This window comes from Podarcis filfolensis (assembly GCF_964270895.1).
Source record: "Podarcis filfolensis genome assembly, chromosome: 6".
Classification (NCBI taxonomy): Eukaryota; Metazoa; Chordata; class Lepidosauria; order Squamata; family Lacertidae; genus Podarcis; species Podarcis filfolensis.
Genome location: NC_139609.1, coordinates 56,606,568 through 56,750,746, shown reverse-complemented (window position 1 = coordinate 56,750,746; position 144,179 = coordinate 56,606,568). Strand labels below are relative to the sequence as shown.

At 42.6% G+C, this 144,179-nt stretch overlaps 4 protein-coding genes across 5 annotated transcripts; all 4 read left to right on the top strand.

Moving 5' to 3' along the window:
* Positions 1 to 10,219: 10,219 nt before the first annotated feature.
* Positions 10,220 to 33,827, top strand: LOC310765272 (uncharacterized protein). Its single transcript, XM_083620051.1, has 18 exons — positions 10,220 to 10,368; positions 12,809 to 12,959; positions 13,374 to 13,491; positions 14,039 to 14,157; positions 15,318 to 15,517; positions 16,957 to 17,076; positions 17,707 to 17,854; positions 18,605 to 18,703; positions 19,706 to 19,852; positions 25,027 to 25,112; positions 25,724 to 25,877; positions 27,278 to 27,395; positions 27,711 to 27,829; positions 29,563 to 29,762; positions 30,555 to 30,677; positions 32,159 to 32,303; positions 32,831 to 32,929; positions 33,590 to 33,827. Exons 1-18 carry the CDS (start codon positions 10,310 to 10,312, stop codon positions 33,740 to 33,742), a joined length of 2,358 nt encoding a protein of 785 aa, XP_083476177.1. The 5' UTR covers positions 10,220 to 10,309; the 3' UTR covers positions 33,743 to 33,827.
* Positions 33,828 to 38,569: 4,742 nt separating this feature from the next.
* Positions 38,570 to 44,843, top strand: LOC310764351 (pepsin B-like). The gene is made up of 9 exons (XM_083618058.1): positions 38,570 to 38,683; positions 39,002 to 39,155; positions 39,894 to 40,011; positions 41,203 to 41,321; positions 41,709 to 41,905; positions 42,358 to 42,480; positions 43,200 to 43,344; positions 43,556 to 43,654; positions 44,498 to 44,843. Exons 1-9 carry the CDS (start codon positions 38,628 to 38,630, stop codon positions 44,648 to 44,650), a joined length of 1,164 nt encoding a protein of 387 aa, XP_083474184.1. The 5' UTR covers positions 38,570 to 38,627; the 3' UTR covers positions 44,651 to 44,843.
* Positions 44,844 to 51,485: 6,642 nt separating this feature from the next.
* Positions 51,486 to 58,200, top strand: LOC310764349 (gastricsin-like). Its single transcript, XM_083618055.1, has 9 exons — positions 51,486 to 51,639; positions 52,108 to 52,258; positions 53,081 to 53,198; positions 53,772 to 53,890; positions 54,590 to 54,789; positions 55,512 to 55,634; positions 57,112 to 57,259; positions 57,495 to 57,593; positions 57,794 to 58,200. Exons 1-9 carry the CDS (start codon positions 51,584 to 51,586, stop codon positions 57,944 to 57,946), a joined length of 1,167 nt encoding a protein of 388 aa, XP_083474181.1. The 5' UTR covers positions 51,486 to 51,583; the 3' UTR covers positions 57,947 to 58,200.
* A 5,917-nt stretch (positions 58,201 to 64,117) lies between these two features.
* Positions 64,118 to 132,230, top strand: TFEB (transcription factor EB). Of its 2 annotated transcripts, none has more exons than XM_083618046.1 (10): positions 64,118 to 64,404; positions 103,272 to 103,390; positions 119,347 to 119,592; positions 120,423 to 120,671; positions 121,213 to 121,293; positions 122,037 to 122,157; positions 122,368 to 122,424; positions 123,936 to 124,011; positions 124,388 to 124,535; positions 124,870 to 132,230. In XM_083618046.1, exons 3-10 carry the CDS (start codon positions 119,395 to 119,397, stop codon positions 125,323 to 125,325), a joined length of 1,386 nt encoding a protein of 461 aa, XP_083474172.1. In that variant the 5' UTR covers positions 64,118 to 64,404; positions 103,272 to 103,390; positions 119,347 to 119,394; the 3' UTR covers positions 125,326 to 132,230. The 2 variants fall into 2 exon arrangements, with proteins under 2 accessions (XP_083474172.1, XP_083474173.1); XM_083618047.1 differs by lacking the exon at positions 64,118 to 64,404 and adding an exon at positions 97,186 to 97,332.
* The last annotated feature ends 11,949 nt before the right edge of the window (positions 132,231 to 144,179 follow it).

Here is a 144,179-nt window from a genome sequence, read left to right as displayed (position 1 = left end):
CTCTGGTTCGCCAGAAGCGGCTTAGTCATGCTGGCCACATGACCCGGAAGCTGTACACTGGCTCCCTCGGCCAATAAAGCGAGATGAGCGCTGCAACCCCAGAGTCTGTCATGACAGGACCTAATGGTCAGGGGTCCCCTTTACCTTTTACTAACAAAGCCCCTAACAAACTTTTCAACACTGCCTTGCTAGTAGCTCTGCAGAAACTTCCCAAGAAGCCAACCTTCTTATAGTAGTGCTAGGGAGGGATGTGGATTTAGGTGCAGCTCACTCTTTTGCTAGTGTCCTTTGGAACCTCTCTCCCTCCACCTCACCTGATTGTGCCCATCTCTCAGTTCCAGCAGCCTTACCGACCCCCTCACACTGCTTCTTTGAATATTTTGGTGGATCCCAGCCCACCTTTTGTGGATAATCGGTGTCTAAACAGAGCTTTTTGCATAACTTTATTGACAAGCACGGCTTTGTTTCACTGTGACTGCCAGGGCTGGTTTAGACTAAAAATAACCCTACAGTAGGGAATGTGATTGTGGCCATTTCTTTTTGCTTGCTGCAGTTCTTCCCCTAGAGGTGGCTTTTCCAGAGATAACTGCAGCGCCTTACAGTCCTGAGAAGCTTCAGCTTTATGGACTTTGTGCCCCTGAAGCCATTGGAAAAGCTCAGTAAGTCTGAAGCCACTGGAAAAGTTCAGTAGGCCAAACAAGAAGGTATTTTAGAGCTTCTGGAAGCTGCTTCATGGCTACTTTTTCATAATAATAATAATAATAATAATAATAATAATAATAATAATAATTTATTATTTATACCCCGCCCATCTGGCTGAGTTTCCCCAGCCACTCTGGGCGGCTCCCAATCAAGTGTTAAAAACAGTACAGCGTTAAATATTAAAAACCTCCCTGAACAGGGCTGCCTTCAGATGTCTTTTAAAGATAGGATAGCTGCTTATTTCCTTCACATCTGAAGGGAGGGTGTTCCACAGGGTGGGCGCCACTACCGAAAAGGCCCTCTGTCTGATTCCCTGTAACCTCACTTCTCGCAATGAGGGAACCGCCAGAAGGCCCTCGGTGCTGGATCTCAGTGTCCGGGCTGAACAATGGGGGTGGAGACACTCCTTCAGGTGTACAGGACCGAGGCCGTTTAGGGCTTTAAAGGTCAGCACCAACACTTTGAATTGTGCTCGGAAACGTACTGGGAGCCAGTGTAGGTCTTTCAAGACCGGTGTTACGTGGTCTCGGCGGCCGCTCCCAGTCACTAGTCTAGCTGCAGCATTCTGGATTACTTGTAGTTTCCGGGTCACCTTCAAAGGTAGCCCCACATAGAGCGCATTGCAGTAGTCCAAGCGAGAGATAACCAGAGCATGTACCACTTGGGCGAGGTAGTCTGCAGGCAGGTGGCTTGCAAATTTGAATTTAAGAATTTATTGAATTAAAATTAACACTCAAAATTTGAAATATAGCTTAGGGTTAGGGTTAGGGCTTTAAAGGTCAGCACCAACACTTTGAATTGTGCTTGGAAACATACTGGGAGCCAATGCAGATCTCTCAGAACCGGTGTTATGTGGTCCCGGCGGCCACTCCCAGTCACCAGTCTAGCTGCCGCATTATGGATTAATTGCAGTTTCCGGGTCACCTTCAAAGGTAGCCCCACGTAGAGCGCGTTGCAGTAGTCCAATTACTGTATTGCAGACCACTATTCTGAGTTGTTTCTTTTTTGTCAGTCACCATATTTTCATATTCAGAGGGAAGGGCCCTTAGCTCAGTGGTAGAGCTCATGCCTTGCAAAGCATCAGTCTGTGGCATCTTCAGGTCGGGCTGAGAAAGGTTTTGAGAGCCGATACTGGGAAGTCCGAGCCAGATAGACCGATGGTCTGATGGTATACAGCTGTTTCCCATGCTCTTATATCCTACAGCTTCCATGTGGGAGGCTGTGTGAAAAGCTTATAAATTTAGGCCTGTGCACACACTACTGTTTCCTCTGGCTCCAGTGCACTCCATGTGGCGTTAGCCACATTGCACATGCATCCTGTGCTTTCCCAAGAAATGCCTCTGTTTGATGTGTCTCTCCTCAAATCAGCTTCCACCCAATTTGGTTTAAGCTGAGATGTGCACAGTTCAGACATCCGTTGCGCATGCGCAGAAGGCCACAAGTCTGCAGATGACTGCTTCCTGCTATAGGAGTCCAGAGGGGTTGCAGGCATGGAGAAAAACAAATCAAGCACCACGCATTGGGTGATGGCACTCCTGCTGCTGCTCTAGTGTGTACAGGAAGTGTAAAGGCAACTTGAAATGCAGCAGGGGAAATCGACCTTGCTGTGTCTTAAGCTGCTCCTGCGTACAGACCCTCTTGCACCATACAAGCTATTGTTCCCCTGCTCACTCCCCTTCGAACATCTTGTCTTTCCCACTTCTGTGTGAATACAGCCAGTGAAGATGTTTGTCAGTCACTGTACTGGGATTCAAGACTGATTGTCATATCGCAGCTGCCACATGAGAGGTCCCTTTGGAAGGCTTGCATGGGGTGGCTGCTCCACATGGCTTCAGCAGGGCAGATGACCATTGCGGTCTCATGGACCACAGTTTAAGAGCCACAGGTGTAGGGGGAAAGGGATCCCACAGTTAAGGTGGACAGTCTAGTCAAGAAGCTGCTTGGATTTATCTTAAAGACAACAATGGAACGCAGAGATGGATGTGCTAAATTTTAGAGCCCGAACCAAGATTTCTTTTTGGTGACAAGAGTAAAACAGCATGAAGAATACTTGCAAATAAGTTTTCTTTTTTTTCTAAAAACATTTCAGTGCAAAGTTTGTTTTTCAGGCAAAGGGCCATCAGTAGCATTTCTTCTTACCTCATTTTGTACCGTTTCACTATTGAATATAGTATTAGAAAGTGAACAAGCAACCAAAGTGAGATCTGTGAGTTTTGTTGTTGGGGAAAGACTAGGTACATGCTCTGCATGCCCTTTCAATAGTCTTTCTTCTTACCTTATTTTGTACCAGGTTTTTTTGTTTTTAAAATAAAGTTGATGGGGAATCTGATTACCTCCAGCATCATTAAAGCAGGTGTAACTTTTAGTATTGATCTGCCAGACACAGACTGAATCAGTTGCAGTGAAACAAGCAGAGGGCTGCCACCTAGTGTTGTCTTTCAGAAGTGTATGTCCCTTTGTCATCAACTCTTCCCATAGTCTGCCTGTTAATTTTTTAGTAGATCTACAAGCGCTCTTTGCACAGCCACTGACCCAATGGAACGTGGTGCTCTTCCAATCTTTTTGACCAGAAGTGCTGGGGTGCCACTTTCTCCCTTGACAAAAGCTCATTAATAGGTCCATGATGGGCACAAATTCAACAGGTGCAGCTTCCCCCATTATAGAGATGAGTGATGGAGAAAGCTACACATCTGGGATAGCTGCCTGCTGTAAACCTATTTGGGACAGATTTTCCTCCATCACAAAAAAGAGGCTGTGGTGGGGGAAGGATGATAATTCTAAAGAGATCTAAAATTGATCTTATAAATATTGATATTATAAAAATGGATCTTAAATAATTGTAATTTTCCCAGCCTTTCTACTCTTCCTCATATGCCTGGAGCTTTTAATGAAAACTCATGGATAATCTATTTAATATAAATAAGGAAAACGAAAGTCCAAGGTGCTTCAGTTCAGCCCTTGATCAACTTCCACAGCATGAAACCAGATACATTTGGTTCTAGTAGTAGGCCTCATCAAGTCCAGCTTATGACAAGAAAATATTTTCTTTGTTTCCTAATCATTTTTGTGTTGGTTTTCATGCAGTGGGTTGTTTTTGACCTTTTGATTTGCACATATTTGCCTTGCTTTTAAACAGCCATTGACAAAATGTGGCTCAAGGGTGCAAGTGGAGCTTATTTTCTCTCATTTGTTACATGTGCCATGCTAGCCTTAATTAATAAAGCAAATGGAAGAAAAAGGCCTTTTTTTCTTTTGTAAACCAGCTGCTGTGCTGCCCCATCTCTCGATATAAGGTGCTCAGCATCCCAAGTGGATATCTACCTGCTTTTAAAGCTCTATCTGGTGCTATGAGAAAGACAATTAAGTTCAACGCAATGCTTTGGTCAACTACCAAGGCAATGTCCTGTTCTGGCCTAACTTGGATCGCCACGTTCCCCTCACCCTGCAGAAACCCCATGCTTTTAGCAACAGTGTGTTAGGCAATCTCCCTCCCCATAGTATAGCTTTTCTTTTCACGGCCAATGTAGAAAGCTGTCATTATTTATTGCCTCCCACACAACTGGTAAATGCACTGAGTCTCCCTGTGTCGGGTGGGATGAGTGGGGAGGAAAAGTAAAATGCCAACCTTAGACTACCTATGGGTTTATGACTTCTGTTATCCCCATGTTAGTCTGTATAGTCTGCATCAACTTTGTCTCATAGTAGGGAAACAATAATCTGTATGCTAAGGGGATCTCCCAGCTTGCTGTTTTTCAAACTTTTCTTAGCCTTTTAGCTTCTGGAACATCTTAAGATGTTTATCCCCAAATCCCTTGAATAGTAAAAATCAGCATTTAAAAGAGGAGCCTTAGTAGGTATGTTTGTTTACCATTACAATGTCCACACCATTTCTCATGAGGCTGGAGCAGGAACTACAAGTTGTGAAGCTGAGTAATGAGTAATATCACTTCATAGAGATATTATGAAGATTAACTGGTGTTTACAAAGGGTTTGAGTGACATAAGTGCCAAGCAAGAATCGTTACGACTGAAGTTAGTTTGTATGTCAAATGTAATCTTTGCTTGGTTGTGACTTTAGTTTTGCAGCCAGTGTGAAAGGGCTGTCCACATACCTCTTAATTCCCAATATACTTGTCATTGCTCCAAAATGAGTGTATCTGTACTCTTGCTTGGGGAGCCATCTTGTCCCTTGTGGAAGAAAGGGTGACTATTCTTTATTTGCATTTATAACTTTTCTTAACATTTGCCCCCAACTATTTTGCTTATATTTTCGCGTGGCTTGTTGACCCTTTCTTTGATTGCTGGATTGCATAAAAGCAGATTGGCACTGTCTTTTTAACAGGTGTGCCAATGACACAAGGTGCCATTTTCTCTCGTTCTAGTGGCAAGACAACCTGCCTCTGCTAGTATTTTCGCTGATGTGCAGGCAGTAAAGGCACAGGTGTTCTGTTTCCTAGGGATTGTGGCCATCTCGTCACGGTGTCCTCTCAGGAACTTTAACCTATGAACTTCTGTGAAAATATGCTAAATTCCTACAGCTACTTTAGGAGAAAGAATATAAACTATTAGCTAAGGAAGTTACCAGATTGGCATATGCGAACCAGTGACTAGGATGAGTGAGGGGATAGATTGGGGAGGAATCTGGTTACGTAAAGGGGATACCATTTCCTCTGCAAGTGATTCATTTTGAAAAGCCCAGCTTTAGCTAGGCAGATCTCAAGCTTTTACCCTGTGCAGTTTTCTTCATAGTTAACTAGTACTGTTGTCTTTGCTGACTATCTGATGTGGCAGGAAAGCAAAGGCACTTGGGGATGCCCAGCTGCTCTGGCCACAAAAGCTGCTCTGTGGTTTCTTTCTTCACTGGTTCCTGCTGTGTATCCTCCGTTCATTCTCTCTTTGTATCTCATCCGATCGTATCCTTCAAAGCAAATAGCATTAGCAGTGCCATGTGATTGAGGAGCGCTCGTGTCTTATTTTAATGTGCACTACGAATGTATCCAAAATAAATGAAATCTGATTACTATCTTTTGGAAGGCGTGGCTTGTTTTGATTTGTGAACAAATCATGAGTCAAGATCATTTTGGCTGTGACAAAATCTCCCTTCTTTACCTGCAGTCCCCGACTTTCCACACAACTTCTACATAATCTCCATCCTTACTCTGGGTATGATGTCACGTGAACTCTCTCAGATCTTATAGTTCTAGTTACAGGTAGGTAGCCATGTTGGTCTGCCGTAGTCAAAACCAAATAAAAAATAAAAAAATTCCTTCCAGTAGCACCTTAGAGACCAACTAAGTTTGTTATTGGTATGAGCTTTCGTGTGTATGCAGTGTATCTGAAGAAGTGTGCAGGCACACGAAAGCTCATACCAATAACAAACTTAGTTGGTCTCTAAAGTGCTATTGGAAGGATTTTTATTATTTTTTTATCTTATATGTTAAACCTGTTCTTGTGTAGAGCTTGGCCCTATTCAGAAAAATAGTGGCTCACTCAAGCTGCAGATGGTTTTTCACCGTGATGCGACTGCAGAAATCCACTGTGCATTCGAGAAAACAGCAACTGCCAACAGCAGCACTATATACTGTGTGTCAGAATTCAGGGCATGCCTTTGGGTGTGCTGTATGTACTTAGCTATGCTTAAAGGATGGAGGGTTTCGACCTGAGTCACAGGCAGGCAATCAAGGAATTGGTCCTTAAACACCAAGGTAGAGACAGCATGCCAGAAGTGGTACAGAATTTGGTATCCAGTAAGAAAATCAGGATGAAAATAGGTGCACTCTCAAATTCAGAGTCTCATTCTTGAATTGCATCATGTTTGGATCAGCATGGCTCATGGCATCATCAATAAAGTCCCCAAACTACTTGCAAAGGTTGAGGTTCACTGACAAATGTGCCAGTTTCTAAGAGCCTAAAGCAATCTGCACCCTGAATTGAGTTTTCCACTTTTTCTGAGCTATGGAAAATCACATCCTCCACATGAAGTTTCAGTCATTGGCTTTAAGAATTACCCTGGATCTCTACAATGCATTCTCTCCCACTGCATTATCTGGAAAATGGGGGTGGGGGGGATATGGAGATGGTCCTACATGACTTAATCCAACCGAAACAATTTTGTTGTTTATTAAATTTATTCCTGCCCTTCCTCCCAAATGAGCCCAATTCAGTACAAGCTGGAATGATTTAAAATATTTGGTTTGGACATGTGGAACCCTGATTCAGATCTCTCTGCTCAGCCATGAAACTCACTCAACTGCAATGTAGATTAAATTCTTGGCTGGTTGAGTCTAGAACAACCATAGGATGTCACAGAACGGTGAAGACATATTAATGCTTTTGGGCACCTGAACACAAACACAATGATCCCCAGCCTCAGGAAGGAATGCCGTAGTAGAGTCAGATCCTTATGAATTGTTCCATCTCAGGATGTGTCTGAAGATGAAAGTTAGGATACCTGTGTAGGAGATTGGGTGGGATCGACTGGCTGGATGCTACATGCAGCTGCATTTCTGATCATTTTAGTAGAAAAGGGTAGTATGCTGTTCAATGCAGGGTGGCCAACTTTCCTACTGTTGTACTGGAAATCTTGGAAATGGAATCAGATCAGACTACATACAGTGTGCACACACATTTTAAAATGCCTTTTCTAGAGAGCTCCTGTACATTACAAACTGCAGTTAGGAGCCACTTCATTTTATCATTCTAATGCCTATTAAAAGAGCACTGCTCCCATCACAATCTTATCCAAGGTGGAAAGCAAATCCTATTTCGCCTGAGTAAGGACAGCCAGAAGCAGCCTTGCTGGTTACCAGATAAGCAGCGACAATTGCTCACCCGGTACCATTCACCTCAACCAGGATCTGGCAGGATCCGCACCACGTGGAAAATTTAGTGCTCTCTGCAGATTTAATTATAAAGAGGGCAATGATAAGCAGCCATTCACTTAAGGTGAGCCTTATCACACCTGATATGCATTTGCCAAAGCCATTTTTCCTGGAACCTCGCCTCTTTTCCACTCCCTTAGTATTTTTTAAATTATTATTTTTTTTGCCACACACATAACGCTGAATGTGCACAAGTTAAATTCATGTAAGTTTGGGGCTTACTGTACTTCAGTTCAGCCAAGTTGGTCGAAGCTACCTCCTAAGGAGCGCTCTGGAAAAACCCACAAACCTGACTGTATAATTTATTTAAAAGTGTATAAACACACACAATAAAGGAGAACAAAAGCATTTCCGTATTTTAAAAAATGCATCTTCAATAAAAGTCATGAAACTTAATGTTTTGTTGCAGCAAACTATTGTTGCTTCAGGAAGAAATGTTCATGTAACATTTGATCTGGTATGTCTCTGCAGAGCCACAGCACTTCCTCCATCCATCCTCTTGAGCAGGGGTCAGCAACCTTTTTCAGCCATGGGCTGGTCCATCGTCCCTCAGACCATGTGGTGGGCCGGACTATATTTTGAAAAAAATATATGAACGAATTCCTATACCCCACAAATAACCCAGAGATGCATTTTAAATAAAAGGACACATTCTACTCATGTAAAAACAAGCTGATTCCCGGACCGTCTGCAGGCCGGATTTAGAAGGCGATTGGGCCGGATCCGGTCCACAGGCCTTAGGTTGCCTACCCCTGCTCTTGAGGCTACATATTAACGTAGCCATTAGTCTATATCAGGGTTCTCCATCCAACACCCCACCATTGGCTGCACATTTTGGCACCTGAAGCAAACCACAAAATGGGGGGGGGCTGTCTAGGGAACAAGGGGTGAGAAAAGATCAGGAATAAGAGCACAATAAAGATCTATATCGGGAACAAGCAGGGGAGATCAGCAGCAACTACTATTTGACAAGAGGCTGCTGCAGAGGTGGCATGACGAAGAAGGCTGCTGAGGAGATGGAAGATTCAGCCTCTAAGGAGCATAGCGCAACTGCTGCCACCACTGCAGCAGTGGGCTATGCATTCCTTGGAGGCCAGATCTACTGCCCCAGGGGATCCTGCTACCTGAAGCACACACTTTACCTTGCCTTATGGGTGGGCCGGCTCTGCACAGAGGCCTTCCTTCATGCCTGCTGTGTCCCCTCTCCCTGCTGAAATTAGGCTTTTTAGAAGTGCTCTGCCATAGGCAGAAGGTTGTGATATGTGCTTGACTGTGTGTGCGTGTGGTGCCCAAAACAATTTCTCCAGTTTGCACACGTGTCCATGGGCCCCCAAAGGTTGGCATCTCCTGATCAATACGGTAAGTGGACTGATCTTTCTCCCTGTTCTACGTAAGACCCTTTCCGTGCCCCCAGAGCTCAGTAAAGGTAAAGGGACCCCTGACCATTAGGTCCAGTCGCAGATGACTCTGGGGTTGCGGCGCTCATCTCGCTTTATTGGCCAAGGTAGCCGGCATACAGCTTCCGGGTCATGTGGCCAGCATGACAAGCCACTTCTGGCGAACCAGAGCAGCACACAGAAGTGCCATTTACCTTCCCGCCAGAGCGGTACCTATTTATCTACTTGCACTTTGTGCTTTCGAACTGCTAGGTTAGCAGGAGCAGGGACCAAGCAATCGGAGCTCACCCTGTCCGGATATTCGAACTGTTGACCTTCTGATCAGCAAGCCCTAGGCTCTGTGGTTTAACCCACAGCGCCACCCACGTCCCTAATCCAGAGCACAGTACATAGTGGCAGTTCCCCTATCACCTAACGGGGAACAATGACTATGTACCTCATGGTGGAAAAATTCACAAGATTGGGAGCTTACATAGCTTGAAGAGCAGAGTGAGCAGGCATGGAACAGAAGAAGGATGTATATATATCACAACGCAATTTTCTATCCCAGGCTCAACAACTTTGGGGTAAAATTATAAAAAAAGCTCAGCAAGGTCAACAACTTCGGTTGGCCCTCATGCATGTTCACTTCATCACATCTGGCCCTCTTTGAAAAAAGTTTGGGCACTCCTGTTCTATTCTGAGCTGTTCTGCTCATTCTATATGACTGGATCCTTTTGGGCCTTTTCTGTTCATGTCAAATAATTTGACTTTCAATCTTGATTGGTATAGTATGGTTCTAGTGATGCTGGAATGCTTCTGATAATATCTTGGATGGAAACAGTGAAGATCACATGACTGTTTAGGGCTTCGTATTTTTCCATTCTAATCAAAGTTTTGCATGTTAACACCCCCTGCATGCTAACACCCCCTTATGAAAACACACACTATAACTATCATATCTCATACAAGTAAAAGATAAAACAAGTGCTTGCTGGAGATGTAGTTTGCAAGGACCTTGTGTGTGTGTTTTAAAGAGAACTGAATATATGATGATAAGAACCAATGTCAACCTCTACTTCCAAAATATGAGCTTAGCACAAAACATCATTTGCTTTTCCGATTAAATAATAGCGATTGAGATAAAAGTTCTGCAATGCCTTTGAAAAATTGTTTGACCCATTGTTAAGATTCTGATATGTGACTTGGCTGCATGTTGGCGGTGAAAGCAGCACTGTTCAGGGTATATAAGAAGGGACCCTGCTGTGCCAACACTTACCCAGTGTCTTAAGACCAAGGTGCAGCAGTGAAAGAATACACTTTGGAAACTGCTCAGAAGAAAGAAGGCATCATGAAGTGGCTGATCCTTGCCCTGGTGTGCCTTCACCTCTGTGAGGGTGCTGTTGTCAAGTGAGTATGGAACAATGGCATGGTGCAGCCTCTCCAGGTGATTCTTGGCTTCAGTTGTGCTTGGTAGCCGAAAAAAAAGAGCAGCAATGAAGTATGAATGTTTAGCACGATGTGCCTGTAAAGTAATAATGTGCTGTTCATTACTTACTCCTATCTGGGAGTAAGCAATAAGCATTCGGGGCGAGGCTTAATCCCAGATAAACATGCCTAGGACTGCTGCCTAGGATCTTTAAAAACCTATGGACCAAGTTAGTCATAATGACTAGCCTGAGATCCATTGTTTTCTACTGGATTTCAGTAGCAGGCCTATGTCTACAGAACTATGTACTGAATTCAGTCGTTCTGAGTATACTAATGATTGTGACAGTTAGCTCATAAAATTTAGATAATGGGTGCCCTCCAGATGTTGTTGGACTTCAACTCCCATCAGCCCCAGCCAGCACGACCAATGGTCATGGATGATGGGAGTTGTAGTCCAACAAAATCTGGAAAGCGCAATGTTGGCTATTCTTGATTTAGATAATAGCACCGATGCTCTTTTATCGAGTTGTTAAGTGAGAAATATAGCTGTAAAGTGCAACACAGAGCATTTTGTCATTGAAACTTTATTTTTATAAAAGCCTTTAAAACCACAATATTCTATCCAAAGGCAGAGATTCTCAGTAAGCAATTGAGATCCAGTTTTTTTAAACCGAAAACCTTTGTGTTTTGAAATTTTCAAGACATAGGAATAAATGGACATGACATTTCCTGCAAAGATGCATAGCATTTCCCAATAACATCTGTGAGAACAAAATGTACATTTAAAAAAATAAAATACTCCTGTACACACTTACCTGAAAGTAAGTGCTGCTGAACTCAGTGGGCCAAACTTCTCAGGAGATGTGCATAGGAAGGATTATACTGTTAATGTTCTTTCATTCATTCATTTGTATTTCATTGCATTATTAGAACTGCATTTATGATGCAAAAAATGGAAGGAAATTAAAGGAAATTTAGAAAATTGGAGTAAATTGAAGCTGTCATTATGGGGCAGAATATCAATGATTAAAATGACAGTATTTACCGTACTTTGCAATAAAAATTAAATTAAAAAAGGGGGGGGGAAGAATTGCATGTATGATGAATGTATGTTTCCTATGCAGACCTTTTTCAGTCTCTATTCAGTTCACTCCCTACATCAATTGCTTTAATGTATGAGACAAATTATTCATTTAGCTCAGCATTTTTTGTCAAAAGTAGCCAGGCAGATGTCCTTGGTAAGCTCATGGGAGGCATGATGGTGACAGCCATCGTTTATCTGTCCTCCTCAGCAAATCAGAGTTATGCTGTAAACACGGAAAAACAACAGAAGAGTTTTGTGGGATCTTAAACACTCTTCATTGTTTTTGCTGCAAGAAGCTAACACAACTACCTCTCTGGAAATTGTGAATATGGAGATTCCAATCTCAGTGATGCTAGTTAATAGCCATGGGATCTTACTACTCACAGTATGGACAGTATATGGGTAAAAAACTTATTTTCCTTAGAGCTAGGAAGGCCTGATGTATGTGTTTCCACAAGCAATTATTTGGTCCCACAAGATCACTCTAATTCTGGTAGTGGTAGGGGAAACGTTTTTTAATTATTTAAGTACAGTATATACCGTAGGTATTGGGGTGAGCAGAGAGAGCCAACCAGAGCCTTAATTGGCATGCTAACTGATCCTTCCTTGATTGTCAGGTGTAACATTAGCTGATGAACAGCTAGTGGGCAATAACACACACACACACACACACACACACACACACACACCACACACACTCTGCTCAGCTGATCAGCTGAAGAGGGAGCTGTGCGCCTCTGTGTGTATGTATGTGAGACTGTGAGATGGGCACACCTACTTTTGGCAGCACCCACCGCTGGCACGCAGTCCTAGAACGATGGCCAAGGATGAATGTGGCCTTTGAGCCCGAAACGTTTTGCCATCCCTGTCATTACCTAAACAGACAAAGCTCAGGAAGGCTAGAGAATCACTGAGAAGGGCAAAGACAGGATCCAAAAGAGTTTAGCTAATACCTTTTTATTGGATCAGCAGCTGTAGGCATTGTTTAAATAACAAGTAAGATGAAAAAATGGAAAGAGCAGTTTTGAACAGGGAGGGAAGGAGAAATGTGCAATATCTCAGAAGAGAAGTCCAGTGGAAGAACCTGTACAAGTGTCCCTCTTGGCTTTCCATTCCTTGTTAACAACACAGTGTCCTTTTAAGGTTAGGATGGTGGCAGGCTAGCTTGAACCCTGATGGAATTAGATGGAAGTTAGTGTGCTTGCCTTAGGTATTATATGGCTTAGACCAGAGAATTCCATCAATGGTCTGAAGATATTCCACTGAGCATACTTAATATGCAAAGAGTTTACAGCTGTCTTTTTGACTCTGCGTCTAACTCTTCATCCCATACAGAGTTCCCCTGAAAAAGTTCAAGTCCATGCGGGAGGTGATGAAGGAGAAGGGTGTCCTTGAAAAGTTCCTGAAGGACAATCATTATGACCCTGCCAGCAAGTACTTCAACAACTATGCCAGTGGTTACGAACCCCTTGCTAACTACATGGACGTGAGTATATGGTTGACTAAGAGAAGGTACTAAAATCATAGAAAGAGCAAAACTAGGAAAGAGTAAAGGCTAGGATTTCAACATGTGCTAGATGGAATAAGAAGTCCAGATTTAGCTGAATATCAGTGTTTGAGTCCTAATATGTGACTATTAAAAATCATGGGCATTTTAAGTTTTGAGTATGGAATTGTGGTTCTCTTTGTGCATCACTCTAAATTAAAATATATGGGAGAGCATGAAAAATCAAAAGAAGAAAAATATATAAGAGGAATGTTTTCGGGTAGTTACAGTAATGGGTAGTTTTTGCTTCCTTTAGGGGCGGTTGTGCAAAATGTTCTATTGAATGTGCTGGGAATTTATGCAGATATCCATGTGGGGAGGCTATTGTTGATGGCAATGTACTCCTTTCTCTAGATGTCCTATTATGGAGAGATCAGCATTGGAACTCCACCCCAGAACTTCTTGGTTCTCTTTGACACTGGGTCATCCAACCTCTGGGTGCCATCAGTCTACTGCCAGAGTCAGGCTTGCAGTGAGTATCCTCTAAGCCAATGGTGGCCAAACTTGGCCCTCCAGCCGTTTGGGACTACAACCAGTGGTGGAGCTTCATGTTCTGGCACCGGGGGGCGGAGAGCAGGCGGGGGCAGGGCTGGCGTGCGTCCTGGAGGCGTGGCACACCGCCTGCAGGGGTGTGGCACCCAGTGGGGGGGCAGCTGCGATGGCACCCCACCAGGATTGCGCTGCTGGGGGCCGTGCACTCCCCCCGCACTCCTCTTCCTCAGCCAGTGACTACAACTCCCATAATCCCTAGCTAACAGGACCAGTGGTCAGGAATGATGGGAATTGTAGTCCCAAAACAGCTGGAGGGCCAAGGTTGGCCACCACTGCTCTAAGCAAAACAAAGGTGAAGAATGATTTTTGGGTTTATATTTTGGTGCTGGAACTTTTCTCTCTCACAGCTGTAGATTCAGGTTCAATGGTGGATGAGAAGAGAGAGTGACCACATGGTATTAAAACCTGGGTTTTGTTGTGATCGTAAAAGTGACACAAGTCTGTTTTTCTTCAATTTCTACCACTAGCAAACCACCCATTGTTCAACCCCAGCCAGTCTTCTACTTATTCCACCAACGACCAGACCTTCTCTTTGCAGTATGGAACTGGGAGCCTCACTGGGCTCTTTGGCTATGATACCGTAACGGTAAGCAGCAGTGCACCCTAAATTGGTTTCAATAGTAACAACAACAACAACAACAACAACAACAACAACAACTGTATGCCACCCATCTGATTGTGTTGCCCCAGCCACTCTGGGTAGTTCCCAACAGAATATTAAAAACTGCTTCTTGCAACAGAAGCAGATAGATAATTTAGTAGCCAGGAAGGAATCCATTCTAACATTCCTAATGCAATGCACTTAGATCACACAGGTAACAAAGTATAGTAACCTTGAGCACAGCCAAAGCTGCAGATGCAGTGGAGGGTGGGTAGAGACCCTCTTGTACAAATATACTTGGAGATCTATTACAGCCAACCTCAACAATCGGTTCTTCAATAGCACTCTGTGAACTTAATGAAAGAGTGTCATTATCAAGAAAGCTGATCCACTGTGGCATCTGACCTATGCAAGGCAAGCCAGTTCAGGAATATGTGCATCCATTTCAGTACTGTTATGAAGTTGCTACTATGCACCAGGCAAGAGGATTTGTGCATAGCCACAGTGACCAGAAAGCAGTCATTCTCAAACCTGTTGTCACTTGTCCTCACCATGTCCCCTTTCCCCCCAGTTGCATGGCACACAACAGCTTTGTGTGATGCCATTCTGCTATATTTCTTGATGGCACTTGTCCACTTTATAGTGGTGCCACTTTCTCTGTCACACTAGTATGAGAACTGATATTTCTACTTTGGAACAAGGCAGCTGGTAGTGACATTGCACTAGCGCAGTGACTGCTATTATACTCCATGCATAATACTCATTAGCTCAAGGGATTTACTAGATTAGTCTATTATATTTTTGAAGGTGGTAAAAGAAGAGAGCTAACTCCATTTCTAGGTATTGTTATGAAGTCCCAATGAACAGAAAATCAAGAGAGGAACGCTTGAAAGTTCAACCATCTCCTCATCTTGATAACGAGCCCAAAGAGGTTTCATTTTCCCAGATATTTTGAGTGACCCAAGTCCATTTAGATCACTTGTTTATCAGGATAAAAAGTGGTTAGTGAATTGTCTTGTAATATCTCCATTGCATATTGGGCTATCTGATGCTGTGCTTTTCTGGCAGGTTTCTTTTTCTCCCCTTTGCAACGTGCTTTTTCTGCTTTGTTGTGATGATGACTCTTTCCTACAATTCCCTTCTAGATCCAAGGCATTTCCATCACCAACCAGGAATTTGGCCTGAGTGAGACTGAGCCTGGCACAAACTTCGTCTATGCCCAGTTTGACGGCATCTTGGGCTTGGCTTACCCTGCCATTTCTTCTGGTGGTGCCACCACAGTCATGCAGGGAATGCTCCAGCAGAACCTTCTTGATGCTCCTGTGTTCGGCTTCTACCTGAGCGGGTACGGATGCAAAAAATTCTTTTTCTTTTGCATTTGCCTTGCCTCCATCTATCCCTCTTATAAGTTTCTCAGGGCACCTTTCAGTAGGGAAGGATGGCTTGGTCTTTTTCCAGTCCATATCACATTTCCCACTTTGTTCATTCATAAGTACAAATTTTAAAAATCTGCATGAAGATTCATATTTAAATATTTTTGAATATATTTTTCACAACATGCTTTTCTGCATATATTTTCTCACAAAATATGCACTTTTTTTTTTACAATGTGCACTTTAAAAAGCATTCTGATTTGCTTTTTTGTGTCAAAAACATTTCTTGCAAACTTCAGAGAAAGGTGAAATCTGAAGGATATCTTCATTCTGATCTACAGGCCAGTCTGGGAAGGGCAGATCATGTCAGGTCATATTGGAATTCACAACGCAAATTCCTCAGGCATCCTTATCTTTCAGGAAAAGTCAATATAAACCAGAAGCTACTCTCCTATTTTGTTGCCATTGCTTTAACCTTGAAGTGAACCTTCCCCCATCAGTGATGGGCAAACTAGACAAAGGAAGGGTATTATTGACTCACTTCTATCGTAAGTTCATTCATTCCTGTTCAACACTATCCAATGACAATCTCCCCTCAGTGGCCATGGTTGGTTCTCTTTGACTACAGCTTTCAGATTCAACAGACTGTTTACTGAGAACCAGTATGGTGTAGTGGCTTGAGTGTCAGACTTGAACCTGAGAAACCAGGGTTCAAATCCCCACTCAGCCATGACACTTACTAGATCACCTTGGGCCAGTCACTGCCTCTCAGCCTGACCTACCTTGTGGGGTTCTTGTGGGAGTTAAATGATGAAGGGGAGAACCATAAATGCCACTTTGAGCTCCTTGGAGAAAAAGGTAGAGTATAAATAAAAATAAATAACAATTTACAACAGTAATGGGATTTTTGAGGCATGTCAAATACAAAATAGTCCTTTGCTATTTTGTACAAATGCTAGGGCTGAGTAACTAGCTTGAGGGAGAATTACTAGCCCAAGGTCCAACACTCTCACTAATATATGCCATTGCCTCTGATGATGGACCTTGGTTGCAAGGTTATAAAGCCACATATCTATAATAGCATTCAGTTCAAAGTAACTTAAACATAAAGGAGTTGTTTGCTGCTCTGTGTAAAACACCTTCCATTTTACGTTGGATCCAGGCTTACAGTGCAGTTCTGGCCATGCCTATTCAGAAGTCCTATTTAATTCTGTGGGGTTTACTCCCTTATAAGTGGGGTTATGATTGCAGCTTTAACCATGCTTAGAGTAGACCCACTTTAGTCTTGTCCCATAAATGGCGAAAGGTCTACTCTTAATTATGACTGATTCCAGATCCAGCTTCCTGTCTTTTTCAGTGAATGTATGTAAATAATGAAGTGTTTTACCTTCTTGTGCATTTGTCCTTCTAGGCAAGAGGGCAACCAGGGTGGTGAACTTGCTTTGGGAGGAGTTGATTCCAGCCTCTACTCTGGTCAGATTGTCTGGACTCCAGTCACCCAAGAAGCTTACTGGCAAATTGCAATCGAAAGGTGAGGCTATTCTCATAGATAATGTCTACTGAGAGCCTGATCAGGCTTCAGTGGAGGCTTGTGGTTGAAAACCTGAACAGTCCTTTGATTTGAGTTTTTGGGCTCTTTAAATCTATTTCCCTTGGACCAGCTGTGTAATTTCCCCCCCATCTTATTTTGCACACCATGAAACATGATCCAAAGAGTAATAATAATAATAATAATAATAATAATAATAATAACAACAACAACTATTTATTTATACCCCGCCCATCTGGCTGGATTTTCCCAGCCACTCTGGGCGGCTTCCAACAGAACACTAAAATACAAATATCCTTTGCTTATGCTGAAAATTATAGTTCAACAATCTGCAAGCATATCTTATTCCATTTATTTCTGGCTCTGGCTCTCTGCAACTTCCAGGACACGGAAAGAAGAGCTGTGATTATTATAGCCCAATTATAAAAACCTAAGACTGCAATCCTGCTTTCGGTTATTATGAAAAGCTCAAAATCATGGCAGCTTTGATGATGCCATGGAAACATCAAAATGAAGCAAGGAAGCATGACATCCTATGGTCTTGCGGCTCCTCGATGCATCATCTTAATAGGAATATAACTGCTGACAACTTTTTAAACTCTTCCCCTCTAGCTTCTATATTGGCAACCAGATCAGCAACTGGTGCAGCCAGGGATGCCAGGCGATTGTGGATACTGGAACGTCCCTCCTCACTGCTCCACAGCAGGTCTTTGGAGAGCTGATGCAATACATTGGAGCCGAGCAGGACAGCAATGGCGAGGTAGGGGGGGACGCAGCTGTGGATTGGGGGCACGACCACTTAGCACCAGTAATCTGAAGATGCTCAGTATCAGCACCCATGAAACTTAGCATGTTCTTGTTTGACCCCACACAGTGGTTACAGTTCAAAGGATCATGCAAGGAGTGTAGACTCAGGGAAATATATTTCTCTTATTTGGCTGGTTGGGTGGGAGTGGGGACAGCGGCAGAGGATGCCACTCGGGGCGAGGGCGGGGCGAGGGTGAGGCGAGCTGCCCATAGGGGTGGGACATACCACAGGGCCTCTGGAGTCTGCCTGCCTCCCCCTACTCAGCTGCCCTACAGCTGGGGGCGAGGCAGCGGGTGGACCGTTTGCGCAGCACAGAGCCTGCGTGTGCCCAAGCCACCGCATCTTTCCCAGGAGAGACGCATGGCTCTGGCGCGCTACAGGCCCCGCAGTGAGTGCCATCCGGCATTTTGTCACCCCCCTCAATGGTGACACCCAGGGCAGCCCATACCCACCACACCCCACTTCCTCCGCCCATGAGTGGGGAGTGTTACCAGCTGTCAGAAAACTCCTCCACCATCTTCCTGCCACAAACTCCCACCTTGACTTTGAAGAAACCATCGAAGACCTGCATTTCAGTTTTAACCACCAGGGAAAGGGCGCCTAAGGATCCTCATTTTTTTAGTTAGTGGTGGTAATGTTTGAAGTGTAATAGTGACTGAAATATGCTGCCGCTTAGCTCTTACCATACTTCTCCTCCCACAGTATGTGGTCAGCTGCAGCAACGTCCAGAGCATGCCCACCATTACTTTTGTCATTGGTGGAAGCAGCTTCCCTCTGAGCCCCTCAGCCTACGTCCTTCAGGTATGTGAGACCACTGAAAAGCTGTTCCCCGTTAGTTAGTTATTTGCTTGTTTGCTTATTTAATAATCCACACCTTCACAAAAAATGCGTTATTTGTTTATTTATTTAATAGTCCTAATCCACACCTTCACAAACAAATATCAAGGTGGTATACAACATGTAAGAATAAAGTCAGCGAAAAGCATTAATGGAAACATAATTAAGGACATCAGTTAATACTGATTGATGGCACCAGGCACTGGAAAAGGTTTCATCCCTTTGCTGGTGGTTGTTTCAGAACTTAGGGCTGGTTGTCTCATCCAAAGACTTGCTTCTGGCTAAACTTCCTATGTGGTTTTTCATCTACCTAGGGGAATATGTGATGTAAAGCAGTCTTTAAAAATAACCACTAGGAAACGTGGTTAGTGTCTATGCCAATGTAGTAGGATGCAGGTGTAAGGTGCTTGTACCCTAGAGATGGAGAACATACCTGGACCATTCATTACTGGGATGCTGTTTGTACCCTTCTGACTGCAGAGCAGTGCTCTTGCACCTCTGTGTAGGGTCAGTGTGCAACAGTACTTTACACAGCTGCTAATGCAAGCTTGCACTCTTACAGATACCTTTTTTTTAAAAAAAATAATTTTTATTAATTTTCCAATAAAAACAGCCAATTAACATATCCATCAAATCATAATCATAATCCGATTATAATCCAATTAAAAACAATAAACTAAAATAAAAAACAACCAAATTACAATCCAAATTATTAATCATTAATTTGTTCTGGGCTTCCCATAGTCTGGACCTCTGAAGTATATCTCCAATCTTACAGATACCTTTTTAATAAAAGCCAAACATTGTCCAAGAAAATGGCAAAAATCTTGAAATTCAACATTGAGGTGCAAAGTTTGTGTGCTGAAATGTAGTGTTCTCTCATTACTCTGCAGTTTCTTATTTATGCCATGAAGTTGATGACAACTCCTAAGCCAAATAGATTTAACTGTGATTTTTCTTTCACAGAACAACAGCGGCTATTGCAGCATTGGCATCATGCCCACTTACCTGCCATCCCAGAATGGACAGCCTCTGTGGATCCTTGGTGATGTCTTCCTTAGGTCCTACTATTCCGTGTACGATCTGGGCAACAACCAGGTTGGATTTGCGCCAGTAGCATAAACACTCCCAGAAGTCTTTTGTGCTGCTCCAGGCCTTGTCCTGCTTCATTCTACCCGCTTATTCCTTCTGATACATGCTGTAATCCACCAGCCTTCCTTTCTAAGGACTTGGAGGTGTTTCCTCTGCAAAAATTTGAAACCTCTGCTGTGAAAATCCGCAACATGACTGTTGGGCTTCTCTCCAAAGTAACTGCAAGCAAATAAAAATATAATCTAATCATACAAATAACAATTTGAGTTGTATGAGTTCTTGCCTGACTTGCTTGGGGGGAAATGTTATTATTATTATTATTAAATATTTGAATGTGTGTGTGTGTGTGTGTGTGTGTGAGAGAGAGAGAGAGAGAGAGAGAGAGAGAGAGAGAGATTCACAGACACATCATAAACATAAGTAAGATAATTTTAAAAGGAGTAAAACAGTTGAAAATAGGTTTTAAAAATTGTACTGTATTAAACATAATACAAAATGAACACCAAAGGCAGAAACCTTTTAATCCATCTGGAAAAGTCTGGAAAAACAAAAATGTCTTTAATTATTTCTGGAAAGTATAGCTAGTAGGTACGTATCATTTCTCAGTGGGAATGTTGTTCCAGAGAACAGGGGCAGCCACACTGAAAGCCCTGTTCCTCGTTGCTGGAGAGTGGCAGCATCAGATTTAGGGCAGTGCGGAAAGTCCCCCCACATAGGGTGCTAAGCCGAGGGGGTGCAAAATGGAGAAGATCCAAAATTGAGAAGGTCTGTTTGGGGGCCCCCAAATTATTGCCTCACACAGGGCACCATATTACAAATGATTACCAAAGTCCGCCCTTGAGAGTGGGTTTCTGAAACTGCTGACGAAGCATGATGGGGAAAAATGTGACATCTCAATGTTTTCCCTAAAGCTGCAGAATTTTGCATTCCCCTAGGCCCTGAGGAGGGTTACCAAAAATCCTTTATATTTGCATATGTAAACTGCTTTGAGAGGTTGGTTGTTTTTTGGGAGGGAGGGGGTTTAAATCAAATTTTATGAAATAAATAAATAATTTCACCATCACACTACCCCAGAATTATCCCTCCACTAGGGTCTCCCAGGACACAGAGACCAGCAAAACTGGTAGTGTAACAACAAACTGAGGAGCACTTTTGAAAAGTCCATTGTTAAAGTCAGAATGGAACTTCCTTTAAAGTCGGTGGGAATAAAAGCTTACCCATGTATGATTTTTCCCCCAATGAGCAGATCTGTAACCTGCAGGTAACCTCTTGAGCTAAGCAGAAGCACATCACACAAACCCTCCAAGTGCCCCTATTTTCTAGGGACAGTCCCGGATTTACAGAAGCCGTCCCAGTTTCTAATTTGAACTTGGAATGTCCTGCTTTCCCTTAGGACGTCCCTATTTTCATGGGAGAAATATTGGAGGGTATGGCAGGATATCCCTATTTTCATCGGATAAGTGTTGGGGGGGGGTATGGAGTTCTGTGACCCCCCAAGCCAAGGAGATACATCCTTTAGAAGACATTTCAAGGCAGCCCTGTAGAGGGAAGCTTTTTAATGTTTATTGTTTTGTTATGTTTTTTATATATGTTGGAAGCTGCCTAGAGTGGCTGGGGCAACCCAGTCAGATGGGTGAGGTATAAATAATAAAATTATTATTATTATAGAATAGGACGTTCCTACTTTCATCAAAGAAATGTTGGTGGGTATGCATCACAGGGAGAGTTAATGAGCTCTTCTGGCAAATGTATGGTTCTCCATATTATACTGTTTTGCTGATGACCCAATCTCTGAGCAGCGAAACATGTCAGGGATGCCAACCTTGGATTTGGTTTCCTTGAAATAAAAGTCATTGGAGATTTCGGAGATTTCTATGATATAAGATTTTCACCTAAGTACTGGCTGAGCCTAATAGGGAAGGTTTACAGCAGTAACACTCCAACAGATCCTGCTTCACATCACATTTATAGGGGTCCACTAAGTCTTTCTGCCTCTCTCAGCCCCATTTCCAATACTTCCTAGCTATTCCTACATCCTTTCTGGAATGCTTCTGGGTTCAAAATCACAGTAACAGAAGCTCAGCTAGAAAGCTTATGCAGATTTGGGAAAGTACCACCAGGGCCAAGAGGATACCAACATGGTTAATGGACAGAGTCAATGAAGCTGTTAGAGACAGAAAGGCTTCTTGAGAAAAATGATAGTCTTGTAAGGGGAACAAAATGGAAGACAAACCTTGGCAAAAGAAATAGGAAGCCTATAAGAGATGGGGAAAAAGAGAGGAGCACATTGCTAAAAACATAAAGACCAACAACAAGCATTCTTTAAATACATTAGGAACGAGAAATACAATTAAGGAAATGTCAGACCTTTGGATGAGAAGGGAAACAAAAGTGTGCTAAAGGAGGAAAATGACACTGCAGAAAGGCCAAATGAATTATTTGCATGTGTCTCCACAGGGAAGATGTAGGGCAGATAGCTATGCCTGAACTTAGGAAGGGAGGAACTGAGGTAAATAGTGGTGACAACAGATGAAATCCTAGGTCTAATAGATAAATTAATAACTGCCAAGTCTGGATGGTATCCACTCACGAGTTCCCAAAGAACTCAAGGCGAAATTTCTGAACTCCTTAACTTTTCCCTGACAGCAGTCTCATAGTTGAAGACAACAAAGCAGCCAAAAATAACACCAAATGCAAACCAAACCAGGTTCCAAAGCTCTTACTCCAATAGTTCCCTCCATAGTCTTCCATGTGTATGAGGTAGTTGTCTCCTATATTCTTCTCTGTGCATATATGAAATAAATAGTTGCCAACCTGCATAAAAGGATAAAGGCATAAAGCAGCACATATTTGACAGGTCAGTTTTCCCACTAGGACAAGTGTCCAACTCAGGTATATCAAGAGTAAAGGATAAGTCCATCATCTGAGTGCCAGCACCTGCCAGTCTCCAAAGAGATCGACAGCTCTTCACAACACAGAGTTGTTGGTTAGAATCATTTATTGTCCCTAACAATGCTAGCAAAGGGGGCACTGTATATTAATTGTATATTAATTCTATTTCTGCAAAGACTCCAATACCCCAAGGTGTGCACGATATCACATTGCCACCATAAGCGCAGAAAAGTTAAATTCACAAGCTAAAGATTCACAAACTGAATGGAACCTCTCTCCTATCCTAATAGAATCATAGAATTGTAGAGTTGGAAGGAACCCCAACTCTAGTCATCTAGTCCAACCCCCTGCAATGCAGGAATCTCAGCTAAAGCACCAATGACAGGTGGCCATTCAACCTCTGCTTAAAAACCTCCAATGGTTTGGATCTTTCTTACAAAATGACACTGCATGCAGGGATGTGCCCTCAATTCCATAAATCCTAGTAGCAAGAATGCAAGCATTTTTGTACTTAGTACAGTGGATATTGGGCTCAGGGAAAAAGTGTGTGTGGTTTGCATGGTGTGTATGTGTATGTGTTGTGTGTGTGTGTGTGTGTGTGTGTGTGTGTGTGTGTGCAGCCAGTGAAACCCATATGAACCAGTCTATACTCTATGGTCAGAACAATTGGAGGGTATCTCCTACAGAACATCATGAACTAGATGGTCTTGGGTGTCTTCTATTGGCTGATTGAAATTGATGCGAAAGTAGAGTTTACTTCCTGCCTTTCCCATATGAAGTTACCCTTAGGAAAATGTTTTAACTGGTGGAGATGATGACATGGGGCTTCAGGTGTGTAGTGCCTACTGCCTAGCTTCTTTAAATGGGAGCTGCCATAATGACCTGTTGCTGTCTGAAGGACAAGCTGCAGATGTATTCAAAACATGAGGCATCAAGGAGCTTCCCTGTATTAGCTGTTCTACGCTGTGGGTGGCCAGATGCCCTATTTTTAAAAGTTTATAATATTTTTTTAAAAAAATAAAACAAATAAATAGCTGAATCAAGGCAGTGTGCAACCCCCAGAGAACTTCATAAGTTGTTGTTGTTTTAGAAAGAGTGTTTCCACATGGATTTGTAAGGATTTTCCATTTAAAATCCACCTGGAAATGGAATGAGATAGAATTAGCCCCACCCCCTAAGAAACTCGGATGGACCAGATTTTGATGGGCCCATCTATTCTTACCTGCTTCCCCCAAAAGTTGAATCTTTTGGAGTTAAGAAAGTGATGGGAAACTGAAGTGGAAAGTGTGGGATATGGATAGCTTGGCACACTGTCCCATAGCCACCCCCCCAAAAAAAATCAGAAAGTGTGTTCAATAAACAGCCAACATTGCCCACTTTTGCAAACAAATTAGCATGAATGCTCAATAAGCAGGTCATCTGTAATTGACGCTAATCTGGAATAGTTTCTCATACTATTCAAGCTATTCTTAAATTTTATCTGTGGGTGAAGAGTTCCCTGAATTCCCTGAATGTGCTGACAATCCCCCTTCAGACCTTCCCACTCATTGTGGTGGAGAGGGTGGGACTGGCATGCACAGATCTTCCATAGAACAATTTAAAAATGCCTGAATTGAACCACATAAATACGCAAGGTGTGAAAATGTGTTCATGCAACAGAAAACAGCTATTTCAAAACCTTATTAAGTTCTATTAGGGAACTCGAGCTGTTGACAATTACGGTATTATCTTTGACATACTAATCAACTGAAAAACCTAGATATTAAATGTGAACTGATCACAGCTTAGACCCAAACATGACATTAAATATAATGTTAGCAAGCACAGCTTGCCAAGGGCATGGCTCAACATGGCCCAATACCTTAGTGAAGATAACCTGGAGTTACAATATTTGTTCGACTCAGTGTATAAAAATGAAACGTATCTAGCCACACTTAAATACCCATCACAGCAGCTCTGATTATCAAATTGTCCTTTATTGTTTCTGAAAAGGGTAGGAACAGATTATAAGGAATTTGGCTTATTAATATCTTATCACAGATTTGTTTTCCGTATTAGCGAAAGTTTGTAGATAATCACTCAATTTTTTTTTTACAAAAAATGAAGGGCACAAGCTGCATTTAAAACCGCTCTAACAAAGGACTTTCTATCACGCGTAAGCAATGGAAAGTGTAGATATTGGGAATGCATGGTACTGGAGGACATCAAGAGTAAACAGATAAGCCAGCAGAGGAGAGTAGCCCTGGGTATAAAAGTAGGGACACAACAGCTATAACTGTGGAAGGGATTTCTAGATTCTCTAGAATATCACACTGGCCAAGACACAAAACATCATGAAGTGGCTGATACTGGTACTGGTCTGCCTCCACCTGTCGGAGGGGCTGGAGAGGTGAGTGTCTCAATTAGGGTCTCATTCAGACTTTCTGTTGCACAGGTATGCACTTTAAAGCTCCAGGCCTGAGCAGCTTTTTGTCCCTGTGCTTTCCTTACGTTTTATCATTGAATTGAAGCAAATGGATATACATAGAGACCCAATTGCCATTTGCTCCAATTCAGCTGCAAAACTTGGGTTTTCCCAGGGAAAGTGCAGGGACCCAAAAGCTTGGAGACAGAGCTTTAAATCCCAGACCTGTGACACAAAAGGCAGTCTGGATGAGCCCTGTAGTAATGATCTACATGGAAATATTACTGGAAGCTAAAACAGATCACACATTTTCAGCCAATGACTACCCATGTTCTTATCTTTCCATAGAAAAGTTAAACCCTAGTTTTTCGGGCTTCAGGACTTATTCTTTCTGCCTTGTGCACTCCCTTGCTTTTATTTATTTAATAAAATTTAATATGATGAATAAAATAAACGATAAAGTAGCACGATGGACTGTTAGCAGTTCCCAGTACTAAAATAGAGGAGGAAGCTGATGAAGAAAGAGGGCATAGGAGAGGTACAGAAGGACCAGCACTGTTGCTTTTGGCTTCCTGAGATCTTTGTGTCCTCTGCAGAGTCATTCTGAAGAAAGGGAAATCCATTCGGGAGAACATGAAGGAGAAAGGAGTGCTGGAGGAATTTCTGAAGAAAAGTTACGTTGATCCTGCAGCAAAATACCACTTGAATGAATACAACATTGCTTACGAACCAATAACAAACTACTTGAATGTGAGTATTAAAATAATAAAATAAGCATCTTTCTCTCTTCTTCTGCCCATCTTGCCCTTTCACTTTTCAGTCTGTCAAAGGTTATATGGCCTCATAATAGCAGCATAATTGCTCCTGTCAAGACCATTTTCACACCACTGTCTCTGTCCACGATGAATTTGGGGTTGAATAGTGAAAGTGCTTCTCCACTTTTGGAATGATGGAATAAGTGAGCTTGCCCACTTTGTCACCTAGCTGGAGGGTTAGAGGTAACGGAGTATACAACAAAAGCGTAATTCTAATCATGTCACTTGCTAGGGTAGTGTAATGGTTAGAGAGTTCGACTAGGACTCGGGAGACCAGGGTTCAAATCCCCACTCAGTCATGAAGCTTACTGTATGACATTGGGACAATTGCTTTATTTTTATTATGGTGAATGAAGTATGCTGCCTGAAACCCTCTGTCCACTTACCTGAGAATAAGTTGCATCAATCTCTTTCCTTAAAACCACCAGTGTGGTGTAGTGGTTCAGAGCAGTGGACTCGTAATCTGGTGAAGTGGGTTCAATTCCCTGCTCCTCCACATGCAGCTGCTGGGTGACCTTGGGCTAGTCACACTTCTCTGAAGTCTCTCAGCCTCACTCACCTCACAGTGTGTTTGTTGTGGGGGAGGAAGGGAAAAGAGATTGTTAGCCGCTTTGAGACTCCTTAGGGCAGTGATAAAGCGGGATATCAAATCCAAACTCTTCTTCTTCTTCTTAACTGAACAGGAAAACAAGCTTCAGAGTGCTTATCTTTCTATGACAACCATTCGGTAGCTGGTGGTTTTCCTTTTTACTATTTTACAAGCTTGAGAGAGAGCCACTGAACAAAAATCTAAGCCTGCATACACCACTGATGAGATTTAACTTAGGTGCGGTTCCAAAATCAGCCCTATGCAGTGAGCAAGCATAGAACCAAAAGCTCCAAGGCACCCACCAGGTCTAGGTTCACCAGCCTCTACTGTCTACAAGATACACTAAGGGGGAATTACTGGGGTGAAAACAGCAATGGCTGGGTGTGTGTATCCCTTACTTGAATCTGACAATGTTGTGGTGGTTGGCATCTGTCTGTCTCAAGACGCAATGGGGTGTGCCAATAGGTGTGAAGTCTAACCAGCAATGGGCCTTGTAATTACAGAAGATGATTAAATGATGACATTTTGATTTTGTGTTCTTGCACTCAGCTTGCCACCAACGCACTGTATGATCTCGGACAGTACTATTGCTTACCTCCCATTGTGGGCTAGGATGCATTTTGAAAATGACCTGAGCTGCCATTTCTGCGTGGGAACAATAGTAGAAATGAAGGGGAAATGTTGAAGCTCAGTATTTAAAAATGTGACAAAATCTTTCTTCTTACCAAAATTTTCTCCTTGGACAGTCCTTCTACTTTGGACAGATCAGCATTGGGACTCCACCACAGGACTTCCTTGTTGTGATGGATACTGGCTCCTCCAATCTCTGGGTACCATCTGTGTACTGTAGTACAGCAGCCTGTGGTGAGTACTAACATCCAGCTGCAGAGAAATTTGTTTCTATGAACTTATTAGCCAATTTGGCTTGTTTTCTTTTTTTAAAAACCAAACTTATCTCTTGTACTATTTTTAACGGGAATGGAAAAACTGTATATTATAGTGATATTTTAGAGATGGTTGATCCTTCTTTTTCCTCCTTTAGTTCAAAATCTTTATAACTCTCAGCACTGACATTCTGACATAAAATAACAATAGAATGTGCCAATGTATTAAAGAACATGACTCAGTTAGGAAGTGTTCATGATATTGTGCTTTTGGTTTTGTTTTGCTTTACTCTAGAAAACCACAATAGATTTAACCCCAGTGCATCTTCTACATACTACAACAATGGACAGACCTATACTCTCTACTATGGGAGTGGTGACTTGACCGTCATGCTAGGCTATGATACTGTGCAGGTAAGTGACCATTGCATCACACATTCACCCACCTTAAACTTTGTGGCATTCTAGGAATCATCAAACATTGGTCAATCAAAGAAAAAGCAGTCTGTTCGGAACCCAGCATTGCTTTTTCTTTTTTTAAAATAATTTTTATTAACTGGCCAATCACATCAAATTAAATCACATCTCATAGATTCCAAATTACAAAGCCAAATTTTTAAATTTTGTTGGGGGAACCCATACTTCAAGATCCAAAGGGGGATTCAGATCATCTTCTTATTACTGCGTTAATGTCCAAATCAGTCCCAATCAGTCCAAACAAAATTCATAATTCTATTCAGTCTTATCTTGGTGTTTCCACATCATATCTTGTTCATATAATTTCTATTTATCCTTTACGATCTCTTCTGTTAGTCTCCTTAAGCTGATAAGCAAAATAATAATCCTGTGTGGATTTCCCGTTCCTCCACTAAGTCCAGATGGTTTCCATATATCTCCTTCGTAGATAACATCGCTCTTTCCATCATAAATTTGGCATTTTTCGCTCTTGAGTCCCACCGAGACGTATGTAAACAACTCTATTTCTCTCTTTCTCCTCCCAGACCCAAGAGCTCCAACAATGCCTCCCAAAATGGCGACGGCATTTTTAACTGCGTCATTCCAAAACTCTTAGCTTTCCAGCTTCGTCTTGAAACATTGCTTTGGTTCGAAAGTTTATCTCCACACAGCCTTAAATCCACAGCTTAAGTCCTTAGTTCCTGACTCATTTGGGGAGGGGATTCTTGTTAAATCACATAATGAAGGGCAGGTTGTTGTTTTTTCCCCTCCCCCCTCAAGTCATACCGTATCTTGACATACCTTCTCATATTTTATTCTTGTCTTGTTATCAGAGATCTCTTCTGTCAGCAGTCTTTACTCCCCTTTTTCCTTGAAGCATGTGCAATTTATCTCGTCCAAATTGTTTCTTTTGAAGATGCTTGCAACTAGAAGCGCGAATCAGGGACGGCGTCGAGGAGTGCCGAAATCCCACAGGAGGGCTTTGTGCCTAGTGCCCCCACCCCCACAAATTCGGGGGTGGTATAGGGCACAGCAGGCAAGGGCCGTCCCCCCCACCATCCTGGGGGGGTTAAGGAGGCTAATTACCCCCATCATAGTCTCCAAATTACCTCGTGTGGGTCGGAGAGATGTTACTGTCAGCCATCTTCCGATGCGCCACCTAGTGGCCCCCCCGGAACCCAGCATTGCAACCAGAATTTACTTCACAAGCTAAGAAAGAAGGGGACCAAGCAAAGCTTAAGATGGAAGCTTGTGGCCCAGATATTGCTGGCTGTGTGCCACTACTGCAATAGGCAGAAATGAGGGTTTGCTTGGTTGTTTGGCACACCACTTTCTACATAATGGGTACTTTGCTGTGGTGGACAAGTAGTTTGAACCTGATGACTGCCGAAGCTGTTTTAACATCTGAGGCAGAAAACTCAAAAGGTCATTTTATGATCCCACCCTTTTTATTCATTCCTTTACAAATTAACCAGGTCTAGTGTAAGGAGAACTTCATAAGCTTTCCCAGTGAGGCATTGCAAATTATGTTTGTTTAGCTCACAGTCTCATTGCCTCTTTGTTTTGCATTATTCCTAAAAAGGACATGTGTTACATATTCTTACTATTGATAATTTGATTTATTCAAGCTCAAAATCATTGCTGTGCCTCCGATTGCGGATGAAACCCATTTTTCCTTCTATTCCTCACAGGTCCAGAATATTGTCATTCAAAACCAGGAGTTTGGCCTGAGTGAGAATGAACCTGCCACTCCCTTCTACTATGCCAATTTTGATGGGATTTTGGGCATGGCTTATCCTGCCTTAGCTGTAGGGGGGTCATACACAGCCATGCAGTCGATGATGAGGCAGGGGCAGCTCTCTGAACCCATCTTCAGCTTCTATTTCTCACGGTGAGATACAAAAATCTGTAAGTTTGTCAGGAGGCATTCAGAAGATCGAACTCATAGATGTTAATCTGGAATAACTAAATTACAACTCCCTGTAGTATTCTTACTGCTCCTTAAAACCATGAATATCATTCAGAGTTGAGATGGAGATCCCAGCCATTTAAAAATATTTCATTTGGGGAGGGTTGCAACACATGCTAAGGTTTAATTTCCTCACAAAGGAACATAGGAAGCTGTCTTAGTATAAGAGTCTGGCCTTTACTCCACCTGACGGTACCTAGCCGGGATTTCAGACAGGGAGTCTTTCACAGCCCTACCTGAAGATGCTGGCTATTGAACTTGTGACCTTCTGTCCACAAAGCAGATGCTCTGCTAGTGAGTTATGGCCCTTTGCCATTAGCAGATCCTTCCTCAAAGACCCCCACAAAGACAGATGCTCTACCAATAAGATGTAGCCTTTCTGCCTACAGTAAGTGTTTATGCATATGATCCCCAAATGACTATCAAGTCCCCTATTTGCCCTAACACAATTTAGCCATCTTTTGGGCTTAAAAAATGGAGTGGTGAAAGGATGGATTTTCTCCCTCCTTTGAATGTATGCTTATCAATCAAGAGAGAATCTGATCTTGGGAGGGGTGAGGGGAACCTTGTGGTCATTCAGGGTTTGTCAGACTGAAGTAGTCTGTGCCCAATTGTTTGTTCCCCTGCTCCCTGCTTTCATGTATGCAAATATAGACCTTCAAGACATTCATAAAGCTAGCCTTGACTGGTTTTGTCCATTTCCCCACTCAACAGCCAACCAACTGTTCAGTATGGAGGTGAATTGATCTTAGGAGGTGTTGACACTCAACTGTACTCAGGAGAAATTGCCTGGGCACCCGTCACTCGTGAGCTTTACTGGCAGATTGGTATTGAGGAGTAAGTGATATTCATAATTCTCATCTCATCTACAGCTAATCATTGTTTTCTGCTTTGATTTCCCACTGCCATGTCCAGATGATTTCCCATTGCTGTCCAGATGATAACAAAAGGTCTCCAGCCTCTTTGAATGTGCAGCATTTCTACAGAGGGGAATAGTCTTATTCTTGTTTGCTACTTTAAAGTGTGTGTGTGTGTGTGTCTGCATGCTAGTACGTCAAGAGGTGGGTGTGTTTGTGTGCTCCAGCACTGGAAATGAACCTTCAAAAACCAGGAGGATAGCGATCCATTCAAAGTTAGGCACTTTAAAGTTCTATTAATTTCAATGGGAGAGTTATGCAAAACAAAGAAAATAATTCTAAGAAGGAGCAATAGATAACAAAACGGTGTTCATTGCTGCAAGCATGAGGATATCCTTGCTGAAGTGTAGTAGTTTGTTTTCTTAGCAAACAAATGCTGCCTGAAAGCTGCTGACAGGTGTGCTTGAGAAGCTCTTTGTTTCTAAAAGACTGCCAAATGAAGGCAGCATGGGAAAATGAGATGAGTCACTCATCACTTGTCACCAGGGAATAGTGAGATTCGCACCACAATATTTTGTGCAGCACTTTCAGTCATAATGGATGGACCAGCTAATAAAAGGAAACAAACCATGCTCTTCCCAGCACCTTGAACGCTGCAAAAATACAGGATTCCAGCAACTTAGGTTGGCAAGCCTATGATGCTGCTTTACACTAAGGCAGCTTCTTTGGTCCATTTTGTCTAGCGTTGCCTAAATCTGCCTTTGCCAGCCTGATGCTCTCCAGAGGCTTTTGGTCTACAACTTCCATCAGCCACAGTGGCTGGGGCAAATAAGACTCATAGCCCAATACATCTGAAAAGCACCAGGTTGGCAAAGGCTGTTCTGCATGGATTAGTAGCAGCTCTCCAGCATCTCAGAGGTCTTTCCCATCACCTTTTTAACAGGACGTGTGTGGCAAATCCCTGGGTATTACCATTTTGTCTGCACCCCCCATATTACAAGTTTTTCCAACAGAAGCTTCTTCTTTTACTCAAAGCATAGTAGATTCCCAAATTTTGGGATGTCTCAGATTTGGGTTTCACATTTGAAAGTGGGAAACAGCATGGTGTTGAAAACTGCATTTTACTTTCCAGGAAAGATTGATCTGAAGTAAGTAAACCTCTTTGGGTTATAGTTTATGTGGCTATGTATGTGTTTCCATGGCCATAATAGCTGTCTTTGGGTTGTATCCAACTAAACTCTACTCAGAGAAAATCCATTTAAATTAATGGACCTACATTGGTCATGCTATTTTCAATGGGTCCGCTCTGAGTAGGACTAGCATTGGCCACAACCCTTTGTAGCTATAGATGAAGACTCCTCCATCTTAAATATGAGAAGGTCTTTGTGTTTCTCCTATTGCCTGCTTTGTTCTTTGTTGCTAACGTTGTCCTTGCAACATTCTTTGCTTTTATCTCTATAGGTTTGCCATCGGTGATGAGGCTACCGGCTGGTGCAGTGAAGGCTGCCAAGGAATTGTAGACACTGGCACTTGCCAGCTAACTATCCCTCAGCAGTACATTGGGACATTCCTGCAGGCTATAGGAGCTGAACAATACAATGGAGAGGTAGGTGGAGCAGGAAAATTCCTGCAGCTCACTCTTCATCACAGGGGAACAGGCTCCATCTGAAATCTTGCACCTAGGATGCTACAGCCATGTTAAGTACAAGAGATGTGTGCTCCTAGATGAACACAGAGACATTGTCCTCACTGCTATGGTAAAGAGAATGCTGGATTAGAAGACGGGTCTCAGCCTGATCCAGCAGGATAATTCTGATGTTGCTTGTTTATTATGTATGTGGTATTTCCATTTGTATTTTATTTATGTTAGAATTTGTTGCCATACTGTTCTTGCTTAAAACAAAAACCAAAAAACCCTCATGGCAGCTTACATAAAAATAGTCAAGTTCAGACAAATTTTTCAAAAAAGGCTTAAAAACAAGGGGACTCTAAAAGGTGTCTGTTCTCTGTATGTGACTGGAATAAATCAAGTTTATGTTGTCTGTCAGTCTATTTTCTAGTGCGGATTGAGTCTGACCAATCTATGGCCTGGTGTGCTCTCTGAGTAAACCTTCTGTTTGTCTTCTTTCACAGTATGTGGTGAACTGCAACAATGTCCAGAACATGCCCACCATCACTTTTGTCATTAACGGAGTCCAGTTCCCACTGCCTCCCTCTGCCTATATCTCTGAAGTAAGTGTACAACATTGCTTAATAGCACATATTTTACACCAAGGCACTTAAGTGTTAGAGAGTATCTAGAGATTGCTCTTGATAACACAGCCTTTGCTTTATGAAAAGATAGCATTGGTGGCATTTCACGTCATTTTTTCTGATCCTTATTTTGGGGACCTCGCATGGGTCTCTCCTTGCCATATTATTTGTTTCTCTACATTTGTAAATGCAAAGATCTTTTCAAAGACTAGTCTGCTCTGGATTTTATCTCTAGAAGCAAGACTTGTTGTACCTACAAATGAGTGGTGGGGAATCCTTTAATTTTGTCACTTCTGCCAGAGTACGGATGGTGCTTGCTGCTTTGGCAGCCCTATTGATCATGTGTGTATTACAGTCAGTTCTAAACTTGCACATGTGGGTGGTCAGAGACTCAGAATTAGAGCATGTGTATTATGGATCTAACTCTCATAGCTACCATATGAGCTATGTACTTGCAAACAATCTCTAGGAAGTATATAAGTATATTCACAGCTATATAGTTATAGCAAGTGGATGAGCAGCCACAGTTCTAATTTGCAATCTAATCTGGACATGATTTTGTACATCTTTTTAAAAGGCTTTATTACATTTTCTTCCAGCAGAGATGGAACTTATAACGTATTTTCTTTTATTTCACAGAGCAATGGATACTGCATAGCTGGAATTGAGACCACATACTTGGCTTCCTCAAATGGGCAGCCCCTATGGATCCTCGGTGATGTCTTCCTTAAGGAATATTATTCCGTCTTTGACATGGCTAATAACAGGGTGGGCTTTGCACCATCAGCTTAGACAGCACAAAGGCCATTCCCTCTTTAGTCTACTGCTACTGTTCTCTTGGACTCAAAAGAATCAGATTAAATTATGTTTGAAGGAACATTGCGGTTTCTGGATTTTCTATAGGCTGCCTGTCCCAGTTTGTATGTCATCAGTTCTCTTGAGAGCCATTGAAATGGGGAGATAAGCTCCAATTTGCCAGATTGTAGCCTCCTCCTCTCCATCACAACTGCACTCTGCCCTGGAAGAAGCATGCAGTTGTAGTCCTCTGGCAGGCTGGAAGGAGCCAGATTTGCATGGGGAGCGATGCATGGGGATGAAACCTCCCTGCACACTTTCCTTGCTATTGCAAGCACTGAATGCTTGTGAGAAACTGAATTAGATCACCTAAGCAATCTTAAGCAAAAAGATACATTTTAAATACTTGATTGAATGCCAGAATGAAGGGGTCAAGCTGGAATGTTAACCGCAAGAGAGTTCCACTATTGCAGAGCCTTTACCCAAAAGGCCCTGTCTTGTGTGTTCATCAACCTAACTGGTTTTCACTGGCAAGCACACAAGCAGCAGATCTTATATTATGGGCTGGGACATACCAGTACAGGCAATCTTTTAACTAACCGGACTCAAAACTATTTAGGCACTTTGAATTGGGCCAAGAAACATACTGGCAACCAGTGTAATTGGCACATAATCAATGTCACATATTCACACCTTCAGGCTCCTGCTAGCATGCTGGAGGCCGAGAGGTTTTTTTACCAGCTGAAATTTCTGAACCGTCTCCAGAAGCAGCCCCATGTAAATAGCATAGTAGTAACCCAACCTGAACTAACACATGGTGACCAAGGCCAGGTCATGTATCTCCAGAGTGGGCTGCAGCTGGTGTTCAAGACCAAAATGACAGAATGCACTACAGAGAACTGCCACTACCGATGCCTCTACTGACAGTGGCAAGTCCGGGAGCACTCTCAAGCTGCAAACTCAAAACTTCAGGGGGAGTGGAATCCAGATTTGTGGGAAGGGAAAAAAGCCTCTGGTCTGAATTGTCAGCTATTTGTGAAAGAAAAATACTAGACTTAAGGACAAATGATGGGATTAACATTTAGCTTGGCCCTCAGATGGTTTTAAAAACGATTAGTCAATCTCAATTATCAGTTTCACTACATATGATAATCTGACCCAGAACACTGAATATGTCTCCAATAAAGTTAGTTTATACATGTGGGTGACATTTTAAAGATGATGAATACCACCCATAAACGATTTAGATCGAATGTTTCCTCACCTTCCATGAAATTATCTTCAGTGTTTCCTCTTTCCAGACATTCCATTCTCTGAATGATATAAGACATCTGCCTGACTTCCCCATGCTATTTCCTTCAGTTGAACCGCAAGAGATGTGGCTAAATGTTCTAAGTCTGTGCATACCATATTCTGTCCAGGGCTGGTCCAAGGCATTTTGCTGTCTGAGCTGAAGCAGGAAATTGTGCCCTCTGACTTAAGGTGCAGACTAGTCCCCAAAGCTGGTCAAGTAATTTCGGTACTTGAAGCAGAAAAGCCCACAAGCACCTTTCTACCTTCTTGGGAGGAAAAATGCAGCAATAATAAATTAAATAGCTAATCACTTGCAGCCCTTTCATGGCACCCCAAAATTAACTGCCTGGGGCAACTGCTTCATTCTGCTTATTGGTAGGGCCAGTCCTGATTCCGTCCACTCTTCAAAACACTTGTATTATTGTGCATCAGTGAAAAGATGTCCTGTGAAGAGGAGCCCATTTTTCAATCCAAGATTTCCATCCAAGGAAAGCTATCAATAACAACAGAAATGCTTTCTATGGTCAGTTCTGCTGTCTATCTGGAAGCTTCACTGAAGTCCAGAACTGAAAGATTTTGTCATGTGATATGTTCACAAGCTGTGTTGACTGAAAGCCATCACCTTGTGTCTTTCTTTTGTCAGTGTGTACATATGTATATGTGTATGTACATGTATATGTGAAAAATGTTAACAATAAAAATATAATTCGAATGACTGAACCAATTATAGATAGTCTATCAATAGCTAAAATGGTTATGAGACATAATACCAGATACTTGGGGCAAACAATAGATGGTTCTCTTCATTGTACCCTAGTTATGAGCTAATCAGGGGCACCTGATAGATGGCAAAATGGTGGCCTACATGGATCTTTGGTCTGATCCAAGAAGACCGTTCATATGCATCTGTTAATAATAACAATAAAAAGAAACCTGTTAAGCAAATTGCAGACCACTGCATTTTTTAAAGGACAAGCAGCATTTATGCCCTTTGATTTTTTCCAGCTATGTAGTCCAGCTGAGGTCACTGAGAAACACGAGTGATAAAGCATTATCAATCCATCATTCCTGACAGGTGACCATCCGCTTACAAACCTCTAATGAAGAAGAATCCGCCATATTGCAAGGCAGCCTTTGAACAGTTTGTATCATTAGGAAGCTCTTCCTAATGTTTCGTGTAAATAATTGTTCTTGCAGTATGAACTCATTGGTCCAGATTCTATCCTTGTTGGCAACAGAAAGTAAATGTATTTGCTCCATCCTCTATGGAAGAACACAGAAAGTATTGGAAGTATTGGAAGATGACTGCCATCTCTTTTTAGGGCTAAACACACCAATTCCATCAACCTTTCATCACAGGACAAGATTTCCAGGACCCTAACCATTTTTGTTGTGCTCCTATGGACATGTTTCAGTCAGCAGTGTGATGTGGCAGCTGAAAAGGCAAATATAATTCTAGGTTGCATTTTAGATGGTTTAGCCTAGACTAACAACATTCGACTTTTTAGCTGCTGCTTTGTATTGCTGGCTCATATTTAGCTTGTGGTCTCCTAAAACTCTATCATGCTCTTTGGCTGTCACATTCAGCAGAGAGGCAGACTTAGAGAGAGTGGCAGTATCACCTCTTCCTTACAGACCACTCAGGCCATATGATGGGGCTTCAACAGAGTCCTCCAGCCTGGGGAACACCTGTCCAATTCATACCACTGCACAGCCATGCTGTAGGAGTCAGTGATTACAGATCAGGGCAATGGTCCTTTAAAGACAGCTCTTCCTGAGTGAGTCCAAGCAAGCAAAGATTGTTGTGAGCTCTCCAGGGTGCTGACAAGCTGCCTTTTGACCCTGCCTTGCCCCCTGCTACCCTGATTGGGATCTGGCAGTGCCTACCATAATTGACTGGACTACCAGACCTGCCTTGCCAGGACCCTGCTCTTTGAGATGTGCCCTTAGTCCTATCGACCTGGCCTCCTCTAGAACATTAAGCCAGGAGAAGGCAGGACAGATCCTTAGATCCTTCCAATTCCCATTCATGTCTCTTTTAAATGTGTTCACCAGAAAGTTCCCCATGCAGCCACCCTAGTTTGTTTAGTGGTCTCCAGTTTCCTTGCTCACCATTGAGTGGATTGCAATTGTGCCTTAAATATCTCATGAAGGGGCTTGCATTGCAACTGCTGCTAAAATGGTTTCAGCGCAAATCCTGTCTTAAAAGATGTTTGAGGACAAACACCTTCTTGATCCTGGAGCAAATCTCTCTGAAGGTGCATTGTGAACACGTCTTCAAAGAGGCTCATTACCTGAAATCCTTGTGACAACAGATGAGTGATGCCACCCACCTGCCAAATATGACATACAAGGGGTAAGGCAGAAACAGATCTTGCCTGCTGAGGGCGAATATGCTCCCCAGTCCTGGTACAGAGCCACCAAAAACCATGGATTACACTCCCCAAACACTCCCTTACTGTCCCCCCTTATGTATTAGTGGTTACCCACTCTGGCTTAACTCACACTCCTGTTACCTGTACATGATTTTATACCATTTTCTAGCATTTAATTGCTCTGCTGTGCAGGATTCAGTTTAAAGTCCTCCTGATCAGTTTTGTGTGTCTCCTGCCAAGCATATCCTTTAAAAAAAGAAAAGGAAAGCTACCGTACATACATTATACACCGAACTGCACATGGGATGAAGCAAGATCATTATGATCATTTGGCAAAATGTGCATCAATATTTGTGACGATACCAATGTACATATATTGTCAAAAGAATGGATCTCATATATGAACTTAGCAGCACAAACTGTAATTGCAACTCAGTGGGAAACAGTCCAAAATCTTACACTGGACACTTGGTACCACTCACCTTGGAATAAGAGCTATAATGGAGGAAATCATGTTGTAATTGTTACCTCCATTTTATATGCATTATAAAATGAAATAATAAAAAAACTTTACAAAAAAATGATATTCATGCAACTTCTAGCTGGTGGAAGCTAAATACAATGTGATCAGAGTTTTGATTCAAAAACCTCATTGATAGTAGTGCTAGTATAACTTTATATGGTCAAGCATGGGCCAAAACCTTAGGGAAGAGAAACCTGGAGTTACTCTTGATATTGGTTGGCATCAATTAAATCAATATTGAGCCTATCCAACATTATGTAAGCACTTGTCAGAATAACTGTGATTATTAACTTGGCCTTTATAATTTCTGAAAAGAATATGACCAACTTTTCAAGGAAACTGATTATATTTCAGTAGATATCTTGTAGATATCTTATCACCATTTTTTTTATTTGTCCCAATAGCACAGCTTTGCTCCAGATCCAGTTCTTATAACTAAATCTTTTTACAATCAAAAGCACAAATTGCTTTTTAAAACCTTTTAAACAAAAGAATTTGATTCCCTATCATTCATAAGAAAACAGAAAGTGTAGATATTGGGTGTACATAATGATATTGGAAATCTAGAGTAAACAGATAAGCCAGTAGAGGACAGTTGCTCTGAGTATAAAAGTAGGGACAAAGCAGCTGTAATTGTGGAAAGGATTTGTGGATTCTCTAGAAGACTGCATTGGTCAAGACACTGAGCACCATGAAGTGGCTGATCCTGGTATTGGCTTTTCTCCACCTGTCAGAGGGCCTGGAGAGGTGAGTGTCTCAACAATAGCAACGAATGAGCTGAATATATGACTGGAAATTAAATCAAGTCATACATTTTCATCCAGTGTTCTTATGATGTTCCATAGCAAAATTAAACCTTCGCTTCTCAGGCTTTGAGAGTTTATCTCTCTCACACTCCCTTGCTTTTATTGAATGAATGGATGAATAATAAAGAAGCACAATGGGCTATTGGTAGCTCCCAACAACAAAGAATAGGAAAGCAGGTGAAGAAAGAGTGCATAGCAGAAGGACAGAAAGGCCACCCATGTTGCTTCTGGCCTCTTGAGATCTTTGTGTTTTATGCAGAGTCATTCTGAAGAAAGGGAAATCCATTCGGGAGAACATGAAGGAGAAAGGAGTGCTGGAGGAATTTCTGAAGAAACACCATGCTGATCCTGCATTGAAATACCACTGGAATGAATACAACATTGCTTATGAACCAATAACCAACAACTTGAATGTGAGTATTGGATCAATATGAATCTGTACCTTTCCCCTCCTCCCTCTCAGAGTGGTAGAGAAAATACATGAACTTGCACATTGAGCTCAGCAGTTGATAATGCCAACAAACAACCCATTCCGCTTACAATAAGAATGAACTGAACACTCAACCGTATGTGCTCAGAGGTGTGAATTGGGCTCTCTGTTTTATGACAGCAAGATACAGATGTTTGTCCAGTAAATGATTTCAGCTTCTACTTTTAATTTTGGGGGTTATGGCTTCATGGTATCTTCTGTGCTTGCTGACTTGTCTGCTGAGCATTACATGAGATACACTAAGGATTATGAGCCTGGGTAACGGATCCCAAAAGAACTTGAAGGTGGATGTTTTCACTACAGCACTTTCCTCTACTGAAGATACAAAACACGAAAATGCAACTGCCTTTGTTGGGATGAACATGGCAAGCAAAGATGCATATATCTCTTCTCTGGATGTTGGTAGTTAGAGAAGAGGATTAGGGATTATAATTCTAGCATCTTGCATAACCCTCCTGTTTGCTTTGCTGTATGCTCCTGGAGAGTAGTGTAGTTTACCTTCTTTGTGGGATGCATTGCTAAACTGAAGTCTTCATGATCTAAATAGCCCCTTTGAGATCATTGGTAGCAAAGTACTAGCAAGGCGTTGAAATGATAAAAGCATTAAAAGGTGTGGTGAAATGTCTTTATTCCACCTTACTCAAGTTTTCTCCCTTGGCAGTCTTTCTACTTTGGAGAGATCAGTATTGGAACTCCACCCCAGAACTTCCTGGTTCTCATGGACACAGGTTCTTCCAATCTCTGGGTACCTTCTGTGTATTGTAATACTGCAGCCTGTGGTGAGTACTCTACACAGTTGCTGAAAGTGGCTGTTTGTCTTCAAGAAAGCACTTCATTTTGTTTAGAAATAATCTTACTGCAAACCTTATTTGCAGCTTTCAAACTTGGAATATCATAATAATATATTGACTGACAACCCTAAGATTCTCCTCCCTCCCCTGATTCTGGGCACAAACCCATCTTTCTCTGAGTACAAATTCTTTATTTTTTCCTCAACATATCATAAGATATAATACTAGAGCATTGTGTGCGCATGGTATGGGTTAGAAACAGCAAATGGTGTTGTGATGGCCAGATACTATGGTGCTACTCAGCTAAGAAGTGCAGGAGGAATAGTCAATGTAAGCAGATCTTATGAAAGCAATAGCATATTGCATTAATAAAGATGGACAAATCTGTCAGTTTCAGCTTTTCATTTTTTCCAGTCTTATGTTCAGTTTGTCATATTACTGCATTGGTTTGCAAATCTTCTTTTAAAAAGTCCTCACAGAAATGCACATATATTTTAGTGCACATTTCTCCCAATATACACATTTTTGTATGCCATTTTGTCTAATATACACATTTTCTGCAAGCAATTTCCCCTAATGTATACTAGCCACAACAGTTATTTTCTACCTTCTCTGTCAGAGTCAGCATGACTCAGAATAGTGGCTGCTGGGAATCACAGGTGAGAAGAGAAAACTGTTTGCACTCACATCCTGCTTACTGGCTTCCAATAGGCATCTGATTGATCATCATGACAACAGAATTCTGACTTAGATGGGCCATTACCATGATCCAGCGGCTCTTCTTATGTTCTTATATAATGCATTTTAGTATATTATTTTCACTCATATCATACATTTTTATGTACAAATGTTCTTACGATGAAGATACATTATGAAGCTGTCCTCAAACCATGTTAAAATGGTGCAGGCCCTTCTTTTGACCAACAATGGGGACCTTCTGAGGTAAATGCAGTCACAATGCTTGTATATTTTTGTGAGAAGTGCCCCTTTCCTGTTGCCTCCTTTTTAGCCTCTTCACTATGTGTGCATATAAGAGTTCGTAAGTGGCAGGCTGGGTCTGTAGCAAAGCCAGACCTGTTGCAAACTGAATCTTGAGGAGAATGAACACTGCAGGCTAATGGGCAGCTTTCACTGCCTCATAGAGATAGATTTGTACTCTGTGTTTCTTTTTTATTCTAGGGAACCACCATAGGTTCAACCCCAGTGCATCTTCCACTTACTCCAACAATGGACAGACCTATACCCTATCCTATGGGAGTGGTAGCTTAACTGTCATGCTAGGCTATGATACAGTGCAGGTAAGTGAACTTTGCACTGTGAGTCACTCATCCTTAAGTGTGCCACATTCTGGGAATATTCAAACTAAGGTAAAGCTAATAATTCTGGGAATCCAGTTAACAATGCCAGGAATCCTTTGCAGTTTAAGAAAGCATCCCGTTCTGAACTCAGCATCGAAATCTGAATTTAACAAGTGCAAAAAACTAAGTTCCTAAGCCACAGCAGTGACTGGTGGTACTCACTGAGATCCAGTTTTGCTGAGATTGACACCAGACCACATTCTGAAGAATCCACTCCACTGGGTCTCATTGTCTCTCTGTGTAGCATTATTCCTAAACTGATGAGTCTTGCCTGTCAGTTACCACGATTTACGTTGCAAGTGAACCCCATTGATTCCTTCTCCCCAGGTCCAGAATATTGTCGTTCAAAACCAGGAGTTTGGCTTGAGTCAAAATGAGCCTTCCAGTCCTTTCTACTATGCCAGTTTTGATGGGATTTTAGGCATGGGTTATCCCGGCTTAGCTGTAGCAGGTCCCACCATTATGCAGCAGATGCTAAGACAAGGGCAGCTTTCTGAACCCATCTTCAGCTTCTACTTCTCCCGGTAAGATCCAAAACCTAATATTTTTGTCAGGGTCATGTGCAAGACCACACTGAGAAATTACCGGCAATCTAGGATAAATAAAGTACTCCTAAATGGTTCCATCCTTACAGTAACAAAAGACAGTTGAGAATGAGTGTACGAGCAATTGATGCAAATTAAGCTTTCTGTTAACTGTGTGACCCTTCTTAATCAACCTTCCCTTTTATTACCATCACTGGAGTGATGAAAGGATGGATTTTCATCAGTGGAGTAAGATTCTGATCCTTAAAGTGGGGCAATCTGTGCCCGATTTGTTCTTTCCCCCTTTGACCTGCCAACTGTTTATTACTCTCCATTTATGTTTTCTCTAATCTTCTCTAGGCTTATTTACCTGTGGACTTATAGAGCACCATCAAATTTATAGGTAGTTAGAACTAATCCTTGTCTGTTTTAAACCATTTTTGTTTTCTCAGCCAACCAACTGCTCAGTATGGAGGGGAAATGGTTTTGGGAGGTGTAGACAATCGGTTGTACTCTGGACAAATTACCTGGACCCCTGTCACCCGTGAATATTACTGGCAGATTGGTATTCAGGAGTAAGTGGCACACATAATTTCCATTTTATCTATACCTAGCTGTGCTTTCCTGCTTTAAACGTGTTCCTTTTCCAGATGACAAAAAAGGCTTTGCCTGCTCTATGGAGTGGCCGCCTTTCTGCAGAGTGGGGTACTTTTATTCCTCCTGCTTACTGCTTTAGAATATGTGTCTTGTGGGCTTGGGACTGGAATGAAACGATTGCATCAATGGATATTCCAGCTGGGTATAGCATTTACCTAAAAATAAAAATCCAAACAAGTAACAATATTTTGCAGTATGACTACTGAGAAAATATAGATTTTCTGGAACTAAAATGTTGTTTTGAGGAAGACATATAATGTCTGCATCTTTATTGCGTGCACATACTTGAATGCATGTAAAATCCAGAAAGGCCATTAACAACTCTGTCGTAGCCAAAGATCACTCTTTTGTGCCAGCCTCAAGAGAAGCAATAGGGTTAATATCTTAGCATGAAAATGGATTGGATGGATCAGTGCATAATCTACTCCAATTAATATATGACAAGATGAATCCTATGGGGAAACTCTGTGAACGGGAGGAAGTGTAGGTGGGGAGAACTGAATCTCAACCAGTGAATTTTCTGTATAATATATGTGGAAGGAGGTGGCACATTTTGTCTCAATGTGCAATGCATAGCTACAGAGGTGAGTCTCTGAGAACCCATTTGGGGCCTTAATATCATTTCTTTCCTCTGCAGGTTTGCTATTGGCAGCCAGGCTACTGGCTGGTGCAGCCAAGGCTGCCAGGCAATCGTGGACACTGGAACATTTCTACTTGCTGTCCCTCAACAGTACATGGGGAATTTCTTGCAAGCTGTAGGTGGTCAAGAATACAATGGTGAGGTGAGTAGATGAGGTAATTTCAGAAAGACACACCTCAGGAGACAGTGAGCTGCTTGCAGGAAACACAATGTGCTCATATAACTTTGCTATATGCACCAAAAAGAAAGGAAAACATTTTGCTTGTTTTAGCCTGTTTTCTACAGGGGACATGACTCAACCAACCTAGCCTACTCAAATAGTTAACCTTCCCTCTTTATTTGTTCATTTTCAGTTTGTGGTGAACTGCAACTATGTCCAGAACATGCCCACCATCACCTTTATCATCAACGGATCCCAGTTTCCACTGCCTCCATCTGCCTATGTCACCAATGTACGTATATACCATATTGCTAAACATAATTCCCCAGAACAGTTTGCATTTTGAACCATGCTATGTTTATATTACCTGTCTCCTTGATCCTTGCCCACCCTGGCTTATTAAAGGGAGCTGGGAAGGGCTGGGCGATGGGCTCTGTGGGGTGGTGAATGCTTCCCTCTGTGAGGGAGCTTTCCCAGACCTGCTGAAAGAGGCAATTATAAATAATAAAATTATTATTATTATTATTATTATTATTATTATTATTATTATTGCATCATTATCGTATTCTGTCATTAAACCTTATAATTACCTGATTTCTGTTTTAAAAACAGATTACGAGTCTGGTTTTTTATACTAAGGGGTGGCATTTTATTTACTCAGGAAAACTGTTGTAATGGTGCCTTATATTTTTTTCTCCAACCCTTTTTGTGGGGTCATTTTAATTTTATTTTTTGAGATAATGGACCTGACATGGATCTATCATTGATGTTAGAATTCTTTTCTAGATTTATAGTTGCAGATTGTTCCTAAAGATATGTTTGCTCGGACTGTAATTGCCAAAAGCAAGAGTATGAGCAGTACTAGCACCTATAAAATAGTGAAAAAGAATCGCTCCATTTTGTCACTTCTCCCAGAGTGGAGATGATGCTCACTGGGCTGGCCTCACTATTGGCCCTGTCTGCATTGTGGCCAGCCCTGAATCTGGACATGTAGATGGTCAGAGACATACTGGAGCATATAAAATGTGGATCTCTAGTGTGTCTTTGCGAACAAGTCCTTATTCCAGACTTCCTTGAAATGCCATCTTATTTATTTCCCCAGCACAGGGTTAACTTCTTTTCTTTTGTTCCACAGAATAATGGATATTGTACAATTGAGATTGAGGCTACGTACTTGCCTTCTCCAACTGGGGAGCCACTGTGGATCTTGGGTGATGTCTTCCTTAAGGAGTATTATTCTGTCTTTGATATGGCCAACAACAGGGTGGGCTTTGCACCTTCAGCCTAGATAAAGAAAAAAAAGCCCAATTCTTTTCTGGATCAATAGTGCTACTCTTTGGGAATTCAACAGAATCATTCTACATTGTTTGTAAAGGAAATTGCAGTACTCTTACCTTTCCACAATTCATCTGCTACTGCTTTTATACTATCAATTCTCTTGAGATCCATTGCTGTGGAGAAATAAATACCAATATGCCAAATTTCTAGCTGTCTGTTTCAATACTGTATGTGTGGGTATCTGAGGTTCATTTTAGGAAACAATCTAGGTTGTTCCTTTTTTCTATGTCTTGTCTCTTCAGTGACTCCTCAGGTCTTAAAATCATGAGTTCTGAATCATGAACAAAGAGTCTATAATGAAATTTGAGGAACTCAAATTTGTACCCTCTATGGCATTGATTCCAGTTTTGGAAAACTGGATGGGATCAATTTCTCCCAAGGTGTAAAACCAACTTCAGTAATAAAATATCAGCTTTAAAATTTTGCAGGTTACCAAGAGAAACATAAAAAAACAAGTACAACATGTGTCATAAATCTACATAAACACATTGATAGTCCAAAATTTCATTACTTTGGCAGTCATGATGTTTCATCTTTTTAGGACTGCCAGCGTCGATAATGGTAATCATCTAATAAATTTAGCCTAGAAAAATAAAAGCCTAAAAGAAGGCATGATATAATGAGCAGTGTCAAGAGAGTTACTAATTATTATCTCAAAATACCAGAAATTGATATAATTCAATGAAATTGATTGGCAGTAAGTTGAGGACAGCCAAACAGAAGCACTTCTGCACACAATGTGCAATTGACTTTTAGAATTCAGTATCACAAAAGTGTTGATAGCCGTTAGCCCTAGATGGATTTTAAAGAGGAACAGACATATTAATGAAGGATAATCTGCCAATGGTTATTAGCAATGATAGCTTAAATGGAGCTTCTCTTTTCAGAAACATTATTTCACTGATTGCCAGATTTGGGGGACAAACAGGAGATGAATATCTTCATCATGCCCCCACTCATGGCCCCATTACAGATGATAGTATGCTATACTAGACGTACCTTTGGTCTGACCCAAGAAGACATGTATTTATCTGCCTATTAAAAAAGAAGAAACCTGTTAAGGAAATTCTATTTCATATTAGGCTATTATTTTCTGACACAATGCAGAAAAGAATCATTAATAAAGATGACATACTCCGAGACCTAAGTCCATGGTGTGTTTTTGTTAGGATATTTTTGATGCACTGATACTTCTCCCAATGGATTGTCATGAGGCTTTCTTGGGTTCTACTTACCTCCCAGCTACCATCCGGTCCCCTTTTGTGTAGAAGTAGTTGAGAGGGCATGCATATACTAAACCACTGCTATCTGTGCTTCCAATTGCACAAGTTCCAATGCTGAGCATTGGAAGTAATCAGCTAATACTTGAAAGCACTACTCAGCTCATGTGTGGGTGTGGAAATATGCAAGCATGGTGATGGTGATAACACCTGAAGCTGTACAGTGGTACCTCGGGTTACATACGCTTCAGGTTACACACTCCGCTAACCCAGAAATAGTGCTTCAGGTTAAGAACTTTGCTTCAGGATAAGAACAGAAATCGGGCTCCGGCAGTGCAGCGACAGCAGGAGGCCCTATTAGCTAAAGTGGTGCTTCAGGTTAAGAACAGTTTCAGGTTAAGAACGGACCTCCAGAACGAATTAAGTACTTAACCTGAGATACCACTGTATATGCTTTAGTACTGAGGAGTATATGTACAGCTATCATATGCCAAGCATCAGAAAAAACAGGGGAATAAATAAATTATTGCAATCAATTAATACACAAGAGCTCAGTCATAAGGCTCACAGTGGCAAAAAGGTTTTCAAGAAATTGAGAGAATGGAGTAAGTTAGAGCCCTTTAAGACAAACAAGGTAAAGAACAAGGCTTTTGAAACTAAACAAGGTGGGTGGAAGGCAAGTAAGCTTTTGGCCAGCAAATTTGCTCAGAAAACTGGTATCGGAACATGAGAATACAGGAAACACATATATCACAGAAACTGGAATGCCTGTGACTGCCAGTTTATATTTGGAGTTATAGACCTCAGAAAGCCCAGCACCTGATAAAGTATGTGCACTTGTGAACTTGTATGTATATATATGCGAGGTCTTAATGGGGGAACATGCACAATTCATTGAAAAGGAAATTACCTGCTCAGAGGTACTAGATTCAATTAATGTGCTGAGGAATTACAAGTTTGCAGTTTTCTGTGAAGCTTTTAAATATAGTTTGGTCTGGCAAAGTTTATTTTAAATCCTGCAGCCAAACCAGAGGGTTCAAACTCCTGCAGCATCATGGTATTAAAAGAGGTGGATCTGCCACAAATAGGAGGTCATCGGCAATTAATCCTATCTTGCTCGGCTCATGTCCAATGGTGATTCCTTCCACATTGTCATTTTGTCTAAATAAATTTTCAAAAATGTGGAATACCTGCAGAAATTATTTCCCTTTAAATGGGTCACCTCCTCACTGAAATACTTAGGATTAAATATTTCTATTCAGTTTTCACAGTTGTATCAAACCATCTTTGCAACATTCTTGAATATTTCCGGAAAAATCTGGACATGTGGTAACCCTAGACTGTCATGTGGTCTTGGCGGCCACTCCCAGTCACCAGTCTAGCTGCCGCATTCTGGATTAGTCACCTTCAAAGGTAGCCCTACGTAGCAGTCCAAGTGGGAGATAACCAGAGCCTGCACCACTCTGGTGAGACAGTCTGCGGGCAGGTAGGGTCTCAACCTGCATACCAGATGGAGCTGGTAGACAGCTGCCCAGCTGTGAGTCCAAAATGACTCCCAGGCTGCACATCTGGTTACCACATTCAGGACCAGGGAGTCCCCCACACCTGCTCGCCCCCTGTCCCCCCAAAAGAGTACTTCTGTCTTGTCAGGATTCAGCCTCAATCTGTTAGCCGCCATCCATCCTCCAACCACCTCCAGACACTCACAAAGGACATTCACTGCCTTCACTGGTTCAGATTTGAAGGAGAGGTAGAGCACCCAGCCCAAATGATACACCACACCACATTTTCTGTGTTTGTTTCAAACACTCCAAGCTTACATCATGGAAGAACAATTGAGAATATGGCAGAATTATTTTTTAGGCTTTATCTGGCATGGGAAAAGGCACTATTTAAGAAATTCAAACATTATAAGGAAAACCAAAAAGTGGGGGAGCAGCAGTGCCAAATCTCTTCTACTATTATATTGCTTTACAATTGGCACAAATGGTAAAATGGGGAAGGGCTTTTTTGATGTCAAGCTGAGCAACATGTGGCCATTTCTTATTCTCTGGAACCTACTGCAGGATCTACAAAGCAAAGTAGAAGAGTGATTCTTAATAAAAACCTGGTTACAGCCAGTAAGCTATGGGACACATGATGTATGCATCTTTCTCCAGGGACATCATTGCTAAATTGTTTCTTATTGCATTCAGATGTTCATCAGAATATTTTTTTTCAACCAATCCTCATCCTAGGCTAAGGAGGATTTAAAAAACTTTATAGACCTAAACCATTATCCTAATTTGCTATGTTTGCACAGATTATGACAGTCTTTAAAAAAAATACAGAAGAACCAACAAATATTTTTATTCCCTGGTTTTCTGAACATTCAAATAACAAACATCAGCGTAAAGCAGAAAGGCTACAACAATCTTCAACAGAAATTCCATTAACTTGATTGTTATACTTGCAATTCAAAGTCTTGTGCAGAATAAGGACTTACAAAGGTAACAAGTTACTAGGCCAGTAAGTTGATATGAATGTGGTGAACTCAGTCTACAGAGGAATGATCTCGTAAACAACTTCTATAAACAAATGGGAAAAAATTATATGAAAAGGAATTGCAGAAGGAGATTGAAGATGATACAGCAGAGCTGGCACATCCATGAGGTGGGATGAAGTGCCCACCTCAGGTGATGGAAGTGCAAGAGGTGGCACTTTGCCCACCCCAACACTTCTGCCATTGTCAAGAGGGAAGCATTTTGGTGTGTGGCATTGCTGTTCGTTCTCCCTGCCTGCAAGGGAGAAGCTGACTGGGAATGCTTGGAGAAGCACTCCAGCTCCTGCCAAGTTTGTTAAGAGCCAAGGCGCAGCAGCGGTAGAAGTGGTGAGGTGGAAACAATTTCTGTTCCACCTCCGGTGGCGAAACAGAATGGGCCTTTCCTGCACAGATCACTTTATGTAAATGTAAATGATCCTTTACATGCTGGAGGAGACTCTTGAGAATCCCATGGACTGCAAGAAGATCAAACCTATCCATTCTGAAGGAAATCAGCCCTGAGTGCTCACTGGAAGGACAGATCCTGAAGCTGAGGCTCCAATACTTTGGCCACCTCATGAGAAGAGAAGACTCCCTGGAAAATACCCTGATGTTGGGAAAGATGGAGGGCACAAGGAGAAGGGGACGATAGAGAACGGGATGGTTGGACAGTGTTCTCGAAGCTACCAGCATGAGTTTGACCAAACTGCGGGAGGCAGTGGAAGACAGGAGTGCCTGGCGTGCTCTGGTCCAGGGGGTCACGAAGAGTCAGACACGACTAAACGACTAAACAGCAACAAATGATGCTTTCTTTCTTTCTTTTTAAATGTGTTTATCAATTAAGTACAGCTATATGGCTAAAAAATGGGCTTTCCTGGAGGAGATGCCTAGAACAAGTGGCACATGTTTATCATTGGAGGACATGGACTAAGATACTAAGATGCAGAAGTCTGGGAAATTGAGGCAAATTAATATTAACTGCATGGGTGACTTGTCCAAAGCACAAAGTGATTGCCATTATACACAAGGGTTCGAACCTTGGCTTCCCACATTTAAAACTAGCACAGTCCACTGGCTCCACAGTTGGGGAGGGAGTGAAATAAACAAGCATACTGAATACCCATTCAGTATCTTTGTTTTTTTTCACTCCCTCCCCAACTGTGGAGCCAGTGGATGACCTTGAAGGAAACTGAACAGAAAATACACAAGTGAAACATTGCCTCATTCCTGTGCCCAAAGACGTGTAGTCTCAATGCTTTGGACTGACTACTTGGTAAAAACTCCACTGAATTGGAGGGTTTTTCTCTTCATTTGCCCTTAAGAGTCCACTTTACTTCTTTGAAAAGCCACAATGAGCCCTTTCAGCTGTTTATTCAGCTGATGACCGATAGCTTTCATTGCTCACTCCGATGGACAAATTTTATGTCACTTTACCCTGTGTTGGCTTTGGGATTGATAAGGATAGTTTTCCATGCTGATACGATAGAGCGGTATAAATGGTGCCTGTTAATCTAATGTCCATGAAGGTCTTTAGCAGTGATTCCTGCACTGTGTGGTTCCATCAGTGGGAAGAAAGGACAACAGAATTAAAAGAACATGGAAAGAGCCATGCTGGGTCAAACCAAAGGCCCATCTAGTACAGCCAGTGAGCAGCCTATAAGCAGGGCCTGTGTGCACAGGGCTGTCCCTACTTGCAATGGCCAGCAACTGATAGACAGCAGCATAACTGAGTAAATGGGGGGGGGGGGCTCATTTAATTTCACTGCTCACAGATGGTGTAGTGACAATAAAGGTTTATTATTATTTATTATTATTATAACACCTCTGACATTAAAGGTAGAGCACAGTCATTTGATAGCCTTATATTTTATGAATTTGCCTAATTCTCTTTTAAAGCCATCCTGGTTGGTGGAATCACTAATTCTTATGGGAGCACTTTGTGAAGTACTTTCTTTGGTCCGTCCTGAATCTTCCAACATTGAGCTTCATTGGGGGGCCTAGGGTTCTAGTATTAGGAATATGGAAGAAACAAACATCACTCTGTCTACTTCCTCTACACCACACAAAATCTTATACACCTCTATCATGTCCCCTCTTGCTCATCTTATATATCTGTAATTTTTTTCACATAGATGAGTTGTCCCACTTTACACTGAATCTCATTTGTTGTGCATTGAGTCATTTTTAGAATATCCTTCTGAAGCTCCCCATAGCTTGCTTAGAATGTCAGCATTGTGAATACTTGGGTTTATCCACAAGCTTGGCTACCCCACAATTCACCCTTGACTCCAGATCATTTATGAGGACATTAAATAGCATCAGCCTCAGTGTAAGTCCTTGGTGGACCCTACTTCTTACTTCCTTCATTTGTGGAGAAGGTTTATTTATTTATTTGAATGCAACATTTCCTGGCCTTTAATCAGTTACCAGTCCAGAAGAGGAACTGAATCGTGAATATTTTTTTTCCTAGAATCCTTGATCTCAAAAGTCAGGCTGGATAAATCCCTACATTGATTAATCATTCAAATGTTTATTATTTTAATTGTTACTAGGAAACAGGAATATCATGAAAAATCTGTGGCAGACATAACCCATTTGGTGAACTGTTAAATATTGCAGTGGATATGTCTGTCTGTCTGTCTATCTGTCTATCATCTATCTATCTATCATCTATCTAATCTATCATTGTTATATGCAAGTATACATATATACCCCCACATGCACAAACATTGAATCCCTTGATTTTTAGAAGAAACAATGGGATTGAGATGAAGTGAAATGGGGTGAAGAACAGTGATTGTTCCTTTCTCATTCTTGATAACCCCAATTTTTCTCTTGCTGTATCAGCACATGTATTGTTTCTTATCTAATCTTAATTGCTTTATATACACAATTATTACTTTTAATGGAAAGTCAATGAAAGGATAAAAAAACATTTCTTAGCATACCTGATTGTGTTGATAGTGGTTGGGTACTTGGCTACAAGGAATGGCAATGCAAGCCAATAAGGTGTTTTCCTTTTTTTGGTTGGGGGGGTCTCATCCGTGGTATAAAAGCAAGGGCTGAAAAGTGAGACTTCAGACCACTTTCTTCTGAGGTCTACTAAGCTCATCAGGTGTTGTCGTGGGAGAAACCAAGCATCATGAAGTGGGTGCTCCTGGTTCTGGCTTGCTTCCAGCTGTCAGATGGACTAGTCAAGTGAGTGTTCTTACTCAGTTTAATACTATATATTAAACAGAACAGCACAGAGACCAATAAGATGCAAAAATTGTTCACTTGCTAATCAGGTAGCATTAGAATTTTTGAACTTTCATGGTGTAAGTCAGGAGTAAGGTAAAATTATATAGCACAGAGAATTAGCTGAGTGTACGGGGATGAGTGAAGATGTGAGAATATTTTTCTCCACATGGTAAGGACCATGTATAAATGGTGTTTCATGCAATAATACTCACATATTCAGTAAACCTAATTTCTTCAGTTTGTTGAATGTGCATCCTACCATCAATTGCCATAGAAAAACAACAAGTGGGCAAGGGGCAGTCTCAGTGCAGCAACAGGAACAAATATGGTGATGGTTCTTTGTCATCCAAGTTGTGTGGGGTCATTGAATGGCAAGTCTCACTCTATTAATTATATATTTATGCTCTGCTTTTTAATTCCATATAGTGTCCTTCTGAAGAAGGGCAAGTCTATCCGAGAGGTGATGAAGGAGAAGGGTGTGCTGGAAGATTACCTGAAGAACCACAAACTTGACCCGGCCAAAAAGTACATCTTCAATGAGTACAATGTTGCTTATGAACCAATGGCGTACATGGATGTGAGTCTCCCGTCCTTTCTGAGTTAACTTGTCTTTGTATCTTTGATGTTCTCTTTAACAAGCCTATATTTTTCCTCACTACAGCAGAATGCTATTAGGCTGAGAAACCACATGGAATGTAGCATTCTGTTTAAGGATGCATGAGTATTTCTAGGCTCAACCCTCATAACAGTTCAAGCCTTTTTGTGAGTGCTGGGCCTGAGTGCTCACAAAAGACTTATAAGCACTCGAAATGTGCACCACTGCCTCCCCCTACCCCAGTGTGTGTAACTTACCTTTGGACCAGGGGAAGAAGGCAGCAGCAGAAGAGTTGACAGTGGGCCCTGTGGAGACCCAGCAGCATGAGATTCCACAATGATATAAGGCTGGAGAACTACCTAAGCATAGAAAAGATGCTATTTGCACAATTTCTGCTGGGAAGAATCCCCACTGCATGATGGAGAAACCACTGGTTGCTGCCGTTGCTGATTATCTTCTTCCATCCATGGTCAAAAGCTCAATCCTTTAGAGAAGGGGGAAATGGCTGAGGTGGTGGTGAGGCTATCTGAGACTCCATTCACCCTGCATGTAGTAGGCTATGAGCAGTGCCTTTCTTGCCTCAGTCCTGTATGAGGGCATTCAAACCCCCCTATTTGAGTGATCACAACATCCCAATGTGTAATGCCAATGTGTGTGTGTCTTTTGAGAAATCCTAAGCCCTGGGAAATCGATCAGGTTGGGAGCTTTTAAAATTCACAGAATCACTCATTCCATGCAAATCACAGAGCTAAGTTCATGCCAGAATTCTTATGGAATTCACATTGTGAAATATTTTATCCCCAGGCTTCTTACTATGGAGAAATCAGCATTGGAACACCACCTCAGAATTTCCTGGTGCTGTTTGACACTGGCTCTTCAAACTTGTGGGTGCCTTCTGTCTACTGCAACAGCCAGGCGTGCAGTAAGTCACCAATCCCCAACTGTTCAAAAGCTAGCTTTATTCATAAAAGGTAAAGGTACCCCTGACCATTAGGTCCAGTCACGGATGGCTCTAGAGTTGTGGTGCTTATCTCGCTCTATAGGCTGAGGAGCTGGCGTTTGTCCGCAGACAGCTTCCAGGTCATGTGGCCAGCATGACTAAGCTGCTTCTGGCAAACCAGAGCAGCACACAGAAACACCGTGTACCTTCCCACCGGAGTGGTACCTATTTATCTACTTGCACTTTGATGTGCTTTCGAACTGCTAGGTTGGCAGGAGCAAGGACCGAACAACCGCCAACCTTCTGATCGGCAAGCCGGTTTAGACCACAGTGCCATCTGCATCCAGCTTTATTCATAGCTACAGCTAAGCCAGCTGTGATGTGATGGAATACAGACAGAGCTTCAACAGAGCCTCGCTGCCAAGAAACTGAATTTCTGTTATCCATGATGCCAAGCAAAAGCTTTTCTAACTGTACTACTTCTGCTGATGCTGTGCAACATTTAGGGTATATCCTAAGGAAGCTTTCAGCCTTTTATTATATTTCTCCCCACAGCCGGTCATTCAAGATTCAATCCCAGCCAGTCCTCCACCTACTCCACCAATGGACAGACCTTCTCCCTGCAGTATGGTAGCGGTAACCTTGATGGATTTTTTGGCTTTGACACCATGAGAGTAAGTGTCACTTGGTCTTTTGGGGGGAGGGTGAACTAGTCTAATGCTGCCAATGAATCACCATCGAGTGAATCTGCTAATGCAGGGGTGGAGAACCATCCCTCTTAGCCATCATTGTCATTGTCACGGTCCGGTCTACGGGTGATTGAAGTCCCGGCTGAGGACGTCGGGACCGGGGGCAAGATGGCGGGGTGGGAGCAGGAACGAAGTCCAGGGTCTGAGGGTTGAGGAGCAAGGAGTCACAAAGTCTAGGGTCCGAGGATCAGGAAGCAAGAAGCCAAACGCAGCAAGGCAGGGAACGTGTTGCTGTGGCAAAGAGCCGAAGGGAAATGCTGACCTTATATCCCTTCCCGGCTCTTGCCACCAGGTGCAGCAAGTTACCAAGTGGCCTCACCTGTGCGGCCATGCCTTGCCTCTCCAGAACAAACTTAGGAAGGCCCCAGTCCTGCGAAGCCCTACTGGTCACAGGGCCTGGCTCCTGCATGCACTCCTGACAATCATAAGCTAAGGGATGATTCAGGGATGATGGGAATTGTGGTCCAACAATATCTGAAGGGCACCATGTTGGCTACCTCTGTTCTAGAAGCTCAAAAGCAGGGCACTAAGATGGTGGACACCTTCTTTTGACAATTTATAATTCTTTTCATTCCTATCCTATCTATTAATTTTACGGTGACACTTTCTCTTTGTCTCCTTTAGCTCCAGAACATTGTTGTCACTAAGCAAGAATTCGGCCTGAGTGAAAATGAACCTGGCTCCAACTTCGTTTATGCCCAGTTTGATGGCATCCTGGGGATGGCGTATCCTTCTCTTGCAGTTGGGGGTGCTACAACAGCCTTAGAGGGGATGTTGCAGCAAAACTTGCTTTCACAGCCAATCTTCAGCTTCTATCTGAGCTCGTAAGAAAGAGAAGCCATTTTCCCTTTAGCTTTAATATCCCACACTCCTTTGCTTTTCATACATCATAGCATAAATATAAATGGGGTGGATCTAGAATAAATTAATCATGCTTTACTGCCACAGAAATAGATGAGATTTCAGTTAATCATGAAGAGATGGAATTTTCTGAAAATCTCAGTATTAAGCTTCTCCACACATAATTTTTCTAACTTCCTTCTCACTCCCTGTGTGCTTCTGCTATAAATGCAAACACTTCTCAGATGTTATATGCATGTTTATACACATTATTGTATGTGTTCCTATACATGTTAATATTATGCATTGATCACTCCAGGTTTCTTAAAGTAACCAGCAAAAAAATCATATGTACAACAATGTACATGGCTGTAGAAAAATACATATATATTAATACTTATAAAATTATAGGGCAGAAACAACATATTGCATGGGACTTGACTCTCACACATATATGTATTTTGGGGTGTAATTTTGCATAAAATGTTGTATATAGTCAGCCATTTAAAAAACCCAACAATGCACAAGAAATTAATATGTACAGTACTGTACTCTCACTGCATATATAACTCAGATCCTTAATTTTCCTTGAAGGGAATTTTGCATTTATACAACCCAAATGAGGGCCACCCCTTTACACAATGTTCTTTGCTTTAAACATTCCAGAACAAATTATGAATGCCTAATCCTTTCTTTTTGTTTGTAGCCAACCAAGCTCTCAGTATGGCGGTGAGGTTGTCTTTGGAGGTGTAGACACTCGACTGTATTCTGGAGAGATCTATTGGGCTCCAGTCACCCAAGAACTTTATTGGCAGATTGGAATTCAAGAGTGAGTTGAAATTGTGAAAAAAATAATTCAAGAGCATTGGAGAATTCCCATAAATATCTGTATAGTGCTGTGCTTTTGAACTCATGGCGACACCTTCTTGGACTTGAGCCAGACTCTTCTAGAAGGAATGCAGATATAAACTGAAACTTATACATTGTTTCTCAAAGCATCATAGAGATTTCACCAAAGTAAAGGATTGCACTGTCACTTTATGCCTAATAATATTCTAACTGCAGTGGATTAAAATTGAAGTCAGATGTGGCTTTGCTCATGAGTCTACAGCTATGTATTATTATGTCATCTGTGTATTCAGCATTTCCTCTCTGGGTTCTGCATGAACTGGCTACACATGGCTACAATCTAAAGTACATTGATGTCCCTAGGGAAGATTATTTCTTGAATGTGTAAAATTGGACTGCAAGCCTAGATGTTTTGCATGCCACGAGCTTATTGTTTAAACTTAGGCTAGGAACTAAGCCTGAGCCCATTCTTCATGGCTTCTTTATCTCATGGAGATGTTGGCTGGAGGATTAATAGGACCAAGGAGGTGAACAGCATATAGCACTGGGTGGGAATTTATATTTATAACTTATATCCTCCCCTTCTATATCAAGAGGGCAGCTCGCAAGGATTTAAAATATCTTACCATATTATAAAAACCTAAGTGTTATCATCACGCTCCAATTCCCTCAGCTGCAGGTGGTGCTGTGAACTGCAGAATCATGAGAGGCAGTGGATGGGCAGCCCAGGCAAGCCATGGAGGGACAGCCTAAACAGGCCAGGGCAGCCCCTCAGCTGTTCTGTCTTCTCTGCCTGCCAGCATCCAGATCCCTAGACCAGCTGACACTGTTACTGCCCAGCATCCTGCTTCAGGTTGGCCTTGGAATCTGCTACTGCCATGGCTGATCCTCATGAAGAGTGGCAAAATGAGCAGCATAGGAAGGGAAAAGGTGGCTGGTTGGCACCATGAAGTGGAAAGGGAAGCAGTGGATGGCTTTGGCAAAGGTGGTTGGTGGTGGTTGGGTGAATGTAGGTGAGGTTGATAAGTGAAGTGAGCAGGGGTACATGCAACTTCCATCATATTAGATTTCAGGACAATCCACACCATGTTATGGTATAGTTATGCACTGACTGAGTACTAATCTATAGGAAAGCTATGATACACAAATGACAAACTAGGAAGACTGCAGGTAAGACTGGCTTGTTAAGAGTCAGCATGAGGTTTGTATCAGTATCAGCAAGGAATCAATCCTTGGTGCATAGAGAAGCACATGGCACCTCCTGGTCCTCCCACATCAGAACAGAAGGCAGTGAAAGGGAGGCATGAGCTTCACAGTAATAAATCTTTTTGAAGAAATTTAGTGGCCAGCAAGGACTTCATACATTTTTTTGCAGAGGATATAGGCAAGACTGTTTACTGATCAGAAGCTGCACATGAGAGGTATGGTGGGATTTTCAATGTGTTCCCTGTTCTTAGGTTTTCTATTGGGGGAAGAGCTACTGGATGGTGCAGCCAAGGTTGCCAAGCTATTGTGGACACTGGGACATCCCTCCTCACCGTTCCTCAGCAGTACATAGCGAGTTTTGCGCAGGCTGTGGGTGCTCAGCAAAATCAGTACGGAGAGGTAGGTGAAATTACATATTTTGAAGAGCTGGAAGGGTAACACAGGATGCAGGGTGATGTGGGATATAGCTATATAGCTGGCATATGCACAGTTTGTGTGGATGGCCTCAAAGTCACCAAGAATCCTGCCATTATAGAAGTAATTGATGCCTACGGAATGACTACATCTCAGTTCCATGCAGTCCTAGCTGTCCTCCTATAGGAGATTAACCAGTCATTGCATTCTTCCTTCACAGTATGCGGTTGCTTGCAGCAATGTTCAGAATTTGCCCACCATCTCCTTCAACATCAATGGGGTTTCCTTCCCTCTGCCCCCCAGTGCCTACATCCTCAATGTAAGTTTTAGAGATCTGGACATCATTAACTCATTTGTTTTCTTTTAGCATAAGAACCAATAGAAAGAATTAGAACTTAAGGTTCGGGACAGGAGAAGAAAGATAGGGCTTTCTCTTGAGTGCCATCTGTCTTTATAATAACTGGGCTAGCATCTTTATGGATCCTACTCACTTTCCCCTTTCTATTTATTGTTTTACAGAACAATGGCTACTGCACAGTTGGGATTGAGCCCACCTATCTGCCTTCCCAAAACGGACAGCCTCTCTGGATCCTGGGAGATGTCTTCCTCAGGAAGTACTATTCCGTCTATGACATGGGCAACAACAGGATTGGCTTTGCAGCTGCTGCCTAAGCTTCTTTGCTATTACACCTGAGTTGTATCTATTACAATGCCTTTCTTTTAAGATTCTTACTGAGATAAAAGGGGTAGTTTAAATGCTTGCCCTTATCTCCGTTACAATTTCTTTCTTTCCCTTTAAGCTTGTCTTGGACCATTCTCCTTGAACTATCTGCACTCTGTGGCCCTGGGTTTTTTTCTTTCTTGAATCACTGGCTGCTGTTATAATGATGTTTGTGGCAGATTGGATAATAAATGGTCAAACCTGAGATATTTGTGCTCAAGTCTGCTCAGCTACTGTTCTGCTATTTACAGAGGACATTAAAGAAGAGTGCTCTTAGCTGGAATCTGTATACCTGAAATAAATCTTAGGCTAAATAACGGTAGCTCCTTTAAATGACGCTGGCAGCCTCAGCTCACTGTTAATGTTTTGGAAAGGAGCAATGCCAATTTTGCTCTTGTTATGGCAGCATTGCTCTTGGCTCCACAGATAAATGACACAGGGGACTGCTCAAGGCCATCCAGTCCACCCCACCAAAGACAGAGCCATCCACCCACACCACCTCCATAGGTAAATAGATGCTCTTGAGAGACAAGACCACAGTGCTTCCCAAAAAGAAGTCAGGTACACAGCAGGAGATTCTTACCGACCAGTATGCATTCAGATTACCCATACACAGGACCCAAGCATGAACGTACACACACACAAACACACCTGACCTGTTATATTGACTTCTTTCCCTGAGCCAAACTGTTCCTCATTCATGCACAAAACCTCTCTGGGGATTTGAAATAGTGTGCAATCCTTGTACACTCTACCCTGCCTTACTTCTGTGCAGTTCACACGTGTTTCTGAAGCAAGAGAACATAATGCAGATTTCTAACCAAGAGTGGGAGGGGAAGTGGCAGAAGGCCAGGGACCCATTGGCAAAGCCCCCTGGCACTGCCTCATAAATAAACAGGCTCAGGTGTAATGCCACCATGCTAGTGAGACATTACAATTTATCAATTCACAATGATATTACTACCTAGGGCATTTTCCCACCAGAGCAGCATTGCTGAACCCTATGTTTCAGCAACATGAATCGTTGCAAGCTATTTAACAGATAGCTCACATGTGAGTTCCCTGCTTCAAGCAATATCTATTTCCTCCCAGCGCTGGCCATGTTTTAATAACTGGTTTTTCTAAGTAGTAATTATGCTACCTACACATATTTCCTAATGAGCCCAATGGTGATTATTTCCTACTAAGCTTATGATTATAGCCTGATTCTTCCCATGTTTTACTCTGAAATAAGTTCCATTCACAGGACTCCTTCCCAAGTAGGTATAGAATTTCAGTTTCCCCTCTTCAGATAAAAAGTTCAACACACACAGCAATTGCTGGATTGGGAACTGTAGGTGTAAATACACATGTGAGAATCAATACCCTGCAGCACATTGCTTTCAATGCACACACTTCCCCATTCCTACATTAGATGGGGATCTCCATTCATATGCACGTCTGAATTTGCACCCTTTAAAAAGGAATGAACAGCAACCCATTGCTTGGGTTCTCGGTCTCTAGCAAGTAATATGTGTGCAGAAATGTATTTAGCTTAGCAGATCCCCCTTGTTGGATTGGATTGGTAACTTGCAGACTCACTCAGCCCATACAGAAAGATACGTGAGGGTGCATTGCAATATTGCCACCTAGTGGGCCTTGATCTAGTTGACCAGAACATAAGGGCAGTGGCTCATCTAAGCCAGTGTATTCTTCTCACAGTGCCCAACCAGACACCCATGGGAAGATGCAAACAGGACCTGAGAATGACGCGATTCTCCCTTTAAGGGATATTCAGCAGCAAAGCAGAGCCATCCTGCCTAGTAGTCATTGTTAGTCCCATCCTCCATGAATTTGTCTAATCCTCTTTTAAAGCCATCCATGTTTGTGGCCATCACTGCCTCATGTGGGAGGGAGTTCCATAGTTTAACAATACACTGCATGAAGAAGTATTTTATTCTGTCTGTCCTGAATCATCCAACATTCAGCTTCATTTTATGTCCCTGAGTTCTAGTGTTACAAGAGAGTGAGCTAAACTTTTCTCTAACCACTTTCTTCATACCACATATAATTTTATAAACTTTTATCATGTCACATCTTGCATGCCTTTTCCCTAACCTAAAATGCTGTAGCTTTAAAGAGCGGGTTTTTGTGGGCAAAGCTCCAGGGCAAAAAAATGAGAGCACTTAGCCACTGAGCTTTAAAGTGCGGACCCGTGTCTAGAAAGCGCAGGTCCAAATGTTAAGTGTCAATAAGCTCTTACATCTCACACCCCCTTTTTGGCATATATTTTGAATATGGTGTAGTAGATACTGCAACAACCAGTTGTTAATATTTCCTGCCTGTTTCTTTGGGAACCATAGGCTAACCTGATACACATTTATTTTTTAAAAATGTATCCCACAAAACCAGCTAATTTAGGTTCTTGTGACAGCTGTCTCAGTGGTGGTGGTGTGTGATGGGCTACTGTGAGAACAGGATGCTGGACTTAATGGACCATTGGCCTGATCCAGCAGACACTTTGAAATATACTCGGAGCCGAGTATGAATTTCATGCTCTTTATTCAGCTCATAGTAGCAATGAATGAATCTTTCCCCAAAACGTCTAGCTATATATACATTATTTACACAATGGGCCCCGCGTGACTGGCTAATTCTGGGCTGCTCTTGTAGGCCAATCAGGTTGCGGATTCACTTCATCCAGGGGCCTGATTGGCTGCTCCTGCATGTGCTGGGCCCGGGGGTAACCCGTGAAACACGGTCCAGGACCGGTCCAGAATCTGAAGGTTCCTCTGGGAGTCAGTCCGACAGGGCCAAGGCAGAACACGAGGCAGGAAACCAGGCAAGGACAGGTGCAGGATCTCAGGCAGGATCTAGCTTACAGCAATGTTGTTCCTGTAACCTGGGGTGGGGTCCGACAGCCTTTTATCTTTGTTGGGGTAGCGGCTGGTCCTGATCCCCCGGCGACTCACCTACCTGTTTCGCTGGAAGGCGAGCACTCCTCCTGCGAGTACTCAGGTCTCTCCTTCTCTCAGACCTGAGTCTCTGCAGCTCGACCGGTAGTGGAGCAGCTGTAAGTGATGGCCCAGCTGAAGGCAATGAGGTAATCCCCACATTTGGAACCAGGGCAGGCTCAGGCCCCTGACTCGGCCCAGCTGGTGTTTGTTGCAGGGGAACCTGTACAGACTGGGACTCTTCAGGATCAGGCCCCAGACTTGGTTCAGATGATGCCTGAGGCAAAGGATCCAATGCATACTGAGTCTCCTCTGGTTCCGAGTCCGAGCCTGAGCCCCAGGCCATCACACTGCAGGCCAATCAGGTCACTGATTCACTTCCACCTGGAGCTGGATTGGGTGGCTCCTGCGGACCAATCAGACTGCTGCATTCTGGATCCTATTGTTCTAGGATTCAGCTCAGTAAATAGCACACTTCTTATGTTATTATGGGGATGAGGGAAGCAACTGGCTAGTGTTACTACTAGGTGGTGAGCAGGAAGGTATCATTCACATTTTGAGAGCCAGACTACCTCTGAGAGCCAGGCCACCATTGAATCCTAGAGGTCAAAATAGGCTCCAGGATTGAACCCTGATTCAGATTAAGCACAGATAACAACAACTGCTATTATTTAAGCAACTGATTCCCCATTAGGCACACACCACCTCTTTTCTTCCAACTTTTGGTGTATTATTATTTCCTACTATTAGCTGGTTGGCAATATAACTGTGACGTCTCCCACAAATCTCTGGAATGTCTCCATCCTTCACATGAGAGGCGAGCTACGGATTTAAACAACACTGAGTCACACTTTAGGGTTTCAAAGCTTCTCCAGGTGTCTCAGTTACTGGCACGGGTAGGCATTCATGTACCTCTGATGCTTTTGAAGTTTATCACAGGCCTATAGAGGTTGCCACTCCTGTTCATTAGTCCTTTCCTTCATCCATACATGTGAATGATGTCCACAACTTTATTGCAACACATATGTAACTCATGACAGGAGAATTTGTTGAAATGGGCTGTTAGAGAGGAGAGGATATGCTCCATAACACAGGAATTAACCACAGGGATGAGATATGCTTTCATACATCCACCTAATTGCTAGCATTGAATTGCTAGCTGATCTGAGATCCTTGCTTATAGGGACACAATGATAATTCTGTCTTTTTACTGAGATGCTGTGGCTGGACTATACAGTGGTACCTCTGGTTACGTACTTAATTAGTTCCGGAGGTCCGTTCTTAACCTGAAACTGTTCTTAACCTGAAGCACCACTTTAGCTAATGGGGCCTCCCGCTGCTGCCGCACAATTTCTGTTCTCATCCTGAAGCAAAGTTCTCAACCCGAGGTATTATTTCTGGGTTAGCGGAGTCTGTAACCTGAAGTGTATGTAACCTGAGGTACCACTGTATACAGCTGTCTACCATTGTTATGAGTGCTAAATCAATCTGTGAATGAATTTGAGTTGACTAAATCTCACATATAAATAAAAATGGTAGTTCTGAAGGTGTGTGTTTCCCGGGGGGGGGGGGGGGGCGGATACTTCCCTTGTTTTTAGATGATGTGAATATATGCTCCATATAGTGTGATGGAGAAGACAGAATGCATCTTCTATGGTGTCTTTAACCTACAGAGTGTGTGTGTGTCCACATATATATATATATAGTTTTAAAATAACTTGCCATCCAATTAATACATGGCACTTTTGAAGCAGTTTAAATGCTTTAAATAGATTACTCTAACTGAAAGATTATATAATTCAGTCCTAATGGTTATACATTGTCATTCACTGTGCATCATTGTAATTAGAAGCACCACTTCTTATAATCAACGGCCCAGTAACAATTTTGGAATGTTGATGCTGTAGTTACTCATTCATGATACTCGTCTTAAGGAAATTATCTTCCTGTCTTTTTTGGTTCCCACGAACAAGGCAAAATCACAACAATCTGCCCCTCTTAGTTGCTCCCAGTACCTCCTCTAGTGGTACAAATGCCATGCCAAGAGACCTGTGCTGTGCTGTGAGGCCCAGCTGGTCAGCTGATGATCCGGCATCATCATGATGTTGGGTGATTTGACAGGTGAGTAGCTATGCCCAGCTGTCAAATTGGGGGCTATAAAAGAGTTAAGGATCTGGCCTGTAACCAAATCAAGCCCCCCACCCTTGATCTAAACAACTGCCATTCTGTGGCCATGATTTTAGATAGAGTGTACTTGTAAATGCTCATAGGACTGGCACATTTGATCTCTTCCCAACTCTTAAAAGAACTTCTCGAGAGAAAATATTATAAAAATATATTATGTGAACAGTTTGCATTCTCACCTTTTCCTGTGCAATTTATATCAACTCATTCTGAACTCATGTATTTCATCCTCAAGTTTATAAGCAGATATTTCTTGGAGAAAGAAAAGTTTTCCACTACCCTATGGGTGTATAGTGATTAGAGTGTTGGACTAGGACCTGAAAAACCAGGGTTCAAATCCTCACTCAGCCATGAAGCTCACTGAGTCTCAGCGTAACCTACCTCAAATTTTTTTGTTTTGACTATGGCAGACCAACACGGCTACCTATCTGTAACTACCTCATAGGGTTGTTGTGTGTTTCAAATGAGGACCATGTATGTCACATTGCACTCCTAAGAGGAAAATGTGGGATATAAATGCAATAAATAAGCAAGTAAATAAAAACTCTAGGGCACCTTGTCCTTTCTCTCTTCAATCAGATCTCATATTTAAAATTAGGGAGCATCTGTTCTGATCAGCAGAGTAGTCTGTGCTTTGGGGAGCTTTTGTGTTGACAATCATCTCCAAATTGCTTGGGAGTGGCAACATATTATCTTTTAAAGCATTAGTTTTTATAAAGTTATCTCATTTCAGTTACAGTGTTTCTTAAGCTGCCGTTTTCAAGTCGTGTAACATTCATTTAACAGCATCTCATTCACGACAGGGTGGATAATTGAGAGAAACGAACGCGTAAAGAACACGCGAAACCGCGGCCGCCTGCCTACCGCCGACCCTGCGTGGGCGCTCCCAGGAATTGTTTTGAGAACCAGCGCGATTCCGCTTGGGAGAGGACCTCTCGGGAACTACATTTCCCGGCAGGCTACGCAAAAGGGGGCGTGGCCAGCCATGGTTGAGTGCTGCCCTCTCTTGGGTACATCTAGGAAGTTGAAGAGCGAGAAGGTGACAGTAAATGAGGGGGAGGGAGAGCTGTCCGTAAGGGGTCCTGGGGGGGTGAAAGCACCCCTGGCAGCGCGCAGGAGAGGATTGCAACAGCTGGAACTACCTGGTGCCAAGAGAAAAGCCAGAGGAGAGCGGCGGGACAAGCAGAGGGCACCCAAGTTGAGCCGAGTTGGCCAAGTGGTTGGGGAAGTGGCGTGTTTTTCTCCCCCTCCCCTCCAGTGGCTGCGCAGCCGACTCTGACCTTCACGGGAGGGTAAGTACGCCGAGAGCGGGCAGACTCGGGACGCGCGTGCCACTTCCAGGCAAAAAAGCTACAATCTCCAGAGGCGCCGTCTGGGGCGGGCGGGCGGGCGTGTGAACTGCCCGCCGAGGTGGCGGCAGCAACACCCGCTGTGTGCGCGTTGGGCGGTGGGGGATAAAATAAAAAATAAACAGAAATCCCCCGGCGGAGGTGGTTGGTGGGAGCGAGGCGGGATAACCCTAAAGGACCCAGCGCTCCGTTTCACCGACGAGGCGCGCGAGGTCTCCTTAAAGCGGAGCAGGTGGAAGAGGGAGAAGGTGTCGAAGCGGGGGTCGCGAGTATGTGTTTAGCCGGAAGGAAAGTGCGGGGGAGGGGGGGGAAGAGACGCGTCGTGGGATCCAGAAGTTTGTATGCGTAACTTGGGTCGCTGAGAAGGGGAGGCAGGTGCGGGTGGACCGTGGAGGGCAAGCAGCTCTCTCCGCCGTCTCTCCCCCCGCCTACTCCTTTGCAAGAGATCAAGCCGGCTTTGGAGCCATCACAGTGTGCTTGGGTCCCGAGTCGACTCTCGCCACCCCGACGGGAGGGGGGACGACGCCGATGACCCATTGCCGGGAACTGTCAATGTGTGTGTGGGGGGGGGGAGGAGCGCGGGGGAGGGGAGAGCCGATGGCGGAACCGGAGAAGTCAAGCAGCAAAACAATTGGGGGGGGGGGGAGGGAGGGAGGAGAGCCGCTCAACTCCACCCGCTCCAAGGCGGAGAGGGGTTGGCGAAGGGCTGCTCGCTTCTGCCCTCCTCTCTCTTGCCTTCTCAGCAGCAGCGCCGCCAGGAGCTTAGAGGGGAGCCGCCGGGGGCCTCTTACGTAACTGCCGCGGCCGAAAGCCGGGAAAGTGCCGGCTGCTCCGAGCGGGGCAGCGGCGGAGTTTGCAAAGTCCGGCGCGGGGGCGGAGTCGGGCTGCGCTGGTTGCTGCGCTCCGTCGGCGCGCGATCTCCGAGAGCCGGGCTTGCCTCGTTCTTGGCGCGAGACGGAAGTTCCCGATGACAAGCGCTGCAAGGCTTCTCATTAGTTTAATGAGCGCTCATTGTTGTTAATTTCCATGTCCCGGGAGGCTCCCACGTGCGCTGTCAGGAGACGGTGGCGCAAAGGGATACCGGGCGCGTCCTGCGAGCAGCCACCCAGTCCGCCCGCGGCGCTGTTTTGTAGCCAGGCTGTTTCCGTGCTGGGAAGAGGTGCCTTCGCGTGTCTCACCTTGCAGGCCTTGGTCCGAGGCAAGAGGAGATCAAGGCCTGTGGCTTCCTCCAGAGTAGGGTTGCCAACTTTCCTTTACTGCCTCTTCTCCAGTGCTTCCAGCTGTGGCCCAACCCAGAGAAATAAAATCTCAGGAGCAGGGGTGCCAAATCGAAAAAAATATTGGGGGACGGACATGTAAGCCCCGCATAACTGATCACAAGACGCGGTTCACACCCACCACTTGAATGGCAATGGCCATCAACTTTGGAGGGTCCAGCCCCCTCAAATATTTTAGGGGGGCTGAAAGGACCTAGGCCCCTAGGAGTTGGCTTCTATGCGCAGGATAGGCTTCACCTGCTTAATTTATAGTCACAGGGCTGCTCTTCACTGGCAGTGGAGAAGGCCCAGTTTAAAAAGTGGAAGAAAGCTTAGTTCAAAATTTAGTTCAGCCAAATAAAATACAGCAAATCTGATAACCAGCAAAAGTGTGTTTAGCATATAGGTATTATATAGAATGGGATATGGTACTCTCAGCACATTTCTTTGTGTCATGAAAACTTCAGAATTCTGAAAACTGCTTCTTTTCCTGAATAGTTTTGTAGTGACTTTCTGAACACTTTGAGGGCAAGTGCTCTGAGACCTGGTGACTTTTTTTTTTTCTTAACGCACATGGTAGAAAACTGAACAGATGGCCAATGTGTGGATATTCCCTCCCCCTCTGTGCTGTTAATTTCCTCTATCATATTTGTTTGCCTTCATGCATGGCTGCCCTCCATCTCCAGCATGGGGGTTTGAGTGGGGCTGCGTTGACAGGTCTTTGCCTGCTTTTTCTTGCGCCCCTTGCTTTCTGTTTACAGATGCTAGATATACAGGTGACTCTGTATCAGACAAGCAGATCTGGCAAATAATGAGAGCGGTCCTTCCTTCAGAGCTCTTATTCCTTGGATGTAAACTCAAGCTGAGTTTCGTCTCTTGAGTTAGAATCCACAGCATGGACTAGTTTTTAAGTAAGTGGAAGGCTCTGCAGCCTCTGCCTCATCTTAAAAGTGAGATGGGGGGTTTTAGGTGACTGAATGTACATACCTGGGGTCTTTTATAGACAGGGCCTGGATTTGGCAACTCTTAACGGGGCACCTTTATCTTTTTAAGCATTGGCTAGAAGAGGAAAGGTGTTTGCTATCATCTTGCTACAGCAGTAGGAGAAACTGCATTTGATTTCAAAATAAAAGATGACCCAACTGTCCTACCAAAATGGCCAGAAAAAGCCACAGAGTGAGATTGCCCCCCAAATGTCACATTCCTTGCATAAAGGCTTGAGGCAGATAGTGATGTTATGAACGGTCTCTCAGTCCACTTTCACACATGCTTTTTGAATTTTTGGCATCTTTAGCGAGAACAGAAAACCTACATTGGTAATAATAATAATAATAAATTTTATTTATACCCCACCCTCCCTGGCCAGAGCCGGGCTCAGGGTGGCTAACACCAGTAAAATTACAATAAAAACATAATAATAAAAAGCCTGTCTATGCCATTTAAAAGTGCCTCTCTTCCACTTTTTAAAAATTCTGGCATGAACAGCATTCTCACATGCACACAAAATCAGGCAAGAGAGGCTCAAAGATCCATTTAGTGACATGTGTGACTACGGGTAAAGGAGCCCTTGTCTCAGACTGCCAGTGCCACTTTAAAGATAGCTAGATCCTGAACCCATAATAAGCTCTCCAAACAGCTGTGCCAATGCATCTTACTGAGTTGGTGCACCACTCGTTCTTGTCGGCAGGAGCTAGGAAAAAGCACACCATGTGCACTAGGTGATTAATTAGCCAGGAAACACGTGACTGAGGCAACCATTTATTCCCTGTTGGTATCAAAGGAGAAATTCCAAACTACTACAAGGGAAAAGGAGCGATGACTGTAAATGTTGAGTCATTCAGTGATACGTAGTTGGCAGAGCCTGATTTGATACCATAACATAAAAACTTGCAGTTACTTTGCAGCTCAAGTGCATAGGAAACCTAGTAGTATATTTTCAACCCCAGTCGAAGGCAATTTCTTCGAAATTAAAGTTTTCAGCAGATGTCCAGGTTCATTTAAACTACAGGGGAAAGTTTACGGTGCCTACCCCTCTATTCTTCTCTGTGTATCCTTATCCTCTGTGCTGTTCTGCTACTTTCTATTACTTCATTAAAAAAGGAAATAACAAAAAGTATGTGTGCACATGCACATGCTCATACACAAACACACACATAAATATGTTGCCTCTACACATGTAGACACATATGCTAATAGGCTGGGGAACCTGTGCTCCTCTGGATGTTGTTGGATTCCAGCTCCCATCATCCCCAGCCAGTATGGCCAATGGTCAGGGATGATGGGAGTTCGAATCCAGAAACATCTGTAGAACAAGAGGTTCCCCACCCCTCATTTCACATGGAGGGACCAAAGGTTGGCATTGGCTCATGCACTTTCTTATCCCTTTGTGCCTGGCGATTCCCTCCCTTCTTTCTGGGTTTGAGGCAAACCATACTTGGCTGAACTGGCAAGCAATGGTTTGCCCTTGTTTTGCCACAAGGGATTATAAACTGGGATGGGATCCTGGTTTGCAGGCCAAGCACAAAGAAGTGATGGGGGATGAAGAAACAATTGAGTTGAAGGGTCCAAGTCTGGCTCCCTCAAACAAAGCCAAATCACGGATTAGCATTATCTTTGAACCATATCTGAACTACAGTCATTTATTCAGTGTTTGTAAGTGCATCTTGTGAGTGTCTGAAAATATGCCTTTCTTTCTGACTACAGTAAGTTAAAAGTGTGTGTCATGCCAGGGAGATTCTCACTACCACCTTCCCCATATTACTTTGTGTTTCTTGGGATTGCAGTGTGCCTAGACTGTTCTCCACCATGGCCTCAGATTGTGGATGAGGCCATCATTTTCCAGCAATGGTCATAGGGATGTACCGTATTTACATTAAAGTAATCATTCCCTCTATTTCTAGAGTTTGGAGCTGAGTGTGGATACGGTCAGAAATTCAAAATGGCACCATTCACATACAGTATCAACAGTTTGGGAGGAGCCTCAAGATTTGTAAAAGAACAAAAAAAAATCACCAAGAGGGACCTTCCTTGCTCTTCTCAAGTTTTAAAACAACCCAATGAGGACAGAGCATGCTTGGATGGACATGGAATGCTAGCTGACTGGTGTGTGTGTGTGTGAGAGAGAGAGAGAGAGAGAGAGGCCAGAAAACAGAGGGGAGCATATGGAATGGCATATCCTGGAAAGAGCCATGGTTTGCTGGAACACTAAAGAGGATCATTCCATGCTGCAACATTTTGCTACTTTGGTTACTCTGTGGTATCATAATATCCCTTCTTTGTGATCTATGAAACAGATGCTGTGGTTTCACTATATAACTTATTTAAGAGGTACTAAAGAGAATTTTATATTCATTCCTTGTGAGCACATAGATATAATTTCCATAGTATGTATTAGTGATGCTTTCCAAGTGACATTGGGTGGCTAAAGTCCAGGGATTCTTCTTATCTGCAGGAAGCTGCAGGAGGGTGTGAATCTAGTTTCTTTCCCCCCCTTCCATGTGCCTTTGTTTTCATTCTATAGCAGCATTGCACATGGTGACGTGCTTGAAATTTGGACTTGGTTTTCAATTCCTTACCTAAGATTTATGCAACGGACAAAAAGAGCTTGGTTAAACACACACACACACACACACACTGGTTTTTCTCACCATTGTATTTTTTTTAAACTAGGGAAGAACCATATTGCAGGAAGTCTATCTTCTGTCATAGTTATTACTGCTGCTGTTCTCTGGTGGCCGTCATCCTTTATTAAAATTTCAGGACTGCAGGATCCTATGCAGTTTAGGGCTCACTTCTGAAAGGAGGGGTAGTTGTTAAGGTTTAGAATAACCAGGAAGTCTCTTCAGACATCTGGCCTGGTATGGTTGTGGCCTAGCTTATAAAGTGCTTTGGAATTCTGGGATATATTACAGATTTCACCTTGACAGAAGAAGTCTAGGTAGAGACAGCAAATGAATGACAGTTGTGCACACACACTAATAATCTAGAAAGGCCCTGGGAATGCTGTTATGTAAGGCTGCCGTACGTCCAGAATTTCCTGGACAAACCTGGAATACTGCAGTCATAAGCAGTGTCCAGGAGGAAATTGACACACAAAAAAAAAATGTCCTGGAAAATCCGGATGCATGGCAACCCAGTGTTGTTTTTGCTGATTTCCCTTAAAAATAGCTCAAAAATGTCAATTTCTTTTTACAATTTTGCCAAAAAAGCTTAACTTAGTTGCCTTTAATGTGTGACACACAACAGAGAGACGCAAAACTGTTTTCATCCACTGGCTGGAGCAGTGCTAGGGTTGCAGCAAACGCTGTTGCAGTGATTCCAACATGGAACCCTTTGCAAGTATATGAGCAGTTTGGCATGAAGATCTCCTTCAGTTGTATGCATTGCATGGAACGTACATCACTAGTGCTGTGTGGGCTTTGGTGCAGCCTTCCCCAGCTTTTGTTCATTGCTTTAATGGCATTAGCTGAGTTTTCCAGAGTTGCTTAGCAGCTACTGCTGTATAGAGTATGTTTTTGGCAAAAAGCCTATGAACTGCTGACTTAGACAGGAACATGGCATTTTGGAGTAAGTCATGCTAAGCCTCGCTTCAAGGAGCTGCAGCAGAGGCACCAGAAACTCAAGAATTTGTCACAGGACAGGCTTTCCCTTAGAGACATTTAATTGTTCGTGAACATGATGGCTGAGGTTCCACAGGAAACGTGTTATCAATGCCGTGTGTGATTATTGTAGTGGTCTTTGTTAATCGCTATCTGATACACCAGTCTTTACCTCAGATAAACTACCGAAGAGCTTGCTCACACAATCAGGATTCAGTTTTGACACACAAGGCTTAATATGGCTCATGCTTCAATTAGTTTTGTAATGTGTGACCTTCATTGCCTGAAAGACTAATTCACATTAGAAATAAATTGTCCCCAGATTCTCCTCCATATGAATAAGGGTAAGCTGCTAACATAAATAGCAGGAGTGAGACTGAAAACCGATTGACCCCTCTCATGTGTAAAAAGGGTACATACAGATGCATACAACATGATTCACATTCATCTCTTTTCAGTCAAATATACAACCTTGCTAAAAGGTTCATTCTGGGGAGCAGCAGGTGCTTCCTACTTCCAGTAGAAGTTGGTTGTGTGTATTCTGATTGGTTAGCTTTTGTGACAGTCAAAGCAACTCTCCCAACACCCGCCCCCCAAAAAAACCAATACACACATGATTGGCTTGAAAAAGCAAAACTGAATAAATATTTAACTGGATAAATATTTCAGATAGAAAATAAAATAAAATAAAATAAAAGTCTGCCTGAAAAATAGCAGAGGGTTGAAAATGTGTGTTTATGTACATCATTATAATAGTGTAATTTGAAGGGACAGCTGAAGGGGAAATGATGGAAGAAGTGTGCATGCACACGGAAGCTTATACCAAGAACAAACTTAGTTGGTCTCTAGGTGCTACTGGACAATTTTTTATTTTTATATATATTATTATTACTGTAAGATTGTGAAGTTCAAGTTGTGTCCTCTTCATACAGTTTAGTGCCTGCCAGGCAATGAGTTTCGTGAGCCACAAAAGCATGGCTGTTGCACAATATTTTGATGTCTTCTCCTCAAGAATGTGATTATCTTTCTGAGATACTCAGCATTTGAAGCCACAATCTACTGTGACTTGGGAAATACCATTCTTTTCTCAAATAGCAGAGCCGTGCGCTAGCCCTACCATTAAGCAAAGTGAGGCACTGCCTCAGGTAGCAGATGCTGAGGGACAGGGAAGGCTACCCATTCCATTCTGTAAGAACAGAATACTGACAGTATAACACCAAGGGGAGTACCTGGCATGTCAGTTAAATGATAGATAAGCCCTTGATTTAAACTGATCCTTTCCATAGATAAGTTATTAAAATTCAGGCTTATTTGATGAACACTGGGGGGAAAAGAATACATCATTTGGCGGGAGTTGTTTTCAGTAAGTGCAATATTAGCTGTTTTTTTATATTGGAACATCACCAAAATATTTGAACTAAAATTAGAATAAAGGAAATTAAGGGGATTGCCTGAAGTTCTGCCGCAGCTCAGTGACAGACCTTGGATGAAAACACAAGCTTCCTGTGTGTGCACCAGTGTGATGCCTTGTGGCTTGCTACACCCCACTATTTTCTTGGCCTCGCATACTGGCATTGCACGAGGCCAGCAATGGGTTTTTCTGGTTTTGTAAGAATCCCAAACACAGAAAGTGCAACAGAAGTGGTTGAGTGGTGCTTTTCTGAGGATGAGTCATATATTTGGTTATGATGGCCGCTTATATACAAGTTCCAAATGTACTTTGTTTTGCGCTGGGAAATTTGCGGGGAACTTTACAGCAGCAAAAGCTGCAGGATTCACAATGAGACAGCACTACAGGGTTTAAAGGGTAGGGTGAGGAAATGCAGCAGGAGAAGCTGAACTGCTGTAGAACTGCTGCCCTGGTAATTACTGCTATTATTACTAATAGTACTATTATTACTAATAGTAATAATAAGTAATAATTATTACTAATAGTAGTAATATTATTATTATTATTATTATTATTCATTAATGATACAACTGGGAAGGGAGGAAGGGATGGAGAGTGTTTAAGCAGGCAGCTTGATTCTTTAAAGAAGAAAACTGTCCATGGAGCTACCCTAGCCACTCAGCTAATCCTTGCCTGTTGCAAGACATTAGCTCATGTTATCCACATTATATCAATCCACATGCCTGAGGTGCCACTAGAATTCAAGGAAAGCAAGTGAGCCATGCCACATGTTCTGGGGAGATCACATGCTTGTGTCTTTTATTACCATATTACTTTCTAAAATACACTTTAAATGTAATAAGAAATAGGAAATATACTAATTTCTAAGGATTTATATTAAAAATTGTTTAGATTTCTATAAGTGGTTGAGTATAACTGCAGTGAAAAGGCTTTAAATAATTCTGGTTGATGTTTCACTTATGTAGGAGACAATAGATTCTCAAAGTGTTAATTTCTTTGTCTAACTTCCCTTGACTAGACCATTTCCGTCAATTTTTATCATTGTGGCAAAAGACCAAATTTTATTAAACCATTTTCTGTTGGAGTTGTCAGAGGATGCCATTTGTCTGCTTTCATCATTTGGACAGCAGTTAGCATTACTCCTAATATTTTTTGTGTGTTCTTTTTGTTAGACCCTTCCTAGCTTCCAGTAATTTATCTAGGAAAAATGATAGACTGCTTAAGCAGAAAAATCTATGTAATGTACACAATGCATATCAATAAAACAATGATGGAAAACATTTTATCTGTGTTTTAATATACTGTGTAGTGCACCTTCCCCCAGTGTTTTGAAAGCCTTTAAAGATTTTCTTTCTGCTGTGTCCAGTTCTGTGATCTTGTTTCATTTCACCTTTGTCAGCTGTTCAGAATCAGGTATACTTTGGTACCCTCATATGTTGTAGCTTTCCTGGGCCTCATTTCCCCCCATACTTAATGCTGAAATACCTACTTTTCCAAGGGACCATTCTGTAAACAAGACACCAGAGAATCATGGACGTGACATCAAAGTAGACTCAAAAGGGTGGGCAGTTTATTCCCGACTCTGTTACCTGCTGACCCTGCATACAAGGGATTTCCCCTTTTGGTGCATCTGTTTCCCCTTCAGTTATTTGAGTTGGATGCATGAAAAGAGGACGCTTGTGGGCTCTGTATTTGAGCAAAGGACCCCAGAATTGTCCTATGGCAACCGGCATGCATAATGAAAAGGTCATGCTCCATATAGGCTTATATGCCTTCTCGGGAAATACTTCCATCCAATTAATATAAAATTTGCACAGCATCGTGGAAAAGAATGCAACAGATCTACGGCTAAGTGTATTAGTTTGTTCCATTCATAGAAGTTTCATGATCATGTACAGTATACCAGGGTTCCCCACCCCCCCTTTCCTTTGTTTTCTTCTAAAGGTGTCCACTTTGTATCTTAGGCATACAGATTTTTCCCCCCAAGTGTGAATGTGATAAAGAGGTGTTAGAAAACATTTATTATCAGAGGTGCACTCCTGAGGACAGGCTGTATTCCCTTATTGTGTATACTTGACTGCAGAATTAGTTTTGCTGCTATGTAATCAAGGCCACAGAGAGGAGACATGAAATCCAGGGCAAAACACAGGGTTGCAGCCAACATGGTGTGAGCAGAGTTGCACTTGTGCAACAGGACTTCCGTTTCCTCTCCTCCTTCAATGATTTTGACAGTGGGGTTTTTTTTGGGGGGGGGTGGAACTGGAGGGGACAGAATAGGAAGTTCTGTTGCACTCATGGAAGATATTGATGTTAACAGAACTGCAGTGTCCACTGCATAGTCTTGGAACTATACATAGTGTGCTTAAGCACATAGAATAACAATAGAATAAATGTATGTGAGAAGAAGAGGCTATATATGTTTGGTGGTCATCACTTTTTCTAGACCTCCATTTGTTGTGTTGTTACTTAAAATCAGGTTGCTTTATAATAAGATTGTGATTACCCACAACTTGATAATGAATGAGAGGAGCCAACCTGGAATGTGTTACCGAGACCTGGGTGGGTGTGCTGGTTGGGGTAGACCTAAACCGCTGTGCTCACCTGTGTGCTTGATGGAGTATCAACATAGGCTGGAGGGTTGGGGCAGGCTTTCTGTGGTCTGTAAAGATTCCATTGCCAGGAGACCACTCCATTCTCTGAGGGCCTGAATCTGATATCCAGCCCAAGAGGTAGATTGTGACCGCTGCTGGTGTACCATCCATTCTGTTGCTGAGCAGCCTCCCTGACAGAACAGGCTTCCAGGCAATCAGCGTAGTTTTTGATATGGCTTTCTCACAATCCTGAGCTTTTTAAAAAAATGTTTTATTGAAAAGCCAGATCTCTTCACACATTGCTCCATGGTGTTCATCTGTTGGCTATGTTCCACTGAATAACTCAGAAGGGATCACAATGACTTCTTTGTATAAAATGGCTGAACCAATATGTTGGGGGTATAGCTTTGTGGGGTCACAGAACAATTGCCCACTGCACCCTTGTGTGTAATGTATGTAATCAGTGCCGGATTTATGTATATGCTAAACAAGCTATAGCTTAGGGCCCCAATCTCTTGGGGCCCCCAAAAAAATTTAAAGGGAAAAAAACCCTGGATGTATATTTCCAAAATATAAGATAAAAACAAATAAAATAACACCTACATACAGCAGCAGTGTTTTGTGTTGTTTATGAACCCATTAGGTCCATAAATTACCATATAGCATATATTCAATAAAAAAAAAGTGACAATTTGTTGTTGGCAAAGGACAGCTGGATGTATAAAGGGTCCTATTACCTTCAGTAGCTTAGGGCCTCATCAAACCTAAATCTGGCCCTGTATGTAATAGCACCAAAACACCCTCCTTGCTAGGACATAGTGACTTCTGTTCTTAATTGGGGAACAATGCACAGGTCATTAATATGTTACTTCAAAGAACTGAGTGTTCTTGATCAAAAGATTCCACAACTTAAGGGAAGTGAATAATATTGACTGCTAGGACATTCCTAGCTCTTCCTGACTACTCTGGGTGCTTCACTCTTTTGACCTCTGAACCAGGAACTTCCCTTAGAACTTTTAGAAAGAGAAATAGTTTTGAAGATGGAATATATAGAATTAACCACTAGGGATGAGGGAGAAACTTGTTTCACTTCACTTTTTAATGTGAACTGCCTACCGCTCCCTGAAACTTTATTTGGACTAAAATGCATCTATACTTCGAAATCTGCAATTTTTGAAATTTTGCAGTGCAATTCTCAGAGCGAATAATTTGTGCATAAATGTGTGTGTTAGTGGAAACAACATACAAAAAATATTAGAGGGAATTGCTTGCAAAAATACATATATTGAGACAAATATGAACTAAAATGCTGGTGAATTTTCAAGAGAACATTTTATTATTATTTTCATTGCAAACTGATGTGGAAATGTGCTGAACTGAATTTAGCGTTGGATAAATGAGACATCTGAAACTGACATATTCACCCATCCCTATTAATCACACCATCTATATTCCCCTTGGCACTGAATGGTGTTTTAACTGTACCTCTTTGCTATGAGGCTAAGCCCTACCAGACACAGAAACCGGAAACATAACCTGCAGAGTACTGAGGCAAGCCCATTCCCTCATTCCTTGTGGAATTTGAGTTCACTGGCCCGAATTTCACAGGAGTGGGTCATAGAAATCCAAAACGTTTGAAAGGTTTTCATTGAATGCTGCTTTAAAATTCATTCTTCCATTATCTCCTACAGTAGAAAGACCGTGGGAGTGGTTCTGGTTTACAAAGAGTAGAATTTCATAAGAGTAGAACTTCCATATTTGAACGGTTGCAAATAGCTCAAGTGCTGTTGTTTTTAAAAGAACTGTGAATAAAACTAGTTTTATTTCCTTATTTTAAAAATAAAATTGAGACTCAACATTAAGTTGCAATTGCAGTATCTCATGGTAGTTAGAATTGCAGAATCATTATTTCGTGTGCATTTCCTCCACTGTTCTGCAGAATGCAGGGGATCTCAACTGGCTAATTGCCATTGCTAATATTGTGATATAAATGCCAGCCCCAAGTAACCTCTTTCTAATAATGTTTTATTTATTTTTCATTTTATTGAATATTTACTATTGAATATTAGTCAATATTCTCATGATATCCTGAGAGAGAAGTAAAAATGTGTACCTTTGTGACAACAAGCTAATTTATTGATGCAGAAACCATACGGCCTAGGGTAGAAATAAAAATACAGTTGTGTGCAGCATGCATTCATCAAAACCTTAATCATTATAATTAATTTGTTGAATTTATACCCCTCGATTCCATCTGAGGAGACAGGGGCAGCAAACAGACACACAATTTAAAAACGAAAACAAAGCAGAACATTGTAAAACAGTCAACGCATTCTAAAAATAATTACAATTTAAAACTTCTAAAATATTCTAAAAGCAATGCATAGGGGAAAATACACATTTTAATAATAGTGCAATGAGAAACAGCTTAAGTACACATCGCAGATCAAAATACTTTTGAGTTAAAATGTTAGTCATCCACTGATAATTGGGGTTGCAAGGGGCAGTAGTCTTCCGTCACTAGATGCCTCGGTAAACAGGAATGTTTTCAAATCAAATTCCTCCTGAATGTTAATAATGATGGAGACAGGCACACCTCAATAGGGAGGGCATTCCATAACTGGGGAGCCACCACTGAAAAGGCCCAGTCATGGGTTTGTGCCACCAGGTGGCCCTGGTGGCCTCAATGGATGCTTTTAGGGTCCAAGGGCAAGGAGGTGCTGTAACTCAGGGCTGGGGGCATTTTTAAAGGCTAAGGGCCACATTTCTCATGGACAATTTTATGGGGGCCACATTCCAGTGGTGGGCAGAGTCAGAAGCAAAAGTGGGAGGGGGGATATGGATCTTACCTTTGTACAGTAGGTTACATTTCAGCCACACAAAAGTGAGAGAGATTCCATGCAGACCCTCCTCTCCATCCTCAAAACTTTCCATTCAGGTAAGCAAGAAGATTTATCACAGTTCAAGGACACATTCCAGCCAGGTAAAATCGCACAAGGGTGTAGAGGAGGGGCCCAGTAGGAGGTGTGGCCAGGATAGAGTCTCAAGGGCCAAACAGAGGCATGTAGGGCTGCATTTGCCCCTCTGGGCCTGTGGCTCTTTATCCCTTCTGTAACTAAATCTAGGCTCGGAGTTGTACTGTACCAGCGAATAGTAGTGAGATTTAGACACTTGAGGCCCACAGATGGGTCTTGAAGGCACATCCGTAGTCTTCCTGCCTAAAAGTGGGTTTTGTGATGATCAAAAGCTTGTTACTCTTATCAGCAAAAGCGTGATAAGCATGCAGTCAAAGGTCACTCTCAATCTACTGTGGTTTGTTTGATTTTCTGGGACTAGTCGGGCCATTGGGGGAAAATAGATTTAGTGATCAAGTTCATTTTATTGAGTGAGAAAATTGTCCAGCTTCCTAAATCAACACAAATCTCGCCAGCATTAGGCTTTCCTCCCATGACAAAAACCTTAGTGGCTTAAATGTTTGCTTCAGGAAGCCATATGACACAGGATGGGTGAAACTGTTTTTTTGGCATTGTGGGTGCTGAAAGGAAGCCCATCCCTGTTGTTCCCCATAGCTGATGCTAGTTTTCCAATGCAAATAGGAATGGCTGTTTAAATACTGTCTCCTATGAACAGTGGGGTTATGAAAAAAAATCTAATGATTTTTTTATACATGAAGGAAAAAGTCAAGTGTTGTTTGGGGGTAGTATGAGCTCCCTTTGGGACAGCTTTCTGAGGTGTTTTTTGCTGTTACTGCTATGAATTGCCAATGCTTAAAATAGAGCTTTCCTACTTCTTTTTTTGAAGCTGATTACAGGACGTCTGGCAGGCCCTGGTTTTTCTGTTCATGAGCTGACAGTGTTTAACACGAGTCCACATTTAAAATTGCCTTGTGGGGGTCAGACCCAGTTCCCTCTTGTCCTGCTTTCTGTTCTGAGTTCCAACCTGATGCCTTTAGGCAAAAACTCATTTTGATAACCATTTTTAAAAGGGCTCCAGCTTACAAAGGCATTGCCATGTTGTGGCAGGGAATTCCACAAGGTAGCTTTCCCATTTTTGTCAAAGAGTACTTCTGTCCGTCCTGAACTTGGTACAAACACCTTTTTTGTGGCACTGAGCTCTTACATCACAAGAAAGAGATTCCCCTTTCTTTTTGTGGGTCTTTCTCTTTCTGTATGGGTATTATTTAGGAAAATGCAGGAACAAAAGCAGACAGCTTGATTCTCAATGCCTGAAGATTTTTGTGGGTTGCAGCATAAATGAAACTACCATAGTAAAATGTTGTTTGGCCCTGCTAAAAAGATACAACTGTGGTCAGGTCTGCCACCATAATGGACACAAATTGTGCCTAGCTAGCTCCAGGGCTAGTGTTGCAGAAAGGATACTTGTTTGCACAAAACTATTCCACACTTTCTAGTGCAATTACAGTATCCCAATTCTTTTTTTTAACTGCAGAAAGTCCAATAGGAAAAGTGATGGAAAATTGCACTGGAAAGTGCTGGGTAACTACTAGCCACAAGAAGAGGGCATCAGGGCAAAGTTAAGCCTTAAATGACTTATGAAGTACCCAATACCTGAAAGGCTTCTTCCTTCGCTACAGACCTCCTTGGGTGCTAGGCATGGCAAAGGGGGCCCTCTTAGTTATTCTTCTGTCTTTAGAGGTTGTTGCCCAGAACAGGGCATTTGCTGTGGCAGCCCCTAAGTTGTGGGACTCCCTGCCCATAGAAGGACGCCAGGTGAATGCTAAAGACATACCTCTTTATCCTGGATTTTCACATGATCTGTATAGTTTTAGGAACAACCTTATTTTTGTGATCGTAAGTTGTTTGAAACTATTTTTAACATGGTGTTTTAATGTTGTAACCTGCCCTGAGGGTGAAGGGTGTGTAATTAATGCTAATACTACTAATACTAATAATCAGTGCTTTTTTCTGGGGGTACGCAGGGGTACGCATACCCCTAAACATTTTGTGAATCTTAAGTTTGACCTCATTGAGGGGCAGTATTTCAATATGAGTAGGATAATGAGAGTACCCCTAAACATTTTTTTTAAAGAAAACACTGCTAATAATACTAATAATAATAGCAGGTGATGTCATGCAACCTTCATGCAAACATGTTGGGGCAAATGCTCAATTAGCAGGTGATGTCATATAACCTCTGTGAGAGTTTTGTGCAAACATATCCATCTGACTGATCAACAAACATCCTGTCTGGAAGCTACCTGTGTCTTTCACCCAAACTGCTATGTGAAGTAATGGGGTTATTGACCTGAATCGATTTGGCAAGATGAACAAGCCCCTATCGCAATGTTTGACCCACTTCCTGTCCCTGTTCCCTAACAAGAATTTGGGTGTAACTATATCTGAAATGAAATCTGAGAAGGAGGCGATGGTGGGGGAACTTTGGATGCTATCCGGCATGATGGTGAGGTATTCCTAAAATGTAAAAGGTTGTCCCAGAAGAGCTAACGGTACCAAAACATTCTACAGAGTTCTTGCTACCTTGTTTTTCGGCAACCCGTGCCTAACTGACATTTGTAAATGTATAGCCGTGAGAAGAGGGCGTCAGGGGGTAAGGTGAGTTTGATTAGAGCATGGGTAGGCAAACAAGGGGCCGGATCCGGCCCAATTGCCTTCTAAATCCGGCCCACGGATGGTCTGGGAATCAGCGTGTTTTTACATGAGTAGAATGTGTCCTTTTATTTAAAATGCATCTCTGGGTTATTTGTGGGGCCTGCCTGATGTTTTTACATGAGTAGAATGTGTGTTTTTATTTAAAACGCATCTCTGGGTTATTTGTGGGGTATAGGAATTTGTTCATTCCCCCCCCCAAAAAAATATAGTCTGGCCCCCCACAAGGTCTGAGGGACAGTGGACCGGCCCCTGCTGAAAAAGTTTGCTGACCCCTGGATTAGAGCAACAGTTGAGGTCTTTCAAGAAGTCACAGTCTGTCCTTTTCACTTGTTTATTATTGGGAATGAAGGACAGCTGCAGCCCCTGTACACAAGAGAGGGTAATACAGCCATTATATAATTACATGTTGGTAGCCCTCCCAGCTGGGAACTGCGCATTTATAAATATTCTGCTGCCTAAGACTGTGGTTTGCTTTCTATATAACCAAGGGAAAGCAAAGAGGCAGGCTATAATTTCAGGAGGACTGGTTTTACCTAAGTGAGGTACACACACACACACACACACACACACACACACACACACAGAGTGTTCATATAGCTAACCATCACAGTTTTGCTCCGGAAGCCACCATGGATGTGTTTTGAAGAGGTTGCATACATCAGTTTTTTGTCTGCTAATGAAGGTTAAGCTGCACTTTCATTTTGCCACTGTATTAGCCCAATTTAATACAGTGGTACCTCAGGTTACATACGCTTCAGGTTACAGACTCCGCTAACCCAGAAATAGTGCTTCAGGTTAAGAACTTTGCTTCAGGATGAGAACAGAAATCGGGCTCCGGCGGTGCTTCAGGTTAAGAACAGTTTCAGGTTAAGTACAGACCTCCGTAATGAATTAAGTACTTAACCTGAGGTACCACTGTATATTGGTTAACCTAGATTATTTCAGAAGCTGATTTCTTTTGTTTGTCTTTCTGGCTTGAGATGAACTTGAAGTTTGCGGTCCTTAGTCTTAAATTTCATGTCCAGTTGGGATCATGGCTCCTTATGTTCTTTGTACAAAATAGCATTCACTCTATCATATCAGATGTGCATTAACAAGCCTTTCATGGTATGTACATGTGTGAAGAAGCTATTTTCTGTTGCAGCACCCTAGTGTGTGTACAGTACATGCAACAAAATGCACAACTGTGACTTGTGCATATTGTTTCCTTTTACAGAACTGTTTTTATTAATACAGAATATTACAGATATTATGTACTTGTATACAAAATATTATATAGATGATAAAGAATAAATATGAAATTTAAAATATTATTGAAAATATTTTATATATGAATATATCATCATTCGTTCCTCCCTACCTCATTTCCCTTCTTTCAATATGATTTATTTTCTTCATATCCAGGCAATCAGCTACTGTATGTATCATATATCTCTAATGATACATATAGATTGATCAAGTCTTGCCCTTTATCATTCCAATAAATAGTGAAACTCAATTTATCTGAAACTCTGGTTTTTCTTCAAATTATATAAAATCCTTCGGCTTTTACAGAAATGCTCTCTTTGAAGGGATTGATTACATTTGAAGCAGTCCCAAGATAGTGCAAAAGGAAAATGGAGAAGTGCAAAATCCAGTTCCTCCAATCTTTCTGACTTTGAATTGCCTTTGTATCCTTATTTTTACTGTCGTCCTGTCAATTTCAGTGGTGATATAATTCTGATGATTAATTTTAGGGTAGCTGGGATGAGAATTCAGTAGTGGGAAGAAAGGAAAATTTCTTTCGCCTCCTGCAGTGAAAAATATTGTTACATGCCAACCCAATCTCAGAGTGGTGAGAATATCCAGGGGTTCCACACATTTACCCAGATTCTGTTTCCTTGGAATGAAGGAATATCCAGGGGTTCCACACATTTACCCAGATTCTGTTTCCTTGGAATGAAGGTCAGCGGAGACAGTGATGTCTCTATGATATACGGTTTTATTTACACATATATGCAACCTGAGCATAAGATGGAGGGCCTCACACAGCATTAACACTCCAACAGTATCTGTTTTTTCCAGTGCCATCAAGGTCAAGGAAGCCAAGATCGGGGATGGGATAAAATCAACAATTTCCCCGCTCCACTACATGCTGCAACCTTCTCCAGTGCCTGATAATGAGCTACTTTGAAGCCTAGATGATCATTTATCTTTCTGCCCTGAGTTTATCCCTGCTCTTCCTTCCAAAAGCTGATTGGGTTTTGAAATCTGGGCTCAGGGAAAGGCCCAGTGTTCTAATTTCTTGGAAACTTGGTGGTCTGTAGTTGCAAGTAGAGAAATTTGATTCAGTTCACATTTAAAGGCAAATCTATCTAAGCTGAGTTTTCCAAAACAATACATGAATTGAAACACAACGCTCCTGCAAAATTTGCACTTCTCTGAATTTGGAAATTCTGTTCCCCAGTCAAGTAATGTATAACAACAACAGGAGCAGCAGCAACAACAACATTTTTATTTATTTATACCTCGCGCATCTGGCTGGGTTGTCCCAGCCACTCTGGGCAGCTTCCAACACAAAAACATAATAAAACATGAAACATTAATAGTAACAATCTGATCCAATATTAAAGTCACAATAACTTTAAAATAAAAAACTTATATCAAATATATACATATATCAAAAAGCATACACAAGGGTTACATGTGCTTAAACTGCACACATTAGTGAAAATAACATGCAAAAATACGTTATATTAGGAAAAAATTCTTTGCAAAAAGGTGTATATTAGGGGAAATTGTCTACACTAAAATTCTGGTGCATCTTATGAAGATTTCAAAAAATAATAGTTGGAAACTGACCCGGAAATGTGGAGAGCCAAACTTAAGAAAAATGAGAAAATCAGAGAATTTGAAAATTATGGCTTCTACCATCCCTAGCTGCAAGACAAAAATCCAGCAGCCACTTGAAAATCTGGACCAGATGCATAGTAAGGCTGAATAACTACCTAAATGGAGGCTATGATCATTGCAATTAGCAACTAGGCAATTAGAACTGCCATACATCATAAGCTTTTTTTGAAGTGGCTGTCCTATGGTTAGCAATCATGAAAGCAGAACGGATCCTGACATCTGCAAAAATATTTTGGAAGCCCAAAATGTACTGGTACAATACGTGTATTGGCAAACTAGCATATGTTAAATGGCACATGCTGCTGGTGCGAACACTATGGTGTAGTTAGCAGCCACATGGGTGGTTGCTGTTAAAACCAGAAACCAAACGAGACTGGCTTGGGTTTTTTTTTTTTTTTTTTTTTGGCCTACTGCATCTACATATAGAAAGTCTTTAGTTCTTGGTGTTCCACAAAGACAGAAAGGGCATTGTGGCACTGTTATAGGAGGCAGGGCTTGGAGTATGTGTCCATCTTGTGCGATTCAATAGAACTTCCAAGTAAAGAAAAAAGGAGAGTATTGCAGCACCTTAAAGACAACAAATTTGTGATGACATAAGCTTTTGTGGCCTGCAAGTTGCTTCAGCAGATAAATGAAGATAAATGACTGTGCCTAGAGCTCATTTCACATCTTCAGTTTATTTATCTGGCTGCAAGGGTGTGAATTGGGAGGCTTTTTGCTACCTATGCCCATCTCTCTGCCAGAGAGGAACTTCGTAATACAGTTTTCACCATTGTGTGCTTTGTTCGGTACCAGATAAGCATTTGCTGAGGATGCTGTTGAACAATTTGCTGAGGCGGCTGTTAACATAGATACTTCTGCACCCAAAGTTCTATAGGGTGTGTTAATTTGTACAAATAGGATAATTAAATTCATTTGCTCCTATCTCTAGAAAGATGGTTAACAATTTCCAAAGTGCCATTCTGTTGTGCGTTGCCCACCTGCCATGGCTGTTGTTTGAATCAGAACCGCCTGAATTAGAGTTCGTGCTGGTATGCCACAGTACCCTAGATGTTTGATAGTTTTAGCAGTATTTTCAACTGTTTATAGTGCAAACCAAAGGGATGTTAGGCCTTTGCATGGTAGTTTGCAACGGCATTTGCATGGTAGTTTGAAAAAACTGATGTTTGACTTTGCTCAGACAGTGATTTCTTAAAAAAATTGAGTTGTCCGATTATTTCTGTCATTGACAAAAGACTCTTTAATCCAGGAGAAGCTTCTGTCAGCAGAAAGGCGTGTGTGAGGTAATTTTTCACTGATGCCCTTGCTGCCATCTGCTCCAGACTATCTGTGGAGGGGACACCTAGAAACAGTGTGGAAGGTGGTATGAGACACTATAGGAGAATTTATAAACATCTCCCCAACCTAGCTTCAGGCAACAGAAGTCTCTGCTGGGTCAAAGAGCCTTGTGTCATGGAGGCATGCAACTGGATCTGTACATGCTGCCATGATGAACAGGAAGCCATGAAAGAGTCAGAAGCTGCAAAGAGGAAGCTACTACTTAAAGGCACAATAACCCTGAAAGCCCTGTATAGTGTTTTGCCTGCTCATACTGAAAAGGCTTGCACTACAATTGTGTTGTGAATAATAGGGGGGAAATCACCAGGGGGACAGGACAACAATACCACAGAAAACAATGGAATCCCACTGCTCGATAATTATGCAGTTTGTGTTTTTGTTGCTGCTTATAAACAGTGAGTGAGCAAGGAATGGCAATTTCAGATGAAACTGCTAGTGCAGAAGGCAAGCAGCCAACCACATCCTTGTATTCCAGTAGCCGGCATCTCCCAATCTAAGGGAATGGGATACAGATACAGGATAGAATTTACTGAGTTTGCTTTGTCTCAAGAGGACATACATTTGCACAGAATTTACATATGCTAATTTTAGACGAATAGATGCAAATTTAGAAATAATTGGTATAATTTAAATAGAAATACTGTGAATCTCATCATAGTGTGCCTGCTCAGTCTTCTGTCCAGGTACTAACTGTTGATGGCCCCTGAACTTTCTTCTCATGGTTCTTTATCTTGAAACTAGGCTTAGACAGCCTTTTGCCTCTGTAAAGCAGGACATATCCAACTAACTTGTTCCATCAGCATAAGTATTTCTGCATGTGCAATGGAAATTCTTTTTACCTTCTCTTTTTACTCTCTGTCCTCCCTAAATCTGCTCTGGAGGGTTGGGAATAACCCCAAATTTAGTGGGGCAGGTGGGTGGAGTGGGGAATTCCACCGTACAAGCAGAAATCCTTGTGCTGACTGAAATAATTACTTGGAGACTGCCTATGGGCATCCTATACCAAACGGAACTAGAAGCAGCAACCTTGTCCAGCGGTGAACCTTGGGGTCTCAAACTCTCACCTCTCGCCTTCCATTCTACATCATTGTTGTGGCTTTTCCTGCAGTGCCCTCAAGGCTCTGCACCCAGTGCAACCAAACCGGTTATGATTCCCCAAATCCACCTCTGCCTTGTCACTCACTCATGTTACCTCCATTCAGGGGCTTTCAGCCTCAGTCTGCGTTTCTTGGCTTTCGTTTTCTGGCAGTCAACAGTCTCTTCCTGCACAGAGGAGGAGGCATGGCTGCAGGAAAAACAGGGAAAGATGTTTAGCTGAGATGTTAAGCTGAGCCATGCTCATCTGCTTGCAGCAAAAAATAAAATGAAAATCACTTGCTCTCAGATGACTGTTCCAATTCTCCCTGGCTGGTGGCAGCACTGAGCAACTCCCCCTTCTTGGGTTATAAGTGATGCATCCCTTCACGTGTGCATCCTTGTGTCACAGGGATTTTATTGCAGCAGGAGGGCAGAGAAATAGTTTGTTTACTTAGATTTTGGCTTGGCAGTGCATTCATATAGTTGTTGTTGGTTTTAAAGCATGATCAAAGATTTGGGCTTTCGGGGGAGGGGACAGTGAGTGATTAATATGTTACAGGACTTGGGCAATCTTGGATGCCCTGGGCAAATTGGGGACAGTGGAACAGATGTTAATGTGCATTAGTTTTTAGCATGACTGCTAAGTGGAAACAGGGCTGACTTTTTTTGCACACAAATCTGGCAAGTGGCTCAGCTGGACCAGGTAGGCAATCCTGTCTGTCGGCAATCCTAAGCCAAAAATAGGCACTAGAATTCTCTATAATGTGCCAAGGTTCTTCAGTGCACAAGGCGATGTGGAACGGATTCCATAAAGAACTGAAACCAGATGGTACCTGCACAGCAGTTTTCCAGACAAAAGCCATGCTCAATGTACTTGGTGTATTTTTTTTTTTTTACCATTTATTCTCCTGAAACATCACAGGTTTGTGTGTGGAAGGGGTGAAGAAGCTTCAAGGAGTCTGTGTCTCAGGTAGCCAGGGATTTTATTGGCTTCATAGCATTAGGAGATGCAACGGTGGAAAATGAGGCCTCCTGCTCATATAGGTCTTCCTACTTCATTTTGGGGGCTTTATCTTTCAGGATCTGCCGCCCACCCAGAGCGGTAATGTTTTCACTGTACTGAATATCTGAGCTGCTTCTGACTATGGTATTTCAAGCATGGAAAGGAAAACATTTGGCCTCTGACCCAACTGCTTGTTAACAACACAGCAGCCTACGTTGCTGAAATGCCGCAGCTAAAACAGTCCTGGTGATTCAGTTGCTCATTGGCCTTACCATTCAAACTCCTGCCCTTATTTGCAACGCTTCTCCAATCTGCAGAGGCTGTCGAGCTGCTGCAGTGCCTATTAATGGGCCGCTTCTCCTTTTTGAGCCTGTGTGTCCTTGTCACAGAGACTAAGGGCCTCGATGTCGCCTCTGTCTTCTCTCCATTAGCTTGGTCAAAACAGAAAGGGCAGAACTTCACAGCTTGCTGTTGTGCTCACAGATGTTTAAAAATTAGGAGCTACCTGACCCTGTTGCACTGGGAGGAAACTTCAATGAGAAGATCAGCAGCATCAGACAAATGTCCGTAATAGACAGTTTGCCTGTTGCTGCCAATCTTCTTGTGCAATGTGTAGTCACAAGAGAACACTGAGTGTGGTCTAGGGCACACTTTCACACAGATCACAGTTCATGTGATACAACTATGAGACTCAACAGGCCTAGCCAGTGTCTTACATGAATTTAACATTCTCCCTTATCCTCAGCAGGCAAGTAAATGTGGAGAAGAGTTTCTGAAGTTGCATAAAGGTGGTTTTTGTTTTGTATTTTAAACTACATTAGTCAGACCTAAAGCAGTATTGGCTCCTTGTTTTCGGCAAGATGCTTTCAGTGAACTTACCCTCCTCAGTGCTGTTGCTGCTATCTGTCTGCATGCTGTCTTCCTTTGAGTCCAATCAGCTAGTCATGGAAAGCTGGGAGGATGCTCCACCAGAAAGCTAGACAAGAACTTTATTCTCTCTCTTAAATGATGCAAAACAGGGGAAAAAACAACCACCCAAAAGTCCTGACTTTGTCCAGATGCAACTAAGTTCAGTGCTACCTAGTGATATAACTATGTAACAATGCTGATTTTTGTTTAAAGAAACAATTAAAAAGCCGCAGGTGAAACTTCGGTTAGTTGAAATATTCAGCCGCTCATTTCTAAATCTTGAGAAGCATTCTGAATGACACAAGTAGAGCGAGTGATGATCCGAGACACAATATTGCTATCTGTTGTACAAGGTGGTTGATGGAGAATCTCAGGAGGTGAACTTGGGTTTTGAGGTGCTGCTTGTGGCATTTGGTCAGCACTTGCCCACACAGGCGGCAGTCTGAAGCAGCTGCTGGGGTTGTGTAGCAATGGCAGTGGCAGCAGTTTCTTCTCTTGAGTTCTGGCAACATCTTGCTGGAAGCCACTGCCGCATGAACCCAGGAAGTGAGGCTTCAGCAGGGGGGGGGTCACCTTTGGCTGGGGTCCATCAACTTCCCATTTCACCTCAGGTGGCGAAATGGGACAGACTACCCCTGCATTTGGTGACTGTACTTCTCAGAGTTAGGAAGAAGGTGTTTGTTTCCATTAAGTAATTCATGCTCAGTCTCAGGAGAATATAATTTGGGTGTTTCATCCCACCTCCCTTGTATAGGAGCTGGTCTCTTCTTCATCAGTTTGTATATAAACTTTCTCTCCAGGCTCCAAATGAAGTAGCTCTCATAATGAGTTGCTCTGGTTATATAAAGGTTCATAACCTCTCATAGCTTTGTAATATGAAGAAGCAACTTTTTCCAGGTCAGGTCACTTGGGAATAAGATTCCTATCTAGGGTTCGAATGAGTGTCCTGCTTTCCTATTAGCAGCTCTGCTGGGCTACATCCAGAAGCTGTTGGTGGTGGTGTTGACCTGCAGCTTAAAAGAGCAACATGTAGGTCATTCTGTCTCAAGATTTTCTTTGCCATCTGTACTGCTGTCTCTGCTCACTGTTTCCTTGAGGATAGTGATGGCTAGTGGCAATGCTGCAAAAGCTGTAAGGCGTCCAGAATGACTGGAATTCTGCTACTACAAACTGGAGTTTCAAATGCAAGTTCATCTGGAATGCCAAAATGAGCAAAAGTCTTTCTTCCGTTGTGCAATAATGCTGTGGCAGTTCCTGCAAGGCAAAGAGAGTACCTCAATACACCTTGAATAGTAGTCTACAACAACCAAATACAGTGGTACCTCGGGTTACATATGCTTCAGGTTGCATACGCTTCAGGTTACAGACTCCGCTAACCCAAAAATAGTCCCTCAGGTTAAGAACTTTGCTTCAGGATGAGAACAGAAATCGGGCTCCAGCAGCACGGCGGCAGTGGGAGGCCCCATTAGCTAAAGTGGTGCTTCAGGTTAAGAACAGTTTCAGGTTAAGAACAGACCTCTGGAACGAATTAAGTACTTAACCCAAGGTATCACTGTAGTGTCAACCTTCCCGTTCACACAGGTTGACTGCTAGCTTTTTCCAAGACCTTTCGGATAAGGGTGTGATAAAAGTTCCTCCCATTGTTTTGATTTATTTCTTCTGGGGTACTAACAGGATAAGATTTTGTTTTTTCTATCATTTCCAATACCAGCCACAATACTGTGTGCTTGATTTGCTTGTCGCATTTGGTTAGATATTGATTTCCCCGGTGATAAAGAAGATTTATTTCCTCCTAGATTGCGGTTCAGTGTTACAGTTCTGTTTTGTTATGAGGCCTTCCAATTCACTCAGTTGTGCACAGGCAGCAAAGTACTTTCTAGTCGACTTAGAAGCATTGCTGAGATGCTTAGGCCATCCTGATCTGATTTAGTTTAAGACTTTTTGATGTTCTGGATTTCCATGAGCAGCTGCATTTGAAGAAGCCTCTTCAGATCCTGGAAGAGAAGTGTGCAAAGCATTAATGTAAGCTTTAACTTCCTCCATGTGGTGCTTTGTGTTTAGGCGAAAGCAAGGGGATCTTTCTTTCCCTTCAGGATTACTAAGCTGAAGTTCACACTGGTGCAGGGAACTGTGCCGTTTTCTTTGTGTTGTTAGAAGTTTGTGAGTTTAAAAGTTGACTTCTGACACCATATCAATGAAAGCTTAAGAAGACACCCCAGCCAGGAACTGAGACAATAATTTAATTGTCTCTCTTTCGGCTCCAAGGCAGAAGAGCAACAGAAGGTGCCTAACTTAAACCCAGATACAACTAAGTCCAGTGCCACCTGGTGACAGAACTACAACATTACACTATCCATACACTGTCCAGCCACCAAGAGGGAGGGGGTTAAGCAAGCAGGGGATGTTTCTCCTCCTCCTTGCTTCTGACACTGATTGTTCACTTAGAGGGGGAAATTGAACAGGCAACAACAACGAGGACGGTGGGTGGCAACAGGTTCCTTGTTCAGGTGTGGGCTTCGACAGGTACCCAGTGGTACCAAACTCTAGACCTGATAAGTGGTGCTGGGGGGAGGGGGCAGTGCCCTTGCTGACAAGTAGCCCTGCATATCTGGACCCCTATAGGAAATCTTAGCAGAGCCATACATTTAGAAATTAAAATAAGGCTGAAGTCTTAAGCATGCTTACTTGAAAGTTAACTTTGTCACACAATACAGGGGTACCTCGGGTTACATAGGCTTCAGGTTACAGACTCCGCTAACCCAGAAATAGTGCTTCAGGTTAAGAACTTTGCTTCAGGATGAGAACAGAAATCGTGCTCTGGCAGCATGGCAGCAGCAGGAGGCCCCATTAGCTAAAGTGGTGCTTCAGGTTAAGAACAGTTTCAGGTTAAGAACGGACCTCCGGAACAAATTAAGTACTTAACCCGAGGTACCACTGTATATAGGACTTGCTCCATAGAATTATGTTTAAGATGGGATAATTAAAGTGTATGTTCCATTATTTCTATTTTAGAAATGTAATGTGGGGCAAAGGCCCCCACCCCCACGGATGCCCTTTTCCTTTTCCTAGGTTGCCTCAATCTCCCCCTCCCCCCAGCACCACCACTGTTCTGAATGCTGATGAATGTCAGGCCACAGCTGAATACTCATCAGCCCTAGGTAATGAACTTTCTGCTTAGGGGATGCTAGCACATTGGGGAAGGGCCGTAGCCTAGAATAGACTAGTCTCCTTCCTGATGTGCTAGCTTTTCACAGGCAGGGTATTTTTAACGTGGGAGGAGTATTCAGGCATGCAGTTCCCTCTCCACCCGCCTACCTGCTGCCTTAAGTGGTAAAGTAGTGCGAAGACAGTAAAGCATTTCACCACAACCACCCCTTGGAGTGTGAATTTCCCCTAATTATCCCCTTTTTGTTTGTGCAGGACTACCACAGGCCATTTTTCAGCATACACTTACAGATGCTTACTCAATAATAAGACTTGCCATTTTCCAATGGGTCTTTGTTGTTGTTGTTTAGTCGTTTAGTTGTGTCCGACTCTTCGTGACCCCATGGACCAGAGCACGCCAGGCACTCCTGTCTTCCACTGCCTCCTGCAGTATGGTCAGACTCATGTTTGTAGCTTCGAGAACACTGTACAACCATCTCGTCCTCTATCGTCCCCTTCTCCTTGTGCCCTCCATCTTTCCCAACATCAGGGTCTTTTCCAGGGAGTCTTCTCTTCTCATGAGGTGGCCAAAATATTGGAGCCTCAGCTTCAGGATCTGTCCTTCCAGTGAGCACTCAGAGCTGATTTCCTTAAGAATGGATGCGTTTGGGTCTTACTCCCTAGTAAACATGTTTTAGGATTATAGTTTTAGTACTTGCATGTTACATGGAACATAGAGATGTGTAGGGTGAGGACCGTGACTCCAGCAAGGACAGTTCCTGCATCTTTTCCATTTGCAAGGGTTGATTCACAAGTTCCTTTTTATATACTAAAAAGTATGTGTGTACACACTTGCACATAGTGATCAGGGGATTTAGAGCCATTGATCCATGTTATCCAAGCTGAGCGAGCTGTGCAGGTTCTGGACCAGTGCCTGGATGCAATGGTGGGATGGATGAGGGCCAACCAGCTGAGGCTGAATCCCGATTGAGGTCCTTTAGGTAGGTGATTATTGTGCTCAGGAATTAGATGTGTAACCTGTTCCAGTTGAGGTTGCATAGTGTGGGGTGCTTCTAGGTCCAGTTAAAGCCACAATATGAAATCATGAAACAAGGGCAGATAAAACAATATAAATATGGAAAAAGAAACAAGCCAGTACAGCAACAAATGAAAACAAGCACTGAAAAGCTACACACACCCAAGCAGGTCTTTAGCAGTCAATGGAAACACAAAAGAGTCAGCACAAGCTGTGTCTCTGAAGGGAGGGCATTCTATAGTTGGACACTCCATAGGCAGACTTGGGAGTATTTCTTCCATAGATAACTTAACTGAGACCTGATTTTTCCCCAGGTGCATCTTTCACAGAGCACATTATTTTTTGAGGTGATAATGGACTGTCAGTGGAGTGGGTGACTTCTGCTGTGCAATGTGACTTTCCCTCTTCTCCCCCTCTGTGCACCCTAAATCTGTTCTGGAGTCCCGCCCTGCCTGGATTTGGGGGTGGTGCGGAATGTGCAGGGGTGAGGAGAGCGGGGACAAGTCCCACCATCCAAGCAAAAGACATTGCGCTCACACACGCATATATTTTTAGATGAACAAAGCCATATATATATATATGCACCATTTTATATGCAACTTGCCCTGGGACTTAATGGTGAATGGTGGGCAGTTAAGAAATACTGTAATAAGTAAATAAATAATATTTCTTATGAAAGTGATCCTGCTTGGTGAGAGTTGACATTTACCATGTCAGGTAGCATAGTGTTGTGGTAAGTACCATTTGTTCGTGGGGTGTTTCTGTGCACTGACAGAGCAATTTTAAAAATGAAATTAATGGGGTTTCATGGTGACCTTACTTTTGACAGTTCCTTGGTAACGAGTCTGTGGGCGTACAACGTCTCACACTTGTGCTGTACAATTTGCACAGTTTTTCTTCCCGATGTTCTCTGCAAGAGCTTTCCTGGCCTCATAGAGTCCTTACCTAATATAGCTCTTTGCATAAGTGTGCACCTGTCACAGCCATAGATTGGAACAGAGGGAATAGGCTGCTCAGAGCTGGTCCCCACCTCTTTCCTTGCCCTGCCTATTTAGTCTGGCTAAGCACGTAGGAGCGCACCAGCCTGCTGTGACTAAATCCTAAATGGAGGGATTCCTTTCTTGTGATGAAGTTTTCAGCAAGTCCTGTCAAGGGCTGAGAAAAGCCTGAGTGTCACTAGCAATCCACTTGGTGCTTTGCCTTTCAGCAAGGTCTCGGGGGGGGGGTATTGTTTTGTGTTTGTTTCCTTAGGGACCACCATGCAAAAATTGGGTGTTCCAGGCCTTTGGGTCATAGCCATACTTGAGAATGGAAAGAGAGTGCTTGCCTGGCCTTTCATTAGAGTTAGTACAGTATTAGCCTGAGGACTTCTCACTTCTTGGATGCACTAGGGTCAAAGCAGGTTGAAGAAATGCCAGCACCCTGACCACAGGCTGGCAGATCCTGGAGGATCTTGCAGAACTTGATTGAGCAGATTATATGCAAAGCCACGGCTCACTGTATAGGTGTGGCTTGGTAGATTCATAGCCAGTATCTCCTGCGCTTTCAACATTAAAAACCCTTTCTTTAAAGTAAGCAGGTACATAATTGGCTGTGCAAGATACCTATGGTCTGTCTTGCACTGGTAAAAACCAGTGGGAGCTGTGGCCTACTCCAGTCTGTTCAAATTCAGTGGTTTCAGGGAAGCCTCCTTGCACAGAACTGTGTTCTGTGTTTAGTAACTGAAGCCTTCTATGTTTTTCATGGTTATTTAAAGCCTCTGATAAGTGAGGAGCTAAAGATAGGCTCCTCAGCTGGCCCTAGGAACATGTCACAGTGGGAGGCCTGCCTTGGGGGTTCTCTCTGAATCCCAAACACAAAGAGGAAGATGTGGCTCACAGCTTACAAGAGAGGGAGTGTGCTGAGTTTCTCCCTGGCATTGGAAGCCAGCTGGGCAAGCCTTCTCACACAAGAGCCTTATCTTCTTGCAGCAGGGCTTCCTAGATTTTCTGGTTGTGAGCACGAAGGCTCCTGGCACTTATAAGCTGTTAGTGCCAGGAGCCCCCTGTCTCTTGCCTCCCCAGAATGTCGCCTCCCTCCCACACCATGCCCGAATGTGAGACTTCTGGGTATAAGTGAGTCAGTATGTTTATGAGCACTGTAGCAGACAGTGGTGATTCTGCAAATGTGAGTGTCTGGGGCAATATTTGCCTCAAAACCATTGGGAGCCCAGCTAGCAGTAAAATATTGTTACAGAACTTGGGGGGGGGGAATCCCCCTAAATACTAAAATTAATAAATGCTTGGATTTGGGGTTATTTGTGATATGAAGGGAGAATGTAAGATGCAAATGAATTCCTGGGTAGCCAAACTAGGGCCTTTAAGAGAGCCATTGTGAGTCCTGAACAAGACAATGGCACTTCTAGCCCCAGGTGTGACTAGAGACTGGAGATTTGGAAGGTTGCCAGGGTAACTGCTTTGGGGGAGGGCAAGGGGCTTCTGGGAAGAAGAAAGGGGGAGAAAGAAGGACTGCCTGCAGTGCTTTGGGCCATGCTGTAAGATCTGGACCCCCTCCATGCAGACTGAAGGTGTAATTATGTGAATATACCCATATTTTTTAAAGCTTGACAGTCTCAGCTATGTCTTCCATTCTCCAAAGGGACATAGATCCTGTGTGTGTGGCTGTGGCCCCATGCACTCCTGCCGCTGCTTAGCAGAGGGAGGGAGGGGCACTGGGCTTTTATAACAATATATAACAGTGGAAAATGAAAGAGAAATTGAGTTTTTTCTGCGTACTGTATACATGTTTAGGATTGTTCTATTAGTGTTGTTCATCAGTCATTATGATGGCTCACAAGGAACCCCCCAAATTCCCTATTAGGGCAAAATGTTGCAAAATAATGTGACATTTTGATTGGCTCCAAAGGAAAGGGGAGCAAATGTCCACCAGCAATTGTTAGTAGCTGCCCTATGTAGTTCATAGCATCCCTGAGTTAAAAGGAATTCAGTTTGTCCTATAAATAAGTTTCACTGACAGGTGCCAGTCCAGTTTTCTTTTGAAAACCTTAGAGGATGAGAATTCCATCCAGAGGTGCATGAATTTCAATTATTTGGAAACAAAAAAAATACTTGTTTGGCAGCCATTGTGTGTCTGAGAAGCCTGGTTGCTGTTTCTTCAAGGCAAAGTGCAGCAGGCATGTGTGATTTGTAGGAAAGAAGCAACAGGCAAGAGAAGGGTGCTTAACCATTTTCCCCCAGTTGAAGATTCCACAGCGAGTCTTGCTGCTATCACAAAGGAAGCGTCTTGGTTTCACTCCATGCAGGATTTCTTTTTGTGATATTCATTCACTCATTCATTCATTCGTTTGATGCTTCCTCCCCAAAAAATGTTTAGGGGTACTCTCATTTTCCTACTCATATTGAAATACTGCCCCTCAACGAGGCCAAACTTAGATTCACAAAATGTTTAGGGGTATGTGTACCCCTGCATCCCCCCAGAAAAAAAGCACTGCATTCATTCATTCATTCATTCATATTAAACTGCTTGTTTCATTTATTCTGCACATGAACTGTGAAAGGGAAACTGTCAGATTCTGGTTCCTGTGTATTTTAAGGGGTGACGATACTCCTATTTTAATAATTTTTGTGCCCACTACTTTGAACTGATACACAACACGTGCATCTTGTAGTTTGTCTTAGGAGCGCACGCACAAAAATATCCTATGAAGTAGCCCTCATTTGTACAAATGAACTTGGCAGGTACCAAAGACCAGAGGTTCTTTTTTTAAAAATCCAAGTTCTATTTCCATTCCAAGGGATGTGTTCATAGATGGCTGTGCCTTTGCTATATGCAGACTCATTAGGAACTCTGGGAATCTAGTGCTGTAATTGTTAACACAGAAAAGTTGGAGTTTCTTGTGTAAGAGGAGGTTAGTTTGAGTGTAGCTGCATACCTGGCTCAAACCTCTGGATCTACCATCTCTGGGGGGGGGGGGTGTTGTGAGGGGAAATTTTGACTGAACTATGAGAATCTCAGCTTACATCCTAAAATGGAAAGTTGTATGTGTAGTGGTGGATTTAAAATGTTATTTCCATATGTATCCTGACTGTTTCTCAGTCACAGCTGGTTTATTTTTTGTACTAACAGCTGTCCCTTCACCAAATGGACCCAGGGCGGGTTACAAAAAATGCCACAATTAAAAGAAATACTGTGTAAAATAATAAAATGAAACCACACAAAAAACAACCAATATCAGAATAAGGAAGCAGCAGCACAAAACAGCAATGTACAGAAATGCAGGAGGAAGGAAGACATCCACTCAGCAAAAGGCCTGGGCATACAGAGTGTGACTTGACTAGGGATGTTGGAGAACTTCGCAATAATTTAACTTGTTAGCGGGTGGTGCTGTGGGTTAAACCACAGAGCCTAGGGCTTGCCGATCAGAAGGTCTGTGGTTCGAATCCCTGTGATGGGGTGAGCTCCTGTTGTTCGGTCCCTGCTTCTGCCAACCTAGCAGTTCGAAAGCTCATCAAGTGCAAGTAGATAAATAGGTACCACTCCGGCAGGAAGGTAAATGGGGTTTCCGTGTGTTACTCTGATTCGCCAGAAGCGGCTTGGTCATGGTGGCCACATGATCAGGAAGCTGAATGCTGGCTCCCTCAGCCAGTAAAGTGAGATGAGCGTGACAACCCCAGAGTCGTTTGCAACTGGACTTAACTGTCAGGGGTCCTTTACCTTTTTATACAGTAATAGCCAAAGTAAATTATTTCCCCCAGGGAAAAGTAAATAAAGCAAGTTTTGCAATCTCTCTCTCTCTCTCTCTCTCTCTCTCTCTCTTCTCTCTCTCTCTCTGTGTGGTATCCTCCAGTTTCTCTGCCATAATACAAAATATTGGTCAATTTTTAAAAAATACTGTTGCTCTCTCTGCATTTTGCAGATTACCACATTTTCTTCTGCATGTGGCTGTTCACAGCTTTGCAAGTAGGAAGGGAAAGTGAGGGAGATGATTGGATTTGTTGTGGAATTGTTTCTCCATTGGGGATGTCTTGCTTATGATCTGTGTCATTCACACAAAGATAATGGCTTAAAATCTTTTGAAACAAATAAAAAAAATAAAAAATTGTCCAGTAGCACCTTAGAGACTAAGAGACTTAGAAACTACGTTTGTTCTGGGTATAAGCTTTTATGTGCATGCACACTTCTTCACACTTCTACCTACCTGAATTTAAAATCTTTTGTTTTATTTCCCACCTTAAGTAAATAAGGTGGCAGGCCTGCCATCATGATATCCATTATGTAAGAGGTGGTCATGCCTCTATAACAATGACATTATTTTCACAAATAATGATATTAACACCTGGAGAAATCAGTGCAAGGTTTGAAGGTATGGGAGGTGCCTCAGATCTGGGGCAAAGAAACCAGGCAATTAGTTTCCGCTGCCCCAGATGCTTTGAGTGATTGAAGTGGAGCAGGAAGACCTCTTCCTGCTGCTCCTCCTCCTGTTTGCTGGAGCATCACCCACACATCTCTGTACTGGCAGCATTTGGGAGTGATGGCAAAGTTTTTAAGTTCTTCTACTTATTCCTGGAGGCACGTCAAACCCAGCTGAAGTTGTAGGCGCAAGTACGGGAAGGAGAAAATGTGGCTCTTTTCATTGAGTGCCCCGAGTTGAGATTCTGTGGGAGGTGCAGCGTAGACTTGCTGGCACTGGCAGCTCCCAACTCGTGGTGTTTGGGCTGTTTGTTTAGCCCCACCAGTGATGTCTTGGTCACATTTAAAAGAATGAGGTAAGCAGCCTTGCAGTTTTGCAACTTCCTCTCCCCACGGCTGCTGAGCACTAAATTAAAAGCGAGACCCTGAAAAATGAGGAAATGCCGGGTGCTGTGTGAGAACTGGAGAGAAAGAGCTTGTTTGGTTATGAGGCGATGCGGCCGGTCACCTTCTTTCTTTGGGAACTGTGAAATTCTCTCCTTCTTTCTCTCTTCTTCCTGGCACACTGATCACTAAGGTAAAAACTTTTGGGATTCAGAAATACGTTGTGCATCTGCATTTGGAATTAGAGATCAGATTGGAAGGCAGCACCCTTCCATATTTGCTGTTGATAAGCTTGATGGTGCATGAGTTTGTTGTGTGATGGCTCTCAAGGAGCTTCCATGAAGTTCTCTTCTTCTTTGCAAGAGAGATGGGAGTGTGTGTACTGTTTTCTGGACTGTGTGGAAGATGATAAATCTCTTGTTTTTGAAAGTTGAGAATGTGTGCCAATTAAAAATGCCCTAAATTAGTTTAGTCTGATGTACTCAGGAGAACAGTCGAATATGAGAGTTGAGATCCTGCCACAGTTGATGTAAGGAAAACAAGTCAGTCAAGTGCGCTGATTGCTGCACTTCAGGCATGCATGCCTTACCTAAGCTATATTTCAAATTTTGAGTGTTAATTTTAATTCAATAAATTCTTAAATTCAAATTTGCAAGCCACCTGCCTGCAGACTACCTCGCCCAAGTGGTACACGCTCTGGTTATCTCTCGTTTGGACTACTGCAATGTGCTCTATGTGGGGCTACCTTTGAAGGTGACCCGGAAACTACAAGTAATCCAGAATGCTGCAGCTAGACTAGTGACTGGGAGCGGCCGCCGAGACCACATAACACCGGTCTTGAAAGACCTACACTGGCTCCCAGTACGTTTCCGAGCACAATTCAAAGTGTTGGTGCTGACCTTTAAAGCCCTAAATGGCCTCAGTCCAGTATACCTGAAGTAGCGTCTCTACCCCCATTGTTCTGCCCGGACACTGAGGTCCAGCGCTTAGGGCCTTCTGGTGGTTCCCTTGCTACGAGAAGCCAAGTTACAGGGAAGCAGGCAGAGGGCCTTCTTGGTAGTGGCGCCCGCCCTGTGGAACGCCCTCCCACCAGATGTCAAAGAGAAAAATAACTACCAAAATTTTGGAAGACATCTGAAGGCAGCCCTGTTTAGGGAAGCTTTTAATGTTTAATAGGCTATTGTATTTTAGTGTTCTGTTAGAGTGGCTGGGGAGGCCCAGCCAGATGGGTGGTGTATAAATAATAAATTATTATTATTATATTGAGTAGTTTTGTCTGGCTCTTCAAATGGATCAAAGCAAGCTCTTTGTTTCCACAAACTATGCCACATTAGAGTTGTCCAATGAGCTTCTATACATGAATTGCCCAGTGCTGAATTCAAATGCCCATGAGTGTTTGTGCAAATAAGAAAAAGAGTACTTCAAACTTGCAACTTTAAGAAGAGCCTTGGGTTGTGATAGTCAACAGTTGGGAAAGCCATTGATTTGGAACTGTATCCTGGCTAGGCCAGATGTGAGAGGCACAGACTTGGCTTATATGCTAGCTGTGTTTCCCATGGTGTTTATAGCTCCATTTTACCCTGAAGTACTGCTGCTAGAGAATGGAATAACCATTCATCAAGCAGTATTGTTGTCACTTAAACTTTATGCCGCGCACTGTTACAAAGCTTCAGGGTTTATTTTTACTGTGTCATAAAAACAAAAAATATTAAAAATCCACTGCTAAAATATCCTCTCTACTTACTCCTGTTTGCCAGCTACATGCCTCAGAATGACTAAGAACCTGCTGAGCGTAAACTATTAAACAGATGTTAATGGCTGGTGTTATAAAAGTGAGAGGGATTGGTCAAAAGACCTTGCCTCACAGTTCTCCCAACTGTATCAGAGTTTCCCTCACTCTTAACTGTAACCCATAAAGTCCACAGCATATCAAGTATTAGGGTGTTGTTTGGCAGCCCAACTGAGTTTAGTCAAGGTCACAGTTGAACATTTGACTGCCCACAGTTTCACATGTAAAAGAAAAGAGAACTGTTCCAGTTTTTTTAAAAAATAACACCTGCCTCTTTATATGCAAAATATAAACTTTTGTACTGCACAAGTAATCCTACAACCGAGTGCATATACCTCATTGCCTGGAAGCCATTATTGCAAGAAAGTGTAAACTTTTGCAGTTAGATATACTTCTGCATCCCAAGCCACCCTCAGAGGAAGCCCTGAGAAGAAAAAAAGACCATCCTTTTGCCAAAGGCACTCGTGAATCTGGCTGGCATGCCTAGTATTTTTTCACACAAGCCTCTGCCTGGGCATTCTTCTTGCTTTGGAAAGCTGGAGTATTTACACTTTTTGATTGAGTCTGTGCAGCAGGATTGGTGGGGCTTGCGCAGGCTGCCTTTGAAAGTACCACAGCTTAGCCTCTCTCTCTCTGTGTGTTGGTCTTGGCCGAAGTTTGGGAACGCTGCCCTCCAGGATGCAGTGCTCTCCACTTGCTTCTTAGTGGCACTTAGAAAAGAAAACCCAAGAAGAAAGACTTGTTGAGAGGGCTGCGGGGGGAGCTACACTCCATTGTTTATACTTCTTTGTCCTCTATTTCCTTTTCTGAAGACTTGTGTATGTGTTGAAGATGTTTCACAAAACAAAGGGCAAAGGTGAAACTTTCCCCTCTACCTCCCTTCTCCTGGAGCATTCAATAATTACTGGGTCCCTCCTGGGACATTTGCGCTGGCAATTTTTTTCTTTTTCTTTTTGAAATGGACTCGACGGTGAAATTGATTTTTCCATTCATAAAACATCACTGTCAAATGTTAAGCACAGGAACTGGAGGGAGCAGGGACATGGCTCTGAGATGAAGCAATTGCTCTGCAGAGTTTCTTTTGTTTTTGGGCTTGGGTGGAGGCACAAAAGTTTGACTCTTTCTTATTGACCCACGGGTTCTTCCAGACAGGAGTTCATTGCAGAGTTAATGCTGCTCACAGCCACAAGTTGCTGTTTTTCCACACAATGTCCTCCTCAGAATTCACTCCCTTTTTTATTTTTATTTTTTACATTTAATCTGTATTTTCCCATACCACCTAAAATCTGATAAGTAAAAAAACAAAACCTATTATGCATCTGTAGCCACATTGCGTGTGTGTGGTCTTTTATGCATGTTGTTATATTTCAGTGTGTGGCCTTTTATTGCCACACCTCTACTTCCATTTGCTCCTCACCTGGGCACAGCTTGCCCATTTTTGTTTCTAGTGGCCCAAAAGACCAAAGGAAAGGAACCCATTTCCATTTATTGCAGCAGACTTTGGAGGAGATGGGTACAGAAAAGCTGGGATGCTCAAGAAAGTCTCTCTTGTCCCTTTCCTGGCCCCACAGCACTGCTTTCCTATCTGGTAGTTCCTGCCACCACCCTCTTTTTCTAGGTCACTTACAGCTTCAGAAAAGGGGGAAACTGGGGTGTCCAATTAACTGTTAGAGTTGGGGATCCCAGACCAGTCAGTGCTCCTTGCACCCCCAGCCAATCCCTTGCAATCTGCTGCCCCTCCCCCCAATAGAGCAAATTCCTGACCTTGACCAACTTTGATCCTAGACCTCCAACAGGGTGAAACCCAAAGCAGTCTACCTGGGAGCAGGCGCTGTGGATGGTCAGCTTCCCAGTGGTCTGGAAGATGGGTATGGATCCCGTGGTGGTGGTAGGAGGGGACAATAGCACCTCAGTTTTGAGGGAATGGCTCTTGGCTCTTTCTGACTAATGAGAGCACCCATTCTCTCAAGATATCCACACAGTAAATGCTGAGTGTATCCCAGGAGTGTATTAAGTTAACACAGAGGTTTTGCTCTAGACTTCTATTATCATTCTTGCTCAAGGCCTTAAATTACTTTATCAATTTTTTAAAATCAAAATGCCTATTGCACTGCTGAAAAAAAAAAAACACAAGCCCTCATTTGCCCATTGTGAAACACTTAACTGGATTAATAAGGCTAGTAATGCTCCTTCCTTCCTGGGAATTGACCCGTCCCTGTCTGGAAGGTCCGTGGATGACAATTTATTTTCCCTAGAAATGTAAGGGCAGAAAGAGGCTGGTAGAGGGAACCACACACATGGGCTCTCTGCTCACACTGCATATCCCACTACGTTCTGCAGGGTTAGGGCTATAATATGCACAGAGAACTTCTCCGCCTTGCAGGGCCCCCACAGTGTCTGCACACCAGTCCTGAGCAGTGGTGGGTTTTCGTTTTTTAAAAAACATGAGGAGGTGCTGACATTCACATTTTGGTAAAAGTGTTGCGGGCACCAGCATAAAATGGGTGTCACGGGCAGCATAATCCGAGATATTATGGTGTCCTGTGTCATAACAAAAAAAGTGCTGGGCCTGAAGATGTCTCTCTGTGCGTGTTTATAGGCATAATGTATATAATGTGAGGTGAGGGGATTTCTTTGAGGTCTCTTCAAGAGTTAAAGTACAAATCCTTATTTTAGGTAGATGCTATGTTGTGTGTGATATATATATATATATAAACTGGCAAGCCAATAATTAGAAATAGAATCCGTCTCCTATCACCTCCCAAGGAAGAATGATTTTAGGAGACTGGCAACACCTCCTTCTTGAGTAGGGTGAGGGATCTGTAACCCAACCTACCCCTGGATGTTTTGCCTGTGCTATATATAGTAGCTGGCCTCTTGGAAGTTTGTTTTTATCCCTCTTGGTAAATATATTTTTTGCAGCCATCAGACACCCCTTCCCCCACCCCCACCAAAGGTTCAAAATAGGAGTAACTGATGGAATTAGCAATCTATGCTCTATAGGAAAAAGGAACATGTGTACTGTACTTGTTATCCTGTATAAATGACTAAAGGACCCCCCTTTTCTTTTTACTAAATATTGAGGAGGGATGGCTCTTGACTGCATTAATCATTAACTCCCCTGAGCAAGCACAACAGTTAACTTGAGCGTACAACTGAGCTAAAGTAATGGGAGGTACAGTCTGCTGCTAGATTTATAAACTGTGAATGAAAACGACTCCTCATATCTAAGGCACTACCTGGACTGCCAGGTTGAATCTTCCTCACTTTGCAACTGGTGGTGTCATTTGCTCTGGTGCGACATGCTGCCCAGCATGATTCTCTGCTTACACCTACAGTGATGTTCACCCGCCTGCGCTTTGCGCCCTCTTTGAACAGGTGTGAAGGACTCTTCAGTGTGCAAAACTGGGTGTTTCAGCCTCCTTGTGGGTGGCACTGTGAAACAATCCTATTTCTCCTTGGGCTATTTCCACTCCTTTTTCACGTCTGTAAAAGAGATTGCAGCTTTTTGTTCAGCTTTAAAATGCCCTCATCTGAAATTTAGAGACGGGAGAAACTGCAGATGGGTAAACAGCTGATAGGGGAAGGGGCAATAGGTCAGGGGCAGAGCATTTTCTTTACGTTCAGAATGTCCCTGGTGTCTCTAGCTAGGGCTGAGAAAGACTCCTTCCTAGAACCCTGGAGATTTGCTGCCAGTTAGCATGGACAGATCTGAGCCAGATGGACCCAATGGTCTGACTAGATGTACCTCAAATTCCTATGTTTCTGACAGTTTTATCAAAGGCCAGCTCCCTTATTTGGCCATCTGAAGCCAGTCCCTCTGGTGACGGTGTGGGAAGTGAACTTTCAAGTCAGGTGTCACAAACTCATGACTTCTTGAATCGCAGCAGACTGTTATGGTGGCATTTGTGGGTTTTAAATACATGGCTTGCTCTTGCTGGATTTCCCCTAACCACAAAATCTCCTCTAGCGTACCATGCTTGTGTTTACTACCTATCCAACAAATTCATTCTCAGTGATGGTTGCATAGCTAAGTGCCATATGGGGACCAGCAGCTTTTTGCCTGGCATTATATTATAACAATTGATCTTGACTATTTAAAACCTTATATCTAATACCAGTGATATGAATCCTGAAAAATTACAATGGTTTGGATAATAGGTGGGATTAGGAATGAATGTACTGGTATGAATTTGCAATGCTATAGCTTCTCTTCTGCATTACCTAGACTTTCAGGACTGGGATAGATGCTTTTTTTAAAAAAAGAAGAAGACATGGTACATTTTCGTGCCAGTTACTGATCATGGTTTTTTCCATGCTTTTCTCCCTTTTTTGAATTCTAGAAAGTCATACCAAAGGGACATCTGAACAAACGCTTCCTCCCATCCCATATGTGCCTTCCCAATCCTTGAGGTCATTGGAAGAGGCCCTATTGTGGGGGCCCCGTCCATCTAACAGTTGGGTGAGTAACAACCAGCTTTATATTTTGTGGCATTCCCAATTGAGTGCATTTTGTCTTCCAGGTTCTTTGAGGCAAGGGACAAGAAAGTCCTTTTATCGAAAGCCTTTTTTTTTTTTAGACCAATGCTGTTTATATTCAGATGTCATGATAGGTCATGGTTTAGTGTGCTTAAAATGAAACCAGCATCTCCCCAGGCTCATGTGCTCCCCTCTCCTCCATCGACAAAGCCATGAAGAGTTGAGAAGGGTTTGCTTCTGGTTTTGATTAACTGTGGCATAATATTATGTCCAAAGCCTATAAATCCAATAATTCCAATATAGCAGTGCTAGGTTTGTGCTGCTATGTTTGTATTGTTTCTGTTTTGAATCTTTTTATATGTTTTCTTATTGTTGTAATATTTTCAATACATTGTGTACTGTCCTGGGCTCCTTTAAGAAGAAAGATGGCACATAAACACAATAAATAATAATAATAAAATTAATTTAATTTATTTTACTTTACTTTACTTATACCCCACCCATCTGGCTGGGTTTCCCACCCCAACTTTCCTCTGGTTCCTGCCTATTTTATCTACACAACAACCCTGTGAGGTAGGTCAGACTCAGAGCCAGTGGCTGGCCAAAGGTCACCTAGTGAGCCTCATGGCTGGAGTGGGGATTTGATACTACTACACTACACTGGCTCTCTTGTGTAAAGGAGAGAAAGTTGGCAGATGAACCTTTTTTACATCGTATTGCTGAAAGTGACACAGCGGCGTAGCGTGGGGGGTGCAGGGGGGCCGGCCGCACCGGGCGCAACATCTGGGGGGGGGGCGCGCTCGCACTCACAGCTCTCTGCCCCTACCTGGCTCACTCAGGGTTAGGGGGTGCAAATTACTTGCCTTGCCCCGGGTGCTGACAACCCACGCTACGCCACTGAAGTGACAGGATTTGCATAGTAGCCACTTGGCACTACATAAAGGCCAATTCACTAGCACTAGAAGTGTATGCAGTCAAAAGCTCCTCAAAAAACCAGACTAGGCAGCCAGAGGTATAGTTCCTTCAGAAAACACAAAGCAGGGTGGGCGGGTCCCTTTTTAGTATCATCTCTCCGGCCTATGGAGGATCAAAAGCAAAGTATCAGGTGTCCATAACTTTAGGGCTGGTTTTCGTATACTGTCTGCCTCCACAGGAATACTTTCGGAATGATTCCTGTGGAAGGATGTGTGTGGAAAATGAATGTCTGAAGGCTGGTAACAGGTGCTCAAAAGGAGAATGGAAATGTTTGTGGGTTGTGCTACAGTTTTCCTGCATTTGATGTAACTGATCCAAATCCTCAGCATTTAGGAAAGAAGAGTGCCTGGATTGTAACTCTTGACTAGTTTCGCATTTGGTATGAAACAAGCCTAATAAGCCAGAGGCTTGTACTGCAACACTAGTCCGAGTGGCCAAGGCAATGCAAATTGGCTTATCCCCATTCTGGCATAGCTGGCACTGGCTAAAAGCTGAGGAGGGGCAATGGTTTCCCTGCTGTCAAAATTCCTGGCCTTAACCCTTGCCTAGTTCTGCAAAGCTGCCTTTTGTATGCAGCTCAGTGTGGCACACACTAGTTCTTTGTTAGCCAGAAGCTCCAGTTACTAAGGCTAGGATGTTCAGCAACACATCAAGGGCAGATCTGTGTTTTGTATTCTGTGCCGTCCTCAAGGAGTGCCACTGGTACCAACTTCCTGCTATCTTCTTTTCTGACTTGATTGAGCAGCATGGGGACAAATAAAAACTAAGCTTTTATTATTATTACTTTTAAAGACTTTAATTACAACAGAAGAGGGTTCTGGTGTAGATAGATATTTTTTTGGATGAGCCACTTTCTTAGCCAGCATAAAATAAAGTGTACCCAGTTTTTGCCTGGCAAGCATTGGAGGTCATGGTGTCATAAAACACTGATTGTAATCACAGCCTTTCTTGCTAGGAGGAGGGTTGAGGCCCAGCCTCAGTTTCCTCCAAAGTAGGTGTGCTGTCTAAGCCACAGCAAGAAGAGTTTGCAAAAGTTTCTATAGCTCTGGGGCATGAGACGCTCAGGAAGGAAGGAAAGATGAAAGAGTGATTTGGGTAGTGGGTTGGCATTTGGGGCAGCTGTGCTTTAGCCTCTGCTTTTGCCACAAGTCTTTCTGTGATCATCATTCAATAAGCCATACCTTTCTATTTGGGATGGGAGGTCGGGGTGGGGAAGAGATACTAGCCTGTATTACGGAATGGCAAGAAAGGGGTTATGGAAGTCAATACATACTGGGTGAATATTTGGTGACCATTTCTCAAGCAGTAACTTATAATTGTGGACATGTAGGGAGTGGGTAATTTCTAGCCATGATTGTGTGTAGAAGTTTCCTTCCTGCTCAGTAATAAATATGGGAAAGTGGAAGAGGGTAGAATTCTGCTCCTGCTGCATGGTTGCATACTGACCACTTTATAGATAGGAGGATTTTCACCCAGAAAAGTATTTGGGCCTCCATTCAACGTTTGAATTTCCAACATCTGAGTCAGACTCCAAGGACAGCATCCCAAGTACCGTATTTTTTGCTCTATAAGACTCACTTTTTCCCTCCTAAAAAGTAAGGAGAAATGTGTGTGCGTCTTATGGAGCGAATGCAGGCTGCGCAGCTATCCCAGATGCCAGAACAGCAAGAGGGATTGCTGCTTTCACTGTGCAGCGATCCCTCTTGCTGTTCTGGCTTCTGAGATTCAGAATATTTTTTTTCTTGTTTTCCTCCTCCAAAAACTAGGTGCGTCTTGTGGTCTGGTGCGTCTTATAGAGCGAAAAATACGGTATATCATACCTCCTCCTCTTTTTCTTCCTTCTTGGTAGTTTTTGCTGAAAAAGACTGGAGCCTGAATCATTAAGTTCCTCAATTGAGCCCATTACAGTGCAATGCTATCTTAGTGGGGTAGCATCAGGCACCTGAAAAGTATACAAAAAGAGCAGCAGCTCTGGAAGAAGGAAGGTTGGTCAATAGGGCAGTTCCTCCTTCACCAGCTGTGGTATTCTCTATGCCTTTCTGATGTTGCCTTTGGCAAATTGTTAGCATCCTTTTGTGAGGTGACTTGTGCCTATAGTAAAAGAGACAACAATCATTTTGTCCCCTTTGCTACTGGTATTTTAAATATGGTAAATATTCTATGAGGCATGTGGATCCCATGAGGCAGTTTGGAGCCAAAGGGTTCAGAACAAGCAAAGCATGTTTCTCTCACCTTGAAGTCCCTGGGGCAAATTCACCTCTGGTTCCCAGCCCAGCTATTGGTTGGGTATCTTCACATTTATTGATATTTACTTGGCTGCTCTGTTTCATTTACCACAAGCTGAATGCTGCAGTTTTGTGCACCACTGCTCAGGTGTTTTGCCCAAACAGGAAATATCCACCCCTGTTGGGGACACAGGGCTGTACATGCCAAATGTCCCCATCTATCTCAGCACTGCTTTCTGTGTTCCAGACCTTCTTGTGTTGAGCAAAGGGAGGTCTGAAGGTGGCTTCTGCCAGGACTCCTGATTCTGCAGAGGCTTCTAGTGTGTTCAGTGTGGGTAAAAGCCTCCTTCTGTCATTTTCTGCTCAGCACAAGAGGGTCTGAGACTGAATGGGCAAGGACAGTAGTATTAGATGCTGTTGTCTGGTCCTCTGTGACCCCAACACAGATTGCAATGAGATTCAGGCAACCTATTCACAATCTTAGTTAGATCTAGGCAATGAGTAGAGCTTTACCCGTGATCAGTGTGGTTATCCCAGTCAATGCCAATTCTGTTGTTGTTGATGGAATTGGACTTTGAAGTGGGGAAGTTCGGGCCATTCAGGTGATGTGTCTTTCCCAGACTTCCACAGGACCCAGGACAGTACATCCTTACTGCCTCCCTATATGATGCCAGTGGCCAGATATTGGCACAGAAATGGAGGCGGAGATTAGTGCTGCATATGTTCTTCCAGCTCCAGTAGTCATAGAATGGTTCATCCATCCATGCAGTTGCAGGGAGAAAATATCTATATCTCTATATCTATATCTATATCTATGATATAGATAAAGATATACAGTCGTACCTTGGATCCCGAACACCTTGGTACTTCGACATTTTGGCTCCCGAACGCCGCAAGCCCGGAAGTGAGTGTTCTGGTTTGCAAACGTTCTTTGGAAGCAGAACGTCCAACAGGGCTTCCACGGCTTCCGATTGGCTGCAAGAGCTTCCTGCAACCAATCAGAAGCCGCACTTTGGTTTCCGAATGTTTTGGAAGTCGAACAGACTTTCGGAACGCATTCCTTTTGACTTCCAAGGTACGACACTAGATCACTTGTGGGAGGAAATTAGCAAAAATAAACAAAATTAACAAAATAAGTGGCTGGATCCCTAGATCCAAAGTGCAAGGCTAAACACACTCTCCAGCAAGAGAGATCCCCCCAGCAGAATTTAAAAATCCCAAAAGCAACCAGCAGGGAAAGCATGGGAATATAGACTGTAAAATCCTTTTAATATCCTGGTAAGTCCACTACCAGCAGTTTAGTTTTTTGATATATGAGGGGGGGAAAGAGGGAGCAGTTGCTAGTAAAATGTGGTAATTGCTTAAAGCTTCATATTCAAATGCAAATCACTAAATAAATAGTCAATTAAATGTCACAGTTAGTTAAGTCACATACTTCTGTTATGCCTGTATAAGTATTCTAAGGAAGCCAGTGAGCGATTTAAGGATTATTATGCTGCTTCATCAAAGTACCTTCTGTGGTGTTGTATTGATTTTTGCGTGCTCATTAATAATGGTATGTTAAACAGGATAGTTGACTGGCATCCCATCAGGCATTTGGAATTGTTTTGAAACTTTTCAAGGCATTGCGCTGAGACACTGAATTCTGCATGATAGTAAAGAGGCTGGCATCTCACTAACTGGAAAAGCTAGAGTCTACTGAAGAATATCGGAGTTATTTTGCAAACTTCACATCCTCTTTTGAATGCAAACCTTTGATTTTATTTCATTTCATAAAATTTATGTACCACCTGTTTGTAACAAACAAACTTCAAAGTAGTTTCCAGAAGAATACACAGATAGAATTAGCAATCAAAACAGCTATTTAAAACATTCAAAAAGCAATTTAAATCAATGATAAGCTACAAACAGTATTTGTTTTGAACTTGCATCATCTGTCTACTCCACTTCCTTAGATGGAAGTAGTAGTCCAAGATCAGTTTCAACAACACACTATTTATTTATCGTTCGGCTTGGTTTTCATTCTAGAGGAAACCATGGTTTGTATCTTACCATGATGAGCTGCAGTACTTACTAGTGCATGCTGCCCTATCGCTCCCACTTTGCTCCACTGTTCCTGGAGCTGGAAGAAACAAACTATGAAGCTTGGCATTACACGCAAATCAGTGCTTGTGGTTTGCTGCTTCCCCAACAAACTATGAGTAAGAAGCTAAGGTTTGCCTTACTGCTCGTATTTTGTTTGGAACAAACAAATCACTAGCATTGGTTCACATGCAAGTAACAATAAGCCAAACCTCATGGTTTGTTTCTTCCACTTCCAGGCCCAGGTAGGGTCATTCAAAGAAGGAGCAATTGAGCACTATGCACTAACATGCTGCTTGTTCACAGTAAGCCATGGTTTATTGCTTAACATGGATTACCATAACGCGAAACCTGGGCCTATTCTGAACTCAAAAACACATATGTGCACATATGCACAGTAAAGCAAATTATGTTATACACAAACGTGGGGAAATACTACAAGCATTAGTGGATCATCATATTCTGCACTCAAAGCAAATTACTCTTAATCCCCCTTCACCTGTTTATTGCATGGAGGGGTCTCCTCAGAATAGTACAAGAGGCTATGGAGTCACACTGCTGGCCCCACCCATTGTCACACAATTTACCTGTTCCCTCAGGTGTCCATACATTGAACTTGGGACATCTGCATAGGGGAGGCCTACATGCGTGTGTGCACGTAGCCCAAAATATTTTATAAACCAAATATAAAATAATTTATTTAAAAGAGTCTTGAATGCTACTCAGCTACTCAATGGGCTCTGAGTGGAAAATGCTGACATTCTCTCTCTCTCAAACGTTTTGTGCATTTGGACACTCAATGATGAGAAAGGAGAGCATGTATTAAGGTACAGTGGTACCTCAGGTTACAGACGCTTCAGGTTACAGACTCCGCTAACCCAGAAATAGTACCTCGGGTTAAGAACTTTGCTTCAGGATGAGAACAGAAATCATGCTCCGGCGGTGCGGCGGCAGCAGGAGGCTCCATTAGCTAAAGTGGTATCTCAGGTTAAGAACAGTTTCAGGTTAAGAACGGGCCTCCAGAACGAATTAAGTTCTTAACCTGAGGTACCACTGTACAGCAGAAACAAATACTATGCTGTAAGAACAGCCATGGACACGACATTTTGGAAGTTGGTCTAGATTGCTAGTGGGTACCCCGAGACTGGAGGTGCACGGCCACAGGCCACATAGCCCATGCTTTAACCTGGCCTTGTGCTTATGACTAGGTACTCTGGCATTTTACTAACTGTTTCTGTGGTGATTCACATCAGGATGTGAAGGTTTGTCATTCTGTTAGCGAATGCCCACTCCTTCTTCCCTTGTGTGTGGGTGTATGTTCAGGTGTCACTTTAACCCATTCCTTTCTTCTTGTGCAGCTTAATTTTTCAAGGCACACTTTAGGTTCTTTCATGGCACACTGTTGTGGCCTGGTAAATTGTGTGAGTAATCATAAGGCCCAGATGTGGTTTGGAGAGCAAACTCTGAGGGCTCATCCTCACTTCTGTTTGTCTCTTGGTTTTCGGGCATGGGTCTGATAGGTTTTTCTTTTGTTCCACTGTTTTCTCCGGGAAAACCCACTGCAGACCCTCCAATTTCCCTATTTTCGAGGGACGTCCCTGATTTAGAGAAGCTGTCCTGGTTTCTGATTTGATCCTGGAATGTCCTGGTTTTGCTTAGGATGTCCCTACTTTCAATGGAGAAATCTTGCACAAATACATACAACTATTGAAGTAACGCTTTGACAATACAGTGGAACCTCGTGTTACGTACCATCCTCCTTACGAATGCTTCTGGTAACGAGCTCCACTATCCTGGAAGTAGATGCTCCTGGTTGCGAACTTTGCCCTGGGATGCGAGCAGAAGACATGCACTGGCGGTGCGGCAGCAGCACAAGGCACCATTAGCGAAAGCGCGCCTCATGTTAAGAACAGTTTTGGCTTAAGAACGGACCTCCGGAACAAATTAAGTTTGCAACCGGAGGTACCACTGTAACTATCCTTCCCTCTAAGTTTCTGTATGATCTGCAGGTAACTCTAGGTGGACTGTGTAAATTTGTTTTGATGGTATGAAATTGCCCCCCCACGATCTAAAGGCGGTGGAGGGGAAAAAATCATTTTATTATTTAATTTCTTAAACGAAAGATTGCCCTTCTGTGGCCATCTAAATTCAAGGGTAGGATAATTCTGACTGCACATTTCCTCCAGTGGTATTTCTGAGAATCCTGTGCCCTGCTTCTATAAGTGGAATACATTACAAAATGTCCCTTCGGCTAGTGGCTAATCCTGTGAACTGTTGTGCACTGTGATCCCCAATGCGTGTGCAGTACAGAAAGTAAACCCTCCTCAATTCATTAAGAGCATAAGACTGCAGACTTATGCTAAAAGTCTAAACATGCCTACTAGCATTGAAGTCTGAGCGAGACTTTCTTCCAAGCAGACATGCATAAGGTGTTTCTGTTAGTGTTCCATGTGGCTCCACTGCTGGTTTACATTCTCCTTCCTTCAGACGTCCTGTTCTCTTTCCCCGCCCATCCTGTGAATGAGTCAGAGTGAAAGCAGAAGCTGATGAACGTTACATAGGGTGAAGCCAAGCAGAGCCAGCAGGGCTATTTTAAAACTCTATTGGTTTCCAATTCTCCCTGTCTTTTATGCAGGGCTTAGGCTTGCCTTGCCCTATTGCTCTAGATGAAGTTATCATTCTGAGGTGATGAGTGCTGGAATTTCCTTCGGGGAAAACCTGCATAGAATTCTCTGCTTTGTGACCTTGGTGAGTCTTCTTTTATGATAAAAAGAGTGGGGAAGAGACCCATAGTAGTGGAAGCAGAGAAATTGCTGAGAACCAGTGAAAGGTTGAAGAAGCCAAGAATATCTTCTAAATTGCTAATTCATCCAAATTTGGAGAAGGTAACAGGGCTTCAGCTGATCTCTGGATTTAGGGATTTGAGGGAGGCAATGCTCATGGGACTTGCCTTTCTACTTGTACCTGGTTATTACATGTGTAATTTCTGATATGCTTTCAGGTGGTCTATGAGAATATAACAATAATTTAATTCCAGAAGAATAAACATACAAGTTGTATGCACAAAAGGGCTTGTGGTGGCTTGAAAGATTGTGCCATAAACTTCCATGGGCCAGCTAGAGTCCACTTTATCATCCAGTACATGAAGTGTTATACTGAATTGACACACACACACACACACACACACACACACACACACACTCTGAGAGAGAGGTCGAGGTCAAAAGACTGAGGTGTACAGTCTCTGACATCTCCATGCAAAACTGAAATGTACACAAGATATCCTGTCCTTATCTTGTATACACTGTTGTTTTGCATAGAAATCTCAGACTGTACCTCTGCATTCCGTGGCCTTTTGGCTGCTCTGTTTGCATTTTCTTTCCCCTCTAAACTTTGTGTGTGCATGCATTTCTCCTCCTCACCCCAGATATATAATCCCCCAGGTGAGAATAATACTTCTTTTGCCTAATGAATTGAGCTGTAGTACATGAAACCTTATGTGCTACCTCAAAAATAAAGCAAATTAAGGTATTTCCGTAAGCCAGTGGTGGCCAAACTTGGCCTTCCAGCTGTTTTTGGACTACAACTGCCATCATCCCTAGCTAACAGGACCAGTGGCCAGGGATGATGGGAATTGTAGTCCCAAAACAGCTGGAGGGCCAAGTATGGCCACCACTGCCCTAAGCAAACAGTGATGGACACAGTTAAAGCTTCCTTCCATCTGCACTCAAGCCCAGCTGGATGCATGGTTGTGGGAGGAAGGTCTGTAGTGATCCATAATGGAGATATTATTTGCAGAGATTCCAGGTTCAATCCTTGTCATAGGGCTGGTAAACACTTAAAAACCCGGACAGCTGCAATGCAGTTAGTGTAGAATATATTGATGTAGATGGAGCAGTGGTCTGACTTAGTATGCATCCTGGGTAAAGGGAAAAGTTTACCTAGGCAACAAATTGATGCATACTCCATGTCATTGAGGTGTCAAGGCATTATTATTGAGGGTAGACTTACGAATTGGATCTGCATAGTGGTATATTACTAGCACATGTCATAGTTGCATATAGAGGTTTGTAACTATGTCTGTCTACTATTTTGTAACCCTTTCTCCATGCAGTCGTCGTTTCGTTCGGAATGCACAGTACAGTGGTACCTTGGGTTACATACGCTTCAGGTTACAGACTCCGCTAACCCAGAAATATTACCTCGGGTTAAGAACTTTGCTTCAGGATGAGAACAGAAATTGTGCTCCGGCAGCGCGGTGGCAGCAGGAGGCCCCATTAGCTAAAGTAGTGCTTCAGGTTAAGAACAGTTTCAGGTTAAGAATGGACCTCCGGAACAAATTAAGTACTTAACCTGAGGTACCACTGTATAGCTACATCAGAGTAAAGAATGGGTTCAAATTCTGGAAACCTTTCAGGCTGTGTCCTACAGCACCTTTGGGCAACTGCTAGGGGCCCAGTACTCCAGCAGAACCCACTGACACTTGGTGTGGGCCAATCTTTAACACAGAGGTAGGCAACCTAAGGCCCAGGGGCCGGATGTGGCCCAATCACCTTCTCAATCCGGCCTGCGGACAGTCCGGGAATCAGCATGTTTTTACATGAGTAGAATGTGTCCTTTTATTTAAAATGCATCTCTGGGTTATTTGTGGGGCCTGCCTGGTGTTTTTACATGAGTAGAATGTGCGCTTCCATTTAAAACGCATCTCTGGGTTATTTGCTGACCTCTGTTTAACACAACAGTAAAAAAATCCCTGGTACTCTGAGCAGTGCTAGGCTGGGCACTTCTCCAGGACACTGTGAGAAATTAAAATGGTGGGTAGACTAAGCTGCCCAGCAGTGCTCAAATTATCGTTCCTGCTGCCATTGCCAGGTAAGCCTGCCTCCCCCCCCCCCAGCTCTCTCTTACAAACAAGTCAGAAAAGCAGGAATGTCCTAAATGGGGATCACAAAGTGTGCAATTTTAGATTAATTGGCAAACTAAATGTTAATAAGTCCATCAAAGCTGAATGGAATTCACTTATCAGTCCTTCTTATTGCACACATGATGATTTGTGGTCATGATGCTACTGGAGCCTTCACACGTGATCCAGCTTTCAATACTCTCTATTGAAAGAGTAGGCACGTGGAAGAGGGGGACAAGGAGAAGGGGACGACAGAGGACAAGATGCTTCATATCCCATAGCTTTCTGCTGACATCCCGTAGGTTTTTATGCCACACGTGTTCTGGGCCTTCTTGTCCCACTTTCATTGTGCTACAGCCCATCCAGATAGCAATAATGTGGTGGCATGGAGGAATCTTTGCAGAAGGATCTAAAGCAGAATAAATCCACCACTAATGCACTATTACAGCATCAATAGAGCTGTATTGATGCATCTGCAATAGAGCACTAGCCCTGTATAGAAATTGCATGCAGTGCCCGTAAAATGTGATGCACACATGTCCTTTTTTGCAAGTTGCTTTGAAAGTGCTTCATAAGGAAAAGCAGGTTAGAACTTCTTGAAACAAATAAAAATACACTCCTTAAAACACACACACACACATATATATAAAACAAATTAGAAGGCTGTACATTGTTAAGAATTTCAAAACTGAAAGAAACACTTAGGGCTCTAACATTTAATGAACCATTAAACTTATCAGTTTTAATAATCTTTTGATGCATTTAAAAAGCTCCCCCCAATTCAGTGGGTAGTGATTTAATAAAAGGAATATTTACTTTTTATATGAGCACTTAAAATGACCATAGGCAACAGCAACTGAGAACAGGAATTCATTCTTCATTCACTTCCTACACATAAGGGAATTTCACTTATAAGATAGTGCCGGTTCTGATGCATCATATTCAAAACAAAAGAATGCCCCGTGTCACCTGCTTGAAGAAATCTTAGTCAACCAGTCATATGACTTTTGGTTGATTTGCATATGGATGAAAGCAGTTATTTTGAAGCAAGAAGCATGCTTAGCTTTTATTTTCTGGGTAGGCCTTGAGTCTTAGAAAGGGGTTTTTCTCCTGGACCTTAGAGACAGTGATGAAGGGGATAGAGGGGATTCTACCAGCCCACCTCTCAAGATCAGTCTCTTCCTCTTCTTCTGACACTTCCTGCACCTCCTCCCCCAACTACTAAAACTCTCTCCCTTCCTCCAGCCCTGGCTGCTGCCTCATGGGTGGCACAGAACCCCATAAATCACTGCCCCCTTTGCCTGTATCATCACTGCCCTGCCTTTGCCACACACTCCTCGAAGACCTGCCAGTACCTGGCACATCCCCCTGTAGCAATAATCTCTCAGGCCTCTTCACCAGGAGAGCGCATGAAGTACAGCAATCTATACCATAATCTCAGCACCCTATCACAACACACCAACCTTACATAACTCTGACAGGGAATGTGGAACGGGGTTGCATTTTTCTGACCGCAGGTCTTGTGTGCGTAGAATCCGCTGATGGAGTACTAAGGAGAAACAACACTTTGTTTTGCGTTTATTCATTTATTGAAAGCAATTCATTTTAGCAATTGTTTACTGCTTCATCATAGCTCTCTATGCAGTGTACAGGAGACCTCATACAATAGGATTAAAAATGAGTTAAACCTGTAAATGAAAGAGTTGGAAGGGACCCCAAGGATAATCTAGTCCACCCATGCAGTAATGTCAGGATTCCATCAAAAAGTTTGCAGGGTTTTAAAATTTATTTTAAGTCTTCAGTAAGTGCCTCTCGTACTTCAACTGGAAAGGAGTTGCACAACATTGTGCCCACAATACTGAACACACAGTTGCTTGTGGATATGAGCCAAGCCATGGAGGACCACAAACAGTGACTCTCCCAATGGCCTTGGTGGTCAAGCAGGGGTATGACGGATCAGGGGTTATGCACCAGAATGTGCATAATGTGTCATCTACATGTTTTATGCATAAAAGTAGCACCATAGAAAATTGTATGCATTGTGCATTGACTTGAAGCTGGTGATGAAAGCATATTTACCTTGAGATCTTACACACGCAAATGGTTGTTACCTTCCCCAAGCCTAGAACATAGGATAGGTTCAACCTAAGTGAATCAGTGCATTCTGTATTAATTTTAAGGCTGAAATGTATTGAGATGTTCTCTTTCAGATGGTGTTTGGCTCATTTGTCTGTCCCAATTACAGTCATACCTCAGGTTACAGCTGCTTCAGGTTGCGTTTTTTCGGGTTGCGGACTGCTGAAACCCGGAAGTACTGGAATGGGTTACTTCCGGCTTTCGGCATGCGCAGAATCACAACCTATGCGTGCGCAGACGCGGGTTGCGAACATGCATCCCACATGGATCACTTTCGCAACCTGAGCGTCCACTGTATTTCAAGAGATACTGGGTGCTATACTGAAGAGAATGAAAAAACTAGAGAGGTCATAAGGAGGATCCTGGGAGAGTTTCCCATGTATGAATTTGGGAGACTTATCACACAAGTTGGAACATATATTCCTTTGGTGTAAGGAATGTTCTTGTTTCAGTTTGTTTGAGGTTAAGCTGATTTCTGAGCCCAGAGTGCCTGTAGTCTATGAATAAGCTAACCATCGTGTGCCAGTTGTTATGTACTGCCTGTGTTATGACAGCAAGAAGGAATATGATCACTTTATCTATGCCCAGATAGGGCCTGTAAGCTCTTCACACTCCCTGACTGAAGAAGGCAGCTAGTAAAAGAGCTGAGGCGCTTTGAGGACAAAAGCTTAACCAGCAGGGTGTAAACTCCTGCTTACATATTTAGGAATCTGAAAAAGCAGCTGGATTCTTCCTCTGAAGTGCTGAGGAGGCCATGCAAAATTGCTCTGAAAGCATATTCACTATAAGAGCTTACATATGGTTACTTGCTTCCCTAAGCCTAAGTAAGGCATAGGATGGGTTAAACCTAAATGAATTTATTTATTTTTTACCCATCAAAAGTGCCCTGCATGCCTGATAAACCAGCTGCTTATTCCCGGAAATAATTTCAAAGATACATTTTTTTTTTCCAGTGTAGCATTGGTCAGACCACACCTGGAATATAGTGTCCAGTTCTAGATGCCACAATTTAAGAATGATATTCAAATGTCACCCCAGTCATCAATTTGCTGTGGACCTTGGCCAAGCCACGGATTCCCCGCCTCTGCTTCCTACCTGTACTATGGACTTCATCGCACTGGGCTTTGTTCAATAGAATTGATTTGCCCCTGAAATGGTCCTGGTTTGACAGTCAAAATTACTACCTCTATTGGAGACCACTGGAATATGAGAGACCAGTTTGCCGGATGGGAGATTGATTGAATTTTTGGCAGGTGGGGGGCAGTGGACAACAGAGAGGCCCCCACCCCTCTAGGTAATTGGTTCCATTGTTGAAATTCCCTTGCTGCTCAATTGAACTCTATCCTCAATAAACTTAAGCCTCTTAGATCTAGTCCTGCCTTCTGGGTAGTAGCAAACAAGTGTTTGCCCTCTCCTAAGTGCTTGCATTATTATTCTTATTAGCTGATCAAAATGTGCTTAATCCCTTACTTCTCTAGCAAAATATTCCAGCAAATTGGTTGCATCTAATCAGTACAGTTTTATCTTTGGTGTTTTTCTTTATTTGCAGCCTGAGCATCTTTTCGTGATCCTGGCATAGGCTGGGCGCTATTATCCCTAACATGGGAAGAAGTGGCAGGACTGCAGTTCTCTAAGTAGTGATACTCTGAACCATATTTCATCCTCATGCCAGAGCAAACAAGGCCCTTATCTCTCTTGAATTCCATCTGTCTCTCATGTTTGGAGTCCAGGGACTCGGGGAACCACCTCTGCCTTCATTCAGCAAAGTTTAATATACACTTCTTGTCACCTGACCGGAGATGATAAGAAATCTGAATGAGGGCAGTGGGTTTCCATTTTCCGGGTCATTACAGGGCAAAGATTAATGTAGAAGGAAAGGGGATCATTAACTCACTTTGATGTTAAACTTTTTTTTTTTTTTAAGTGAGTGAATGAGGAGGCCAACACTGGGAACACCATTTTGTTAGCAGTTTTTGTGGTTGTGTTTTTTGAAAGGAGAGCAAGAATTCATGAAAGATAGCTATAGCTCATTCAGACATTTTAAATGAGGGCTATGTTACGTTGTCTCTGCTTTAATGAAAGTTTTTTTGGTGGGGAAGCTGCTGTTTTTCTTGTTGTTGATTTTAATTATGATACGATGTTTCATTTTTAGCATTGTTTTGCTTGTAAGCTATTTATTGATAGATGGCTATATAAATTAAAGAAGAAGAAGAAGAAGAAGAAGAAGAAGAAGAAGAAGAAATTAAAGTAAACCATTTAACTTGCCATTAAAGAACCAAGTCCAGTCTTTGAAAAGCACTGGTGATCTGGAAAGTTTGTTCCCGACTTCAGGAGTGCCTGTGATTTCTTGTTTAGGTTGTTAACATGCATCTTGGAAGAGCAATTGTGTGGCTGTTATTGAACCGGCACTGCAAACCTGTATTCTTTTTGCTAGGCGAAGATCCCATTGAAATCAGCTGGACTTAACTCTGGGCTCGACATACTTCGCTTGTCCCATGCCTGGAAAGCACAGGTCCAAGCAGTTTTCTGTTTGCCCCACAGCTTGCTCTGATTCAGCAGTAAAGAGTGGATTTCCCCAGGAGGAAGGGTTTAGGACAAGTGGAAGTGTGGACAAGCCTTCTGAGTGTCCACATGCAGTGGGTGCCTACTGAGAAGATCCATAAAAATGCAACTGTAACAAAAGGAACTATTGTGATAATAAGAAATATTTGTGGTTTTTTTTTGGGGGGTGGCACCAAGAATCATATAAATTGAGGGGAGGAGAGAGACCAGTACAGCCAAAGAAACATGACCACCTGCTCCTCTTTGCAAGTTCACTTCATCTAATGGAACAAATACATTATAGTCGCTGTTTGCAATTATGTCTGATATAGAGCCTAAATGTGTCTTTCTGTCCATATGTGCTTGTCCTACCCTTGTGAAATTAGACCAAGAGTCACATGAATGTCAGCCAAGGGCTGTATTTCCCACCCCACACCTTGAACATCTAAAATCCATAAAATTAGAATACTTATAGAATACAAGCATCCATTCAAATGTGCATGTAAAAAGCAAAAAACAAATAAACCCCAAAACAAACAGGGATGTGCTTCATGTTGTTATACTTAAAATACGTTATTGTTTTGCTCTTGTTTTGTAGTTTCTGATTGTAGTTCATGCGCAACTAGGATCTGGAAAAACATCTTGGAATGATCTGAGCTCCTGCAAGAAACTCTGAATTGACATAGCAGTTCAGCTCATGCAACACTTATCTTGCCTAGCTTTTAACTGCTATTATACTTGATATTTGGGAAAGTTCAGTGAAAAAAGAATTACATATTTTGTTCTGGTCAGCTTCACATAAATTATAAAAGATGTTAGAAAAGATACATAAAGCAACCGTGGGGTCATAGAGTGTCCACACTAAGCTCAACTCCATTAACACAGTCAAGCCAAGAGTTTTGCTGCTGCTGTACCTATTAGAATCACTTATGCTAAGGAACTTTCAGTCTTGGTAAAATTCAGATGCATATTTCGCTGTCCATGGCCATATTTCTGCTATAAGGGCAAAGGCCACATTTTATAGCCTTCTTTTGATGCTGAATGCTTGTGCCTAAATCCTTCCACTTTCCTTCTCAGGATTTTAAGTGTCCCGTGGGAAACGCTGATAGATCCAAAATACCTGCCATGGCGTCACGAATTGGCTTGCGGATGCAGCTCATGCGAGAGCAAGTCCAGCAAGAGGAGCAGCGGGAGCGCATGCAGCAGCAGGCAATGATGCATTACATGCAGCAACAGCAGCAGATGCCAATGGCTCCAACCCCTGCCATCAACACACCAGTTCATTTCCAGTCACCACCCTCTGTGCCGGGAGAAGTCTTAAAGGTACAGCTCGAGTAAATAAAAGTCTTGGCAATGCCTAGCTGGGAAGCCAAATGGAGGCACTATTTATGCTATGGAAATTGCATAGATGGATGTCTTGCATTTGCAAATCAACAAGTAATGGACAGGGATAGCTCGGCCATAGTGATCCCCGTGCAGGTAACTGGGCTATTGTAGTGTGTTCTATGTTGGGCAGCTTGTACAAAATGCGGTTGTTAGGTTGCTAATGGGAGCAGCCTATTGTGGTCCTGTGAAACCTCTGCTGCCCATTTGCTACTGGGCCAGTTTTAAGATTCTGTTGTTGACATATAAAGCCCTGAACAACTCAAGAAGACCTGAATCTATGCAGACCAGCCTGTCTGCTTAAATCTTAGGATGAGCTGGTTGAGCCACAGCCTGTGGAAATACATCTCCCAATGGAGGGTTGTAGAAAGTGAGTCCCAGAAGAATCAGTATTTTGGGACCTGTGCTGTTGAACTTGTTCACTGATGATCTAGAGAGTTAGGGCTCAGCAGTGAGGTAAAGTTTGCTGACGATGCCAAATTGTTCAGTGTGGTTAAAAAAAGAGAGATTGTGAGGGGTTCAAAAAAAGGATAGACAGAGGTAGAGGAAAATGTGAACAATTGCAATTACACACAGTTTTGAGTATGGTTACGATTTAAAATGAGGGCGGAGGGGTTCAGGCAAGCCATAGTCGTGTGGAGTCAATACTCTATAAGAAAATAAAGCATTTTTGTTCCTGAAGAGCTGCTCAGTTGAAATCTCCTGCTACTTTTTATATGACAGCCCTCTGCTTCTACGTCTTTCCTCTCCTTTTTCCTGGACGTTTTCAGGTTCAGTCCTTCCTGGAGAACCCTACCACATACCACCTGCAACGGTCACGAGACAAGAAGGTCCAAGAATTCTTGTCTGAAACCTATGGGAACAAGTTTGCTCCACTGCTCAGCGCTCCGTCTCCTAAGCCGCCTCCTTCTGTCTCGCCTGGCGTGAGGCCGAGCCATGTCATGCCCTCCTCTGCCGGCAATAGTACCCCCAACAGCCCAATGGCAATGCTCAACATTGGCTCCAACCCAGAAAGGGAGGTGAGTGAGTGGCTTCTATTCCTGGGGAACTGCGGATCTTTTGGGAGGGTTGGGAGATAATTCTGAACCCAGTTCCACTTTTCCTGGGACTGTAGGAAGTATTATAGGAAGTAGGAGCATTTGTAGTGGGGGAGAATTCAAGCTTGCAACCACCTCCCCTTTCTGCAAACTGAATTGAGAAGGTTCCACTATATAGTTGCACTATATAGTTGTATTCTCCTAGTTTTGCATCTTCAAGTTTTAGAAAAGTTTTGCAGCTTCAAGTTTTAGAAAAGGGACAAAACAGAAGTTTTTGTATCACTGTAGGGACTATAATAAAGGAACATGGTGACTGCTGGGGAACTTTCATCTCCTTTCTTTTTTGGTAGGAGGTGCTGTAGGAACACATGAAAGAAGCAAACCTTTGTAAGACTCACTTAAATCTGCAGTTGTGTTTCTCATGTCTGTGTACATGGATGCATTTATTTTTTTAGTGAAAAAGTCAGTATTGACAGGATAGAGGAAATGGTTCTTATAGCTCAAAGGCTACTTTTCCTTCCAGATAGATGACGTCATTGAAGACATAATGCAGCTGACAACTACTGTGGGGTGCATTAATCCAGAAATTCATATGCCAAATACTGTGAGTATCTCTGGTTTTTTGCTTCTTGTTGTCAGAAAGGGAGGGAATGATGGAGGAAGGAAAGCTACAAGATCATCATCTCCTGGATGAATGGTGGTCAAGCTATGAAAACTATCCTAATGGGGGGGAAATAAGCTGCACTGTGTCCATTCTGTGGGCCTATTGGGATGCTAGTTTGGACAGTAACGTACCCTGCTACAACATTAGCGGCTGTGGAGTCTCAAATGTTTTTTAAACCCTGGCAGTCAATATAGTTTTCTTGGATTCACATCACTGGGATGAAGCTGGCTGTCTCTAAATCAGAAGGCGCCAGAACGATGCCCTCTAGAAGTTGTTGGACTCCCAGGTCCCAGCCAGCGTGGCCAATTTATTTATTTAACCTGTATACCACTTTATATTTCAAGAAATCCCAAAGTGGTCATGGATGGTGATGATAGCTGTGGTCTGACAACATCTGGACGGCACCCCCCCCACACTTTGTAACCAGGAGCTCAGTCAGTAGAGCATGAAATTCTTGATCTCAAGGTCATGGGTTTGAGCCCCACATTAGGCAAATGATTCCTTCACTGCAGGGGGTTGGACTAGATGACCCTCGTCGTTTTTGCCAACTCTACAGTACTGTGATTTTAATATGATACTTTGCATCTGGCTGGAATCCTATTTCTTTGCCCCTTCCATTCTGTTGTATGTTATTCCTATGCAATTTTTTTAAAAGTGTTTTCTTCCTTTCCTTTGTTTTCCAGCTGCCATTGTCCAGCAGCCACATGAATGTGTATAGCAGCGATCTTCAGATGACACCCTCTGTAGTGGGCATGACCAGCAGCTCCTGCCCGGCCGATCTGACGCAGAAGAGAGAGCTCACAGGTAACTTGACAGGGCTTACAATCCTTGGATCCATGCCTGAGTTGATTTGTTGGGGCTGTATCCAGCCCCAGCTTCGACTCAGGGTATAGGTCATTGGGAAGTCTGTTTTCATGTGTGCACGTGAGCATATATGCACATGCACATGTGCAACAGCACTCTTGTTTCTCTTGACCCACTGCTTTGCTTGACAGCTTGGTCTTTTGTCTCTAGATGCAGAAAACCGTGCATTGGCTAAGGAACGCCAGAAGAAGGACAATCACAATCTGAGTGAGTGGTGCTTGGTTAAAACCATGTGGCCTGAACGTCTTCCCAAATTGTCTTCAGTGATCCCTGTTCTGTTTCCCCTTATTCCTTCTAGAGAAGATAAGAGAAATCTCTCTCTTTCATGGGCAGTGTGGCAACCCAGTGTGTACTGGCTTCTTTCAGAAGCAATACTGTCTTGCAGGAGTCTTAAAATTTCACTCCTTTGTTAATGCATGTATCTGACTGTCTTGATGCAGAGAAGGACCCCAGAACATGGAGATGTTAGGAACACTCTGTACCTGTTGCATATGCACAGAGCTTGGTCTGTCTTCATGTGGACTTTTTGTGTTTTAGTCTTCTGCTGTCAGCCATTCAGCCTGGAACAAAAGGGTGCTCATGTATCCAGCAAGCCTTTTTATCACCTGAGTGGTTCATAGAAGGCGTGGGGTTTGGAGGTGGGCAGCTATTTCCAACACTGCTAAAGCATGGATTCATGTAATTGTGCTGCCTTGGTCTGGAAGAAATCAGCAACTGCAACTTTGTGTTTCTTCTTAGATTTCATTTCAAAGGCAGACACCTGTTTTAATATAATTAGCTATAAGAAAGGAAGATAATCAGTTCGGTTCTGCTGCTCTTGGGATAAAGAAAGAAAGCCATGCTGTCAATCTGGGGAATAACCATTTTAGTCACGGTGTTACCTGGATTTTTTTGGAGGAGAAATTGCTGGTCATATGTAGTATAATATTTGTATTGGTTTATTTAAAAATATGCAAGCAGCGTATAAATGAAAGCAATTAGCATATTAACTCCAAACAGACAGAGGATCCATTAGCTAAAACAGCCAGCCAGAAAAAGGCATTCTGAACTGCAAGTTATTTCTATCCTATTGGCTAACTCTGTCTCTAATTGTGACCTTCTTTCTGCTACACCAAAACTGCTTTTTTTTGTTATGCACACTGCATATACTTGCAAATGTGTATGCACACAGTCACTGTGTGTGTTTTTGGATGCAAATATATGCAGCTTTAGGATTGTATCCAAGGCTGCACAGGCAGTGTTACACTTGCACAATGAGACTTCCTTCTCCTCTCCCCCACATACCTCCCAAAACTACTCCAGAGCAGTGGCGTAGCGTGGGTTGTCAGCACCCGGGGCAAGGCAAGTAATTTGCGCCCCCTAACCCATGGATTTGCGCCCCCTAACCCGTGGATTTGCCCTAACCCCAGATGTTGCGCCCGGTGCGGCTGGCCCCCCCTGCACCCCCCACGCTACGCCACTGCTCCAGAGGGTCCCCCAAACCTGTTAAAAAGATTCTGAGGGTGTGGGGGTGCTACAAGGGAGAGGAGGGGAAGTTCTGCTGCATAAGTGGAACTCCCTTGAGTGAGTGGAACGGCAACATTAGATAGTTCTCAATTGATTCATAATTTCTTTCATCAGATGATATTTAATCATTTATTTAGGCACCTTTGTGTTCATTTTTTATTGTATACTTTAATAAATATTCCATTTCCCCACTATTTTTGTTTTTCTCTTAGTTGAAAGAAGACGAAGGTTCAACATCAATGATCGCATTAAAGAACTAGGCATGCTGATCCCCAAAGCTGGAGACCTGTAAGTTGCGCTCAAATGTTCAATTATCCTAATGCCTCCTGAAGAGCCTCATGCTCTGAAACAGGCAGTGGGAATAAAGCCTTCTGGGAAATCATTGTTCCATATTCACTGAAAACACTACTTTCATTTCTGCTCCCCAAATATTCACAACACACCTTTTGTCTCAGCTAAAATTCCAAACTTCTTTAAGCCTTAAAGAAAAGATTTGTTAGAGGCAGATAAAACTTAGTATAATGGCACAAATGTTTGAGCTTTCCCCCCTTCATTTGTGTTTCAACACTAATTATGCTCTGAGCATAATTGCCTCCAGAACTTTCCTGAATCTGGAAGTCATGCTTTTATTCTCTTAACATTCTGCTCCTATGTCTTCTTCCAGGGATGTGCGCTGGAACAAAGGGACAATCCTGAAAGCCTCTGTTGATTACATCAGGAGGATGCAGAAAGACTTGCAAAGGTCACGAGATCTTGAGAATCATTCTCGGCACCTGGAAATGGCAAACAAGCAGCTCTGGCTCCGCATACAGGTGAGTCCCCATCTTTTTGTCTTGTGCTCGCACCTCCTAAATCTCTTACGTGCATATAGCAACTGCCTTCCTTTTACCCATTCATTCCTTCAACCATCACTTTCCTCATCCCTACCCCCGTTCCAGTTGGTAGCCCTGTCTCATAATCATGTGCTCAGGGAATAGATGAAAGAGGTTCTCAACCTTGGCTGCAAAGCTGATTCTTATTGTGGCCTTCACCCACGTGAAAGCATTACTGCCATTAGTAATGCCTATTGGAACTTTGGGTGGGTGGAGATCTTGTTGCTTGCTCACCTGTTGGACTGTTGTCATGTTTGTGTGCCTTGTCCTAAAGGAGCTGGAGATGCAGGCCCGAGTCCATGGCCTTCCAACTGCTTCACCTTCTGGCTTGAACATGGCTGAACTCGCTCAGCAAGTTGTGAAGCAAGAAACCCCTGGAGAAGAGGACACAACAGAGATCCAGCCGCCACCACAGCCACCACTCCACCCTGAGCAGGAGGCTCAGCAGCACCAGCCTCACTTTGCTCCTCCTCAGTCCCCTTACCACCAGCTGGACTTCACTCACGGCCTGAGCTTTGACGACAACTCGAGAGGCTTCCACGACCCTCTGGATCCCAGCCAAAACGTCTCCTTCCCTTCCCTGTCCAAGAAGGAGCTGGACTTGATGCTGATGGAGGATACCATGCTGCCCATGGCGTCTGACCCCTTGTTCTCTGCCGTGTCCCCGGAGGCTTCAAAGGCTAGCAGTCGCAGAAGCAGCTTCAGCATGGAGGACACAGATATGCTGTGATGAGAAGCTTCTAAGGCAGAAAAGACTTGGAGTCAAAATATTGTTTGTTTTCTGAAGATTCGTCCCTCTGCCTTATGCCTGCAGGCTTACACAAAGGGCATATGAGACTGAACAGAGATGCCTCCTGAACTAGGAGATTGTGTTTGTGTGCGCGCGTGGGGTAGGAATTGCTCTGCACAAAGCTCACCCCAGCTCTTGGAATGTTACCCCCAAGTTTCTCTTCTGCCTTGATTTGCCAAACACCCCCCCACCCCCAAGCAGCCTTGCCTCCTCTGCCGTGACCACGGGATGATCATGGTTTTCTTATGGCCCCTTTATGGCCTTTCAGATCCCTGCAGGTGTATCTCAGGGCCCTGTGCCTTTAATACTACGTGTCCTGCAGATCCAGTTTGAGCATTTATGCAACAATGTGATTTTAGTGTTGACGGCTGGGTGGCAGCTTGTCCTGTTTGAGAAGCAGCTTTAACCAAGGCTTGGTGCTAATCTCTTTTTCTTCTTGAGGACTAGCACATCCCTTAAGCCTCACTGTGCCCCCCGTTCCTTTTTAGTCACCGCCTTATGAGAAACTGTTTTTTCTTAAAGGTGGGATATAAGTTCGCTAAATAAATAAAACTCCTGTCGTCATGCTGACTCCCATATTGGGGCTCCTTTCCTTATACAGTGGTAACTCTGGTTGTGCATGCTCCGCTACGAGCTCTGCTAACCCAGAAGTAGCCGCTCCTGGTTGCAAACTTTGCCCCAGGTTGCGAGTGGAAATCGCGCGCCAGGGGCGCCATTAGCAAAAGTGCGCCTCAGGTTGAGAACTGTTTCCAGTTGTCAACGGACCTCCGAAATGGATTCCGTTCATAACCAGAGGTACCACTGTACAGGGCAGGGATATCCAGTAGACCCTGCAAGATGGTGTGGTGCTACCACTTAGCAGTGTGGTGCGATGGGTGGTGATTTTGTATCAATTCTTTGGAGAGATGGAAGGATAATGTGATTGCTCTTGCAGAGCTTTTGCTAAAGTCAGAAGCCCAAGTGGGATAATGGCAGCCTTAATTAACTTTTTGACGGCTTTCAAAATGCACACTCCATTAGATTTCGATTAGACCTTTAGTCTGAGTTGTCCAAAGCTCGGCCTGTTGATGGCTAATTTTGGCTTGTGTCCATCCTCCATTTTAATCTTTTTGACTGTCATCCTGGGTAGCCCTATGGAGTGCATGTGTGCACCTTGATATATTTCAAACTATTGCCATCATTCACCTAGCAAAATGGGTAAGCTGTCCTTCCATTTAAAACCACTGCTAGCTGTAGAAAATTTTTTTTGCAAAGTATCTCCAGCTGCATGTTTGCTTTCCCACCACCACCCATGTGTATGGTAGTTGAGGACTGAGGCCACAGCCTATCAATCTAGGTGGCAGCAGCTCAATCTGTGGCCCCTTCATGCTGGATGCCATACATCAGTAACTTTGCTACAAATGAATACATTTTTTTAGAACCTTACAAATTCCATCCCGTGTCCCTAAGCCCTCCTTGTCCCTGAAAGGAGCTCAAAGAATCTTCCTTTGCACCAGTTTGATTAAGCTTCTTCAGCTAAGCTAGTGCAAACTCTAGTGTGGTTCTGAGCGCATTTGTTTTAAACTGATTTTAATATTGTATTTTTAAATTGCTGTAACCTGCCCTGGGACCTTATGGCAAAGGGCGAGTAAGAAATCAAATTAATCATAATAATAACAATACATACATACATTCACTTATGCCTCTTTATTTTCGAATGTATGTGTCACTCTCCCACTACATAGGCGCACAAATGTTTGGTGCGCCTATTTCCAGTAACAACTGCAAATCAAAATGCCATGAAAAGCTGCTATTATTTGTGGCCTGCTACTTTTAAGTGGTTAACACAAGTGGTAGTTTGCACATGGACTTATATTCGTGGTGGGGAACACCCCAAGCATACACAACTCTCCTGACCTTGCATTTCCTATCCTGGACACCCTCTTATACAATTCAAATCAAGATGGAGACATTGCAGCAAGGAATCTTCTCCCCCCCCCATTGTCAAACAATGTATGAATGATAAATTCTATCAGTTCTGAAGGTCTGTGCCTTGGTTTACTTCACAGCTTTATTTGAGTGTTTTGGCAACTGCTATCTCCTAGAACTGATAAGATCACCAGCTGTTTCTTTTTGCAGCCTAAGTTCTCTGCACCTCACTCTTCCAGGCAGTCTTGGGCAGGTCTCAGAGTAACTAGATTTTATGCCTACCACCAGTGCTTCAATGTCTCAGGGCATTTTGGTCAGGGCTCAATAATCCTTCCAGTCACTTAGGAATTGTGGTGCTTTGCAGGTCCAGCCCATTAGTGCCTGACATTATCTGTCCTTGACCAGCCCCTGGTAGCTGTGGCTGAATTGTCTGCTCTACATTTCTTCAGCCTCACTGGTAACCCAGGAAGTTCAAAAGAAGCAAGGACCTCCTTTCTGACTGCTTGGCACCTTGTATGTTGCATCACATGAAAATCCTCTATTGCACTGCGAGCTGCTTCACGTGTACGTTGCACAGAGACTTGGCCTGATGTTTTTGGCAAGAGCAATATGCTTGGTGGTGCTTGAATGTAAGTAATTACAGATGGATCAATGTTCAGTGGCCTTAGGGTAGATTGCTGCCACAGGGCTTGTAAGCATGGGTCTGAGCACTTTGCCTTCGTCCCTTTCCCTCGGAAAACCTGCTCTTTAACACTAAATTGGAACAAACAGCAATCTGTGGAAGACCTGGTTGATGTTTGTTCTGATTCTGTGCTAAAGCATGGGTTTTCCCTGGGGGGAAAGTGGCAGGGCAAAAGGAATCATGGATGAGCCTCTAGTGTCACCAAGCCTGTGAAGTTAGGAGACTTTGGCTCCAACTGAATCTCAGTTCCTTGGTTAAGTTGCTCCGTGTGTGATAGAGATATTTTGGAGAAGCAAGTGGAAAAATCTAGTCACATGGGGACAGGGACATGTTGTGTTTGTGAGCCTGGGGAAGTGTCAAGTGATACTGTTCAGATTATTACATTTAGCTTCTTAAGTCTGCTCTTGCAGTGTGCATGCCTTGATGGTATCTAGAATCTGCTTCTCATTTTGGATCTATGGAGAAAGGAAGCTCTGACTTCTTCTCAGAATGCTTATTGACATATTTAGAGAGCCCATGGTTCAGTGGAAGAGCTTGTGCTTTGCATGCAAAAGATCCCAAAAGGGTCAAGTAGGAGGTGATGCAAGAGACCTCAGCTTGAGAACTTGAAGAGCCTCCTGCTAGTCAGAGCAGACAAGACTTGAGCTAGATGGACCCAAGTATCTGACCTGATTATATGACAACTTCCTCTATTAAACAACTGAGGAAAAACCCGAACGAAAGGGAACTAACTTTAGCATTTCAGGTAAAAGCTTCCTTTTTCTCTGAAACATGTTTTTTTGGTAGAGATTTCAATTCCATAACCATGAGCCATCTGCCAAAGAGCCATCAGCATATTCCTTTCAGACAAAGCAGTGCCTTCAGTCTCCTGTGCTTCTATAGTTTTGTAGGGTCTTTCTGCACAATCGGTCAAACAAAGTCCTAGCTGTATATTTAGCTATTTATGATGCTCTTGCAAGTCCTCCCCACTCATTTTCTTACAATGTTCCATCTGCGCACTCTAGGAATGAGGGAGGTAGACATATGTAGGAGAGGGAAAGGACACAACATCCAAAGATTATTTTTTTAAAAACTCAGCTAAACAAAATAATGGTGTGTAGCCTTTCCGGGATTTGCTACTTTTTTAAAAAAAAATGGTTAGGTGACTACCCACTTGCTGGAGCTGTACAGCAAGGGATTGTACAGCCTTCAAAGAGTGAAAATAATAAACAACCCAAAAATTCACAAATTGGTGTCTGCTTGGAGGGAGAGTAAATCACTAGTCAGTCATCACTTATCCAGTAGAAGCATGTGACATGCTTGCAAGCAGATTCCATGCAGCAGATGCGCTGTTGAGGGAAGGTGGTACTTCTTTCTCCAATCTACCTGCTGAATTTTATCTGCAGCAAAATTCAGGTGGGGAGTATGTGGCTCTGCCTCCAGCAGATTGGAATATTTCAAAAATGAGGAATTTGGTAAAGCCACTTAGACAACTCAGCTCCAAGTTCATCCAGGGCTTGTTTTAGTGTTTTCAGTGCCACAGCAATGAGCATTTTGTATCACTGAGGTATCTGTATTCTGAAAGCATTGCAATCCTTTTGTGACAAAGCACCTTCTGCAAACGCATGCAGTGTCACAGTTTTGTGCCACAGTAACCCATTTAAAACTGATCTGTTTGTTTTCCAATTCACTTCTGTTGCTTCTCAGTCAGAAGAACAGAAGATTTAAGGCTATGTGAACATCTGGGCAAGAAAACTGAGCAGATTTTCATCAACAGATTATGTAGGACAGTGGTTCCCAATTACCCAAATACTATGGATCCCCTACTTTGAAATTTTTAATATCTCTGTGGTAGTTTTTGTTATGTGGATGGTGCTGCAGACCCCTGCACGGGTTATGTGGACTCCCTGGGGTCCGTGGACCACCAATTGGCAACCACTGATGTAGGAGATGCACTTTCCTCTGCCCACAGCAACCACAGCCTTACAAGGTTACACTAGTATCATGGTACACATCTTGGAAGATGCTTGTGACATAATTGCAACCAACACAATTCTGTCTTCTTCCTACAAATGCAATGCTATTTTATTTTCCTCCGTTTAAATGTATTTTTCTTCAAAGGTCTAGCAGTGGAACAAGCACATTTCCCCACCCCCCACCCCACTTTTTTTTTTTAAAAAAAAACATCATTCCCCACAATAAGGCAACTGCTCCTGCTTTGCCCATAAAGGAGGATATGGATTATAGAGCCTAGTGGTGCTGGACTAGGGCTTGTGCTGCTTTGGTAATTAACGTAGCAAGTATTGATTTAGTCATCCAGAAGAACATACCTAGACATGCAGCCATGTGAGACCAAAACCAATCGGACTTGATTTTGCACCATAGTGCATTTTGCAAAGTTGGAATATTTTTATCATAAAATATATATTCGGCAGATTTCCTAAAGAGGAATTTGGTAGAACCAAGGATGGTCTGGATGACAACCTAGGGCAGCCTTCATTAACCTGGTGCTCTCCAGATGTTTTGGATCCCAATTCCCAGCCAGCCAGCCAGCCAATATGGCTGTGCTAGTTGGGGCTGCTGCGAGTTGTAGTCCAAAACACCAGGTTAGGGAAGACTGGCCTAGACTTTCATGAACCACCCCACCCCACTTTCCGTTGTTCTTTGCTAACATATGTACGGTAGTTCCATAACTATTGGTTTATTTCAAGTATCTGTGGAAGGATAGCGGGCATTAGACGTAGGCCCTTTGAGACACAGTTTGTACACTGTTGGACTAGAAAGTATTGTGAACTCCTGCCAAAGGCCAATGGGTGTGCAAGCTGTGTTATCGGCAGTAAAATGTATGGCAACTTGAATGCAAGCGTTCAGTGCATGTTGTGAGTTTGAGGGGGAATTTTGAAAATGCAGGTGATGTTAGAAACCCTGTTTGGGGGCAAAAGGAGAGCATAAGGTTGGGTTGGTGCTTTACAATCAATTGTAAATGTATTAAGCATGTAATAATATGTATTAAGAAAAAGCTTCCGTTTGTACAAAGACTATATTGGAAGGATCTGCAGAATTATAGCGCAGATACCTGGAAAAGACTGAGTGGGGGAGGAATAGAGAAAATGACTTATTGGAAGGTTCTTTCTCAATTCATTATATTACATGTTAGAACTCTCATGTTCATGAAGTGCTTCTGCAGAGACAGAATGCGGTTATTACATGCATTATGCAGTGTGCTTGATTTACAAGATATAGGTATAGGATGTGAATGTAATATTTGTTCAAAAAGCCTGTGGTTTTCAGCCTCTTTTCTTCTCAGGATTTTAAACTATGGCATATTTGTATTTCTTCCTTATCTGGGACAGAAAAATCATGTTATCTGCAAAACTAGAGCTTAAAAAAACAACAACCCCAGTCTAACAGCACAATCCTGAGCCCGTTTACTCAGATGTAAGTCCCCTTAAGTCCAATGGGATATACTTCCAAATAAGTATGCATAGGCTTGCACAATCTAACAGTGCAACACTATGCCTGTTTATTGATAAACCCCACTGTGCTCATTGAGGCTTGCTCCTAGGTATGTGTGCACAGGATTGTAGCTTTAATGTCTGATCTGTTTGTAATCTTCAACTCAACATGATCCAGTAGGCTTTGAAAAACATGTGAATTTGGAGATAGAAGCCAGAATGTTTTCTCCCCCCCCCAAAAAAAATAATCTAGCAGTTTTTTTGATGCCTCAGCTTGCAAATAAGATCAGTCTCAAGCAACTGAAAGGGACCTAATTTTCACAAAGTATTGTACTCATAAGTTCCTTTCTTACAAATATTAGACTATTGAGATGTCTCATGCTAGGTACTTGAAATCAGTGGTCACATTTCTTTAAACTTTGGGGGGCAAAGATTTTTATATGTTCTCTTTACCTTCGTTTCTACATGCTAGTATATGCCATAGCACAGCATGCTTTGTTGACTTATATGGTGAAGTTGTGTATACTGTATACACAGCAAGGATTAATTATAAACTATGAAGTATATATTATATATGGCTCCCCACTGGAACAGATAAAAGGTACTTTACCAAAATCTCTTCCAGTGTGAGAAGTGAGGGGCTGGCCTTTTTTGAGAATTAGTCACAAATTTTTAAAAGAATGTTGTTTTTAATAAAACAAAGAAAAAGAAAAATGCACCACGCTCTGATTCTGAAATGTTACTACTGTTTTATAAATAAATGTATAAAATAATGGACTGGAACAGAGGAAAAAAAATCATTAAAATTTATTTATTTACAATCGATTGAGAACATCTGATTCTTTTGGGATACAAGGGAGCACACTAAAGTATTTCAATAGGAACTGCCACGCTATAGTGATTATAGAAGTGGCACATTCAATGTACAGTAGTTTAGGGAGGGTGAAGCCTTTTGAGAAAGACTGTCTTCAAAATAGCGCAGAAGAAACAAACTAATTACAAAAACTGGAGACGCGGGGATCTACTTTCCATCCACTTCACCAGATGTAGCTTTCAGAGAGGAAGACTTCAAGCCTTTTCAGGGCGGAGTGGGACAAAATTGCAATATGCAATTTGCAAGGTGATGCTATCTTTGATGCTACAGGTAAACCATTTCCCTTGCAAATCTGGAAACTTGCATGGATTTATACTCTTTAAACAAATTGTGCTTGAGGATTAAGAGCACAAGGTGGTGCTGTTGGCATGGCTGTCCCAGAGCTTTAAAACTCCCGTCTGGCAGATCTGTGGCTTACCTTTCATGCACAAATGAACATAACTTTGTCATACTTTATGGCATGCGAAACTGACAAGTTTATCTATGCACGCCCATGAATAGCAAGCAGTGTGGAAAGAGGGATTTAAATTTGTTTTGTGTACAGTTAGTCCAACTGGTTATGTGCTACATTTCCTATTGCTTCCCACCCCCATTCAATTTTAATATTTGAGCCCAAATCCCATTAAATATGTGTAGTTTTAAGGGTCAGAATGGGGAAGAAACACACAATATTTGTTAATACCTTGCTGTTTGAGATCTGGTAGTACCAGTTGGCTTCCTGACTTTCATTTCTAAAGAATATGATGTAAGGCACTTAAATTTGATGCAATATTGTGATGTAAGGCACCTAAATGTTCTGGACTTTAATAAAATCATGCTATCTGCAGCTTTACTGTCTAAAGGGAGACAGGGAGGATAACATAAAACTAGTATAGTGAAGAGACTGGGCTATGATCAGGAAATCCCAGTCTGAATCTCATCTCGGACCTCTGATATGAAATTATTCTGCTTGCTCCTACTGGTGACCTTGTGGCTTTTCTCTATATCTCTGCATGGGTAGCTACTTATCCAGGCTGTCCTAAGGCCCAATTGGCTGCTTCCATTACACCATACCCGATGGGACCTGCAGAAGTAGTAGTGGATTCACTTGTCATCAGTGATGATAAAGTGCAGGTGCAGGGAACCTTTGGCCCTCCAGAAGTCGCTGAACAACAACTCTGATCACCCATTGCCATTGGCCATGCTCTGCTGGGGCTAATGGGAAGCCCAACACACATCCCCAAACAGTGGAATGAAAGACTGGAGCCACCTGTTTAATGTGGTTGAAATGGCAGTTCATTCAGTGGTTATGGAACTAGTAACACTTGAAAAACCCTGATCATTGAGGTACAGAAGAAATCTATATACTTTCTATCTTTCCCTGTGACATAAGGAAACAGCAATACTGGGCATTGGAGATCAATACATGATTTTCTCCTGCATCTGTGGGGCATGGAGGGGGTAGAGTTTGAGGTGCCACTCCCACCAAAGCCCACAATACATAAATGTTGACGTTTCTCATTCACTTACCAGAAGGTCTCTTTTTGATATCATTCCCCTAACCTAGTACATCCTTCCAGCTCACCAGCTCATAATATTGCAGTTGGCCAGCTATATTTCCTATGTGTTTTAGGTGATGGATATTCTAGAGGGCATCATTTTCATCAGGTTTTCCTGGGGGGGGGGGGTAGAAGGTTTCAGCGTGAGTGAGAGAGAGATGAAACATTCAGTGTGCACTTAAGGATATACCGACAATTAAATTGCAAGTAAACAAACAACCCAAGTGTGTTTTAAGAGCATTAATTGCCCCCTTCTAATGATCAGAGCTATAGCTCCCCTGGGGAATAATCTCACTTAGCTTGAAGTGCAAGAGAAGCCTTCCACTCTCTAAATGGCATCTCTGGGTATTCCCTTTAGTATAAAAGGGTAGAAAGCCATTTAAATCAAACAGATTTCTGCTGCGACGGAATGAATATCTCTGTTACTCCTCTATTAGTAAAGTAGGGGTCCTCCACGCTGATATGCAGGGAACCAACATAGCAATGCAGGGGGTGGGAGGTCTCTTCAGATAGGAGGGCAGGAAAATCTTGCTTTAATAAAGTCCTCAGCCAAACTGTTGATGCAAACTCACAAGCACAATTAATGATTAGTCTCCCACCCCCTAAGTGCAAACCTGGCAAAAGAAAATGGTCACAGGTTCAGTAAATGGAGCATAGTGCTACATCCTTAGTGTAGTGTTTCCAGCTTGAGTTTAACATATGAGGTCCCAAAGACACGTCGATTTAACATCAGACAGTTCTTCTGCGGCCCCTCATAAGCTGCCTTCTGCTCTCATGGCATTTGCTACTACTGCCCTTAATATGATTGTCTCATCGCCAGTCTTGTCAGAACATAAGCTAATCACATCACTCCACGTGACTCAGAGATGGCAGCTCAAGTGGTTGTTGAGTAAAGAGTTGACTGAGGACCCTTCTCAGTGCGGGACTGATCTGGCTAAAGACTCCTTCATTATCCTCTTTGTAATTGATTTGGCTGTGCAGGGTGGGGTCTTGGCAGCAGCTACTTTAGAAGTTTTAACCACTATTGCCTGTTTTCCTAACCAATCCACACAAGTCTTGCGATTGGCACCAGAATTAAAAGGTGCCAAATTTAAGCCCCCACTTGCCAAGGAACAAGTGTGAGTGCACTTTAAGGCTCCTGATTGCTCCTTTGCAGCCACAGCTTTACCTGCCCTACATCTGAGGTGGAAAGCTGGAATAATAATAAAAAAATGTTGTATGTAAATATGCATGTATTTTAAATTTTGAAGCGGACTTTTACCAGGAATTCGGTGTTTGCAGAGGGAGCCACCTAGTGGATGCTATGTGCATTGGCTGTCCCTTTAGTTCTGGAATATGACAGCAAGAGTCTTGATTTTGACACTAAAGTTAATTGCAACAGTTGCGACCTGCGAGTAATAGTGATGTTGTGCAATGTCACAAATGCTTGCTTACAGCGGACCCTCCATACGGTTACACTTACCCTTTCAGTCTCAATTTGTGGAGGATGAGAACAGCAGACACCCCACGTTGCCCTTTATTGCCATATGAAGGTTCATTCCTTACTGTATTGCTAGAGAAATCTTCCTGCCTCTTTATGTAGGTTTGCAATGTGTGTGTGTGTGGAATGGTGGGGTGAAGTTGCAGTGGAGGCTAGTCTGTGGTAGAAGCAATGTGGAGAGGTTGCAATGGGGCATTGTCCCCCACAACTTCCCATGCTGGGATGGAGTCTAGCAACAACTGGAGGCCCGTTATGCTGCAAAATTATGTAAAAAGTGGGCTCAACTATTTATTTTAATACCTTTAAAGAACGGCTGTTATTCCAATGGGTGTAAGAGCACAGCCAGTGCTTTTCTTCTTCTTCCAGGGGGTACACAGTACCTGCACCTCTTTTCTGTTGTTGTTAAAAACAACAGAACTTACTCTAACAACTTCATGGTGAGTACCAGCAGCTATTTTTTCTATAAAAGTACAGCCATCATACTGTTGAACCAAAATGATCTTCTCCTTCTCTTCATCCCTCTCCTCAGCAAAGACCCACACACTCTGAAGGGTATGCGACACATGCATGGCTCCTCAGGTAGTTTCCTATCTGAATTGTTTGTGTCAGAAATGTACCTACCACCTTCCCTGAGGGTTTAATTACTGAGCCAGGCAGCTAATCAGAGGTCTGCAGCTGAAAAGGTGTCGTCATGGTTACAGGCTACCTAGGCTCACTCACAAGTCCTCTGACTTACATACTTTAGTTTTAAACTTCCCATGTCCTCAGTTCACCGTTCCCATTTGTGCCCTTCCAACATGATGCTTGGAAGGGCACAAATCATGTTGGAAGGGCACAAATGGGAACGGTGAACTGAGGACATGGGAAGTTTAAAACTAAAGTATGTAAGTCATTGCTTTGGGCCCCCATCTGCACTATACGTTTAAAGTAGTATCGTAACACTTCAAACATCCATGGTTTCTGACAAAGAATCCTGGGAATTGTGTTTTGTTATGGTTGCCGAGAGTTGTTAAGAAACATCTATTCCCAGTACAGAGCTTACAGTTCCCAGCATTCCCTGAGAAGAGGCTTTGGTTGTTAAGCCACTCTGGGAATTGTGTGGAGGTGCTATGCGATATTTGAGAGCTCCTCATTCTTTATCTCTCTTACATGAGATAAACGAAGAGGGAGAAATTTCAGGACAGTGAGACGAGAAAGGCACTGGAAGGGGAAAGGTGACCATTTTAAACCCTGGCAAAAGTTTTGAGTAAAGTTTGAGTAAAGCAGGGGTGGCTGTGGAGAGGCAATGGGATGCTCCTTCACAGCCGCCACTGTCGTCATTCAGAACAAGCACTGGCTCCTCCTGCCCAAGCTCAGCAGCAGAGGCACTGACAGGGGAAATAGGGCCATTCTTGGCTCAAACCAGAAGCCGGGATAGCTTTTGTAATTCCAGGACTGTCCCTCGAATTCTGTTCTGTTATTGGCTAGTTGGCCTCCCATGGAATTTGGAAACAGCTGAGTTAGATTCTCTGCTCTGCAAAGGATTCCCTGTCAAACTTCATATATGCGCTATACTAAATTAGTGAGGACCAGGTTAAGTATCAGAAATGGAAGAACATTTTCCATCTTTCTGGTTTCATGGCAACACACTGAAGATCTGTTGGGATATGTGGAACATATTAAAACTTCTTTATTTCTGTGTGCATTTCTATTTTATTCAAAAGGTGGTTTGGGTTGTTTAAACACTATTGTAAGGCCAGCAGTGCGCTGATCTGCATGCTCTGCCATACTCAGCACAGTTCTAAAGTTTAAAGTGATGGCATTCATTTCTAGAAATGCCCCTTTCACACATGTGCTGAGGCGAACCATGTCCAGGGAACTGTGTCAGTTTCCTATGAAAAGATGCAGTTACATCTCAGATTGTTCAGCTGCAACAAAGCCCCTAAAATAGACTCATCAGGATGTGGGCAAAAAATTACCAAGACTAATCTTGGAAACTTTATTAAAAAGAAAAGGAGAGTGAAAAGAGAGAGTTCAGACACTTAAGGAAAAAAAAAACCCTCATCCTGATTTATCTGGGGAGTGTGAACACTAAATAGAGAACAACGCCTGAAGTGTGAATTATTTCCTATATTAACACAGAGGAAAAACTGATAGCCTTTTCATGTCAGGAGAATAGCAAGGAGGGGAGGAGGGGAAGAATGACATTGTTCAATCTCAGGGTTTGCTCACTCTTTATCAGGCGGAGATCAAAATTTATTCCCAGGATGAGGCCTGCGGCCTGGCTGAGGCCCTAGAGATTTTTAAGGGCCTAATTAAGAAAACAGGATGAAAATGGTGAAATAAGAGGCCAATTTACTTCTTGCAGAATAGGGAGATCAAATCAACTTATGAGCAATTAATGTGCACAAGGAGAGAATAAAAGAATGCTGGGAGATGGTAGAGGGCCTCATTTTAATGACATGCTCTGGTGTTGGTATAGAGGATTACTCTGAAGGTCAGATGTAGATTGAAACGACCTTGCAAATTCTTAACCCTCCTTCCAATTAATAGAACCAACTCAGAAATGCAAAAGACCAATCTAACAGCGCAGGCTTCCCTTTGCGATCAGAAGGGAGAAAGAGAGAACGAAAGGGGTTTCCTTCCGTTAAACAGCTGCCACAAAAGGCAGGGCTTGGAAAGGGCTGTTGATTACAGAATACAAGCCACCCGAAGGGAGGAAATTTGTGTCAAGGCCCTAAGTGGGATATAAAAAGCCAAAAAGGGGTTGCTTGGGGTTGAGATTCTTAATAACTTCCCTGCAGAGTCTGTCACACGTATACGGCACATTAAGATCCCCAACACAGTGTCCTTATCCCCCAGAGAGAGAACAGTGAAGTTAACATTTAGATCATTATTACTTACTTTTTATAGAATGTTCTGAAACTCTCTGCCATGTTACGCTAGGTACTGGCCAAACTGAAAATAAGGTTGTTTCCCCATTTTAAAAAGAATTTAGCTTGGATGCGACGTAGATTTCCTTCCACGAGTTTCCTCCTCTTTACACTGTTGCTTTGTGAAAAGACTTGTTCATGCTATTAAAATAATTACCTTTGAGCCATATATGGGTGTTTTTTTAGGTTTTGTGAAAACTCACATACTGAGAAGAATTAGTTATTTTGTTTAAAGCCACGACACATCCTTTGTTGAAGATGGTTTTGTGTTAGAGCTAAAACTGTGATTCCTTAAAGAAAATAAAAATAAAAAAATCTCAGAATCTCCTTTGCAAATAAGAATGTAGGGGCAGTCTCCCAGTTTATTCTCTGTGCTCAAATATTTAGAAATATTTAATTACTATTTTACAGTATATCTGTTTCTGCCAACATTCTTACTTGATTTCAGTATTTGATATCCAACAGCTGATATGTTGCCATATATGATTCTTGACAGTGCACTATACAGAAAGATCAGTACATTTTTGTAAGCAATTTAGCTTGATAATACAAATTTTTGCAAGCACTTTCCCTTAAGACAATGCATTTTTGTACATTATTTTCACTTAATAGAAATGTTTTTGTGTAAACCTTCCCCTAATACAAATTTCTGTATACATTTTGGGGGTTGAAAAACAACCACAAAATTCAGACAAGTGGGGATCTTTGAAGGATAGTTGTGTTTTCAGTTTCCACTTTGGTTTCTGAAGCATGAATGCTAGACAAGCACATTTCTCTGCCATCCCTGAAATTCCTACATGCAAAAGGGTAGGGATTCTAGACATCATGTTAAACTTATTCCAGTGGACCTTTATAACTGGAACTCAGTTCATTTTAACCATTTATTAACTATTTTTCAATCTATTGAATATTTGTAACCTATTAACTATCTCAGTAGTTCCATCGATTGATTGATTATTCAATTAAATGTTGTCGTGTGTGTGGTGTCTGAGCTATTTATTAACAATAATGTTTCCCCCTGTTAAATAACACAGATAATGAAATAATTTGTTATTGCTAATAGTTTCTCTGAGATGGCTCTGAGATATGTGTACATAGCTTTGAAGTGCCCATGCACTGCTTTGTATCTCCTTGAGTGTACCTACTGGTCAGGTGGCCAGTGATATCAACTGTGGTACTGCCAATATGATTCCCTTCAAAAGATGACCAGTGCTATCAAAGTTGGTGGTTCCAGCCATATGGTTCCCAGTACAGCAATAGGAATGGTGCATAGCCCAGACTAACAAGTGATGATTGCAGTGTTCCAGCTTGTGCTTCCTCCTCTAACTAGGTGCGAAAATCTACTGCTGCACATGCTACCCTATACTGTACCAGGATGATTGGACCCAATCCAAAGACCCATCAAAGCAGCAAAATGGAGCAAGCAATAGATGACTGTGCATTCACAATGCTGCACTCATGAAGCAAAAGCATCTCTTTCTATATAGGCTTCCATGAAGTTCCACTGTGCCATGGGATATTACATATGCAAAGCTGCAACCTTTTGTGTTTCTGTAGCATAGTAGTATGCAGGCTTAGTGGGTTCACTGTGTTGTGATATATAGTTACTGATGTGCATGAAAGGGTTAACCTTAGCTCAGGTTGGCAGTGCAGGTGGAACTTAGTAGGTTCCCTATAGCCTTTTGTTTCCTCATTCTCATTCTCATTCTCTTTTACTTTTGCTTTGTGCTTCCTTGAACAAGTAAGAAGCCATGAAGCCATGGCTCCAGTGAACTGAATCTTTCTAAAAGGAGATTTTTAAGCCTGCATCTTTGCTAATCCAAAGATTACACGATCCCTTTTTAAGTTGTTTGGAACCTGTTTTCATCTTCACTTCACTGCCAGTGGATGGAGATTTGTTGAGTAAAGTATTCACATATTTGCAAAGCTAAGTGTCTGTGATTTATTCTAGCCTAAGTATTTTTTGTGGAAACATTTGTTTAAAGGTGGTTGAGGGCAGATGTAAAATCTAACTAAGTTTTAATGTGCTTGGAGCAGATGTAAAATCTAACTAAGTTTTAATGTGCTTGGAGCGATTGCCATTGTGCTTAACTGGAGAGTAGGAATCTCTCTCCCAAACCTCTCTCTCCAACATACTGTATGTGTTTCCCCTCCCTCCCTCCCTCCCTCCCTCCTTCCCTCCTCTTGAAACAACGGCCTTTGCCACATATGCTTGATGGGCTTTTCTAAGTCTTAAGGTCCTATTTCGTATTTTGTCAATTTATCTTTCAATAAAGATCCGGTCCTATATTTTAGCTTGTCTTTGGAACTTAAGGTGCAGTAGTTAAATGAACCATTACTCTCATAGATAATTGCCAACTATAAGTAGTTGATATACTCTCCGGAGCATCTTAAGACACGGGAATCATCAAAATGATTCAGGAAGAAACTTTGGGGACCTGCTGTTTGCCAAAATAGATCTCCGGTACCTCTGCAGTTTATGGCATCCACTATGGATGGGAATAAATGTCCTTCTGTTCTCACTCTTCTCAGCACTTATCTGAGCCTTGCCTTAAGACAAGGTGAACTCACAAGATGTCAAATACCACCTGCTAACCATACTGTATGCTTGTGCTCTCAAGTCTACACAGATGGATTTTAATAGTTTAGTGAATTAGATATACAATCAGAAGCAATGTTAGGTTCCTCTATCCGTACCTTGCTCCGAATCTGCCATTTTACACAATATCTGGTATCTAAGTCTGTATATGGACAAAGCCAAATCTTTATAATGCTGAATGTCTTCTTGTAAAATGGACTGAAAGTTCATTTGTTAATATACTTGTGGCTTCAAAATGTAGGCTTTGGGGGAGGATCCTTGCTTTGACAGATTCCATGCTTTGGTACCCTTACCTGTTCCATGTCCTCTTTGATGGAACTAACAGCTTATGTTTTGCTTGATATGTATTCCATCACTTAAAAGAAGCAGAAGTGCCAACTGAACTGCATGCAACCATGTATAAGATTAGCCCAAAGGCCGTTCTAAAATGGCAGGAATGCTGCCTTGGAAGGGGACAGTTAGGAATAGACGAATGTGGGTGGCTGCCAGGAGGGCATTTAGCTCTCTTTTCTCCAATCATTTCTCAACTCCGGTTCCCCTGTCCAGCAACTTTTCTCCTTATGGTGTTCCAAATTAGAATTAGGTTCGATTGGTATTGACTTTGTATGCTACTTCTGAATGAGAAAATTGTCCTCAGTTGCTCACATGCATACCAATACAGCAATATCAGCTCAATCAAAAAAAGAAAATAGCACACAAAAACATCTGAAGTGCCATGGAGGGGGTGAGCGAATGTGGGGTATATGGAACAGGAAGCAGCAGATAAGGAACTGCTTCCTTTCCTCTTGCTCCTTCCCCATCTTCAAACACATCCTCCTAACATGTCTTTTTTGATTAAAAAAACCCCTGTTGGACTATTCTTATACGTATTTGTATTTGATGTGCAGTTTGGTCCTTATGGCAAATTTACCTGTTTACATTTGTAGAATCCCTGTGATGTAAGTTCCAAAGTGTAATAAGATAAAATATCTGATCAACTTGGCTCAGGCAAAGTTTGTTGAGGATGGAGTGACACTTTAGCTCAGATTGTTTCCCACAGAAATTGAAAGTAGGGAAGAAATGGTTATTCTCATAAGCGAACACAGAAAACAATTCCAGTTGCCTCTCTGCCATCACAGCCCCGAACAGGATTGCTCCTTTTTGGCAGGAGCCACTTCCAACAGGATACGGAAATTGATAGGGACAGATGTCGAGCCTGTTTCCTCTTGGGAGAATAATCCTCCTTGCATCTTGCAAGGAAGGTAGGTGTTAAGGAGAAAGCTTGTATGGAACATACATGACCACAAGAGAGAGCCAGATAGTTACTGGAAATAATTCACTGAGGACTCATAGTGCCTTGATTGATTTTTAACTATGCCACTGCTATTAGAGCTGAACTGAATGGTTGTTGAGACATTTGTATCTGACAGATTTAGTGGATTTGCATTAGTGACAATCTGGACACGAAACTCCTAATTATATGAATTTCAATTGCAAAATGTGAACGGCTAATAATTTTCAAAAGCTGGTCAGAACAAAACAATTGGGAATTTTGCCTTCACTTATTTAGTGATGTGGTCACGGGCTACTGGAAACCCACACCTCTGGAATGAATGCTTCCACAGGAGAATTTCTGGGTGGGTTTTGACCCTGGAGATAAAAGAAAGCAGCTTCAGTTCCAAAGAGCTGATTGATGCCACTGTTGTGGAGTTTTCCACCTTACCTGCTTTTCTTTTAGGAATACTTTAATGCTATAGTGCCACAAAGTGATTCATATTGTTTTGGGGTTTTTTTTGGGGGGGTGGTTTCCCAGCCCCTGTGTTCTAAGCTCAGTCCATGGTTCGTCTGATGGGGAAAGGATAGTTGAAGTACTGGCTTGCACTATTATAGAAAAATCTACAGTACTGGCCAGAATATACAATATAGTACGGTGGTACCTCGGGTTACAAACACCTCAGGTTACAAACACTTCGGGTTACAGACTCCGCCAACCCGGAAGTAGTACCTCAGGTTAAGAACTTTGCCCCAGGATGAGAACAGAAATTGTGCGCTGGCAGCGTGGTGGCAACGGGAGGCCCCATTAGCTAAAGTGGTACCTCAGGTTAAGAATGGTTTCTAACTTGCTGTTGAAATGGAACACGCAGGATGAAACGGTCAAATCAGCAATGATCAAATGGGCACAGGATCTAGGTCATAATATTATGTTTGCTGATTGGGAGCAGTTGTGGACCACCGGTATGAAATTTACGGCATGTATTGCCTTAAAGGAGAACATTATGAAAATGATTTACAGGTGGTACATGACCCCAGTCAAGCTTGCTAAAATTTATCACCTGCCTGACAATAAATGTTGGAAATGTAAAGAAGCTGAGGGAACATTCTTTCACCTCTGGTGGACTTGCCCAAGAGTTAAGGCTTACTGGGAAATGATATATAATGAACTTAAGAAAGTACTTAAAAGTACCTTCCCCAAGAAACCAGAGGCCTTTCTCTTGGGCATAGTTGGCCAATGGGTGCCAAAGAAAGATAGAACATTCTTTATGTATGCAACAACAGCAGCAAGAATACTTTTAGCTAAATATTGGAAGACACAGGATCTACCCACCGTGGAGGAATGGCAGACGCAAGTGATAGACTACATGGAGATGGCTGAAATGACTGGCAGAATCCGTGACCAGGGAGAAGAATCGATGGAACAGGACTGGAAAAAGTTTAAGGACTATCTACAAAAATACTGTAAAATCTTTGAGTGTCATTAGGATGTGGGAAGTAAAAGTAACAGGGTTTGTGTGACTTTGGCCAAAGGTGTGTGAAAAGAAGAATCTAAGAAAAAAAAGGATAAGGGGTTATGAACAGAACAATATTATGTCATATTTTATAAGATGAGGTACGGATTAAAATAATGGAAAATGGGGACATAATAATTAGAATATAATATTAAGTATGGTTGAAACAAGGTTTTGAATTTGCTGAATCTGATTGGAGTAAAGTGGAACACAAAAAAGGGGGATGTGAGGAGGTCAAGACAGAGGGGCATGGAACTTTATAAATTTAAGAAAGAGTGTTTTTCTTTTTTCTGTTTTTCTATTTTTCTTCTTTCATCTTTTTCTTTTTTCTGTTATATATTGTTGTCTTTCTTGAGCTTTATGTATGGAAATGATACATTTTGAAATGATGAATTCTTTGTTTTGTAAAACTTTAATAAATATGTATTTAAAAAAAAAAAAGAATGGTTTCAGGTTAAGAACGTACCTGCAGAATGAATTAAGTCTGTAACCCGAGGTACCGCTGTACTGGGATTAAATGGATCAGGGTTCCAAGTTAGTGTGGGCCTTTGGCATGCCCCACCCCCACTTCACATAGTACAATGCATTGGATCATCCCTGAT

Bases quoted from the DNA above. Each gene is read 5' to 3' on its own strand.
- LOC310765272 (XM_083620051.1), top strand. From the start codon at position 10,310: ATGAAGTGGCTGATCCTTGCCCTGGTGTGCCTTCACCTCTGTGAGGGT. The intron at 10,369-12,808 runs GTGAGTATGGAA...CATCCCATACAG, and splicing joins TGTGAGGGTGCTGTTGTCAA to AGTTCCCCTGAAAAAGTTCA. The intron at 15,518-16,956 runs GTACGGATGCAA...TTGTCCTTCTAG, and splicing joins TTCGGCTTCTACCTGAGCGG to GCAAGAGGGCAACCAGGGTG.
- LOC310764351 (XM_083618058.1), top strand. From the start codon at position 38,628: ATGAAGTGGCTGATCCTGGTATTGGCTTTTCTCCACCTGTCAGAGGGC. The intron at 41,322-41,708 runs GTAAGTGAACTT...CCTTCTCCCCAG, and splicing joins TAGGCTATGATACAGTGCAG to GTCCAGAATATTGTCGTTCA. The intron at 42,481-43,199 runs GTAAGTGGCACA...TTTCCTCTGCAG, and splicing joins TGGCAGATTGGTATTCAGGA to GTTTGCTATTGGCAGCCAGG.
- LOC310764349 (XM_083618055.1), top strand. From the start codon at position 51,584: ATGAAGTGGGTGCTCCTGGTTCTGGCTTGCTTCCAGCTGTCAGATGGA. The intron at 55,635-57,111 runs GTGAGTTGAAAT...CCCTGTTCTTAG, and splicing joins TGGCAGATTGGAATTCAAGA to GTTTTCTATTGGGGGAAGAG. The intron at 57,260-57,494 runs GTAGGTGAAATT...CTTCCTTCACAG, and splicing joins AGCAAAATCAGTACGGAGAG to TATGCGGTTGCTTGCAGCAA.
- TFEB (XM_083618046.1), top strand. From the start codon at position 119,395: ATGGCGTCACGAATTGGCTTGCGGATGCAGCTCATGCGAGAGCAAGTC. The intron at 121,294-122,036 runs GTGAGTATCTCT...TTTGTTTTCCAG, and splicing joins AAATTCATATGCCAAATACT to CTGCCATTGTCCAGCAGCCA. The intron at 124,536-124,869 runs GTGAGTCCCCAT...CTTGTCCTAAAG, and splicing joins AGCTCTGGCTCCGCATACAG to GAGCTGGAGATGCAGGCCCG.